Source organism: Oncorhynchus nerka, linkage group LG14, assembly GCF_034236695.1.
Source record: "Oncorhynchus nerka isolate Pitt River linkage group LG14, Oner_Uvic_2.0, whole genome shotgun sequence".
Classification (NCBI taxonomy): domain Eukaryota; kingdom Metazoa; phylum Chordata; class Actinopteri; order Salmoniformes; family Salmonidae; genus Oncorhynchus; species Oncorhynchus nerka.
Window position 1 is genome coordinate 104,555,394 of NC_088409.1, and position 141,962 is coordinate 104,697,355.

At 43.6% G+C, this 141,962-nt stretch overlaps 1 long non-coding RNA gene across 1 annotated transcript; it reads left to right on the forward strand.

Annotated features, from left to right (window-relative positions):
- Positions 1-35,300: 35,300 nt before the first annotated feature.
- On the forward strand, positions 35,301-121,593 carry LOC135559712 (uncharacterized). Its single transcript, XR_010458562.1, has 3 exons — positions 35,301-35,713; positions 119,337-119,543; positions 121,275-121,593. It is a non-coding gene; the product is annotated as an uncharacterized LOC135559712 (long non-coding RNA).
- The last annotated feature ends 20,369 nt before the right edge of the window (positions 121,594-141,962 follow it).

Genomic DNA, 141,962 nt, shown 5'->3' on the forward strand with positions numbered 1-141,962 from the left:
CTACAGTGGGCCAGACCAGGATCTCCTAGTATTCCTGGGGGCTACAGTGGGCCAGAGCAGGATCTCCTAGTATTCCTGGGGGCTACAGTGGGCTAGGGGATCACCAAGTATTCCTGGGGGGCTACATTGGGCCAGAGCAGGATCTCCTAGTATTCCTGGGGGGCTACAGTGGGCCAGAGCAGGATCGCCTAGTATTCCTGGAGGGCTACAGTGGGCTAGATCAGGATCTCCTAGTATTCCTGGGGGCTACAGTGGGCCAGAGCAGGATCTCCTAGTATTCCTGGAGGGTTACAGTGGGCTACAGGATCTCCTAGTATTCCTGGGGGGCTACAGTTGGCCAAAGCAGGATCTCCTAGTATTCCTGGGGGGCTACAGTGGGCCAGAGCAGGATCTCCTAGTATTCCTGGAGGGCTACAGTGGGCTAGAGCAGGATCTCCTAGTATTCCTGGAGGGCTACAGTTGGCTACAGGATCTCCTAGTATTCCTGGAGAGCTACAGTGGGCTACAGGATCTCCTAGTATTCCTGGAGGGCTACAGTGGGCTACAGGATCTCCTAGTATTCCTGTAGGGCTACAGTGGGCTAGAGCAGGATCTCCTACTATTCCTGGAGGGCTACAGTGGGCTAGAGCAGGATCTCCTACTATTCCTGGAGGGCTACAGTGGGCCAGAGCAGAATCGCTTAGTATTCCTGGAGGGCTACAGTGGGCTAGAGCAGGATCTCCTACTCTTCCAGGAGGGCTACAGTGGGCCAGAGCAGGATCTCCTAGTATTCCTGGGGGGCTACAGTGGGCCAGAGCAGGATCTCCTACTATTCCTGGAGGGCTACACTGGGCTACAGGATCTCCTAGTATTCCTGGGGGGCTACAGTGGGCCAGAGCAGGATCTCCTAGTATTCCTGGGGGGCTACAGTGGGCTAGATTAGGATCTCCTAGTATTCCTGGGGGGCTACAGTTGGCCAGAGCAGGATCTCCTAGTATTCCTGGGGGGCTACAGTGGGCCAGACCAGGATCTCCTAGTATTCCTGGGGGGCTACAGTGGGCCAGAGCAGGATCTCCTAGTATTCCTGGGGGGCTACAGTGGGCTAGAGCAGGATCACCAAGTATTCCTGGGGGCTACATTGGGCCAGAGCAGGATCTCCTAGTATTCCTGGGGGGCTACAGTGGGCCAGAGCAGGATCGCCTAGTATTCCTGGAGGGCTACAGTGGGCTAGATCAGGATCTCCTAGTATTCCTGGGGGCTACAGTGGGCCAGAGCAGGATCTCCTAGTATTCCTGGAGGGTTACAGTGGGCTACAGGATCTCCTAGTATTCCTGGGGGGCTACAGTTGGCCAAAGCAGGATCTCCTAGTATTCCTGGGGGGCTACAGTGGGCCAGAGCAGGATCTCCTAGTATTCCTGGAGGGCTACACTGGGCTAGCAGGATCTCCTAGTATTCCTGGGGGCTACAGTGGGCCAGAGCAGGATCTCCTAGTATTCCTGGGGGGCTACAGTGGGCTAGATTAGGATCTCCTAGTATTCCTGGGGGGCTACAGTTGGCCAGAGCAGGATCTCCTAGTATTCCTGGGGGGCTACAGTGGGCCAGACCAGGATCTCCTAGTATTCCTGGGGGGCTACAGTGGGCCAGAGCAGGATCTCCTAGTATTCCTGGGGGGCTACAGTGGGCTAGAGCAGGATCACCAAGTATTCCTGGGGTGCTACATTGGGCCAGAGCAGGATCTCCTAGTATTCCTGGGGGGCTACAGTGGGCCAGAGCAGGATCGCCTAGTATTCCTGGAGGGCTACAGTGGGCTAGATCAGGATCTCCTAGTATTCCTGGGGGCTACAGTGGGCCAGAGCAGGATCTCCTAGTATTCCTGGAGGGTTACAGTGGGCTACAGGATCTCCTAGTATTCCTGGGGGGCTACAGTTGGCCAAAGCAGGATCTCCTAGTATTCCTGGGGGGCTACAGTGGGCCAGAGCAGGATCTCCTAGTATTCCTGGAGGGCTACAGTGGGCTAGAGCAGGATCTCCTAGTATTCCTGGAGGGCTACAGTTGGCTACAGGATCTCCTAGTATTCCTGGAGAGCTACAGTGGGCTACAGGATCTCCTAGTATTCCTGGAGGGCTACAGTGGGCTACAGGATCTCCTAGTATTCCTGTAGGGCTACAGTGGGCTAGAGCATGATCTCCTAGTATTCCTGGGGTGCTACAGTGGGCCAGAGCAGGATCTCCTAGTATTCCTGGAGGGCTACAGTGGGCTACAGGATCTCCTAGTATTCCTGGGGGGCTACAGTGGGCCAGAGCAGGATCTCCTAGTATTCCTGGGGGGCTACAGTGGGCCAGAGCAGGATCTCCTAGTATTCCTGGAGGGCTACAGCGGGCTACAGGATCTCCTAGTATTCCTGGATGGCTACAGTGGGCCAGAGCAGGATCTCCTAGTATTCCTGGAGGGCTACAGTGGGCTAGAGCAGGATCTCCTAGTATTCCTGGGGGGCTACAGTTGGCCAGAGCAGGATCTCCTACTATTCCTGGGTGCTACAGTGGGCTAGAGCAGGATCTCCTAGTATTCCTGGAGGGCTACAGTGGGCTAGAGCAGGATCTCCTACTATTCCTGGAGGGCTACAGTGGGCCAGAGCAGGATCTCCTAGTATTCCTGGAGGGCTACAGTGGGCTAGAGCAGGATCTCCTAGTATTCCTGGGGGGCTACAGTGGGCCAGAGCAGGATCTCCTAGTATTCCTGGGGGGCTACAGTGGGCCAGAGCAGGATATCCTAGTATTCCTGGAGGGCTACAGTGGGCTACAAGATCTCATAGTATTCCTGGAGTGCTACAATGGGCTAGAGCAGGATCTCCTAGTATTTCTGGGGGGCTACAGTCGGCTACAGGATCTCCTAGTATTCCTGGGGGGCTAGAGCGATTTTCTAGGTTAGCTAGCCAGCTATTGTCGTTCTCCTAATGCAACGTAACGTAACCAACACTGCTAGCTAGCCAGCTTGCCCCCGAAAAGCAGCATTGTAGAAACTTCACACTCAACGGAACGACTTGATTAGGGTAGTGTCAACAACGCAGCTAGCCTACCTCAGCAGTACTGTATCATTTTAATCATTTTAGTCAATTAGATTCTTGCTACGTAAGCTTAACTTTCTGAACATTCGAGACGTGTAGTCCAATTGTCATTCCAATCTCCTCTGCATTAGCGTAGCCTCTTCTCTAGCCTGTCAACTATGTGTCTGTCTATCCCTGTTCTCTCCTCTCTGGACAGACCATACAAACGCTCCACACCGCATGGCCGCGGCCACCCTAATCTGGTGGTCCCAGCGCGCACGACCCACGTGGAGTTCCAGGTCTCCGGTAGCCTCTGGAACTGCCGATCTGCGGCCAACAAGGCAGAGTTCATCTCAGCCTATGCCTCCCTCCAGTCCCTCGACTTCTTGGCTCTGACGGAAACATGGATCACCACAGACAACACCGCTACTCCTACTGCTCTCTCTTCGTCCGCCCACGTGCTCTCGCACACCCCGAGAGCTTCTGGTCAGCGGGGTGGTGGCACCGGGATCCTCATCTCTCCCAAGTGGTCATTCTCTCTTTCTCCCCTTACCCATCTGTCTATCGCCTCCTTTGAATTCCATGCTGTCACAGTTACCAGCCCTTTCAAGCTTAACATCCTTATCATTTATCGCCCTCCAGGTTCCCTCGGAGAGTTCATCAATGAGCTTGATGCCTTGATAAGCTCCTTTCCTGAGGACGGCTCACCTCTCACAGTTCTGGGCGACTTTAACCTCCCCACGTCTACCTTTGACTCATTCCTCTCTGCCTCCTTCTTTCCACTCCTCTCCTCTTTTGACCTCACCCTCTCACCTTCCCCCTACTCACAAGGCAGGCAATACGCTCGACCTCATCTTTACTAGATGCTGTTCCTCCACTAACCTCATTGCAACTCCCCTCCAAGTCTCCGACCACTACCTTGTATCCTTTTCCCTCTCGCTCTCATCCAACACTTCCCACACTGCCCCTACTCGGATGGTATTGCGCCGTCCCAACCTTCGCTCTCTCTCCCCCGCTACTCTCTCCTCTTCCATCCTATCATCTCTTCCCTCTGCTCAAACCTTCTCCAACCTATCTCCTGATTCTGCCTCCTCAACCCTCCTCTCCTCCCTTTCTGCATCCTTTGACTCTCTATGTCCCCTATCCTCCAGGCCGGCTCGGTCCTCCCCTCCCGCTCCGTGGCTCGACGACTCATTGCGAGCTCACAAAACAGGGCTCCGGGCAGCCGAGCGGAAATGGAGGAAAACTCGCCTCCCTGCGGACCTGGCATCCTTTCACTCCCTCCTCTCTACATTTTCCTCCTCTGTCTCTGCTGCTAAAGCCACTTTCTACCACTCTAAATTCCAAGCATCTGCCTCTAACCCTAGGAAGCTCTTTGCCACCTTCTCCTCCCTCTTGAATCCTCCTCCCCCTCCCCCGCCCTCCTCCCTCTCTGCAGATGACTTCGTCAACCATTTTGAAAAGAAGGTCGACGACATCCGATCCTCGTTTGCTAAGTCAAACGACACCGCTGGTTCTGCTCACACTGCCCTACCCTGTGCTCTGACCTCTTTCTCCCCTCTCTCTCCAGATGACATCTCGCGTCTTGTGACGGCCGGCCGCCCAACAACCTGCCCGCTTGACCCTATCCCCTCCTCTCTTCTCCAGACCATCTCCGGTGACCTTCTCCCTTACCTCACCTCGCTCATCAACTCATCCCTGACCGCTGGCTACGTCCCTCCCGTCTTCAAGAGAGCGAGAGTTGCACCCCTTCTGAAAAAACCTACACTCGATCCCTCCGATGTCAACAACTACAGACCAGTATCCCTTCTTTCTTTTTTCTCCAAAACTCTTGAACGTGCCGTCCTTGGCCAGCTCTCCCGCTATCTCTCTCAGAATGACCTTCTTGATCCAAATCAGTCAGGTTTCAAGACTAGTCATTCAACTGAGACTGCTCTTCTCTGTATCACGGAGGCGCTCCGCACTGCTAAAGCTAACTCTCTCTCCTCTGCTCTCATCCTTCTAGACCTATCGGCTGCCTTCGATACTGTGAACCATCAGATCCTCCTCTCCACCCTCTCCGAGTTGGGCATCTCCGGCGCGGCCCACGCTTGATTGCGTCCTACCTGACAGGTCGCTCCTACCAGGTGGCGTGGCGAGAATCCGTCTCCTCACCACGTGCTCTCACCACTGGTGTCCCCCAGGGCTCTGTTCTAGGCCCTCTCCTATTCTCGCTATACACCAAGTCACTTGGCTCTGTCATAACCTCACATGGTCTCTCCTATCATTGCTATGCAGACGACACACAATTAATCTTCTCCTTTCCCCTTCTGACGACCAGGTGGCGAATCGCATCTCTGCATGTCTGGCAGACATATCAGTGTGGATGACGGATCATCACCTCAAGCTGAACCTCGGCAAGACGGAGCTGCTCTTCCTCCCGGGGAAGGACTGCCCGTTCCATGATCTCGCCATCACGGTTGACAACTCCATTGTGTCCTCGTCCCAGAGCGCTAAGAACCTTGGCGTGATCCTGGACAACACCCTGTCGTTCTCAAATAACATCAAGGCGGTGGCCCGTTCCTGTAGCTTCATGCTCTACAACATCCGCAGAGTACGACCCTGCCTCAAACAGGAAGCGGCGCAGGTCCTAATCCAGGCACTTGTCATCTCCCGTCTGGATTACTGCAACTCGCTGTTGGCTGGGCTCCCTGCCTGTGCCATTAAACCCCTACAACTCATCCAGAACGCTGCAGCCCGTCTGGTGTTCAACCTTCCCAAGTTCTCTCACGTCACCCCGCTCCTCCGCTCTCTCCACTGGCTTCCAGTTGAAGCTCGCATCCGCTACAAGACCATGGTGCTTGCCTACGGAGCTGTGAGGGGAACGGCACCTCAGTACCTCCAGGCTCTGATCAGGCCCTACACCCAAACAAGGGCACTGCGTTCATCCACCTCTGGCCTGCTCGCCTCCCTACCACTGAGGAAGTACAGTTCCCGCGCAGCCCAGTCAAAACTGTTCGCTGCTCTGGCCCCCCAATGGTGGAACAAACTCCCTCACGACGCCAGGACAGCGGAGTCAATCACCACCTTCCGGAGACACCTGAAACCCCACCTCTTTAAGGAATACCTAGGATAGGATAAAGTAATCCTTCTCACCCCCCTCCCCTTAAAAGACCTAGATGCACTATTGTAAAGTGGCTGTTCCACTGGATGTCTTAAGGTGAAAGCACCAATTTGTAAGTCGCTCTGGATAAGAGCGTCTGCTAAATGACTTAAATGTTAATGTAAATGTTAAATGTTACAGTGGGCCAGAGCAGGATCGCATAGTATTCCTGGAGGGCTACAGTGGGATAGAGCAGGATCTCCTAGTATTCCTGGAGGGCTACAGTGGGCCAGAGCAGGATCTCCTAGTATTCCTGGGGGGCTACAGTGGGCCAGAGCAGGATCTCCTAGTATTCCTGGAGGGCTACAGTGGGCTACAGGATCTCCTAGTATTCCTGGATGGCTACAGTGGGCCAGAGCAGGATCTCCTAGTATTCCTGGAGGGCTACAGTGGGCTAGAGCAGGATCTCCTAGTATTCCTGGGGGGCTACAGTTGGCCAGAGCAGGATCTCCTACTATTCCTGGAGGGCTACAGTGGGCTGGAGGGCTAGAGCAGGATCTCCTACTATTCCTGGAGGGCTACAGTGGGCCAGAGCAGGATCCTAGCCTAGTATTCCTGGAGGGCTACATTGGGCTAGAGCAGGATCTCCTACTATTCCAGGAGGGCTACAGTGGGCCAGAGCAGGATCTCCTACTATTCCTGGAGGGCTACAGTGGGCCAGAGCAGGATCTCCTAGTATTCCTGGGGGCTACAGTGGGCCAGGATCCAGGATCTCCTAGTATTCCTGGGGGCTACAGTGGGCCAGAGCAGGATCTCCTAGTATTCCTGGGGGCTTCAGTGGGCTAGAGCAGGATCACCAAGTATTCCTGGGGGCTACATTGGGCCAGAGCAGGATCTCCTAGTATTCCTGGGGGGCTACAGTGGACCAGAGCAGGATCGCCTAGTATTCCTGGAGGGATACAGTGGGCTAGAGCAGGATCTCCTAGTATTCCTGGAGGGCTACAGTGGGCTACAGGATCTCCTAGTATTCCTGGGGGGCTACAGTGGGCCAGAGCAGGATCTCCTAGTATTCCTGGAGGGTTACAGTGGGCTACAGGATCTCCTAGTATTCCTGTGGGGCTACAGTTGGCCAGAGCAGGATCTCCTAGTATTCCTGGGGGGCTACAGTGGGCCAGAGCAGGATCTTCTAGTATTCCTGGAGGGCTACAGTGGGCTAGAGCAGGATCTCCTAGTATTCCTGGGGGGCTACAGTGGGCCAGAGCAGGATCTCCTAGTATTCCTGGGGGGCTACAGTGGGCCAGAGCAGGATCTCCTAGTATTCCTGGAGGGCTACAGTGGGCTACAAGATTTCATAGTATTCCTGGAGTGCTACAGTGGGCTAGAGCAGGATCTCCTAGTATTTCTGGGGGGCTACAGTCGGCTACAGGATCTCCTAGTATTCCTGGGGGCTACAGTGGGTCAGCGCAGGATCTCCTAGTATTCCTGGGGGGCTACAGTGGGCCAGAGCAGGATCGCATAGTATTCCTGGAGGGCTACAGTGGGATAGAGCAGGATCTCCTAGTATTCCTGGAGGGCTACAGTGGGCCAGAGCAGGATCTCCTAGTATTCCTGGGGGGCTACAGTGGGCCAGAGCAGGATCTCCTAGTATTCCTGGAGGGCTACAGTGGGCTACAGGATCTCCTAGTATTCCTGGATGGCTACAGTGGGCCAGAGCAGGATCTCCTAGTATTCCTGGAGGGCTACAGTGGGCTAGAGCAGGATCTCCTATTATTCCTGGGGGTTACAGTTGGCCAGAGCAGGATCTCCTACTATTCCTGGAGGGCTACAGTGGGCTAGAGCAGGATCTCCTACTATTCCTGGAGGGCTACAGTGGGCCAGAGCAGGATCTCCTAGTATTCCTGGGGCCAGGGCTACAGTGGGCCAGAGCAGGATCTCCTAGTATTCCTGGAGGCTACAGTGGGCCAGAGCAGGATCTCCTAGTATTCCTGGAGGGCTACAGTGGGCTAGAGCAGGATCTCCTAGTATTCCTGGAGGGCTACAGTGGGCCAGAGCAGGATCTCCTAGTATTCCTGGGGGGCTACAGTGGGCTAGAGCAGGATCTCCTATTATTCCTGGAGGGCTACAGTGGGCCAGAGCAGGATCTCCTAGTATTCCTGGAGGGCTACAGTGGGCTAGAGCAGGATCTCCTACTATTCCTGGAGGGCTACAGTGGGCCAGAGCAGAATCGCTAGTATTCCTGGAGGGCTACAGTGGGCTAGAGCAGGATCTCCTACTATTCCAGGAGGGCTACAGTGGGCCAGAGCAGGATCTCCTAGTATTCCTGGGGGCTACAGTGGGCCAGAGCAGGATCTCCTACTATTCCTGGAGGGCTACACTGGGCTACAGGATCTCCTAGTATTCCTGGAGGGCTACAGTGGGCCAGAGCAGGATCTCCTAGTATTCCTGGGGGCTACAGTGGGCTAGAGCAGGATCTCCTAGGATCTCTCTAGTATTCCTGGGGGGCTACAGTGGGCCAGAGCAGGATCTCCTAGTATTCCTGGGGGCTACAGTGGGCCAGACCAGGATCTCCTAGTATTCCTGGGGGCTACAGTGGGCCAGAGCAGGATCTCCTAGTATTCCTGGGGGCTACAGTGGGCTAGAGCAGGATCACCAAGTATTCCTGGGGGCTACATTGGGCCAGAGCAGGATCTCCTAGTATTCCTGGGGGGCTACAGTGGGCCAGAGCAGGATCGCCTAGTATTCCTGGAGGGCTACAGTGGGCTAGATCAGGATCTCCTTGTATTCCTGGAGGGCTACAGTGGGCTACAGGATCTCCTAGTATTCCTGGGGGGCTACAGTGGGCCAGAGCAGGATCTCCTAGTATTCCTGGAGGGTTACAGTGGGCTACAGGATCTCCTAGTATTCCTGGGGGGCTACAGTTGGCCAGAGCAGGATCTCCTAGTATTCCTGGGGGGCTACAGTGGGCCAGAGCAGGATCTCCTAGTATTCCTGGAGGGCTACAGTGGGCTAGAGCAGGATCTCCTAGTATTCCTGGAGGGCTACAGTGGGCCAGAGCAGGATCTCCTAGTATTCCTGGGGGGCTACAGTGGGCCAGAGCAGGATCTTCTAGTATTCCTGGAGGGCTACAGTGGGCTAGAGCAGGATCTCCTAGTATTCCTGGGGGGCTACAGTGGGCCAGAGCAGGATCTCCTAGTATTCCTGGGGGGCTACAGTGGGCCAGAGCAGGATCTCCTAGTATTCCTGGAGGGCTACAGTGGGCTACAAGATTTCATAGTATTCCTGGAGTGCTACAGTGGGCTAGAGCAGGATCTCCTAGTATTTCTGGGGGGCTACAGTCGGCTACAGGATCTCCTAGTATTCCTGGGGGCTACAGTGGGTCAGCGCAGGATCTCCTAGTATTCCTGGGGGGCTACAGTGGGCCAGAGCAGGATCGCATAGTATTCCTGGAGGGCTACAGTGGGATAGAGCAGGATCTCCTAGTATTCCTGGAGGGCTACAGTGGGCCAGAGCAGGATCTCCTAGTATTCCTGGGGGGCTACAGTGGGCCAGAGCAGGATCTCCTAGTATTCCTGGAGGGCTACAGTGGGCTACAGGATCTCCTAGTATTCCTGGATGGCTACAGTGGGCCAGAGCAGGATCTCCTACTATTCCTGGAGGGCTACAGTGGGCCAGAGCAGGATCGCCTAGTATTCCTGGAGGGCTACAGTGGGCTAGAGCAGGATCTCCTACTATTCCAGGAGGGCTACAGTGGGCCAGAGCAGGATCGCCTAGTATTCCTGGAGGGCTACAGTGGGCTAGAGCAGGATCTCCTACTATTCCAGGAGGGCTACAGTGGGCCAGAGCAGGATCCCCTAGTATTCCTGGGGGGCTACAGTGGGCCAGAGCAGGATCTCCTAGTATTCCTGGAGGGCTACAGTGGGCTAGAGCAGGATCTCCTAGTATTCCTGGAGGGCTACAGTGGGCCAGAGCAGGATCTCCTAGTATTCCTGGGGGGCTACAGTGGGCTAGAGCAGGATCTCCTATTATTCCTGGGGGGCTACAGTTGGCCAGAGCAGGATCTCCTACTATTCCTGGAGGGCTACAGTGGGCTAGAGCAGGATCTCCTACTATTCCTGGAGGGCTACAGTGGGCCAGAGCAGAATCGCTTAGTATTCCTGGAGGGCTACAGTGGGCTAGAGCAGGATCTCCTACTCTTCCAGGAGGGCTACAGTGGGCCAGAGCAGGATCTCCTAGTATTCCTGGGGGGCTACAGTGGGCCAGAGCAGGATCTCCTACTATTCCTGGAGGGCTACACTGGGCTACAGGATCTCCTAGTATTCCTGGGGGGCTACAGTGGGCCAGAGCAGGATCTCCTAGTATTCCTGGGGGGCTACAGTGGGCTAGATTAGGATCTCCTAGTATTCCTGGGGGGCTACAGTGGGCCAGAGCAGGATCTCCTAGTATTCCTGGGGGGCTACAGTGGGCCAGACCAGGATCTCCTAGTATTCCTGGGGGGCTACAGTGGGCCAGAGCAGGATCTCCTAGTATTCCTGGGGGGCTACAGTGGGCTAGAGCAGGATCACCAAGTATTCCTGGGGGGCTACATTGGGCCAGAGCAGGATCTCCTAGTATTCCTGGGGGGCTACAGTGGGCCAGAGCAGGATCGCCTAGTATTCCTGGAGGGCTACAGTGGGCTAGATCAGGATCTCCTTGTATTCCTGGAGGGCTACAGTGGGCTACAGGATCTCCTAGTATTCCTGGGGGGCTACAGTGGGCCAGAGCAGGATCTCCTAGTATTCCTGGAGGGTTACAGTGGGCTACAGGATCTCCTAGTATTCCTGGGGGGCTACAGTTGGCCAGAGCAGGATCTCCTAGTATTCCTGGGGCGCTACAGTGGGCCAGAGCAGGATCTCCTAGTATTCCTGGAGGGCTACAGTGGGCTAGAGCAGGATCTCCTAGTATTCCTGGAGGGCTACAGTGGGCCAGAGCAGGATCTCCTAGTATTCCTGGGAGGCTACAGTTGGCCAGAGCAGGATCTCCTAGTATTCCTGGGGGGCTACAGTGGGCCAGAGCAGGATCTCCTAGTATTCCTGGAGGGCTACAGTGGGCTAGAGCAGGATCTCCTAGTATTCCTGGAGGGCTACAGGATCTCCTAGTATTCCTGGAGAGCTACAGTGGGCTACAGGATCTCCTAGTATTCCTGGAGGGCTACAGTGGGCTACAGGATCTCCTAGTATTCCTGTAGGGCTACAGTGGGCTAGAGCATGATCTCCTAGTATTCCTGGGGGGCTACAGTGGGCTAGAGCAGGATCTCCTATTATTCCTGGGGCGCTACAGTGGGCCAGAGCAGGATCTCCTAGTATTCCTGGAGGGCTACAGTGGGCTAGAGCAGGATCTCCTAGTATTCCTGGAGGACTACAGTGGGCCAGAGCAGGATCTCCTAGTATTCCTGGGAGGCTACAGTGGGCCAGAGCAGGATCTCCTAGTATTCCTGGAGGGATACAGTGGGCTACAGGATCTCCTAGTATTCCTGGGGGGCTACAGTGGGCCAGAGCAGGATCTCCTAGTATTCCTGGGGGACTACAGTGGGCCAGAGCAGGATCTCCTAGTATTCCTGGGGGGCTACAGTGGGCCAGAGCAGGATCTCCTAGTATTCCTGGGGCGCTACAGTGGGCCAGAGCAGGATCTCCTAGTATTCCTGGGGGGCTACAGTGGGCCAGAGCAGGATATTCTAGTATTCCTGGGGGGCTACAGTGGGCCAGAGCAGGATATTCTAGTATTCCTATAGTATATTCCAGTATTCCTATAGTATCTTATTGTTTCATCGAGTCGTGGCTGAACAACGACATCGATAAAATACAGCTGCGGGTTTCATGATGCATGGACAAGATAGAAGAGCTTCCTCCGGTAAGACAAAGGCTGGCGGTCTGTGTATATTTGTAAACAACAACTGGTGCATGAAATCTAATATAAAGGAAGTCTCAAGGTGTTGCCCACCTGAGGTAGAGTGGCTTTTACTGTCTCTAGAGAGTTAAAAACAGCAGGTCTGCGACAAGGTAACACGTCCGGTGAACAGGTCAGGGTTCCATAGCCGCAGGCAGGACAGTTGAAACTGGAGCAGCAGCACGACCAGGTGGACTAGGGACAGCAAGGAGTCATCAGGCCAGGTAGTCCTGAGGCATGGTCCTAGGGCTCAGGTCCTCCAAAAGAAAGAACGAAGAGAAAGAAAGATAGAAAAAATGAGAATTAGAGAGAGTATACTTAAATTCACACAGGACACTGGATAAGACAGGAGAAATACTCCAGATATAACAGACTGACAATAGCCCCCCGACACATAAACTACTGCAGCATAAATACTGGAGGCTGAGACGGGAGGGGTCAGGAGACATTGTGGCCCCGTCCGACGACGGCATGGGACGGCATGGAAGAGCACCAGCAAGCCAGTAACTCAGCCCCTCTAATAGGGTTAGAGGCAAAGAATCCCAGTGGAGAGAGGGAACAGGTCAGGCAGAGACAGCGTGATATCATGACATATTCTGAAAGGATGTAGTTACATCAATGATCTCTGACACTGGCCAATGAATGGAGCTTACATCCCTGGCTTTTTCCCAAATGGCACCCTATTCCCTATGTAGTGCACTACTTTTGACTAAGGCCCATAAGGATTTGGGTAAAAGTACTGCATAAGGAATAGGGTTCTGGCCAAACTAGTGCACTAAATAGGAAATAGGGTGCCATTTGCAATGCAAACCTGTCTCTTTGTATTGGGTGAATTACAGTATGAAGAGTACGCTGAGTACTATCTATCAATATAACTAGCTACTTCATTATGGAACATCAGGTACTATATATTAATATAGCTAGGTACCTCATTATGAAACAACAAGGACATATCTATTAATATAGCTAGCTATCTGATTATGAAACATCAGGTACTGTCTATTAATATAGCCAGCTACCTCATTAGGAACCTCTGATTTTCGTGACCAGGTTGCCTGCTGCTAGCTAGGCATAATGCTATGCTAGGCTATCGATAAACTTACACAAATGCTTGTCTTGCTTTGGCTGTAAAGCATAATTTAAAACTCTGAGATGACAGGGTGATTAACAAAGGGCTAAGCTGTGTTTCAATATATTTCACTTGTGATTTCATGAATATGAATATTTTCTAGTAATTTTTGTCCGCATAGCGCAAAGGTCAAATATAGAGAAACACAGCTTAGCCTTTTGTTAATCACCCTGTCGTCTCAGATTTTGAAATGATGCTTTACAGCGATAACAACACAAGCGTTTGTGTAAGTTTATCGATAGCCTAGCATAGCATTATGTCCAGCTAGCAGCAGGAAGCTTGGTCACGAAAATCTGAAAAGCAATCAAATTAACCGTTTACCTTTGATGATCTTCGGTGTTTTCACTGACGAGACTCCCAGTTAGACAGCAAATGTTCCTTTTGTTCCATAAAGATGATTTTTATACCGAAAATACCTCCGTTTGTTTGTCCTCATCCAGTCGTTCTGTGTCACTCTCCCGATCAATTTCTGAAATAATCTCAACCAAATTTGTATATTTGGACTTTGATTAAGCTTTTCCATTTAGTAGCTGTAACGATTCTCCTCCTCATCTGAGGAGGAGTAGGAAATATCGGACTAATGCGCAGCGTGGTAAGTGTCCATGTTGTTTATTATAACCAGACCAATGCGCAGCTTGGTAAGTGTCCATGTTGTTTATTATAACCAGACCAATGCACAGCGTGGTAAGTGTTCATGTTGTTTATTATAACCGGACCAATGCGCAGCGTGGTAAGTGTCCATGTTGTTTATTATAACCAGACCAATGCGCAGCGTGGTAAGTGTTCATGTTGTTTATTATAACCGGACCAATGCACAGCGTGGTAAGTGTCCATGTTGTTTATTATAACCAGACCAATGCGCAGCGTGGTAAGTGTCCATGTTGTTTATTATAACCGGACTAATGCGCAGCGTGGTAAGTGTCCATGTTGTTTATTATAACCGGACCAATGCGCAGCGTGGTAAGTGTCCATGTTGTTTATTATAACCGGACCAATGCGCAGCGTGGTAAGTGTCCATGTTGTTTATTATAACCGGACCAATGCGCAGCGTGGTAAGTGTCCATGTTGTTTATTATAACCGGACCAATGCTCAGCGTGGTAAGTGTCCATGTTGTTTATTATAACCAGAACACTGAAACAAAAACAAAAGTAGAACAAAACGCAACAGTTCTGTCAGGTACTGAACACAACACAGAAAACAATCACCCAACTCAAAATGGGAAAACAGGCTACCTAAGTATGGTTCTCAATCAGAGACAACGATTGCCAGCTGCCTCTGATTGAGAACCATACCAGGCCAAACACATAGAGATAGAAAACATAGAACACAAAACATAGAATGCCCACCCCAACTCACGCCCTGACCAAACTTAAAATAGAGACATAAAAAGGAACTAAGGTCAGGACGTGACAGTAGACAAGTTTAACTTTTTCAGTTTCGAGAAAAGTTTTTATAAGAGAACGAACCGCTGCGTAACGTAAACTACCATTTGTCCTGCTTTCTTTCCCCTTGAGAATGAACACTTTTGCACACAGGTCTAGCTTGATGGCTGTTTGTCATACAAAGGGAGTTCATATACTACTATAAAGCCCAGCTCATTGTCTATCTAGCTAGCTATGTTTTAAAACAAAGATACTGTCAATCAAGTGAACACCGCTCGTCTCATTGCTGTATAATGATGGCTGACCTTCATGGGCTAATTGAAGTGCTGTGTAGCAAATACGTAATGTAGAATGATGAGAGGTTTGGTTGCACAGAAACTGAATTTGACTGGGTTAAACAACGTGTTGCGGATTAGATTTAATAAATTGTTTTGTTGCAAGTTGAAAGTGTCGGAATTCATGCAAAACATGGTATACAATATGGATCGTGTTAGGCTAGGAAAATAGATTTTACAAACAAAACTAAGTTACATTTTATCTCTGGGACCCTCAGGATGACAAATCAGATTTCCGAAAGATTACTGAATGTAAGTACATTATTTACCTTCAGAGGTGAATGTATCAAACCAGTTGCCTTGATAAAGTGTTTTGTTGTTGTGCTCTATCCTCAAACTAAAGCATGGCATTTTTTCGCTGTAATAGCTACTGTTAATTGGACAATGCAGTTAGATTTACAATCATTTAAGCTTTACTGACCATATGAGGAATGCCTTTGTCCCAAAAAATGTTCTGTTGTTTACAACACCATTCTAGTCAAATATCGGTTCAGTTTTGGGACACTGAACCAGTAGAGGCACATTATGCCTTCTCATTGCAGTCGCTGTACAACATACAGGATAACTATTCCATTATGGTGAGGATACCTGAGTTACAAGCCTAGCTTCGGACGCAATCATTTGGCAAGGGCAATTTAAGTGCAGGAAAGGATACAGAATCTGTGCCACCAATAAATACAGGCAGTAGTCGTAATCCCCATGCATAGTCCCTGCAGCCAGACAATTTTGTCACGGCTTCCGGAAAGAAATGCAGTCTGCATGCTCAACCGGTGTCAGTCATTCAGCCGATAGAAACTTTCAACCGGTTTTCCTCACTAAGCAACCAGTCGTTGTTCAAGCCCAAGTCTTCTCAGGTGTCCCATTACGGCGTATGAGCTGCAGAAGCCTCCCATCTTTATCACTGACAAATTGAAAATCCTAGTCATAAGTGACTATTACCTGCAATATTAGACTTTAAAACAATTATCATCCAGCAATCATACACTGTTTACCAGGGGGCAGGGCTACCAACGTAAAGGCTAATCTGAAGATGGTCCTGGCTGAGGCTTAAACTGGCGAGTGTAGATGGTATAGGGATATTGTTATCCATGTCGGCACCAACAATGCTAGGAAGAAACAGTCAGAGGTCACCAAGTGCAACATAGTAACAGCATGGAAATTAGCTAGAAAGATGTGTTGCCATTGAGTAATTGTCTGTGGCCCACTCCTAGTTAGGGGGAGTGATGAGCTCCACAGTAGACGCAATTGCTGGTTGAAAACTGTTTTCTGCCCAAAAGATAGCATTTGTAGATAACTGGCCTTCTTTCTGGAACTCACCCACAAACAGGACCAGGCCTGCTGAGGAGTGACGGACTCCATCCTAGCTGGAGGGGTGCTCTCATCTGATCTATTAACATAGACAGGGCTCTAACTCCTCTGGCTCCAAAATGAGATAGGGTGCAGGCCAGGCAGCAGGCTGTTAGCGATCCTGACAGCTTAGTGGAGTCTGACACTAGCACAGTCAGTGTAGTCAGCTCAGCTATCCCCGCTGAGACCGTGTCTGTGCCTCGACCTAGGTTGGGCAAAACTAAATATGGCGGTGTTCGTTTTAGCAATCTCACTGGAAGAAAGACCTCCTCCACTCCTGTCATTATTGAAAGAGAATATGATAACATCTGAAAATAGGACTATTACAGTGCCTTGCAAAAGTATTCACCCCCTTGGCATTTTTCCTATTTTGGTGCAATACAACCTGTAACTTAAATTTGTATTATTTATTATTATTTATATTTTGATTTCATGTAATGGACATACACAAAATAGTCCAAATTGGTGAAGTGAAATGATAAAACTTATTGTCACGCCCTGACCTTAGAGATCCTTTTAATTCTCTATTTGGTTAGGTCAGGGTGTGACTAGGGTGGGCAATCTAGTTTTCCTATTTCTTTGTTTGGCCTGGTATGGTTCCCAATCAGAGGCAGCTGTCTATCGTTGTCTCTGATTGGGGCTCATACTTAGGCAGCCTTTTTCCCACCTTAGTTTGTGGGTTCTTGATTTTGTATAGTTGCTGTGTAGCCTGCAGAACTTTACGTTAGTTTTGTATTTTGTTGTTTTTCGGTGTTCATTGTAATAAAAGTAAGATGTTCGCCTACCATGCTGCAGCTTGGTCTCCTCTTCAAACAACAAGCGTAACAATTATAAAAAATACAAATATGGAAAAGTGGTGCGTGCCATTCCATTCCAAGATGGCGTAGCAGTTGGACGTGTGTTTTGTCTTGTCCCGTCCTGTCTGGTGTAAATATAGTGTAAATATAGTTTTCCTCGTTTTTTTTTTCTGTATATATTTCGTACATATTTTAATCTCACTTTCCAACTACAGGCTGAATATACTCTCCTGCAACCCGCATCACCCAATGTGGTACGGATCTGCTTTTTCTATACTTTAGAACCGGAACCCTCATCAGAAGCTAGCCAGCTAACTAGCTACTAGCTAGTAGCTAGCCACTGCTAGCGGTCTTCAAAGCTAACTAGGACACCAGCGCGACATCAACCCAGAGCATATCAGACTGCTTTTTCTCTACCACATCTCCGGATTCCTACCGCAAGCTCTGAACCTTTACACCGGATCATCGCAACTAGCTAGCTGCAATCCGAGTGGCTACTCCTGGCTAACGTCTCTGTCCCAGAGCAAGCACCAGTTAGCCTTGAGCTAGCCTCGAGCTAAGCCCATCTCCCGACTAGCCGAAGAGGTCCAACAATACCTATTTTGCCAATTGGCCTGGACCCTCTACTGCCGACACGGAGCCCCGCCGATCCATCACGACTGGTCCGCCGACATAATCGTCCGAGGTGGTTTCAACAGGCTTTTCCGTTGCGACATCGCCAAAGATCCATCTGCTGGCCAAGGCCCGCGAGCTTTCTGAATCGCTGTGTCTCCAGCTCACCTAGCGTACTAGAGCACCTGTAGCATACTCCTGGGCTACAATTACCCGGGCCCACGACTGGTCTGTCGATGTCACCGCATGAAGAGGAATAAACAGACTCACCCCATCGCGACGTCCCCCAAAGGTTAACTCTCTAGCCCTCGCTATCTCCCTGCTTGCTAATTCGGCCTGCTAACGGCTAGCTTGTCAAGCTCCGGTCCGCTAACTGCTACCTTGTCTAGCCCGGGCCTACGAACTGTTAGCTTGTTAGCACAGGCCTGCTAACCGTCTGAACCACCACGTCCCAATCACTCTCTGAACCCATTTACTTTCTATCTCTTTTTGATTTTTAATTTGTTTATACCTTCCGGAAACCTGCCTCACCCAATGTGATACGGAATCGCTATTACTTTTAATTTTAATTTTATTTTTATGAGACACTCAAGAACCTCCAGACGCTAACCAGCTAACTAGCTACAAGCTATTTAGTCATTGTTAGTTTTTCTAAAACCTGGATAACACTCGCCAGCCCAGCTTCCCTGCCCATCCACCGCTGCCCCCTGGACACTGATCTCTTGGCTACATAGCTGACGCACGCTGGACTGTCCATTAATCACGGTACTCCATTCTGCTTGTTTGTTTTACCTGTCGGCCCCGATGCCTAGTCAACGCCATTTTACCTGATGTTTGTTGTGCTAGCTGATTAGCCTCGCCTACTGTTTTTAGCTAGCTTTCCAAATTCAACACCTGTGATTACTGTATGCCTCGCTGTATGTCTCTCTCAAATGTCAATATGCCTTGTATACTGTTGTTCAGGTTAGTTATCATTGTTTTAGTTCACAATGGAGCCCCTAGATCCACTCTGCATACCCCTGTTACCTCCTTTGTCCCACCTCCCACACATGCGGTGACCTCACCCATTACAACCAGCATGTCCAGAGATACAACCTCTCTCATCATCACCCAGTGCCTGGGCTTACCTCCGCTGTACCCGCACCCCACCATACCCCTGTCTGCGCATTATGCCCTGAATATATTCTACCATGCCCAGAAACCTGCTCCTCTTATCCTCTGCCCCCAACGCTCTAGGCGACCAATTTTGATAGCCTTTAGCCGCACCCTCATACTACTCCTTCTCTGTTCCGCGGGTGATGTGGAGGTAAACCCAGGCCCTGCATGTCCCCAGGTACCCTCATTTGTTGACTTCTGTGATCGAAAAAGCCTTGGTTTTATGCATGTCAACATCAGAAGCCTCCTCCCTAAGTTTGTTTTACTCACTGCTTTAGCACACTCTGCTAACCCTGATGTCCTTGCCGTGTCTGAATCCTGGCTCAGGAAGGCCACCAAAAATTCAGAGATTTCCATACCCAACTATAACATCTTCCGTCAAGATAGAACTGCCAAAGGGGGAGGAGTTGCAGTCTACTGCAGAGATAGCCTGCAAAGTAATGTCATACTTTCCAGGTCCATACCCAAACAGTTCGAACTACTAATTTTGAAAATTACTCTCTCCAGAAATAAGTCTCTCACTGTTGCCGCCTGCTACCGACCACCCTCAGCTCCCAGCTGTGCCTTGGACACCATTTGTGAATTGATCGCCCCCCATCTAGCTTCAGAGTTTGTTCTGTTAGGTGACCTAAACTGGGATATGCTTAACACCCCGGCAGTCCTACAATGTAAGCTAGATGCCCTCAATCTCACTCAAATCATCAAGGAACCCACCAGGTACAACCCTAACTCTGTAAACAAGGGCACCCTCATAGACGTCATCCTGACCAACTGGCCCTCCAAATACACCTCCGCTGTCTTCAACCAGGATCTCAGCGATCACTGCCTCATTGCCTGTGTCCGCCACGGAGCCGCAGTCAAACGACCACCCCTCATCACTGTCAAACGCTCCCTAAAACACTTCTGTGAGCAGGCCTTTCTAATCGACCTGGCCCGGGTATCCTGGAAGGACATTGACCTCATCCCGTCAGTTGAGGATGCCTGGTCATTCTTTAAAAGTAACTTCCTCACCATTTTAGATAAGCATGCTCCGTTCAAAAAATGCAGAACCAAGAACAGATACAGCCCTTGGTTCACTCCAGACCTGACTGCCCTCGACCAGCACAAACACATCCTGTGGCGGACTACAATAGCATCGAATAGCCCCCGTGATATGCAACTGTTCAGGGAAGTCAGGAACCAATACACGCAGTCAGTCAGGAAAGCTAAGGCCAGCTTCTTCAGTTAGAAGTTTGCATCCTGTAGCTCCAACTCCAAAAAGTTCTGGGACAGCTCCGCCCCCCCCGCAGCTCCTCGCCCAAGCCTCTCCAGGTTCTCCTTTACCCAAATCCAGATAGCAGATGTTCTGAAAGAGCTGCAAAACCTGGACCCGTACAAATCAGCTGGGCTTGACAATCTGGACCCTCTATTTCTGAAACTATCTGCCGCCATTGTCGCAACCCCTATTACCAGCCTGTTCAACCTCTCTTTCATATCGTCTGAGATCCCCAAGGATTGGAAAGCTGCCGTAGTCATCCCCCTCTTCAAAGGGGGAGACACCCTGGACCCCAACTGCTATAGACCTATATCCATCCTGCCCTGCCTATCTAAGGTCTCGAAAGCCAAGTCAACAAACAGGTCACTGACCATCTCGAATCCCACCGTACCTTCTCCGCTGTGCAATCTGGTTTCCGAGCCGGTCACGGGTGCACCTCAGCCACACTCAAGGTACTAAACGATATCATAACCGCCATCGATAAAAGACAGTACTGTGCAGCCGTCTTCATCGACCTCGCCAAGGCTTTCGACTCTGTCAATCACCATATTCTTATCGGCAGACTCAATAGCCTCGGTTTTTCGGATGACTGCCTTGCCTGGTTCACCAATTACTTTGCAGACAGAGTTCAGTGTGTCAAATCGGAGGGCATGCTGTCCGGTCCTCTGGCAGTCTCTATGGGGGTACCACAGGGTTCAATTCTCGGGCCGACTCTTTTCTCTGTATATATCAATGATGTTGCTCTTGCTGCGGGCGATTCCCTGATCCACCTCTACGCAGACGACACCATTCTATATACTTTCGGCCCGTCATTGGACACTGTGCTATCTAACCTCCAAACGAGCTTCAATGCCATACAGCACTCCTTCCGTGGCCTCCAACTGCTCTTAAAAGCGAGTAAAACCAAATGCATGCTTTTCAACCGATCGCTGCCTGCACCCGCATGCCCGACTAGCATCACCACCCTGGATGGTTCCGACCTTGAATATGTGGACATCTATAAGTACCTAGGTGTCTGGCTAGACTGCAAACTCTCCTTCCAGACTCACATCAAACATCTCCAATCGAAAATCAAATCAATAGTCGGCTTTCTATTCCGCAACAAAGCCTCCTTCACTCACGCCGCCAAGCTTACCCTAGTAAAACTGACTATCCTACCGATCCTCGACTTCGGCGATGTCATCTACAAAATGGCTCCCAACACTCTACTCAGCAAACTGGATGCAGTCTATCACAGTGCCATCCGTTTTGTCACCAAAGCACCTTATACCACCCACCACTGCGACTTGTATGCTCTAGTCGGCTGGCCCTCGCTACATATTCGTCGCCAGACCCACTGGCTCAGGTCATCTACAAGTCCATGCTAGGTAAAGCTCCGCCTTATCTCAGTTCACTGGTCACGATGGCAACACCCATCCGTAGCACGCGCTCCAGCAGGTGTATCTCACTGATCATCCCTAAAGCCAACACCTCATTTGGCCGCCTTTCGTTCCAGTACTCTGATGCCTGTGACTGGAACGAACTGCAAAAATCGCTGAAGTTGGAGACTTTTATCTCCCTCACCAACTTCAAACATCAGCTATCCGAGCAGCTAACCGATCGCTGCAGCTGTACATAGTCTATTGGTAAATAGCCCACCCATTTTCACCTACCTCATTCCCATACTGTTTTTATACTGTTTTTTATTTATTTACTTTTCTGCTCTTTTGCACACCAATATTTCTACCTGTACATGACCATCTGATCATTTATCACTCCAGTGTTAATCTGCAAAATTGTATTATTCGCCTACCTCCTCATGCCTTTTGCACACATTGTATATAGACTGCCCATTTTTTTCTACTGTGTTATTGACTTGTTAATTGTTTACTCCATGTGTAACTCTGTGTTGTCTGTTCACACTGCTATGCTTTATCTTGGCCAGGTCGCAGTTGCAAATGAGAACTTGTTCTCAACTAGCCTACCTGGTTAAATAAAGGTGAAATAAAAATAAAATATATTCACCCCGTTTGCTATGAAGCCCCAAAATAAGACCTGGAGCAACCAATTACCTCCAGAAGTCACATAATTAGTTAACTAAAGTCCACCTGTGTGCAATCTATGTGTCACATGATCTGTCACATGATCTCAGTTTATATACACCTGTTCTGAAAGGCCCCAGAGTCTGCAACACCACTAAGCAAGGGCCACCACAAAGCAAGCAGCACTATGAAGACCAAGGAGCTCTCCAAAGGTCAGGGACAAAATTGTGGAGAAGTACATGTCAGGGTTGGGTTATAAAAAATCAGAAACTTTGAACATCCCACGGAGCACCATTAAATCCATTATAAAAATGTTTAAAGAATATGGCACCACAACAATACTCACTGAGCAGGCAAGGAGGGCATTGATGAGAGAGGCAACAAAGAGACCAAAGATAGGAGCTGCAAAGCTCCATAGCGGAGATTGGAGTATCTCTGCATAGGACCACTTTAAGCCCTACACTCCACAGAGTTGGGCTTTATGGAAGAGTGGCCAGAAAATAATAAGCCTACATTTTTGGTGTTTGCCAAAAGGCATGTGGGAGACTCCCCAAACATATGGAAGAAGGAACACTGGTCAGATGAGAATAAAATTGAGATTTTTGGCCATCAAATGAAACGCTATGTCTGGCGCAAACCCAACACTCTCATCACCCCAAGAACACCATTCCCACAGTGAAGTATGGTGGTGGCAGCATCATGCAGTGGGGTTGTTTTCCATGGGAAACTGGTCAGAATTGAAGGAATTATGGATGGTGCTAAATAGAGGGAAATTCTTGAGGGAAACCCGTTTCAGTCTTCCAGAAATTTGAGACTGGGACGGAGGTTCACCTTCCAGCAGGACAGTTAGATCCCTCACTTCAAAGGCAGCCATAGTCAATTAACTAATCCGTGATCGTAACCTTGATGTGATTGGCCAGACTGAAACATGGCTCAAGCCTGATGAATTTACTGTGTTAAATGAGGCCTCTCCTCCTAGCTACACTAGTTACCATATCCCCCACACATCCTGCAAATGCTGAGGTGTTGCTAATATTTATGACAGAACATTTTCATTTGCAAAAACAGCATTCCTCAGTGAGTTCATTGAATTCCTATTGGACCTTGTAGTCATGGCAGATAATATTCAAATGTACCCAAAACTCAGTTGTCCTAAGTCTGCACAGAACTGCCAGGACCTAGGATCAAATCCAACAACAAGTGTAGACTTTACTGTGAAATGCTTACTTACAAGTCCTTAACAAATAATGCAGTTCAAGAAGAGTTAGGAAAACATTTACCAAGTAGTCTAAAATAAGAAGTAATAATAAAAAGTAACACAATAAGAATAACAATAACATGGCTATATACAGGGGGCACCGGGAACCGAGTCAGTGTGCGGGGTCAGTTTAGGTCATTTGTACATGTAGGTGGGGGTGAAGTGACTGTCACACCCTGATCTGTTTCACCTGTCCTCGTTATTGTCTCCACCCCCTCCAAGTGGCACATGTTTTCCCCAATGTATTTATTCCTGTGTTTCGTGTCTCTCTGTGCCAGTTCGTCTTGTATGTCCAAGCCTTCCAGGGGTTTTTCCTGTTTTCCTGCTTTTCCTTTTCTCCTTTTGCTAGTCCTTCCGGTTTTGACCCTTGCTTGTTCTGGATTCTGTACCCACCTGCCTGACCATTCTGCCTGCCCTGACCTCGAGCCTGCCTGCCACTCTGTACCTCCTGGACTCTGATCTGGTTATGACCTTTTGCCTGTCCATGATCATTTTCTTTCCTATTCCCTCTGGATTTATTAAACATCTTAAACTCCAACCATCTGCCTCCTGTGTCTGCATTTGTGTCTCGCCTAGTGTCATGATAGTGACGATGCATAGACAAACAGAGATTCGCAGCAGTGTACAACATGTGGGGGGTGGTCAATGTAAATTGTCTGGTGGCGATTTTATTAATTGTTCAGCAGTCTCATGGCTTGGGGATTAGAAGCTTTTGAGGAGCCTTTTGGTTCTAGACTTGGCGCTCCGGTACCGCTTGCCGTGTGGTAGCAAAGAAAACAGTGGGTGACTTGGGAATGGAGATACTTGTGTTTTTTTATCCTGTATCTCTCGACATGTTCACGAAAATAGTAATGGCCTCTAAACCTTACAGCTGCCTACTGGAACCTATTCAATCAAATGTATTTATACATTTATCAGCTGATGTCACAAAGTGCTGTACAGAAACCCAGCATAAAACCCCAAACAGCAAGCAATGCAGATGTAGAAGTACAAAAACCATATAGAATCATCTCTAATATGTAAATATTTTATGTTCTTTAATACAGCATCTGGTTAAAAGGTGCCTTTCTAGTTTACCAAGGAAAGAAAACTATTCTGTTTCTGTACACAGCCTGTCCAAAGTATCAATTTTAAAGTAAACTAAACAACTGCTACAAGTGCTACTTCCTTTGCTTGGCCCTCCTATGTTGAACATAAATGGCTCCCTATCTGTGTAAACTCACTAAGAGTGGCAGTAATAAACCTTCTCCTGAAAAAGCCAGATGGGATATGTAAAAAAAACTATTGGCCAATATAGACTCTCCAATTTTTTTGAAAAAGCTATTCCTCATCAACTCACTACCTCCCTGAAGACAAATAATGTACACAAAACACTCCCGTCTGGTTTTAGACCCCATCATAGTACTGAGACTGCATTTATGAAGGTGGTAAATTATGTTTTAATGGCGTCAGACTTAGGCTCTGTGTTTGTTCTCGTGCTCCAAGACCTTAGTGCTTCTTTTGACACCGTCAATCACCACATTATTTTGGAGAGATTGGAAACTCTAATTGGTCTACACGGACAAGTTCTTGCCTGAATTAGATCTTCATCTTTGTGGATGGTTTGTCCTCTGCAAAAATAATTGTACGTTTTTGTGTTCCTCAAGGTTCTGTTTTAGGACCACTATTGTTTTCACGATATATTCTAACTCTTGGTGATGTCATTCAGAAACACAATGTCAACATTCACTGCTATGCGGACAATACACAGCTGTACATTTTGATGAAACATGATGAAGAACAAAAACAGCCTACCCGGGATATGACATGGTGAGGTTGGACCCAGGTGCAGAGAAAAGACCAGATGAGGAATCAGTGGTTAAGGATAAAAACATAATACTTTACTGAGAAACGGTAACGGAAGGATCACAGTAACACTGGGCAACCAAGAAACACAAGTCTCATAATGAGTAAATCGGACACACCTGAGTGTCGTTAATGTCTCTAGGATGGTCTCTGCCACCCTCTGTTGACAAGAGGAATCATGACACTGAAAGCCTGTGTTGTTGTTTTGTTAAACTCAGATGAAACAGAGATGCTAGTTCTAGGTCTGAAGAACAAAGAGATCTGCTGTTTGATCTGACAATTAATCTTGATGATTGGATATCAAATAAAAAAGGACCTTGTGAAGGTGCTGGAGAAAACAGGTACAAAAGTATCTACCGTAATTTCCGGACTATAAGCCGCTACTTTATTCCCACACTTTGAACCTTGAGGTTTATACAATGACGCGGCTAATTTATGGATTTTTCCCGCTTTCACAAGATTCATGCCGCCAAAAAACTGAGTACCGTCACATAATGTGACGTAAATCGAGCGCGCTCAAACTTCCCATCATTCTGATTTACGGTAGTAATTTTGTCACCCTCATCATGGCAAAGACACGGAGAAATGCATATGATGCAGCTTTCAAGTTGAAGGCAATCGATCTGGCTGTTGGAAAAGGAAATAGAGCTGCTGCATGGGAGCTTGGCCTTAATGAGTCGATGATAAGACGTTGGAAACAGCAGCGTGAGGAACTGACAACAAAAGCTTTCAGAGGGAAGAAAAGCAGATGGCCCAAAGTATTTGCAGCCACTCGACATCAGTGTAAATAGTGCATTTAAGGTGGCGCTCCTTGTTCAGTGGGAGGCTTGGATGACAAGAGGAAGGAAATCCTTCACTAAAACGGGCCGCAGGCGAATAGCATCTTATGGTCAAGTCTGCCAGTGGGTCCTGACAGCGTGGAGCATTGTCAAAAAATCCACTATCATCAATGGGTTTCGAAAGGCTGGACTGCTGCGTGTTGAAGGGGCAGCATGAGCTCAGCAGGGTATTTGCCTCCGGATGAAAGTGACGAGAGCGACAATGAAAACGATCTAACATCGGATGAAGCAATTCTGAGGCTATTCAACTCCAACACCGAAGGAGATGACTTCAGTGGTTTCAGTGCACAGGAGGAGGAAGATAGTGACCAATGACTTTCTTGGTAGGCTACTGTTTTATTTTTTGTTACAAGCTGTGTTTCGTTAAAGCCTATTTATTTTTGTTACAAGCCGTGTTTCGTTTAAAGGCTGTGTAAAGTTAATTTGTTTCAATGTACCGGTAGGCACCTGCGGCTTATAGACATGTGTGGCTTATTTATGTACAAAGTACATATTTTTTAATAATTCAGTGGGTGCGGTTTATATTCAGGTGCGCTTAATAGTCCAGCAATTACGGTATATCCACAGTAAAACGAGTCCTATGTTGACATAAGCTGAAAGGCCGCCCAGCAAGGAAGAAGCCACTGCTCCAAAACCGCCATAAAAATGCCAGACTACGGTTTGCAAATGCACATGGGGACAAATATCGTACTTTTTGGAGAAATGTCCCCTGGTCTGGTGGAACAAAAATAGAACTGTCTGGCCATGATGACCATCGATATGTTTGGAGGAAAAGGGGGAGGCTTGCAAGCCGAAGAACACCATCCCTACCATGAAGCACAGGGTTGGCAGCATAGTGTTGCGGGGGTGCTTTGCTGCAGGAGGGACTGGTGCACTTCACAAAATAGATGGCATTATGAGGATGGAAAATTATGTTGATTTATTGAAGCAACATCTCAAGACATCAGTCAGGAAGTTAAAGCTTGGTGCATATGGGTTTTTGATAGAGGAAAATATGGTTGAAATGACTAATTATGTATACATTCCAATCAGAAACTGACTAGTCCAAATGTTATAATGTACGGTACATGTGAGTTATCCCTCTTGCTCCCTTTCCCAATTGTATATAATGTAGTCAGGAGTTAGTAACAATATAGGTCTGTTCCTTAGTTCATTCAGTTGTACAAATCTCCAGGTGGTGGGAACGGGCCATCTCCAAATGGTCGGGAATGTTGATTTATGCTGACTGGCCTTGACTTCGTGCTGATAACGCGGAGGCTTGAAAGTTAGAGGGGCCCTCTGTTTGTGTTTATAACCTGTGGAAATGTGTGTAAGCATTCAGTACTCTCTGGAATTAAACGCTCTTTACCTGGCTTTTAAGACTGGTCTCGATCTACTTCATGCATAATTAATGAACTTACAATTCATTAATGAATTAGAAATGAGTGCTAATTGATTTTGGCAATTAAAGCATAAAGGGATTTAGAATTCCTCTATCAGTTTTCCAAATGGACAATGACCCCAAGCATACTTCCAAAGTTGTGGAAAAATGGCTTAAGGACAACAAAGTCAAGGTGTTGGAGTGGCCATCACAAAGCCGACGTCAATCCTATAGAACGTGTGTGGGCAGAAGTGGAAAAGGATGTGCGAGCAAGGAGGCCCACATACCTGACTCAGTTACACGAGCTTTGTCAGGAGGAATGGGCCAAAATTCACCCAACTTATTGTGGGAAGCTTGTGAAAGGCTACCTGAAACATTTGACCCAATTTATACAATTTAAAGGCAATGTTACCAAATACTAATTGAGGGTATGTAAACGTCTGACCCACTGGGAATGTGATAAAAGAAATAGAACCTGAAATAAATAATTCTCTCTACTATTATTCTGACATTTCACATTCTTAAAATAAAGTGGTGATCCTACCTGATCTAAGACAGGAAATTTTTACGAGGATTAAATGTCAGAAATTGTGAAAAACTTAGTTTAAATCTATTTGGCTAAGATGTATGTAAACTTCCGACTTCAACTGTACATGTATGCTAAGGTCACAAACCGCAGGCATTTAACTCTATGGTATAATACACCTTTAACCTTTTTTTCCATCCCCAACTACAACATTTTCCGACAAGACAGAACTGCCAAAAGGGGCGGAGTTGCAATCTACTGCAGAGATAGCCTGCAGAGTTCTGTCATACTATCCAGGTCTGTGCCCAATCTACTGCAGAGTTAGCCTGCAGAGTTCTGTCATACTATCCAGGTCTGTACCCAATCTACTGCAGAGATAGCCTGCAGAGTTCTGTCATACTATCCAGGTCTGTGCCCAATCTACTGCAGAGTTAGCCTGCAGAGTTCTGTCATACTATCCAGGTCTGTGCCCAATCTACTGCAGAGTTAGCCTGCAGAGTTCTGTCATACTATCCAGGTCTGTGCCCAATCTACTGCAGAGATAGCCTGCAGAGTTCTGTCATACTATCCAGGTCTGTGCCCAATCTACTGCAGAGATAGCCTGCAGAGTTCTGTCATACTATCCAGGTCTGTGCCCAAACAATTCGAGCTTCTACTTTTAAAATTCGAGCTTCACCTTTCCAGAAACAAGTCTCTCACCGTTACCGCTTGTTATAGACCCACCTCAGCCCCCAGCTGTGCCCTGGACACCATATGTGAATTGATTGCCCCCCATATATCTTCAGAGTTAGTACTGTTAGGTGACCTAAACTGGGATATGCTTAACAATCCGCCCTACAATCTAAGCTAGATGCCCTCAATCTCACACAAATTATCAAGGAACCTACCAGGTACAACCCTAAATCCGTAACCATGGGCACCCTCTTAGGTACAATCCTGACCAACTTGCCCTCTAAATGCACCTCTGCCGTCTACAACCAGGACCTCAGCAATCAATGCCTTATTGCCCTCGTCCGTAATGGGTCCGCGGTCAAACAATCAAGCGCTCTGTAAAACACTTCAGCGAGAAGGCCTTCTAATTGACCAGGCCCGGGTATACTGGAAGGATATTGACCTCAACCGTCAGTAGAGGATGCATGGTTGCTCTTTAAAAGTGCTTTCCTTACCATCTTAAATAAGCATGCCCCATTCAAAAAAATGTAGAACTAAGAACAGATATAGCCCTTGGTTCACCCCAGACTTGACTGCCCTTGACCAGCATAACAACATCCTGTGGCTTTCTGCATTAGCATTGAATAGCCCCTGCGATATGCAACTTTTCAGGGAAGTCAGGAACCAATATACACAGTCAGTTAGGAAAGCTAAAGCTAGCATTTTCAAACAGAAATTTGCATCCTGTAGCACTAATTCCAAAAAGTTCTGGGACACTGTAAAGTCCATGGAGAATAAGAGCACCTCCTCCCAGCTGCCCACTGCACTGAGGGTAGGAAATAAGGTCAGCACCGATAAATCTACAATAATCGATCATTTCAAGAAGCATTTTGCTATGGCTGGCTATTTTTATTTCACCTTTTATTTAACCAGGTAGGCTAGTTGAGAACAAGTTCTCATTTACAACTGCGACCTGGCCAAGATAAAGCATAGCATTGTGAACAGACAACAACACAAGTCAATAACATATATACAGAGAAAAGAGTCGGCCCGAGAATTGAACCCTGTGGCACCCCCATAGAGACTGCCAGAGGACCAGACAGCATGCCCTCCGATTTGACACACTGAACTCTGTCTGCAAAGTAGTTGGAGAACCAGGCAAGGCAGTCATTAGAAAAACTGAGGCTACTGAGTCTGCCGATAAGAATATGGTGATTGACAGAGTCGAAAGCCTTGGCAAGGTCGATGAAGATGGCTGCACAGTACTGTCTTTTATCGATGGCGGTTATGATATCGTTTAGTACCTTGAGCGTGGCTGAGGTGCACCCGTGACCAGCTCGGAAACCAGATTGCACAGCGGAGAAGGTACGGTGGGATTCGAGATGGTCAGTGACCTGGTTGTTGACTTGGCTTTCGAAGACCTTAGATAGGCAGGGCAGGATGGATATAGGTCTGTAACAGTTTGGGTCCAGGGTGTCTCCCCCTTTGAAGAGGGGGATGACTGCGGCAGCTTTCCAATCCTTGGGGATCTCAGACGATATGAAAGAGAGGTGGAACAGGCTGGTAATAGGGGTTGCGACAATGGCGGCGGATAGTTTCAGAAATAGAGGGTCCAGATTGTCATGCCCAGCTGATTTGTACGGGTCCAGGTTTTGCAGCTCTTTCAGAACATCTGCTATCTGGATTTGGGTAAAGGAGAACCTGGAAAGGCTTGGGCGAGTAGCTGGGGGGGGGTTGGTCGAGGTTGGAGTAGCCAGGAGGAAGGCATGGCCAGCCGTTGAGAAATGCGTGTGACCGTGGGCAGCTGGGAGGAGGTCCTCTTGTTCTCCATGGACTTTACAGTGTCCCAGAACTTTTTGGAGTTGGAGCTACAGGATTCAAATTTCTGCCTGAAAAAGCTGGCCTTGGCTTTCCTGACTGACTGCGTGTATTGGTTCCTGACTTCCCTGAATAGTTGCATATCGCGGGGACTATTCGATGCTATTGCAGTCCGCCACAGGATGTTTTTGTGCTGGTCGAGGGCAGTGAGGTCTGGAGTGAACCAAGGGCTATATCTGTTCTTAGTTCTGCATTTTTTGAACGGAGCATGCTTATCTAAAATGGTGAGGAAGTTACTTTTAAAGAATGACCAGGCATCCTCAACTGACGGGATGAGGTCAATATCCTTCCAGGATACCCAGGCCAGGTCAATTAGAAAGGCCTGCTCGCAGAAGTGTTTTAGGGAGCGTTTGACAGTGATGAGGGGTGGTCGTTTGACTGCGGCTCCGTAGCGGATACAGGCAATGAGGCAGTGATCGCTGAGATCCTGGTTGAAGACAGCGGAGGTGTATTTGGTGTATTTGCTTGGTGTATTTGCTTTCCACCTGGCTACCCCTACCCCGGCCAACAGCTCTGCACCCCCCACAGTAACTGTGGCATCTGTGACCTCCAACTGCTTTTAAATGCTAGTAAAACTAAATGCCTGCTTTTCAACTGATTGCCTACCTCAACTGCCCGCCCGACTAGCATCACTACTCATCACTACTCTGGACGGTTCTGGACTGAATATGTGGGAAACTACAAATACCTAGGTGTCTGGTTAGACTGTATAATCTCTTTCCAGACTCACATTAAGCATCTCCAATCCAAAATGAAATATAGATTTGGCTTCCTATTTTGCAACAAAGCCTCCTTCACTCATGCTGCCAAACATACCCTTGTAAAACTGACTATCCTACCGATCCTCGACTTGGGCGATGTCATTTACAAAATAGCCTCCAACACTCTAATCAGCAAACTGGATGTAGTCTAGCACAGTGCCATCCATTGTTTCACCAAAGCCCCAAAAACTGCCCACCACAGCGACCTGTATGCTCTCATTGGCTGGCCCTCACTACATAATCGTCCCCAAACCCACTGGCTCCAGGTCATCTATAAGTCTTTGCTAGGTAAAGCCCCGCCTTATCTCAGCTCACTGGTCACCATAGCAACATCCACCTGTAGCTCATGGATGTACAGACCCATTCAGCCTACTTTCAGTGTTAATGCTAAATTGTAATTATTTCACCTCTATGGCCTATTTATTGCCTTACCTCCCTAATATTCTACATTTGCACACAATGTACATTGATTTTTTATATTGTGTTATGGACTGTATGTTTGTTTATGTGATTGTTGTTGTTTTTGTTGCACTGCTTTGCTTTATCTTCTTCTCAACTGGCCTACCTGGTTAAATAAAGGTGTTCTCAACTGGCCTACCTGGTTAAATAAAGGTGTTCTCAACTGGCCTACCTGGTTAAATAAAGGTGTTCTCAACTGGCCTACCTGGTTAAATAAAGGTGTTCTCAACTGGCCTACCTGGTTAAATAAAGGTGTTCTCAACTGGCCTACCTGGTTAAATAAAGGTGTTCTCAACTGGCCTACCTGGTTAAATAAAGGTGTTCTCAACTGGCCTACCTGGTTAAATAAAGGTGTTCTCAACTGGTTAAATAAAGGTGTTCTCAACTGGCCTACCTGGTTAAATAAAGGTGTTCTCAACTAGCCTACCTGGTTAAATAAAGGTGTTCTCAACTAGCCTACCTGGTTAAATAAAGGTGTTCTCAACTAGCCTACCTGGTTAAATAAAGGTGTTCTCAACTAGCCTACCTGGTTAAATAAAGGTGTTCTCAACTAGCCTACCTGGTTAAATAAAGGTGTTCTCAACTAGCCTACCTGGTTAAATAAAGGTGTTCTCAACTGGCCTACCTGGTTAAATAAAGGTGTTCTCAACTGGCCTACCTGGTTAAATAAAGGTGTTCTCAACTGGCCTACCTGGTTAAATAAAGGTGTTCTCAACTGGCCTACCTGGTTAAATAAAGGTGTTCTCAACTGGCCTACCTGGTTAAATAAAGGTGTTCTCAACTGGCCTACCTGGTTAAATAAAGGTGTTCTCAACTGGCCTACCTGGTTAAATAAAGGTGTTCTCAACTGGCCTACCTGGTTAAATAAAGGTGTTCTCAACTGGCCTACCTGGTTAAATAAAGGTGTTCTCAACTAGCCTACCTGGTTAAATAAAGGTGTTCTCAACTGGCCTACCTGGTTAAATAAAGGTGTTCTCAACTGGCCTACCTGGTTAAATAAAGGTGTTCTCAACTGGCCTACCTGGTTAAATAAAGGTGTTCTCAACTGGCCTACCTGGTTAAATAAAGGTGTTCTCAACTAGCCTACCTGGTTAAATAAAGGTGTTCTCAACTGGCCTACCTGGTTAAATAAAGGTGTTCTCAACTGGCCTACCTGGTTAAATAAAGGTGTTCTCAACTGGCCTACCTGGTTAAATAAAGGTGTTCTCAACTGGCCTACCTGGTTAAATAAAGGTGTTCTCAACTGGCCTACCTGGTTAAATAAAGGTGTTCTCAACTGGCCTACCTGGTTAAATAAAGGTGTTCTCAACTGGCCTACCTGGTTAAATAAAGGTGTTCTCAACTGGCCTACCTGGTTAAATAAAGGTGTTCTCAACTGGCCTACCTGGTTAAATAAAGGTGTTCTCAACTGGCCTACCTGGTTAAATAAAGGTGTTCTCAACTGGCCTACCTGGTTAAATAAAGGTGTTCTCAACTGGCCTACCTGGTTAAATAAAGGTGTTCTCCAACTAGCCTACCTGGTTAAATAAAGGTGTTCTCAACTGGCCTACCTGGTTAAATAAAGGTGTTCTCAACTAGCCTACCTGGTTAAATAAAGGTGTTCTCAACTGGCCTACCTGGTTAAATAAAGGTGTTCTCAACTGGCCTACCTGGTTAAATAAAGGTGTTCTCAACTGGCCTACCTGGTTAAATAAAGGTGTTCTCAACTAGCCTACCTGGTTAAATAAAGGTGTTCTCAACTGGCCTACCTGGTTAAATAAAGGTGTTCTCAACTGGCCTACCTGGTTAAATAAAGGTGTTCTCAACTGGCCTACCTGGTTAAATAAAGGTGTTCTCAACTAGCCTACCTGGTTAAATAAAGGTGTTCTCAACTGGCCTACCTGGTTAAATAAAGGTGTTCTCAACTGGCCTACCTGGTTAAATAAAGGTGTTCTCAACTGGCCTACCTGGTTAAATAAAGGTGTTCTCAACTGGCCTACCTGGTTAAATAAAGGTGTTCTCAACTGGCCTACCTGGTTAAATAAAGGTGTTCTCAACTGGCCTACCTGGTTAAATAAAGGTGTTCTCCACTAGCCTATTTAAATAAAGGTGTTCTCAACTGGCCTACCTGGTTAAATAAAGGTAACTAGCCTTGGTTAAATAAAGGTGTTCTATGATGTTAAATAAAGGTGTTCTCACTAGCCTACCTGGTTAAATAATGTTCTCAACTGGCCTATGGTTAAATATAACTAGCCTACCTGGTTAAATAAAGGTGTTCTCAACTGGCCTACCTGGTTAAATAAAGGTGTTCTCAACTGGCCTACCTGGTTAAATAAAGGTGTTCAACTGGCCTACCTGGTTAAATAAAGGTGAACCCTACCTGGTTAAATAAAGGTGTTCTCTTCCTACCTGGTTAAATTCTCAACTGGCCTACCTGGTTAAATAAAGGTGTTCTCAACTAGCCTACCTGGTTAAATAAAGGTGTTCTCAACTAGCCTACCTGGTTAAATAAAGGTGAAAAAATCCATTTAAAAAACTCTATGCTATAACACACATTTAACTCCACGGTATAGTACACTTTTAACTCTATGATGTAATATACCTATTATATAATATATAATATATTAAATATAATCATAGGCTACTGCACACTGAACCTATCACCTTCCTTGAAATCACTGGCTACTGCACACTGAACCTATCACCTTCCTTGTATTCACTGACTACTGCATACTGAACCTGTCACCTCCCTTGTATTCACTGACTACTGCATACTGAACCTGTCACCTCCCTTGTATTCACTGACTACTGCATACTGAACCTGTCACCTCCCTTGTATTCACTGACTACTGCATACTGAACCTGTCACCTTCCTTGAAATCACTGGCTACTGCATACTGAACATGTCACCTTCCTTGAAATCACTGGCTACTGCATACTGAACCTGTCACCTTCCTTGAAATCACTGGCTACTGCATTCTGAACCTGTCACCTTCCTTGAAATCACTGGCTACTCCATACTGAACCTGTCACCTTCCTTGAAATCACTGGCTACTGCATACTGAACCTGTCACCTCCCTTGTATTCACTGGCTACCGCATACTGAACCTGTCACCTTCCTTGTATTCACTGGGGCGGCAGGGTAGCCTAGTGGTTCGAGCGTTGGACTAGTGACCGGAAGGTTGCAAGTTCAAATCCCTGAGCTGACAAATCTGTCGTTCTGCCCCTGAACAGGCAGTTAACCCACTGTTCCTAAGCCATCATTGAAAATAAGAATTTGATCTTAACTGACTTGCCTAGTTAAATAAAAAAAAAATAAACTGGCTACCGCATACTGAACCTATCACCTCCCTTGAAATCACTGGCTACTGCATACCTATCACCATGAGGCAGTTGCCTATCATTTGAGTGGTATCAATTTTAGAAGGGAGCAATCCACATATCCTTTACCTTGCATGGTACACGCTGCTGGATTTTTTAATATAATTTAATATATTAGTTTATCTCATTCTCAACACCTTGTATTAAACTACAATAGTCTACAAACAATTCGTGCACTCTACTCTAGAGAATAGATGTTGGAAACATCACATTCAGGGCAGTCTATCCAGCAGGAACTTGACTGACACAAGCTATTTTATGGATCAGGTGTAAATGATTAGGAGCGCTAGTAGTGGGTTGGGAGCTCTTCTCTTCTAGCTCTACAACGGAAAAAATAAGCTGCTGAGTCAAACAGGCCACCTGACGCGCCGACTCAACCGATGAATTGTCATCAACGCTGTGTTTATCCCTTTCAGAGCGAATTCGGTGACGGACTGAAAGGTTCCCGAAGTGGAGACAAGGGTGATCTCCTCCGGAAAGCAACGGACAGTTTAGAAATCGGCACGAGACTACAACGAAGGGCGAGAAGGATGTTCTATTCATGCCGTCGTCTCATTCTGTAGATAGACAGAGAAAAGGACCCCTTTGGTATCAAGCTCCTCTCTCTACCATTCGGTGGTTCGGGGGGCGACAGAGACTGTTAAATTCTCTGACACTGGGAGTGAAAACAACGTGACATTGCGAAGGAAAAACCTGCCTGTTCCTTGCTTTTAGTGGTGAGTAGTGATACTTTATTGTAATGTTTTTATGGTGTTTTTTAAGGGATGGATGAGAGTGGAGTTAGAGCTGTGAGTTTATGGGAGCCGTGAGCTTCAAGGCAAGACATGCGCTCCTATGGGAGAGACAAGTTCATCGTTACAATCATACTCAAGTCTTCAGGTAGCCTGTTACATAACAATACTGTCATAATAATGAGAATAGAATACGTCTAGTTTATTTTCTAAATAAGAAATACGTATATTACTATAAGATTCACAACAACAAGATATTACTTCTTGCTGTATTTCGTTTTAGCTACAGTAGAATATGTGGTACAATGACTACACTACAGTTAACGTTAATTGTTGAAAGTTGATAGGTACAGACCCATTCAGCCTACTTTCAGATGAGTTTGAGCCTTTTGTCTTCACTATGTTTGTCTGCTCTTTCAGGAAAACACTTACTTAGCCCAAACAATAATGAACACCATTGTTTCAGATTCTCCTCAATGTGTAGTTGCTGCAATAGCAATATATATTTTTACAGCCTAAACCCATATATGTGAGCAGTAGTGAGACTGGCCACAACAGAGTCACTTGGCTTTTGTTATTCATTGCTTGCTTCCAGCGTTCACTAAGAGAGTATGACCATTCACTGACAGCTGGTTTCAGTCCCTTCAGAGGACTTCTTGCTGTTAAGTGCTACAGTCAGAGCCAGTTTAGAGTGGCCATTTCCCTACAGGGCAGGTAGATTATAATGCACACTTTTCCCTCTGTAGTGTAGGTTGCATTGAAGACTTGATCAATGTACAATTGAGTCCAGTGAAGCATGGTGCCGTTTCTATTTGTGACAGAGCCTGTACTACTGCTCTATCCCAAGCCTGCTGCTCTCTGCTCCTTCCTATATATTTGGCACAACACCCCTTCATCTAAGTTAGGCTGAGAGGGCTCCCTGGTACTCATATTCATTGGTAACATACCTGATCTCATACACTTCACACTAAAACTGTTGGGTGTTTAACGTTGCTCAAGCAGAGAGTTTTTTGAAAACCTTTTGAGGGATCCATGTTGTGCATGTGGTCTAAAAACAGAATGTTTTTTATGTGCCTTTGAAAGTACCTTTGTTGTCAAAAGTTCATTTTAGCCTAAAAGCATTTGCAATATGTCATTGTGCATTAGATAAGTTTCACTGACTACCATCATCCAAGTGCATCGACTCACAAAACCCTCCCTCAATGTTACTTGTAGTTAGTATATTCATGTTTAATGCACTTTATTGAAACATCAAGGTTGTGGGTTCGATTCCCACAGGGGACATGTATGAAAATGTTGTATGCACTCACCACTGTACGTTGGTCTTGGTAAGAGCATCTGCTAAGTGACTAAAATGTATATACTAGTGTATAAAGTGTATATACTAATACAACTCACACATAGCCCAGTGTTTACAACCCACACACAGCCCAGTGTCTATACTAATACAACCCACACATAGCCCAGTGTTTATACTAATCCAACCCACACATAGCCCAGTGTTTACTACTAATACAACCCACACATAGCCCAGTGTTTATACTAATACAACCCACACAAAGCCCAGTGTATATACTAATACAACCCACACATAGCCCAGTGTTTATACTAATACAACCCACACATAGCCCAGTGTTTATACTAATACAACCCACACATAGCCCAGTGTCTATACTAATATAACCCACACATAGTGTTTATACTACTAATATAAACCCAACCCACATAGCCCAGTGTTTATACTAATACAACCCACACATAGCCCAGTGTTTATACTAATACAACCCACACATAGCCCAGTGTTTATACTAATACAACCCACACATAGCCCAGTGTTTATACTAATATAACCCACACATAGCCCAGTGTTTATACTAATATAACCCACACATAGCCCAGTGTTTATACTAATACAACCCACACATAGCCCAGTGTTTATACTAATATAACCCACACATAGCCCAGTGTTTATACTAATACAACCCACACATAGCCCAGTGTCTATAATAATACAACCCACACATAGCCCAGTGTTTATACTAATACAACCCACACATAGCCCAGTGTATATACTAATACAACCCACACATAGCCCAGTGTTTATACTAATATAACCCACACATAGCCCAGTGTTTATACTAATATAACCCACACATAGCCCAGTGTTTATACTAATACAACCCACACATAGCCCAGTGTTTATACTAATACAACCCACACATAGCCCAGTGTTTATACTAATACAACCCACACATAGCCCAGTGTTTATACTAATACAACCCACACATAGCCCAGTGTTTACAACCCACACATAGCCCAGTGTTTATACTAATACAACCCACACATAGCCCAGTGTTTACAACCCACACATAGCCCAGTGTTTATACTAATATAACCCACACATAGCCCAGTGTTTATACTAATACAACCCACACATAGCCCAGTGTTTATACTAATACAACCCACACATAGCCCAGTGTTTATACTAATATAACCCAATCCAGTGTTTACCCAACACATAGCCCAGTGTTTATACTAATATAACCCACACATAGCCCAGTGTTTATACTAATACAACCCACACACAGCCCAGTGTTTATACTAATATAACCCACACATAGCCCAGTGTTTATACTAATACAACCCACACATAGCCCAGTGTTTACAACCCACACACAGCCCAGTGTTTATACTAATACAACCCACACATAGCCCAGTGTATATACTAATACAACCCACACATAGCCCAGTGTTTATACTAATACAACCCACACATAGCCCAGTGTATATACTAATACAACCCACACATAGCCTAGTGTTTATACTAATCCAAGCCATGGTTAAAACAACGGTTCTTGAAAAGGTAGAATCAATTTCCAGGCTTCTTCTCACAACTCTTTTAAGTCTGGAGTTCTGATTCATTTGATTGTGTTAAGAATGAACAAAAAATCAGGAGAGAATACCAGGCTTGAATGCAACCGCTTTAACTTGTTGCCTTGAACGCAACTCCCTGGGAGCTCATGAAGCACCAGTTGCTACTAATTGCCAATCAGCCTCCAAGCTGGTTTTCAACACTTTAACTAGTTGCCTTGACCGCAGTTCCTCAACAAGCGTCAGCTGCAACTCATTGGTAATCAGCTTCCACACCTGTCCTCACTCTCCTTAATCAGCACTGCCACCCTACTTAAACCTGACCAACCAAACTTTAAGTCTGTTTGTTCTGCATGTCACAGGACGCTTTGTGTTACTAGCCTTATCAAGGTTTGCTGAACAAGTTTAGCCACTTAGCAAGTTAATTGTAATGTTTTGTTGCATCTGCTTCTGTTCAGGTCTTCTTCACTAACCTCTACTCTATTCATCTCACAACCTGGGTGTTGAAATAATTTGTCTCTTGGTGTTGCATGCTTTAGTTTCATTGTTTTCAATTGCTGTCTTCAGGCTCTCTGTATCCCTCGTTCCCCTCATATCACGGACCACCATGCTGCCTGCTTTCATGACATTTCCTCCCCGCCAACCTGGCTAGTTTTGCTGCCTATTCCCAGCGAGCTCTTCTTGGTGTATCTCCCGACTGTCCACGGGCCTACTTCACCGACTGTCCACGGGCCTACTTCACCGACTGTCCACGGGCCTACTTCACCGACTGTCCACGGGCCTACTTCACCGACTGTCCACGGGCCTACTTCACCGACTGTCCACGGGCCTACTTCACCGACGGTCCACGGGCCTACTTCACCGACGGTCCACGGGAAATCTTGTGGCGATGAGGTTGTGCAGCCAAACACTCGGCTATTCAAACATCGCCTGTACAGTCATTTATTTTCAATACACTCCATATTCATTTCCATTCATGTTAAGAGTAATTGATATAAAGCAGCTTGGTGCTTGTCATTATGCCATTAAATGTGTGCCAGTCCATATGACTGCAGGCCTCACTTTTTATTTATTTTTTATTTCACCTTTATTTAACCAGGTAGGCAAGTTGAGTACAAGTTCTCATTTACAATTGTGACCAGGCCAAGACGCGGTATCAGCTTGTTGCAAGTTGGCCAGATCCTGCCATCCTGCAGACCAGCCTTCTCACTCTAGAGATGTCTTTGCATGGTGTCGTCCAGCCATGATTGTTCTCTCTTGGTGTTTTGCTCTCTTCCCCCCCCTAATCTTCAAATAAACTACTTCAACCTCTCTCCAGTCGGTTGACTGTGGCTGCCCCTCCTCCCGGGACCTTATCCACCTCCACCCATGTATCATACTGCATGATGACAGTACACATCCAAGGGCAACCATGACAACATCCCCTGCTTCCTCCACTGTGGCATATTCATTCCAGCACCACCAACTCAGACTCAAATTGGGCCTCAAAGATTAAGACCCAGGTCCCAAAACAGCTCCAGACCGGGCTTCTCTCCCAGCCTCCGATTACGACTTGGCATCCAACACAACCTAAGTCCCTGCAGCTACAGCTCTCCCCTGATTAATAAAAAAAAATATATTTAACCAGGTAGGCTAGTTGAGAACAAGTTCTCATTTGTAACTGTGACCTGGCCAAGATGAAGCAATGCAGTTCGACACATACAACAACACAGAGTTACACATGGAATAAACAAACATAGTCAATAATGCAGTAGAAAGATCTATATACAGCATGTGTAAATGAGGTAGGATAAGAGAGGTATAAGGCAATAAAAAGGCCATGGTGGTGAAGTAATTACAATATAGCAATTAAACACTGGAATGGTAGAATGTGCAGAAGATGAATGTGCAAGTAGAGATACTGGGGTGCAAAGGAGCAAGATAAATAAATACAGTATGGGGATGAGGTAGTTGGATGGGCTATGTACAGGTGCAGTGATCTGTGAACTGCTCTGACAGCTCGTGCTTAAAGCTAGTGAGGGAGATATGAGTCTCCAGCTTCAGTGATTTTTGTATTTCGTTCCAGTCATTGGCAGCAGAGAACTGTAAGGAGAGGCAGCCAAAGGAAGAATTGGATTTGGGGGTGACCAGTGAGATATACCTGCTGGAGCGCGTGCTACGGGTGGTTGCTGCTGTGGTGACCAGCGAGCTGAGATAAGGCGGGGCTTCGCCTAGCAGAGACTTGAAGATGACCTGGAGCCAGTGGGTTTGGCGACGAGTATGAAGTGAGGGTCAGCCAACGAGAGGGTACAGGGCGCAATGGTGGGTAGTATATGGGGCTTTGGTGACAAAACGGATGGCACTGTGATAAACTGCATCCAATTTGCTGAGTAGAGTGTTGGAGGCTATTTTGTAAATTACATCGTCGAGGATCGGTAGGATGGTCAGTTTTACTAGGGTATGTTTGGCAGCATGAGTGAAGGATGCTTTGTTGCGAAATAGGAAGCCGATTCTTTATTTAATTTTGGATTGAAGATATTTAATTTGAGTCTGGAAGGAGAGTTAACAGTCTAACCAGACACCTAGAATACGTGGACAACTACAAATACCTAAGTCAGAACCGTCCAGAGTAGTGATGCTGGACGAGCGGTTGAAGAGCATGCACTTAATTTTACATGCATTTAAGAACTGTTGGAGGCCACGGAAGGAGAGTTGTATGGCATTGAAGCTCATCTAGAGGTTAGTTAACACAGTGTCCAAAGAAGGGCCAGAAGTATAAAGAACGGTGTCGTCCGCAGAGTACGACCCTGCCTCACACAGGAAGCGGCGCAGGTCCTAATCCAGGCACTTGTCATCTCCCGTCTGGATTACTGCAACTCGCTGTTGGCTGGGCTCCCTGCCTGTGCCATTAAACCCCTACATTAAACCCCTAAACTCATCCAGAACGCCGCAGCCCGTCTGGTGTTCAACCTTCCCAAGTTCTCTCACGTCACCCCGCTCCTCCGCTCTCTCCACTGGCTTCCAGTTGAAGCTCGCATCCGCTACAAGACCATGGTGCTTGCCTACGGAGCTGTGAGGGGAACGGCACCTCAGTACCTCCAGGCTCTGATCAGGCCCTACACCCAAACAAGGGCACTGCGTTCATCCACCTCTGGCCTGCTCGCCTCCCTACCACTGAGGAAGTACAGTTCCCGCGCAGCCCAGTCAAAACTGTTCGCTGCTCTGGCCCCCCAATGGTGGAACAAACTCCCTCACGACGCCAGGACAGCGGAGTCAATCACCACCTTCCGGAGACACCTGAAACCCCACCTCTTTAAGGAATACCTAGGATAGGATAAAGTCATCCTTCTCACCCCCCTTAAAAGATTTAGATGCACTATTGTAAAGTGGCTGTTCCACTGGATGTCTTAAGGTGAACGCACCAATTTGTAAGTCGCTCTGGATAAGAGCGTCTGCTAAATGACTTAAATGTAAATGTAAATGTCTGCGTAGAGGTGGATTAGAGAATCACCAGCAGCAAGAGCAACATCATTGATGTATACAGAGAAGAGAGTCGGCCCGAGAACTGAACCCTGTGAAACCCCCATAGAGACTGCCAGATGTCCAGCAGGCCGGCTTTCTCTCTCTTGCACATGTCCCGTTCTGCTCTCTCACTGCCCCAGTCTCTGGTACATGTCCCGTTCTCCTCTCTCACTGCCCCAATCTCTGGGACATGTCCCCTTCTGCTCTCTCACTGCCCCAGTCTCTGGGACATGTCCCCTTCTGCTCTCTCACTGCCCCAGTCTCTCACTCTCACTCTCTCTCTCACACACACACACACACACAGCAATGACCTATCTCTCTTAGCGTACTGCTTCCTCTAGTCCCATCTCATGCTCTCTGCTGGTGGTGAAACTGGTTTTCTGCCTGCTCCATCCTTACAGCCTTTGGCTCTTTTCCCATCATGTGACACTGCTCTGCAAAGTAACTGCTCTGCAAAGTAACAATTTCACAACAACTACCTTATACACACAAGTGTAAAGGGATGAATAAGAATATGTACATATAAATATACGGATGAGCGATGGTCAAACGGCATTGGCAAGATGCAGTAGATGGTATAGAGTACAGTATATACATATGAGAAGTGTCACGGCCTGGCCATAGAGGCTTTCTAGTTTCTTTATTTCTGTTTTCTATTTTTTTGTGTTTTGCCGGGTGTGGTTCTCAATCAGAGGCAGCTGTCTATCATTGTCTCTGATTGAGAATCATACTTAGGTAGCCTTTTCCCACCTAGGTTTGTGGGTAGTTGTTTTCTGTTTTGTGTCTGCACCAGACAGAACTGTTTCGTTTTTGTTCCACGTTGTTATTTTGTGTCAGTGTTCAGTTTGAATAAATGATCATGAACACGTGCTGCGCTTTGGTCCTTTTCTTCAGACGAGTGTTACAAGAAGAGTAATGTAGGGTATGTAAATATTATATAAAGTGTTTAAAGTGACTAGTGATACATTTATTACATCCAATTTTAATTATTAAAGTCTCTAGAGATTTGAGTTTGTTAGAAGCTATATAGATAGAAGATGATTTTCAGTCTCTCGGTCCCAGCTTTGATGCACCTGTACTGACCTCGCCTTCTGGATGATAGTGGGGTGAATAGTCAGTGGCTCGGGTGGTTGTTGTCCTTGATGATCTTTTTAGCCTTGCTGTGACATCGGGTGGTGTAGGTGTCCTGGAGAGCAGGTAGTTTGCCCCCGGTGATGCGTTGTGCAGACCTCACTACCCTCTGGAGATCCTTACGGTTGTGGGCAGAGCAGTTGCCGTACCAGGTGGTGATAGAGGATGCTCTCAAGTAGAGGTCGACCGATTAATCGGAATGGCCGATCGGAAATCTGTATTTTTGGGCGCCCATTTGCTTCTTTTTTTTATACCTTTATTTAACTAGGCAAGTCAATTAAGAACACATTCTTATTTTCAATGATGGCCTAGGAATGGTGGGTTAACTGCCTTGTTCAGGGGCAGAACGACAGATTTTCACCTTGTCCGCTCGGGGGATCCAATCTTGCAACTTTACAGTTAACTAGTCCAACGCAATAATGACCTGCCTCTCTCTCATTGCACTGCACAAGGAGAATGCCTGTTACGCAAATGCAGTAAGCCAAGGTAAGTTGCTAGCTAGCATTAAACTTCTTATAAAAACAATCAATCATAACTACACATGGTTGATGATATTACTAGATGTTGTCTAGCGTGTCCTGCGTTGCATATAATCTGACTGAGCATACAAGTATCTGACTGAGCGGTGGTAGGCAGAAGCAGGCACGTAAACATTCATTCAAACAGCACTTTAGTGCGTTTTGCCAGCAGCTCTTCGTTGTGCGTCAAGCATTGCGCTGTTTATGACTTCAAGTTTATCAACTCCCGAGATGAGGCTGGTGTAACTGAAGTGAAATGGTTGGCTAGTTAGCGTGCGCTAATAGCGTTTCAAACGTCACTCGCTCTGAGCCTTCTAGTAGTTGTTCCCCTTGCTCTGCATGAGTAACGCTGCTTCGATTGTGGCTGTTGTCGTTGTGTTTCTGGTTCGAGCCCAGGGAGGAGCGAGGAGAGGGACGGAACTATCCTGTTACACTGGCAATACTAAAGTGCCTATAAGAGCATCCAATAGTCAAAGGTTAATGAAATACAAATGGTATAGAGGGAAATATTCCTATAAAAACTACAACCTAAATCTTCTTACCTGGGAATATTGAAGGAAAACCACCAGCTTTCATATGGTCTCATGTTCTGAGCAAGGAACTGAAACGTTAGCTTTCTAACATAGCACATATTGCACTTTTACTTCTCCAACACTTTCTTTTTGCATTATTTAAACCAAATTGAACATGTTTCATTATCTACTTGAGGCTAAATTGATTGTATTGATGTATTATATTAAGTTAAAATAAGTGTTCATTCAGTGTTGTTGTAATTGTCATTATTACAAATAAAATAAAAATTGGCCGATTTAACCTATCGGCTTTTTTGATCCTCCAATAATCGGTATCGGCGTTGAAAAATCATAATCGGTCGACCTCTACTCTCATTTGTGCATCTGTAAAAGTTTGTTTTCGGTGACAAGCCACATTTCTTCAGCCTCCTGATGTTGAAGAGCCGCTTTTGCGCCTTCTTCACCACTGTCTGTGGGTGGACCATTTCAGTTTGTCCGTGATGTGTACGCTGAGGAACTTAACTTTCTACCTTCTCCAATACTGTCCCGTCGATGTGGATAGGGGGAGTGCTCCCTCTGCTGTTTCCTGAAGTCCACAATCATCTCCTTTGCTTTGTTGACGTTGAGTGTGAGGTTATTTTCCTGACACCACACTCCGAGGGCCCTCACATCCTCCCTGTCTCGTCGTTGTTGGTAATCAAGCCTACCACTGTCATCTGAAAACTTGATGATTGAGTTGGAGGCGTACATGGCCACACAGTCATTGGTGAACAGGGACTACAGTGTTGATGATCAGCGGGGGGAAGATGTTGGTTCCCACCCTCACCACCTGGGGGCAACCCGTGAAAGACCAGGACCCATTTGGGCGGGGTCGAGACCCAGGGTCTGGAGCTTAATGACGAGTTTGGAGGGTACTATGCTGTTAAATGCTGAGCTGTAATCGACGGACAGCATTGTTATGTAGGTATTCCTCTTGTCCAGATGGGTTAGGGCAGTGTAATTGTGATTGCATCGTCTGTGGACCTATTGGGGCGGTAAGCAAATTGAATTGGGTCTAGGGTGTCAGGTAGGGTGGAGGTGATATGATCCTTGACTAGTCTCTCAAAGCATTTCATGATGACAGAAGTGAGTGCTACGGGGCAATAGTCGTTTAGCTCAGTTACCTTCGCTTTCTTGGGAACAGGAACAATGGTGGCCCTCTTGAAGCATGTGGGAACAGCAGACTGGGATAGGGATTGATTCAATATGTCCGTAAACGCACAGGCCAGCTGGTCTGCTCATGCGCTGAGGACGCGGCTAGGGATGCCGTCTGGGCCGGCAGCCTTGCAACACGTTGAAATGTTTTACTCATGTTGGCTGCGGTGATGGAGAGCCCACAGGTTTTGCTACGGGCCGTGTCAGTGGCACTGTATTGTCCTCAAAGTGAGCAAAGAGGTTGTTCAGTTTGTCTGGGAGCAAGGCGTCGGTGTCCGCGACGGGGCTGGTTTTATCAATGTAATCCGTGATTGACTGTAAGACCCGCCACATACCTCTCGTGTCTGAGTCATTGACTTGCGACTCTGCTTTGTCTCTATACTGACACTTAGCTTGTTCTATTGCCCTGTGGAGGGAAAAGCTACACTGGTTGTTTGTCTTCGGTCATGTTTCCGGTTGTCTTGCCCTGATTAAATGCAGTGGTTCGCGCTTTCAGTTTTGCATGAATGTTGCCAGCAATCCACGGTTTAGGGTTGGGGAAGATTTTAAAAGTCACTGTGGGTACAACATCACCGATGCACTTGCTAATAAACTCGCTCACTGAATCAGCGTATACATCAATGTTGTTGTCCGATGCTATCCGGAACATATCCCAGTTCACGTGATCAAAGCAATCTTGAAGCGTTAAATATTGAAGCGTGGAATCAGATTGGTCGGACCAGCATTGAACAGACCTGAGCACGGGTGTTTCCGGTTTTTAGTGTCTGTCTATATGCTGGGAGCAACAAAATGGAGTCGTGGTCAGATTTGCCGAAAGGAGGGTGCTGGAGTTTTTGTATGCGTCGCGGAAGTTAGAGGAGCAATGATCCAGAATTTTGCAAGCCCGCGTTGCTCATTCGCTATGCTGATTAAAATTTAGGGAGTCTTGTTTTCAGATTAGCCGTGTTAAAATCCCCAGCTACAATAAATGCAGTCTCAGGATATGTTTCCAGTTTACATAGAGTCCAATGAAGTCATTTCAGGGCCGTATGTGTCTGCTTGGGGTGGATGTACACGGTTGTGATTAGAATCGAAGAGAATTATCTTGGTAGATAATTGGTAGATTGTCTTGGCATTTGATTGTAAGGAATTCTAGCTCAGGTGAACAAAAGGACTTGAGTTCCTGTATGTTATGAACAATAGTTCCTCCCTGCTGTATGTAATGATACTTATGATTTCCTGGGGTAACAGTGTAAAAAATAATACATAAAAAACATACTGCATAGTTTCCTAAGAACGCGAAGCAATGCCACCATCTCTGTCGTCACCATCACAGGTACCGCTGCCACCACTGCAGTCTCCCCCTTCTCTCTTCCAGTAATGATCTCAATCTTTTCCACTGACTCTTAAGTGCCCACAATGGTCCAACCCCTGGTACTGTCCCAATTCCGTGAACCTACTTCCTCTGTTCCAGTCTTCACCTCTGGCCTCCTGGCTACCTAGCAGCATTCCCCTTCTCAGGTCCCTCTGGCCCCATGCAGTGGCTCACCCCTTCTCTTTTCTCAGGCCCCACTAGTCCAAGGCCGCTGCTCCCATGGTGACACATCCTCCCCCTCTCCACCTCTGGTCCCACTGGCCTTATGACCGCCACCAATGCAGTGCCTCACCTTCTCTGCAAGCAAAGATTTCTAAGCCAGCTATACGTGCCTCTCTTTTCCAGCTGTGGCTCAGCCCCTGTTCCTCACAGAGCCTACTTCAGTGAGCCTACTGAGCTCTAACCACTAGGCTACCGGGCGGCAAGTAGCTTAGCTGTTAGAGCATTGGGCCAGTTACCAAAAGGTTGCTGGATCGAATCACCGAGCTGACAAGGTAAAAAAATCTGTCATTCTGCCCCTGAACAAGGCAGTTAACCCACTGTTCACTAATAGGCCATCATTGTAAATAAGAATTTGTTCTTAACTGACTGCCTAGTTAAATAAATCTTAATTTTCCCTGCTGGCCTCAGCCCTGCCTTCCTACCATTCCCTCTTGACGGCTGCCTCTGGCTCTTCCTCCACCAAACAGACTCCACTTCAATTTGCATCCTGTCTCTTCCTTGCTTCGCCAGCAGATCCTACAAGGTCCCGCTAGCCTCTCTCTGCCAGTGACAACATCTCCCTACCTCCGGTCACTCCGGCTCTGTCTTTGGCCTTCTTGCCGCTAGGCATTGGAAGACTACCACTCCATCGATATGGATCTGGCCATGGCGAAACAATCTGTCTTTCACTGCCTCCAGGCTCTTGCAGTGGAATATCTGCATGTACTGGGGCACTCTTGACAGCTGTAATGTAGCCTCTTTGCCTGCAGGGTGTCATCGCATGCCAGTTGTCCATCCCATCCTGTCTGCCCCAACACCAGTGGCCCCTGATTCACCCCCCCCCCCAACCTAGTTTGTTTGCCTCCAACACCCATTTGACACTCCGGCAGTGGCTCACCCCCTCTCTCTCTGCCAGTGACTACCTCTCCACCTATGGTCCCGCTGGTTCTGTGACTGCCACTTCCACAGTATCTTACCTTCCATCCCTACCAGCAATGAACTCTCACAATGAACTCTCACATCCCAGCCAGCTCAGTCAGTTACGTGCCTCCTGCTGTATCAGTTCAACCCCTGGTCTTACCAGCTGAGACCCTCTCCTAGATCAGTGAAACAACTGCCTCTGTTCAAGTCTTCATCAGCTTGTCACAGCCCAGCCTTTCCAGAGTCTTCCTTCGACGCCAGCCCATCGACCTTTTACATCCTGTCTGGCTGCATCCAGATGAGACCAGATTACATCTCCATTGCAGTCTCCCCATGCTAAGATTTATTTTGTTATTTTTTGGGGGGTGTTTTGCATTTTATTTCAAGTGAGACATCAGCATCCTTGACGAAGATCCCTTCACCATCAAACACAGTAAACCGATCAGTTTGGCAGAACCACCGCACACTGTTCTGGTTACCATCTACCCTCAGCCCTTACAAACCACTCACATACCCTGCTAGGTAAAGTCCCCCCTTATCTCAGCTCGCTGGTTACCATAGCATCACCCACCTGTAGCACACGCTCCAGCAGGTACATCTCTCTAGTCACCCCCAAAACCAATTCTTTCTTTGGCCGCCTCTCCTTCCAGTTCTCTGCTGCCAATGACTGGAACGAACTACAAACATCTCTGAAACTGGAAACACTTATCTCCCTCATTAGCTTTTTATTTATTTTTATTTTTATTTCACCTTTATTTAACCAGGTAGGCTAGTTGAGAACACCTTTATTTAACCAGGTAGGCTGGTTGAGAACACCTTTATTTAACCAGGTAGGCTAGTTGAGAACACCTTTATTTAACCAGGTAGGCTAGTTGAGAACACCTTTATTTAACCAGGTAGGCTAGTTGAGAACACCTTTATTTAACCAGGTAGGCTAGTTGAGAACACCTTTTTATTTAACCAGGTAGGCTAGTTGAGAACACCTTTATTTAACCAGGTAGGCTGGTTGAGAACACCTTTATTTAACCAGGTAGGCTAGTTGAGAACACCTTTATTTAACCAGGTAGGCTAGTTGAGAACACCTTTATTTAACCAGGTAGGCTTGAGTTGAGAACACCTTTATTTAACCAGGTAGGCTGGTTGAGAACACCTTTATTTAACCAGGTAGGCTAGTTGAGAACACCTTTATTTAACCAGGTAGGCTAGTTGAGAACACCTTTATTTAACCAGGTAGGCTAGTTGAGAACACCTTTATTTAACCAGGTAGCCTGGTTGAGAACACCTTTATTTAACCAGGTAGGCTAGTTGAGAACACCTTTATTTAACCAGGTAGGCTAGTTGAGAACACCTTTATTTAACCAGGTAGGCTAGTTGAGAACACCTTTATTTAACCAGGTAGGCTAGTTGAGAACACCTTTATTTAACCAGGTAGGCTAGTTGAGAACACCTTTATTTAACCAGGTAGGCTAGTTGAGAACACCTTTATTTAACCAGGTAGGCTAGTTGAGAACACCTTTATTTAACCAGGTAGGCTAGTTGAGAACAGGTTCTCATTTACAATTGTGACCCTGCCAAGATAAAGCATAGCAGAGTGAACAGACAACACAGAGTTACACATGGAATAAACAATTAACAAGTCAATAACACAGTAGAAAAAAAATGGGTAGTCTATATACAATGTGTGCAAAAGGCATGAGGAGGTAGGCGAATAATTACAATATTGCAGATTAACACTGGAGTGATAAATGATCAGATGATCATGTACAGGTAGAGATATTTGTGTGCAAAAGAGCAGAAAAGTAAATAAATAAAAACTGTGGGGATGAGGTAGGTGAAAATGGGTGTGCTATTTACCAATAGATTATGTACAGCTGCAGCGATCGGTTAGCTGCTCAGATAGCTGATGTTTGAAGTTGGTGAGGGAGATAAAAGTCTCCAACTTCAGCGATTTTTGCAATTCGTTCCAGTCACAGGCAGCAGAGTACTGGAACGAAAGGCGGCCGAATGAGCTTTAAGCACCAACTGTCAGAGCAGCTCACAGATTACTGCACCTGTACATAGCCCACCTATAATTTAGCCAAAACAACTACCTCTTTCCCTACTGTATTTAATTAATTTATTTATTTTGCTCCTTTGCACCCTATTATTTTTATTTCTACTTTGCACATTCTTCCACTGCAAATCTACCATTCCAGTGTTTTACTTGCTATATTGAACTTACTTTGCCACCATGGCCTTTTTTTTGCCTTTACCTCCCTTATCTCACCTCATTTTCTCACATCGTATATAGACTTGTTTATACTGTATTATTGACTGTATGTTTGTTTTACTCCATGTGTAACTCTGTGTCGTTGTATGTGTCAAACTGCTTTGCTTTATCTTGGCCAGGTCACAATTGTAAATGAGAACTTGTTCTCAACTTGCCTACCTGGTTAAATAAAGGTGAAATAAATAAATAAATAAATACTTCCTACACCCCAGACAATCTCAACATTCCTCTCCATCTGATCCACTATTCATCACCGGCTCTGGTTCCGTCTCCTCACAAATGTCTCCATCTGAGACAAACTATCACTGTCCTGCTGTTCTCCGGATACTCCTTCAGCATCAGAGCTGCAACCATGCCAACTCGACACTGCATTTCAGACACCGTATAACGCAGTCTTCCAGTCCCATCATTTCACGGACCGTTCTACTTCTCACAACAAATCCTACCCAACCAACCAAAAGAGGATGGTTTCCCCAGTTAAACCTGGTTCCTGAAGGGTTTATTTACCTGAAGGGATTTTTTGGGGGGGGTGTACGTTTGGGTCACTCCATCGGCATCTCTACTATACGCCTGTACTACCTCAAATATATCACCAACCATTCAGCACCTGCAGTCCAGAACAGCTCTCTTCTTCCCCAGGGTCTCGACTAACCTGAAGTTCTTTTTGGGATTGCCATCACCACAGCAACGTAACTACCATGGCATGACAATGATGTGAAGGACATGACTGTTCATGCTCAATATTGACCGCTTTGACTCTGATTCCATCCCAAACGGATCTATTGTCAGGTCAAATCCCAAAATATACATACTTCACTTGACCATTAGGCACAAGACACATGGTGGGTGTGGAAATAAATGACCTGCGCATAATGAGAATTATGTACATCCAAATGGGTCCAAGTTAAAACCTAGGCAACAGTAAAAAAAAAAAAAAAACGATTGCATTGGAATACCCACATGACCGTTAGGGGCAGGACACTCAGTGGTCATATGTAATATCTATTTCTAAAACAACCAGTGTACCTCTAATTTGATACCATGAGATGGGCACATAGTTAGAATAACACATGTACAAAATAACTAAGTGGAGACATGGAAGGCAGTACAAATCAACATGACATATTCATGTAAGAAATGGTCTGACATCCAACTCTTGATTCAGACCTGTAGGGGACATGGTCGACAAACAGTGAATCCAGTACAATTCTCTCCTCAGTAATAGATTATCAATATCTCCACCCCTCCTAGGAGTCTGAACATGTTCCATACCAATGTATCTCAGAGAGCTTGATGTTGTGACGAGCCTCCATGAAATGTGCAGCCACAGTGTTTCTCTGGTCAGGGGTCCTGATATTACTCCTGCTAGCCTTGTTTTCAGAGATCGTTTCAGTTTTCCTACATAGCATAGACCACAAATACACTTGATCAGGTATACCACATTGTTTGTGGAATATATAATGATGCCCTTCATCTTTAATGGCCTGACCTGTAGTGGGTGATTGAACATTTGTGCATATGTTTGTAAAATTGCGCTGCGTACTTCGGCCACATCTGTGGCACATTGTCTAGGCAGTTGCTACTTGGTAAGTCAAAGTCAGACCGCTCCACCATTTGACTGATGTTGGGGGCCCGTTAGACACAGGGGTTCTTTAAACGTCTTTTCCAGTTGTGGTTCAGTGCTTTTAATGATATGGTGAAACTGTTTGCCAAGTGGGGAGTATTGAAGGAAGCATGGAATTTGTTGGTCAGGGGGTTTGGGAGTGAGGGTGTCATATTTTTTGTAACGATCCCTTGCATCATTCCTATGGGTAACCCCGCTGTCCAAAAAAGCTCATCCAGACATTTGGCTTGTTTGTCATTGTCACTTTGAACTACCAAACCTGAATATGCAATTGTATTGGCTGATGAAGATAATTTTTTCAGGGGTGTAGGGTAGAATTTGTCTCCACGTAACAGGGATCCCCCCCCCCCTGCTTTATCAAAATGTCAAGAGCTTGCTTCATGCGCATCGAAGGTGAATTTCAGATGTTCACTACTTTTGATAGATTGGAATTGATGCATTTCCTGTTCCATGGAATAGGATTACTTCATCAATGAAGCATTTCCAGAGCATGAATGGATTGAAAATCACCTTCTCAAACAACATACAGATTGGCATAATTCGGTGCTATTTTACTACCCATAGCAGTTCCCTTCCTTTGAATGAACATGACATTTTCAAACATGAAAAAGTTATTTAGTCAGAACAATCTCAGCCAGTTCAACAGTGCTAGGGAGTTACCAGTGGGTCATTGACTAAGTGTACCATGGCTTCTAGGCCTCCCTGGTGGGGGATGTTTTGTATACAGGGATTCAACATCAAAGTCAGCCATAAGTATCTCTGGTTAGTTTTTTCTGATTGCTTAGGCACCATCTTTTAAACTATAGGCTATTTTTGCAAAACTCGACACACTAACCACAACCTTACACCAACCAACAAAACATTATATATCTCTTGCAAAAGCAAAACATTAAATTGTCTTTTGCGTCAATACAGTACACACAAACCATTTCAATAAGCACAATAGGGACTGGTTGCATAAATGAAACACTTGTGGCTTTTGCTTTTTCTGTGTATAGGGCATAGCAGTTTGCAATAGTTTTGTTCATGTAGTAAACACACATACACACAGGTATCCAAATGTGTCAAGTATGGATGTGTTTTCCTGACCATAACACACTATGAATACAAATAAGGGGAATTTTTGGTTATTGAAAGAAAACAAACATTTGTGCTAGGGGAAATAACATAACGGAACAAATTAGGCTACATTTCGCTGCCTTTGTGTGTCTGGCCATAAGACTTCATCCACATCAGGGAGGAGGTGAGGGCCCTCGGAGTGTGGTGTCAGGAAAATAACCTCACACTCAACGTCAACAAAACTAAGGAGATGATTGTGGACTTCAGGAAACAGCAGAGGGAACACCCCCCTATCCACATCGATGGAACAGTAGTGGAGAGGGTAGTAAGTTTTAAGTTCCTCGGCATACACATCACAGACAAACTGAATTGGTCCACTCACAGACAGCATCGTGAAGAAGGCGCAGCAGCGCCTCTTCAACCTCAGGAGGCTGAAGAAATTTGGCTTGTCACCAAAAGCACTCACAAACTTCTACAGATGCACAATCGAGAGCATCCTGGCGGGTTGTATCAACGCCTGGTACGGCAACTGCTCCGCCCACAACCGTAAGGCTCTCCAGAGGGTAGTGAGGTCTGCACAACGCATCACCGGGGGCAAACTACCTGCCCTCCAGGACACCTACACCACCTGATGTTACAGGAAGGCCATAAAGATCATCAAGGACAACAACCACCCGAGCCACTGCCTGTTCACCCCGCTATCATCCAGAAGGCGAGGTCAGTACAGGTGCATCAAAGCTGGGACCGAGAGACTGAAAAACAGCTTCTATCTCAAGGCCATCAGACTGTTAAACAGCCACCACTAACATTGAGGAGCTGCTGCCAACACACTGACTCAACTCCAGCCACTTTAATAATGGGAATTGATGGGAAATTATGTAAAATATATCACTAGTCACTTTAAACAATGCTACCTAATATAATGTTTACATACCCTACATTATTAATCTCATATGTATACATATATACTGTACTCTATATCATCTACTGCATCTGTATGTAATACATGTATCACTAGCCACTTTAACTCTGCCACTTTGTTTACATACTCATCTCATATGTATATACTGTACTCTATACCATCTACTGCATCTTGCCTATGCCGCTCTGTACCATCACTCATTCATATATCTTTATGTACATATTCTTTATCCCCTTACACTTGTGTGTATAAGACAGTAGTTTTGGAATTGTTAGTTAGATTACTTGTTGGTTATTACTGTATTGTCGGAACTAGAAGCACAAGCATTTCGCTACACTCGTATTAACATCTGCTAACCATGTGTATGTGACAAATACAATTTGATTTGATTTGACATCACATGTAATGTTGTCTTGAGCTAGGCAGCATGGAAAGTATCGCCTGGGGTGCCGTATCCAGGCCTGGCATGACCCCTGATCGATGTCTCCATAATCCTCCTCCATTGCCTGTAGAAGAGGTATGCGTTGGTGGGGCTGGTGGGGCTGGTATACACCTCATACACCTTCCAACGCCATGCAGAGAAGAATTCTTCAATAGGATTCAAGAACAGTATGGGGGAGATTGAGTGCGATGAAAAGTGGGTGACCTGTGAACCAATTGCGGACCACAGCAGCCCGGTGGAAACTAACATTATCCCAGATGATAACGTACCTGGGCTGCTCTGGCCCCTGGTCATTAGGGATTAGTCTGTTGTGGAGTCCAGAAATGTGAAAATTTGGGCAGTGTTGTATGGGCCTAGGATTGCATGATGGTGAAGGATGCCATTTTGACTAATAGATGCACACATTGTTATGTTGCCAACACGTTTTATAAAAAAAATATACATTTCGCCTTTATTTAACCAGGTAGGCTAGTTGAGAACAAGTTCTCATTTACAACTGAGACCTGGCCAAGATAAAGCAAAGCAGTGCGACACAAACAACAAGAGTTACAGATGGAATAAACAAGCGTACAGTTAACATTAACACAATAGGAAAAAAATTGTCTATATACAGTGTGTGCAAATGGCGTGAGGTAAGGCAATAAATAGGCCATAGAAGCGAAGTAATTACAATTTACCAAATTAAAACATCTTGGAACTCTAGGGGCAGTATTTTCACTTTGAAAAAAAAACGTTCCGGTTTTAAACGGGATATTTTGTCAGGAAAAGATGCTAGAATATGCATATAATTGACAGCTGTCGATAGAAAACACTCTAACATTTCCAAAACTGTAAAGATATTGTCTGTGAGTATAACAGAAATGATGTTGCAAGCGAAAGCCTGAGAAAAATCCAATCCGGAAGTGCCCCAGGTTTTGAAAGCGCTGCGTTCCAATGACTCCCTATTTGGCTGTGAATGTACCATCAACGAGCTTACGCTTTCTACGTATTCCCCAAGGTGTCTACAGCATTGTGACGTAGTTTTATGCATTTCTGTTGAAGAATAGCCGTATGCGGGCACATTGCGTAAGTGGTCACATGGTGGCTCCGAGAGAGATTCTTGCGTAAAGTACAGAGGTAGCCATTACTCCAATCGGTCCTAGAGAAAAAGGAATTGTCCCGACGGATATATTATCGAATAGATATTAGAAAAACACCTTGAGGATGGATTATAAACAACGTTTGCCATGTTTCTGTCGATATTATGGAGCTAATTTGGAATATTTTTCGGCGTTGTGGAGACCGCAATTTCCTGGCGATTTCTCAGTCAAACGTGAAGAACAAACGGAGCTGTTTCGCCTACAAAAATAATATTTTGGGAAAAAATGAACTTTGGCTGTCTACCTGGCAGTCTCGTGAGTGAAAACATCCGAAGTTCATCAAAGGTAAACGATTTAATTTGATTGCTTTTCTGATTTCCGTGACAAGGTTGCCTGCTGCTAGCAAGGCATAATGCTATGCTAGGCTATTATAAACTTACACAAATGCTTGTCTAGCGTTGGCTGTAAAGCATATTTTGAAAATCTGAGATGACAGGGGGATTAACAAAAGGCTAAGCTGTGTCTCAATATATTTTATTTGTGATTTTCATGAATAGGAATATTTTCTAGGGATATTTATGTCCGCTGCGTTATGCTAATTCGTTTCAGGTGATTACGCTCCCGCATGCGGGTTTGGGAGTCGCTAGAGGTTTTAACACTGGAATGAGAGATGAAGTGATGGTGATGTGCAAGTAAAAATACTGGTGTGCAAAAGAGCAGAACAAAACAATATGAGGAAGGTAGATGGGCTATGTACAGCTGCAGCGATCGGTTAGCTGCTTAGATAGCTGATGTTTAAAGTTAGAGGGAAATATGTCTCCAGCTTCAGCGATAAAATATATTTTTACATTTTTATTTTTTGTTGCAATTCGTTCCAATCATTGGCAGCAGAGAAGTGGAAGGAAAGGCTGCCAAAGGAGGTACTGGCTTTGGGGAAGACCAGTGAAATATACCTGCTGGAGCGCATGCTACGGATGGGTGTTGTTATCGTGACCAGTGAGCTGAGATAAGGCGGAGCTTTACCTAGCAAAGACTTATAGATGACCTGGAGCCAGTGGGTCAGGGGACAAATATGTAGCGAGGGCCAGCCGACTAGAGCATAAAGGTTGCAGTGGTGGGTGGTATAAGGGGCTTTGGTGACAAAACAGATGGCACTGTGATAGACTACATCCAGTTTGCTGAGTAGAGTATTGGAAGCAATTTTGTAAATGATATCGTCGAGGATCAGTTGGATGGTCAGTTTTACATGTGTATGTTTGGCGCCGTGAGTGAAGGATGCTTTGTTGTGAAATTTAAATTTAAATTTAATTGGAGATGTTTAATATTAGTCTGGAAGGAGAGTTTACAGTCTAGCCAGACACCTAAGAATATGTGGACAACTACAAATACCAAGTCAGAAGGAAGGAGAGTTGTATGGCATTGAACCTCATCTGGAGGTTAGTTAACACAGTGTCCAAGGAGGGCCAGAAGTATACAGAATGGTGTCGTCTGCGTAGAGGTGGATCAGGGAATCACCCGCAGCAAGAGCGACATCGTTGATATATACAGAAAAAAGAGTCGGCCCAAGAATTAAACCCTGTGGTACCCCCATAGAGTCTGTCAGAGTTCCAGACAACATGCCCTCCGATTTGAACCACTGAACTCTGTCAGAGAAGTAGTTGGTGAACCGGGCGAGGCAGTCATTTGACAAACCAAGGCTGTTGAATCTGCTGATAACAATACGGTGACTGACAGAGTCGAAAGCCTTGGCCATGTCGTTGAAGACGGCTACACTCTACTGTCTTTTATCGATGGCGGTTATGATATCGTTGAGTGCCTTGAGCGTGTGGCTGAGGTGCACCCGTGACCAGCTCGGAAACCGGATCCTCTGTTCGGTCCACCACCCAGGACAATGGATCAGATCCCAGCAGGCGACTCAAAACAACTGCGCCGCAGATGGAGTGGTCTTCTAGTCAGGCTCCGTAGATGGGCACATCGCCCACTGCTCCCGAGTATACTACTAGCCAATGTCCAGTCTCTTGACAACAAGGTAGACGAAATCCGAACAAGGGTTGCCTTCCAGAGAGACATCAGATTGTAACATTCTCTGTTTCACGGAAACATGGCTCACTCGGGATACGTTATCAGAGTGGGTATAGCCACCTGGTTTCTTCACGCATCGCTTTGACAGAAACAAACATATCTCTGGTAAGAAGGGCGTGAGTGTATGCCTTATGATTAACGAGTCATGGTGTGATCAACATAGAGGAATTCCGGTTGTTTTGTTCTCCCGGCCTAGAATTCCTTAGAATCAAATGCCGACCGCATTATCTCCTTAGAGAATTGTCTTCGATATATAATCACAGTCGTGTACCCCCCCCAAGCAGACACCTTGACGGCCCTGAAAGAACCTCATTGGACTCTATGTCAACTGGAAACCACATATCCTGAGGCATGGGGATTTTGACAAGTCTAATCTAAATTTTATCAGCACATAGCGAATGAGTGACCCGGCTGGAGAAATTCTGGATCATTGTTACTCTAACTTCCGCGGCGCATACAAAGCCCTCCCTCGTCCTCCAAATCTGACCACGACTCCATTTTGTTGCTCCCAGTCTATAGACAGAAACTAAGACAGGAATTTCCTGTGCTCAGGTCTGTTCAACGCTCTACCGACCAATCGAATTCCACGCTTCAATATTCCATGCTTCAAGATTGCTTCGATCACGTGGACTGGGATATGGTCCAGATCGCATCGGACAACAACATTGATGTATACGCTGATTCGGTGAGCGAGTTTATTAGCAAGTGCATCGGTGATGTTGTACCCACAGTGACTATTAACCTTCCCCAACCAGAAACCGTGGATTGATTGCAACATTCATGCAAAACTGAAAGCGCGAACCACTGCTTTTAATCAGGGCAAGGCGACCGGAAACATGACCAAGACAAACAACCAGTGTGGCTATTCCCTCCGCAAGGCAATCAAACAAGCTAAGTGTCAGTATAGAGACAAAGTTGAGTCGCAATTCAACAGCTCAGACACGAGAGGAATGTGGCAGGGTCTACAGTCAATCACGGACTACAAAAAGAAAACCAGCCCAGTCACAGACCAGGATGTCTTGCTCCCAGACAGACTAAACAACTTCTTCGCTCGCTTTGAGGACAATACAGTGCCACTGACACGGCCCGCTACCAAAACCTGCGGAGAATCTCATTCACCGATGCCAACATGAGTAAAACATTTAAACGTGTTAACCCTCGCAAGGCTGCCGGCCCAGACGGCATCCCTAGCCGCTTCCTCAGAGCATGCGCACACCAGCTGGCTGGTGTGTTTACGGACATATTCAATCAATCCCTATCCCAGTCTGCCGTTCCCACATGCTTCAAGAGGGCCACCATTGTTCCTGTTCCCAAGAAAGCTAAGGTAACTGAGCTAAACAACTATCGCCCCGTAGCACTCACTTCTGTCATCATGAAGTGCTTTGAGAGACTAGTCAAGGATCATATCACCTCCACCCTACCTGACACCCTAGACCCACTCCAATTTGCTTCCCGCCCCAATAGGTCCACAGACGATGCAATCAAACTGCACACTGCCCTAACCCATCTGGACAAGAGGAATACCTATGTAAGAATGCTGTTCATCGACTACAGCTCAGCATTTAACAGCATAGTACCCTCCAAACTCTTCATTAAGCTTGAGGCCCTTCATCTGAACCCTGCCCTGTGCAACTTTGTCATGGACTTTCTGTCGGGCCACCTTCAGGTGGTGAAGGTAGGAGACATCACTTACACTCTGCTGATCGTCAACACTGGGCCCCACAAGGGTGCGTTCTCAGCCTCCTCCTGTACTCCCTGTTCACCCATGACTGTGTGGCCATGCACACCTCCAACTCAATCATCAAGTTTGCAGATGACAGTCAATGAGCCACTGTAGGTCTCCCTGATGGCGTTCCAATCGTTTAGGAATTGTTTGTAAAGCATGGCAACTGCAACTACCTTGGTTATTTGTGAAGACCATTTCATTTGGGCTAACTAGTAGTTCTTGAAATGTCAGTCCCATGTGAATTGACTACAGTTAGTGACCAAAACGTTTTTAAGATCACAATCTCTAGTCTACCTTGTTTCACAAACTAGTGGATTTGTTGCAATCACTGTTTCACACTCCCAAACAAACTTTAAGGCTATTCTCATTGTCAAACATTTCAGGATGTCAATCAAGATTACGATTGACATATGTGTATATACAGTATGTGGATAGAATGTGACCCATTTCAGGAATCTAGGCGTTCACAGGAGAGCTGTTTTAATAACTTGTTATTTTTTGGGACAAATTTTAGCAATGTTTTTTTTTGCAGAAATGCCTTCTGGAACATGTGAACTTTCATGTTCCTGAATAACAAACTTGTTTTATGTAAATAGACAAAGAAGAGCTCTTCACTCGATACCAAAAGGCCATTTTCTCAAAAGTGAGTTTACAACTTTCGAAGCAGAATTACTTTCCCATTGTTCCTCAAATGCAGTGTATCGTATACCGTTTTGTAGCTCTTGAGTCTCTACTTTTATCCAATGTAAAAAAAAAAACACAACTTCAAATGTTGCTACTTAAAACCTGTTAGGGATAGGAAGAATACTGCCCCCTTTGGAGGAAGTGCGTGCCCATAGTAAACTGAAAAAAAATCTGTCCAAAATTGCTAATATATGCATATAATAATTAGTATTGGATAGAAAACACTCTAAAGATTCTAAAACCGTTTGAAATATGTCTGTAAGTATAGCAGAACTCACAGGGCAGAACTCACAGGGCAGAACTCACAGGGCAGAACTCACAGGGCAGCCAATCTCCCAAACGATTTCTCTCATCAGGAAAGTTGGGCCAACTTTGACGTCATCGCCCCCACCCTTCCCAACCAGCTATGGATCTGGGATCAGTTTCTATGTCTTCGGCGAGATGTCTTCTTTCAATAGGGCGTTTCATTATGAAAATCCCGCGATCTTTCACCCTTTGGCGGGCAAAAACCTTGGTGTCACGCGAAAATACATGCACTCTCATGCGCGCGTTGCGCCTGGAGTGCCCTTTGTTCCAGGAATCACGACACGATGTCAGTTTGTCTGTTCGAGTTGAGAATTGTTTTGCACGTTTATAACATCCTAAAGCTTGATTCTGCACTTCATTTGACCAGTTTAGTCGACATATAATATGTAATTTTGAAGTTTTGATGTGCAACCCCTCGAATTTTGGCTGCATTTCAGCCGGAATTTGTCGCGTTTGCTAACACAAAGACACACGAATTGAAACCAAACGATGTTTTGGGTAAGTACGACTTCTTCCACTACATTATGATCGAAGACCATCAAAGGTAAGGGAATATTTATGTGGTAATTTTGTGTTTCTGTTGACTCCAACATAGCGGAGAAATATTGCTAATGTCTGAGGGCCGTCTCAGATGATTGAAAAATGAACGATTTCTGTAACGTTAAAAAGAAATGTGACAAAGCGATTGCATTAAGGAGTGTATCTTTCTAACTATATGTAGAACATGTATATTTAGTCAAAGTTTATGATGTGTATTGCTGTTATCTGGTGTTATCTGGCGGAGTTATCATAATTTCTCCGGACATTTTTGTAGCATTTTTTGAACATGGCGTCAATGTAAACAGAGATTTATGGATATAAATGGCATATTATTGAAAAAAACATAAATGTACTGTGTAACATGTCCTATTACTGTCATCTGATGAAGATTTTCAAAAGGTTAGTGAATTATTTTTCTTTTAATCCTGCGTTTGTGATTGCATCTTTTGTTCGACAAAATGGCTATATATTAGCTGTGTCTTTGGTGGTGGTTTGACATAAATATGTGCTATGTTTTCGCCGTAAAACATTTTAGAAATCTGACTTGCTGGGTAGATGAACAAGGTGTTTATCTTTTCATTTGAGCTATTGGACTTGTTAATGTGTGGAGGTTAAATATTTCTAAGAATATTTTTGCATTCTGTGCACCACTTTTTGAGTTGAGAGTGTGTGGGGGTGCCCTTGGGAAACCTGTAGCGTGAACAAGATAAGACCGAATCCAGGTGGTGAGTCACATATATCAACTTTTAAGTTTACATTATATCCTTGCCTTTCATTTTGGCTGGCAACGTGACATTGTTGCGCTGCTGCTCCAAATTTACTGTCTACATCAATATGACAGGTGCCAGTTAGCATGTAAATTGTTAAAACGAGAGCATCTTTACTTGTAAAATATTTTAACTCTTGAATAATACAACCAATACAACCCGTTTGACTATTAAAGTTACCGTGGAACAAACTAGGCTTCATTTGATCAATAACATGGAAGTCATTATGAGGTAAACACAAAATTGCTACTGAAAACATTGAGAATTCCTGAGTTGATCAACTTCTTGCTGCACACTTTGCCGTGATTCAGAGGGAAAAACACCCTTAAAGCTACACTGACATATCAGCATGTAACAGGCAGTTACTGCAATTTCAGGTGAAAAAAATCACAAAAATATGTCTATACTTCTCAGCTGTTTCAAAAATATTGTTCTGCTGTTAGTAGTTTTACTGTATGAATGTTGGGCTCAATGCGACAACTCTGTTTCCACTGCTCTGCTCAGAGGGGCAGCTGTCGAGTGAGTGTCACCTGCGACCTCCAGAGGTTGTGTTCGAGACGAGAAATATGCAAGTTTACATTCCAGTAATGTCTCTCGAATCTCTTGATTTTCATCAATGAGAATAGACCGTTAAGCAGAATTCTGCTTGTTGTGCTGTGACTATGGTTGGCAAATTCCAGAAACTTTCAATAAATTCCTTGGTTTTCCTGGTTGGAGGATTACGGATTTCCTGGATTTTGGGAAAACCGCAGGAATTTATTGAAAGTTCCCGGAATATTGCAACCCTAGCTGTGACCATTCAGTATATTCTTTAATTATTAGATGTGTTCTTCTTGTTGTTCTGTCTGATTAAACACGTTATTTTGTAGACATGGTGTGTGCTTGACAATACAGTAAAACACCCTCCCTTGGCCACCCAGCCAATGTGCCAGGTCCACCCTCCCAGGGCCTCTCTTACTGTTGTGGGTTAGGAGAGCAGAAGCGAGAGGGAGTGCCATGAGGCTGTGCGGGATGATTTACCCCCCTCTGGGATTAACTGACAAGTTCATTAATTTAATTACTTGTCACTGTCTGCAGTCTGCAAAATGGATTTAATTCACCATCCCCCTCTTGTCAGTGTAGTGTATGATTTTGGATTTGATGCACAGTAAACCAAACACTGACTGTTAACTAAGTCGCGGAAAATGTTGTCATGTCACAGTAAGTACAACATGTCTTCATCTTTGCACTCCGTTTGTGGAGATGCTGGTCTTTTCGATTCTAGTGTTGCTCCCTGCTTGTGTAACAGTGCCAACATTATTTTCGACTTGTATGATGAGTGGAAAGTATTTTTTAATATATTTCATTATGATGCTTTATACTAGTATGCTATAGTTCCTGAATGCAACATGAAAACTAAAATGTCATTATGAAAAGTAGAGTTTTACCATGAATTGCTAAACTAGTACTAATTTATGAACCATCACACCTCCTGACTCCATGGTCCTGTATGGCTCAGTTGGTAGAGAATGGCACTTGCAACGCCAGGGTTGTGGGCTTGATTCCCACAGGGGACAAAATGATACCTTATCACTATTGTTAGTCGCTCTGGTTAAGAGCTAAATGACTTTCAAAAAAGTGTGAATTTATCTTTGCCTCTGGCAATGGAAACGTTTTGTTGTTGCAAATCTTGCAAGTAGATAGCATGTTTTCCATACAGTAGGTCTCTAGATGTATGACTTGATCTCCTCTCCCTCTGCCACTCCGTTTATTGTGCTTTACTTTCTGTATATCATCCATAGTGATCTGCAGCCTGTTTGATGGTTCGTCAGAGGGCATAGCAGGATTTCTTATAAGCGTACGTACGGGTTAGAGTCTCGCTCCTTGAAAGCGGCAGCTCTACCCTTTAGCTCATTGCAGATGTTGTCTGTAATCCATGGCTTCAGGTTGGGGTACGTACAGTCACTGTACCTCAACAATGCACTTATTGATGAAGCCAGTGACTGATGTTGTGTATGCCTTAATGCCATCGGAAGAATCCCGGAACATATTCCAGTCTGTGCTAGCAAAACAGTCCTGTCGCTTAGCATCTGCTTCATCTGACCGCTTCTTTATTGACCAAGTCACTGGTGTGCCAAGCTTCTAGCGTCAAACCCAAAAAGACTTGAGGCTGTAATCGCTGCCAAATGTGCTTCAACAGAGTACTGCGTAAATGGTCTGAATACATGTTAATGTGATATTTTAGTTTAAAATTTTATACATTTGCAAACATTTCTAAACCTGTTTTGGCTTTGTCATTATGGGGTATTGTGTGTATATTGATGAGGAAAAAAACAATTTGATCCATTTTAGAACCTTTTCAACCCTTTCTGTTGCCATTTCTGAATTATCACTACTACTAATAAATAATCATATTTCTAGCTAAGAATATAATAAACAATTAAATAATGGACAAAAGATTACCAGCATAGTTTTAAAATTGTATTGTTATATGCATACAGTTCGGAAATATGCACTGGTGGCCCGGGAGGCATCTGTTTGAATGATGACCCAGGTTAATCTTGGTACCAACTGATTTCTTTATGGAACAGTACGGAGTGGGTTGTTGCCTGGCTGGTTCCTGAGAAGAGGAGATTAACTAATGCTTATCTGCCAAAATGAACACAAAATGCTATGCAGCCATATTGTTAAGTACGCCTCTTGGAGGAGGGAACCCAATAGCCAGCTACATCATCTCCCCGTGGAGTGAAAAATGTGATGTGATCGTAGGTGCGGGAAGGATGACCGAGGCAGAGAGAAATACTGTTTACATGGAATTTATTATTCCTTAACACGGTAATGTGGTGAAAAGGGGCAGGACGGAACCAAAGAAAATAAAGTAAAAGTTAGTCCCCTCTCCTACATTACCTGCCTTCCCACTACTGACCTAACTTTAAGCACCACCTGGTGCGCTAACCAACATACAGGGGGTGGTCCGCCCAGGTCTTACCTAGTGTGCAGAGACATTCAATACTATGGGTTATGTATGCCCGCAGGCCTCTTGCCTAAACACTCCCAAGGTGCGTTCCTATCCCCCCCTGAGAACAAATGAAACAGAATAATTTACCAATAATTTACGTGAACAATTTCAATGAACCAAAAACAGTAAGTCCTATTGGCATACACATATCTCTGAAGGAGCGGCTACAAAATAATATCAGTAAAACTTTCACTGACCAACAACAACACAGAACATAAAAATAAGCTTTTTCTCCCTGACTAAGGAACACAGGCTTTTATCAAGCTGGAGAAGAAGTTGGTAATGAAGAGACAGCTGTATCCCCTGACGAGAGGGAGGGGTCAGAGCTCCAATCAGTGATGGGGCCGACCAATCAGCTGCTTAGAATCCAGGAAGCCATTTCCTGAATTACACACATACAAACCCACAATAACACATAAACTGGGGAACATAACAGATATACTGTAATTATTATGATGTACAGTAGCTAGAAAGAACAACTTACATGCAGTTGTCAGCAGTAGCACACAGGGCCTCTGATAGCTGGGTTACTGTAGGACTGAGCAAAACACAGTCTTAAAAGTCATGTAATGATTAACTAGGCTATTGAATCACCAATACTTATTACAGTATACATAATTTATGATAAATCATTGAGATACATGGCTACCTCTCAGTCAGCCCACTGCCCATCACATGCATTCAACAGAGGTCAGGAACAGTCTTCTAATAGCTTCATGAAACGTAGTCCCCTCATGTGACTCCACAATGAAATACTGAAATAAAAGGAACAATTAGCCAATTGTCAATGTCAGGCTGTGTCTGTAGTTCTATTTGGCATATTCCAAATGGGCTCCCGAGTGGTGCAGCGCCCTACGGCACTGCATCTCAGTACTTGAGACATCAATAAAGCTGTGACTGGGAGTCCCATAGGGCGGCGCACAATTGGCCCAGCGTCGTCCGGGTTTGGCCTGAGTAGGCAGACATTGTAAATAAGAATTTGTTCTTAACTGACTTGCCAAGGTAAATAATAATAACTTGTATTTGTAAGAGCTAGCTAGCTTGTAAAGTGGCTAATTTAAAGCAGGCAGGAAAAAGCTAGGCTAGCTAGCTTAATATCGATTTCCAAATTATAATACAACTTTATTTATCCAGCTTATAAGTCATATGACTTTGGCTTCTTATTTTAATTAAATAATCAACTTGCATACCTTTAATAAATTGATACAAAATGTGCTTATTGGATGGACCAAGATGTTCAATATAGAACCCCTTAGAGTATAGGGTTTAATTCCCTTATTAACACACTATTTCCTTTAGCTTCTAGATAGCAATTAGTTTGGAACAGCACAGGTTTGTATGAACCTTGTGTCGTGTCTTTGGCTATGCCGGATTAAGTGATATGACATGCTATTCTATAAAATCCTTTCTCTGTAATTAATATTACCTGATTGAGCTAATCATGTAAATGTAATGAACTAGAGAGTCGGGGCACCACAAAGTAATATTTATAGCGCTGTTATCTTCCGTATAAACTCTTAAAGACCTAGTAATATTTTACATCAATAGCAGTCAATATTAATCGTCACCTTAATTCAGTCTCATCTGAAGGTTGTAAATTCTTGGTAAATTCTTGGTAAATTCTTGGTTATCTTCACAAACCCTGGCTAACAAGTTGAATCAGCAATACAAAATTGGGTTTAATTATTTATTTACTAAATACCTAACTAATCACACAGAATTACACATACACATAATTAATCATAACTTGATTACAAATTACGTCATAAAGGAAAATGTCCCTAGCAGGCGGAACAGATATGACAGCTTGTTCCACAAAAGAAAAGGGTCTGGGTTTGAGTGAGAGCGGGAAGACAGAGGAACAAAGGGCGAAGCTGTGGTATCGTATATTACCGCCCATTTTGGAAAAGGAAAATGCAATAAATATCCACGCTGAGCTGTGCTTCAGTAGGTTGGTGGTAGATGGAAGGCCGTGTTGCCAAACCGAGTCCTTTGTCCTTTGGAGAATGTCTCTGGTGGTCAATTGAATACTTTGTAGTAACGTCGTTGTGGTAGACGGGATACTCTGTATGCTCCTTCCTAACCTCCGTTTGCAGCTGCTGTTGGTAACTCAACAGCTAGGAGGTATCACTTCTGTAGTGAATAAGAGTTCAAAGTTCATACCATTTGCAACCAAAGCTCACGCTGATGTTGGCTTTGTTCTGTAGTTATTATCTGAACCATTCTGACATCGGACCGTCGTCCTCACATCCTCGGAACCGGAGGTTATATTGTCGTCAAGGCTTTATATAGGAAGGGAGAAAAGGGCGTGTTTGAAAAGTTTTATAGCCCATGTCCCTTCACAGGGGCGGGCCACTGATTGAGCAGATCCATACCTTATGAAAACCCAAATCTCACATTTTAGAAGCTAAAATCACATTTCATCCCATCACGAATAATTTAATATTCAAACATTTATATTGAACAACAATTCCATGTGAATCCGATAACTACAATGTGCAGACTTTCCACTGTAGAGTTTATCTTATCATTCATGAGAATGTCTCAGATGACAACCGAACTGACATCATATTCATTAAGTACCACCGCATATGTTCCATTGGTCGGATTACCAGAATATAGTTCATTTCATCCCACCTTCTGATGTTCCCAGAATCTCTATGTTAACCAAAGGGGTTTGCAAATGTAACATCAGTGGGGTAGAGAGAGGAAAAAGGGGGTAAGAGGTATTTATGACTCATAAACCTATCCCCAGGCCAACGTCATGACACTTGCTGTTTGCCACTCCTACCTCAATGTTGCAAAATATGAATTTGATCTTCCCCCTGCCATAGAGTTAACTATGTTGGACGTCAGCTAGCAATTTTTCTAATCAGGCAAAATCATGCCCCTGTCTGGTACAGGTACCACCACACCACACTCCCACCTCTCTCCCGAGCTTTCGTTCGCGTCCAGCACACACGCACTGTTGGGGCGAGTGACTGAACTTACAAATGGCTAGCTCCAAGTCATTATATATATATTTTTTCTTGTGCATTTTGGTATTTGCCTTATGACTCTTGCATGTTTTGTTGACTAGGAACCTTCTTGTGTACCCAAACGTGTTACAGACTATGTTTGTTCCCACACTTTGGACTCTGACTCTCTATTGGTTACACTGACTTTTGGCCACCCATACTATTTTAACCACCTCTCCCCAGCTTTGGTTTCATGTTACCTGATGAAATTGCTGTACAATATCATCTTGTGGCCATCTAATGCACATTCACATGTCATAAATCAACACTGCAGAGCTCTGCTTGTCCACTGTCATGCCTTGATTGTATGACTGCTGATGATATCTGGAAATGTGCATGTACACCCTTGACCATCTACGGTTGCTAGCCGATATTCTGACTTGTGGTCTGATATCTGCTTCACTGATTTCTGCTCTTGTAAAAGCCTGGGTTTTCTGCATGTTAACACTAGAAGCTTATTACCTAAAACGGATCAATTGAAAATATGGGTTCACAGCTCCAATCCAGATGTATTGGTCATTACTGAGATGTAGTTAAGGACGAGTGATTTGAATACTGATGTTAACCTTTCTGGTTATAACCTTTTTCGGCAAGACAGAACTTCCAAAGTTGGGGTAGTGGCAATCTTTAACAAAGATCACTTTCAGTGTTCGGTTGTCCCAACTGAGTCTGTCCCCAAATAATTTGATTTGCTGGTTTTAAGCATTAAAACTTTCAAATAAGTCTTTGTTGACTGCTGCTGGGTGCTATCGTCCTCAATCAGCACCGGCCTGTACCCTACCTGCCCTAAGCTCTCTCCTGGCCCCTTACACTAAGTCTGAATTTGTCCTGCTAGGTGACTTAAACTGGGACATGTTTAAACCACCTGATCAAGTCCCAAAGAAATTGGACTCCCTATGTCTTTCTCAGATTATTACCAATCCAACAAGGTATTTGATCACCACTTCATAATGTTAGGATTCCTATTTGACTCAGCCATGCCTCCTTGCCCGTACAACATTTTCTCATCTCCCACCCCTTCTAATGCAACTATCCCGATGCTTCTCCCTCTTTTCCCCTGCCCCGATACAAAGTTTCTCCGCAGGCAAGGTTGTTGCTGCCCCTATCATCGCCAAGCCGATCTCTGAACTGTTTAACCTGTCTCTCCACTCTGGGGAGGTTCCCATTGCTTGGAAGGCAGCCACGGTTCGTCCTTTATTTAAAGGGGGAGATCAAGCTGATCCTAAATGTTATAGGCCTGTTTCTATTTTGCCCTGTTTGTCAAAAGTGTGGGAAAAACATGTCAATAATCAACTGACTGGCTTTCTTGATGTCTGTAGTATTCTCTCTGGTATGCAATCTGGTTTCCACTCAGGTTATGGATGTGTCACTGCAACCTTAAAGGTCCTCAATTATGTCACCATTGCCCTTGATTCTAAACAATGTTGTGCTGCTATTTTATTGACTTGGCCAAAGCTTTTGATACGGTAGACCATTCCATTCTTGTGGGCTGGCTAAGGAGTATTGGTGTCTCTGAGGGGTCTTTGGCCTGGTTTGTTAACTACCTCTCTCAATGAGTGTAGCGTATAAAGTAAGAAAATATGCTGTCTCAGTCACTGCCTATCACCAAGGGTGCACCCCAAGGCTCGATCCTAGGCCCCATGCTCTTCTCAATTTACATAAATTTACATCAACAACAGCTCAGGCAGTAGGATGCTCTCGCAAAAGCTTTTGATATGGTAGGCCATTATATTCTTGTGGGCCGGCTAAGGAGTATTGATGCATTGGGATGGTTTGCTAACTACCTCTCTCAAAGTGTGCAGTGTATGAAGTCAGAACATCTGCTGTCTCAGCCGCTGCCTGTCGCCAAGGGAGTATCCCAAGGCTCGATCCTAGGCCCCACACTCTTCTCAATTTACATCAATAACAGCTCAGGCAGGAGGAAGCTCTCTCATCCACATATCAAAGCTGCAGGCTAAAGTTAAATCTAGACTTTGTTTCCTCTATCGAATTCGCTCCTCTTTCACCCCAGCTGCTAAACTAACCCTAATTCAGATGACCGTCCTACCCATGCTAGATTACGGAGACGTAATATATAGATCGACAGGTAAGGGTGCTCTCAAGCGGCTAGATGCTCTTTACCATTTGGCCATCAGATTTGCCCCCAATGCTCCTTATAGGACACATCACTGCACTCTATACTCCTCTGTAAACTGGTCATCTCTGTATACCTGTCACAAGACCCACTGGTTGATGCTTATTTACAAAATCCTCTTTGGCCTCATTCCCCCCTATCTGAGATCTCTACTGCAGCCCTCATCCTCCACATACAACACCTGTTCTGCCAGTCACATTCTGTTAAAGGTCCCCAAGCACAGACATCACTGGGTCGCTCCTCTTTTCAGTTCGCTGCAGCTAGAGCCTGGAATGAGCTGCAAAAAACACTCAAACTGGACCGTTTTGTCTCCATCTCTTCTTTCAAAGACTCAATCATGGACACTCTTACTGATTAGTTCTGGCTGCTTTGCGTGAAGTATTGACACTACCTTCTTGACCTTTGCTGTTGTCTATGCCCATTAATGTTAGTGCCATGTTGTGTTGCTGCCATGTTGTGTTGCTGCCATGTTGTGATGCTGCCATGTTGTTTTGCTACCATGTTGTGTTGCTACCATGCTGTGTTGTTGTGTTGCTGCCATGCTATGTTGTCGTCTTAGGTCTTTCTTTATGTAGTGTTGTGGTGTCTCCTGTGTAGTGATGTGTGTTTTTGTCCTACTTTTTAAATATATTTTTTTATCCCAGCCCCCGTCCTCGCAGGAGGCCTTTTCCCTTTTGGTAGGCCATCATTGTAAATAAGAATTTGTTCTTAACTGATAAGTTAAAGGTAAAAAATAATAAAATGCAGCAGCATTATTAATATGGATATAACTGTAATTCTAAAACCGTGAGTTTGGATCCTGGAAACTCATTTGTTAACGCAAAATGCCATAATAACATTTAAAATATCTATGCTTTTCTACTGTCATTAACATAATCTCTACTGTTCTGCATCCCAGCCAGGCATTCATAAATGTAATCTCTACCGTAAAAAGCACCTAGACATGATTTATCCATGCTTCTTGCCCTGGTACAACGGGGGTTAATATAAGCCTCGCTGTGTATCTATCTGGCTTGTGCAACATTTTGACCTAATTTAACTTCTTGCGTCGAGCTATCCCGGATCCGGTATCGTGACTACAGCCTCAAGCTCATTACCATAACGCAACGTTAACTATTCATGAAAATCGCAAATTAAATTAAATTAATCTATTTGCTCTCAAGCTTAGCCTTTTGTTAACAACACTGTCATCTCAGATTTTCAAAATATGCTTCTCAACCATTGCAAAACAAGCATTTGTGTAACAGTATTGATAGCTAACGTAGCATTTAGCGTAGCATTTAGCGTTAGCATTCAGCAAGCAACATTTTCACAAAAACCAGAAAAAGCATTCAAGTAAAATGATTTACCTTTGAAGAACTTTGGATGTTTTCAATGAGGAGACTCTCAGATAGCAAATGTTCAGTTTTTCCTGAAAGATTATTTGTTTAGGACAAATCACTCCGTTTTCTGCGTCACGTTTAGCTACGAAAAAAAACCTGTATCCAGGATTGTGTAAATCTATCCGCAAGCTCATTAGCATAACACAACGTTAACTATTCATGAAAATCGCAAATGAAATGAAATTAATCCATTTGCTCTCAAGCTTAGCCTTTTGTTAACAACACTGTCATCTCAGATTTTCAAAATATGCTTTTGAACCATAGCTAAACAAGCATTTGTGTAAGAGTATTGATAGCCTAGCATTGCATTAAGCCTAGCATTCAGCATGCAACATTTTCCACAAAAACCAGAAAAGAATTCAAATAAAATAATTTACCTTTGAAGAACTTCAGATGTTTTCAATGAGGAGACTCTGTTAGATAGCATATGTTCCGTTTTTACAAAAAACATTATTTGTGTCGACTAATCGCTCCGTTTTGTTCATCACATTTGGGGAGGGAAAAAAAAAAAAATATTAAGTCATTAAAACGCAAACTTTTTTCCAATTTAACTCCATAATATCGATAGAAACATGGCAAACCGATGTTTAGAATCAATCCTCAAGGTGTTTTTCACATATCTATCGACAATAAAATCCATCGTGGCAGTTTACTTTCTCTTCTGAAGAAATGGAACGCGCATAGACCTACAGATTATGCACACAGGACACCGGGCGGGACACCAGGTAAATGTAGTCTCTTATGGTCAATCTTCCAATGATATGCCTACAAACACGTCACAATGCTGCAGACACCTCGGGGAATAGACAGAAACCGCAGGCTCATTCCTGGTGCATTCACAGCCATATAAGGAGACATTGGAACACAGCGCCTTCAGAATCTGGGGCATTTCCTGTATGAAACTTCATCTTGGTTTCGCCTGTTGCATTAGTTCTGGGGCACTCACAGATAATATCTTTGCAGTTTTGGAAACGTCAGAGTTTTGTCTTTCCAAGGCTGTCAATTCCATGCATAGTCAAGCATCTTTTCGTGACAAAATATTGCGCTTAAAACGGGCACGTCTTTTTATCCAATAATGACATAGCGCCCCCATAGGTTGAACAGGTTAATTTAGTTTACGTAGACAGGATATTACACTTAGAAACACATCACTGTTTTCATTTTAATTTATATTATTTAGCCAGGATAGTCCACTTAGTGACACTCATCACTGTTTTCATTTAATGTATATTATGTAGCCAGGATAGTCCACTTAGAAACACATCACTGTTTTCATTTAATGTATTTTATGTAGCCAGGATAGTCCACTTAGTTACACTTATCAATGTTTTCATTTAATTTATCTTATTTAGCCAGGATAGTCCACTTAGAAACACATCACTGTTTTCATTTAATGTATTTTATGTAGCCAGGATAGTCCACTTAGTTACACTTATCAATGTTTTCATTTAATTTATCTTATTTAGCCAGGATAGTCCACTTGGTGACACTTGCCAGTTTTCAGGGAATCTGTCCCTTGGCTTGATATTCAGTGTGAACCACATTTGGCTATCTTTAGGACTTCTATACTGAACAAAAATGTGAACCCAACATGCAACAATTTCAAAAAGTTCAATGAGTTACAGTAATAGGAAGTATTAGGAAATCAGTCAATTTATATAATGTCAGTAGGCCCTAATCTATGATTTTCATGACTGGGCTGGTGCGCAGGCTTTGGGAGCGCATAGGCCCACCCACTTGGGAGCCAGGCCCAGCCAATCAGAATATGGTTTTCCCCACATAATTACTATATTACAGATAGAAAAAGTCCTCAGTTTCATCAGCTGTCTGGGTGGCTGGTCTCAGACGATCCCACATGTGAAGAAGCGGATGTGGAGGTGCTTGGTTGGCGTGGTTACACGTTGTCTGCGGTTGTGAGGCGGATTGGACGTACTGCCAAATGATCTAAAACAAAGTTGGAGGCAGCTTATGGTAGAGAAATTCACTTTAAATTCTCGGAGAGCAGCGCTACTGGACATTCTTGTTGTCAGCATGCCAAATGCATGTTCTCTCAAAACTTGAGACATCTTTGGCATTGGGTTGTGTGACGAAACTGCACATTTTAGAATGACCTTTTATTGTCCCCAGCACAAGGTACACCTGTGTAATGATAATTCTGTTTAATCAGCTTTTTGATATGCCACAGATGTCAGGTAGATGGATTATCTTGGCAATGTAGAAATGCTCATTGTTCACAAAATTTGACAGAAAATTATGGAACTTTTTATTTCAGCTCATAAAACAAGGGACCAACACTTTACATGTTGCTTTATATTTTTGATCTGTATGTATTCCAAAGACAGGTCTTTGAATGATTCATGTCGCAGTAACGTGTCTATCTACAGTACTGAAGCCATCGAACCAATGTGTTTATCTACAGTACTGAAGCCATCTAACCAATGTGTTTATCTACAGTACTGAAGCCATCTAACCAATGTGTTTATCTACAGTACTGAAGCCATCTAACCAATGTGTTTATCTACAGTACTGAAGCCATCTAACCAATGTGTTTATCTACAGTACTGAAGCCAATGTGTTTATCTACAGTAACCAATGTGTTTATCTACAGTACTGAAGCCATCTAACCAATGTGTTTATCTACAGTACTGAAGCCATCGAACCAATGTGTTTATCTACAGTACTGAAGCCATCTAACCAATGTGTTTATCTACAGTACTGAAGCCATCTAACCAATGTGTTTATCTACAGTACTGAAGCCATCGAACCGATGTGTTTATCTACAGTACTGAAGCCATGTGTTTATCTACAGTACTGAAGCCATCGAACCGATGTGTTTATCTACAGTACTGAAGCCATCGAACCAATGTGTTTATCTACAGTACTGAAGCCATCGAACCAATGTGTTTATCTACAGTACTGAAGCCATCGAACCAATGTGTTTATCTACAGTACTGAAGTTAACCATCTAACCAACGTATCTATCTACAGTTCTGAAGTTAACCATCGAACCCACGTGTCAACGTTTCCAGTTCTCTGCTGCCAATGACTGCAAAAATCACTGAAGCTGGAGACTCATATCTCCCTCACTAACTTCAAGCACCAGCTGTCAGAGCAGCTCACAGATCATTGCACCTGTACATAGCCCATCTGTAAATAGCCCATCACCAAACTGTATTTATGTATTTATTTTGCTCCTTTGCACCCCAGTATCTCCACTTGCACATTCATCTTCTGCACATATATCACTCCAGTGTTTAATTGTTATATCGTAATTACCTTGCCACTATGGCCTATTTTATTGCCTTACCTCCCTTATCTTAGTTCATTTGCACACACTGTATATATACTTTTGTCTATTGTGTTATTGACTGTATGTTTGTTTATTCCATGTGTAACTCTGTGTTGTTGTATGTGTCAAACTGCTTGGCTTTATCTTGGCCAGGTCGCAGTTGTAAATGAGAACATCTTCTCAACATAGCATACCTGGTTAAATAAAGGTGTTCTCAACTAGCCTACCTGGTTAAATAAATACTTTTTAAAAATATTTTTTATATCTACAGTATTGCTATCTACAGTACTGAAGTTAACCATCTAACCAATGTGTTTATCTACAGTACTGAAGTTAACCATCTAACCAATGTGTTTATCTACAGTACTGAAGTTAACCATCTAACCAATGTGTTTATCTACAGTACTGAAGCCATCTAACCAATGTGTTTATCTACAGTACTGAAGTTAACCATCTAACCAATGTGTTTATCTGCAGTTTATCTAACCAATGTGTTTATCTGCAGTACTGAAGTTAACCATCTAACCAATGTGTTTATCTACAGTACTGAAGTTAACCATCTAACCAATGTGTTTATCTACAGTACTGAAGTTAACCATCTAACCAATGTGTTTATCTACAGTACTGAAGTTAACCATCTAACCAATGTGTTTATCTGTACTGAGTTAACCATCTGATCTACAGTTAACCATCTAACCAATGTGTTTATCTACAGTACTGAAGTTAACCATCTAACCAATGTGTTTATCTACAGTACTGAAGTTAACCATCTAACCAATGTGTTTATCTACAGTACTGAAGTTAACCATCTAACCAATGTGTTTATCTACAGTACTGAAGTTAACCATCTAACCAATGTGTTTATCTACAGTACTGAAGTTAACCATCTAACCAATGTGTTTATCTACAGTACTGAAGTTAACCATCTAACCAATGTGTTTATCTACAGTACTGAAACCAATGTGTTTATCTACAGTACTGATCTAACCAATGTGTTTATCTACAGTACTGAAGTTAACCATCTAACCAATGTGTTTATCTACAGTACTGAAGTTAACCATCTAACCAATGTGTTTATCTACAGTACTGAAGCCATCTAACCATCTAACCTAACCAATGTGTTTATCTACAGTACTGAAGTTAACCATCTAACCAGTACTGAAGTTTATCTAACAGTATCTACAGTACTGAAGCCATGAATCAACAGTTAACCATCTAACCAATGTGTTTATCTACAGTACTGAAGTTGAAGTTAACCATCTAACCAATGTATCTTTATCTACAGTACTGAAGTTAACCATCTAACCAATGTGTTTATCTACAGTACTGAAGTTAACCATCTAACCAATGTGTTTATCTACAGTACTGAAGTTAACCATCTAACCAATGTGTTTATCTACAGTACTGAAGTTAACCATCTAACCAATGTGTTTATCTACAGTACTGAAGTTAACCATCTAACCAATGTGTTTATCTACAGTACTGAAGTTCTAACCAATGTGTTTATCTACAGTACTGAAGTTAACCATCTAACCAATGTATCTACAGTACTGAAGTTAACCATCTAACCAATGTGTTTATCTACAGTACTGAAGTTAACCATCTAACCAGTATCTGAGTAGTTTAACCATCTAACCAATGTGTTTATCTACAGTACTGAAGTTAACCATCTAACCAATGTGTTTATCTACAGTACTGAAGTTAACCATCTAACCAATGTGTTTATCTACAGTACTGAAGTTAACCATCTAACCAATGTGTTTATCTACAGTACTGAAGTTAACCATCTAACCAATGTGTTTATCTACAGTACTGAAGTTAACCATCTAACCAATGTGTTTATCTACAGTACTGAAGTTAACCATCTAACCAATGTGTTTATCTACAGTACTGAAGTTAACCATCTAACCAATGTGTTTATCTACAGTACTGAAGTTAACCATCTAACCAATGTGTTTATCTACAGTACTGAAGTTAACCATCTAACCAATGTGTTTATCTACAGTACTGAAGTTAACCATCTAACCAATGTGTTTATCTACAGTACTGAAGTTAACCATCTAACCAATGTGTTTATCTACAGTACTGAAGCAATCTAACCAATGTGTTTATCTACAGTACTGAAGTTAACCATCTAACCAATGTGTTTATCTACAGTACTGAAGTTAACCATCTAACCAATGTGTTTATCTACAGTACTGAAGTTAACCATCTAACCAATTATCTACAGTACTGAAGTTAACCATCTAACCAATGTGTTTATCTACAGTACTGAAGTTAACCATCTAACCAATGTGTTTACAGTGTTTATCTACAGTACTGAAGTTAACCATCTAACCAATGTGTTTATCTACAGTACTGAAGTTAACCATCTAACCAATGTGTTTATCTACAGTACTGAAGTTAACCATCTAACCAATGTGTTTATCTACAGTACTGAAGTTAACCATCTAACCAATGTGTTTATCTACAGTACTGAAGTTAACCATCTAACCAATGTGTTTATCTACAGTACTGTCTAACCAATGTGTTTATCTACAGTACTAACCATCTAACCAATGTGTTTATCTACAGTACTGAAGTTAACCATCTAACCAATGTGTTTATCTACAGTACTGAAGTTAACCATCTAACCAATGTGTTTATCTACAGTACTGAAGTTAACCATCTAACCAATGTGTTTATCTACAGTACTGAAGCCATCTAACCAATGTGTTTATCTACAGTACTGAAGTTAACCATCTAACCAATGTGTTTATCTACAGTACTGAAGTTAACCATCTAACCAATGTGTTTATCTACAGTACTGAAGTGAACCAATGTGTTTATCTACCATCTAACCAATGTGTTTATCTACAGTACTGAAGTTAACCATCTAACCAATGTGTTTATCTACAGTACTGAAGTTAACCATCTAACCAATGTGTTTATCTACAGTACTGAAGCAATCTAACCAATGTGTTTATCTACAGTACTGAAGTTAACCATCTAACCAATGTGTTTATCTGCAGTACTGAAGTTAACCATCTAACCAATGTGTTTATCTGCAGTACTGAAGTTAACCATCTAACCAATGTGTTTATCTGCAGTACTGAAGTTAACCATCTAACCAATGTGTTTATCTACAGTACTGAAGCCATCTAACCAATGTGTTTATCTACAGTACTGAAGTTAACCATCTAACCAATGTGTTTATCTACAGTACTGAAGTTAACCATCTAACCAATGTGTTTATCTACAGTACTGAAGCCATCTAACCAATGTGTTTATCTACAGTACTGAAGTTTACTTCTGACCTGATTTCAGGGTCTTGTTTTACATCATTCTGTTCCGCTGTTTTCACACCGTTAATATATGATCCTTTAAGACTAGCAGAAGCACATCAGCAGGCTAAAACCATGACAAAGGGGTGGTTTGGTAAAAAAAAGGTCTTAGAATAAGAAAAGGAATAGTTGTCTCTACAAGCTGCCAGGGATAATTCCCAAGGGAGCCCCAAACCTATGTAGTGCATTACTTTTGTCCACTGCCCATTGGACTCTAGTGCACTACTTTTGACCAGGACCCATAGGACTGTAGGGCACTACTTTTGACCACAGCCCGTAGGGAATAGGTTGTTTAGCCTTAATTATTTAAATTAAGCTTAATTAACCTTAATTATTTAAATTAAGCTTAATGAACCTTAATTATTTAAATTAAGGTTAAATAAAAAATCATTAAAAAGGCACACACGCATTCAGAATGTATTCAGACCCATTACCTTTTTCACACACGCATTCAGAATGTATTCAGACCCATTACCTTTTTCACACACGCATTCAGAATGTATTCAGACCCATTACCTTTTTCACACACGCATTCAGAATGTATTCAGACCCATTACCTTTTTCACACACGCATTCAGAATGTATTCAGACCCATTACCTTTTTCACACACGCATTCAGAATGTATTCAGACCCATTACCTTTTTCCACATTTTGTTATGTTACTTTCTAATATTAAAATTTATGAAATATTTTTTTCCTTCATCAATCCACACACAAAAGCAAAAACAGGTTTTTACAATTTTGGACAAATTTATTAAAATTAAAAAACACAAATCCCTTATTTACATAAGTATTCAGACCCTTTGCTATGAGACTCAAAATTGAGCTCAGGTCCATCCTGTTTCCATTGATCATCCTTGAGATTATTCTACATCTTGATTTGAGTCAACCTGTCGTAAATTAAATTGATTGGACATGATTTGGAAAGGCTGTCTATATAAGGTCCCAGAGTTGATAGTGCATGTCAGAGCGAAAACTAAGCCATGATGTCGAAAAAAGTGTCCTTAGAGCTCCGAGAGAGGATTTTGTCGAGGCATGGGTATGGAAAAGGGGTACCAAAAAATGTCTGCAGCATTAAAAGGTCCCCAAGAACACAGTGGCCTCATTCTTAAATGGAAGAACTTTGGAACCACCAAGACTCTTTCTAGAGCTGGCAGCCCGGCCAAACTTAGTAATCTGGGGAGAAGGGCCTTGGTCCCTGATCGTCACTCTGACAGGTGACCAAGAACCCGATCGTCACTCTGACAGAGCTCCAGTGTTCCTCTGTGGAGATGGCAGAATCTTCCAGAAGGACAACCACCTCTGCAGCACTCTACCAATCAGGCCAGATGGAAGCCACTCCTCAGTAAAAGTCACATGACAAAAAAGAAAAGTTGATGAAAACCTGCTCCAGAGCTCTCAGGACCTCAGACTGGGGTGAAGGTTCACGTTCCAACAGGACAACGACCCTAAGCACACAGCCAAGACAACGCAGGAGTGGCTTCGGGACAAGTCTCTGAATGTCCTTGAGTGGCCCAACCAGAGCCCAGACTTGAACCCAATCTAACATATCTGAAGAGACCTGAAAATAGCCCTGCAGCGATGCTCCCCATCCAACCTGATAGAGCTTGAGAGGAACTGCAGAGAAGAATGGGATAAATTCCCCAAATACAGGTGTGCCAAGCTTGTAGCGTCCTACCCAAGAAGACTTTAGGCTGTAATCACTTCAACAAAGTACTGAGTAAAGGGTCTGAATACTTATGTAAATGTGATATTTCCATTGATTTTTTTTATAAATGAGCAAAAATGTCTCTGAACCTGCTTTTGCTTTGTCATTATCGGTATTGTTGGTACATTGATGAGGCAAAAAGCAATTTAATACATTTTAGAATAAGGCTGTAACTTAACAAAATGTGGAAAAAGATCAAGGGGTCTGAATACTTTCCGAATGCACTGTACACACACTTTTACACTCATCATTGGCTGCTGCTACTCTGTTCTTAATGTTACTCTTACTCTTACTCTTAATGTTATCTATCCTGATATCCTAGTCACTTTACCCTGCCTTCATGTACATATCTATGTCAAATACCTCTGGTACTCTCTCTATATAGCTTCATTCTTGTCCTTCTTTTTCTTTTTTCTTATTTTTTAAACTCTGCATCGTTGAGAAGGGCTCCTAAGCAAGCATTTCACAATTTAAGTCTACACCCGTTGTATTCAGCACCTTGTTTACATGTGGCCTTGGCAATACAAGCATCAAGCTAATTACTAGAGACACGAACACTAAGCTGGAAGCCATTAACATTCCCCTGTAGGTAGCACACATGCATGCCACACACACACACACACACACACACACACACACACACACACACACACACTCTGAAGCCTACAGTAGTGTTTCACGCCAAACTTTAGTTAGATCTCTGTGTTGTCATGATCTGCCCCAGGTGATGCTGTAACGCAGCATCACTCTATAATTAATAGGAGGTGACTGTAGGCCTGAATGGCACACTACATGCCTCAATTGGCCTGTCATTGACCTCCAGTGATTCTTTTTTGAGGTTTATGTTTTGATGTTGTAAAGGTTCAGGATTCAGCATTGGATGTTTGGATGTTAGCTATGATGTTATATACTGTAGGTCTGTAAATCAGGTTTAGATGTTTTTTTGTTATGAAGAGGACATCAGAGGTAGGTGTTGTGTTGTTATGAAGAGGACATCAGAGGTGCCCGATGGTTGATATTGGAGAGTGTTGTTCACCATGTCTGCTGTTTTTCTGCTAATGGCATAATTAGGGTTGGTATCGCTGCTGAGGTCAGAGATCAATCCATTTATGGGTGGAGGTTCACTAATTAGCGGCGAGTGGGGACTAACCCCGTCTGATAGCTTGCACATTATTAGAAAATGTTTTCTCCTAATTTTCCAAAGTTTGGTTTCGGGATACGTTGGAAGCTGCAAAGACTATTTTAATCTATTTATAGACGTTACTGAGCCATCAGTACTGTACCAGTACTGTGGGAGTTGGACGTGAATGAATTTGCAAAAGCAAATTTGATTAATTAATCAATGATAATGATTAATCATACCTGGATAGGCTATCTGGGAATTAAACTTGACTTAACCTAGGAAGTTGGTTCATCTAGGTTACCATTGCAAAGTTTAAAATGTCTCATTTAATTGGAAGAACCTAAAAAAGTATGTTCAACTATTTAATTTATTAAATTGAATGAGACCATGATATCCAATCAATTGGGATTGTCTGGATTATCCTAAAAAGGTACTATTCACCACTAGACTACCTCTCCCTAAGGTAGTTTAAACCACTAGACTGGTTCTATTCACCACTAGACTCACTCAAGGTCGAAGGTTCTATTCACCACTAGACTCACCTCTCCCTAAGGTCGAAGGTTCTATTCACCACTAGACTCACCAAGACTCACCTCTCCCTAAGGTTCTATTCACCACTAGACTCAAAGGTTCTATTCACCACTAGACTATTCACTCTAGACTCACCTCTCCCTAAGGTCGAAGGTTCTATTCACCACTAGACTCACCTCTCCCTAAGGTCGAAGGTTCTATTCACCACTAGACTCACCTCTCCCTAAGGTCGAAGGTTCTATTCACCACTAGACTCACCTCTCCCTAAGGTCGAAGGTTCTATTCACCACTAGACTCACCTCTCCCTAAGGTCGAAGGTTCTATTCACCACTAGACTCACCTCTCCCTAAGGTCGAAGGTTCTATTCACCACTAGACTCACCTCTCCTAAAGGTCGATTCACCACATGGGAAGGTTCCCACCACTAGACTCACCTCTCCCTAAGGAGGGTTCGGACTTCCGTCAGTATTCACCACGGGGTTACTAAATGTGCTTTTCCAAAGCAAATTTTATTGATTGATAAATTGTAATAATAAATCAAACCTGTATAGGGAATTGGGAATCAAACTTTACATTAACCTGAAAACCTTGTTGGTCTAGGTTAATGTGAAAAGTGTAAATTGTCTCACTGTGGAAAACCAATCAATTTGGATATTATTTAAAAGATCCACTTGAAAAGTAAATCTGGCAATTTCACTTGTTAGTTAAATTGAATGAGACAAGTACCCACTTGTTGAACATGATCCATGTTTGGGTGTTACCTAATTATTTTTTCAAGAAATGTACTGCATATTCTTCACCACCAGGGGGTGACTGATCGCAGAAGGCGGAAATCAGCGGAACACAACGGGTGGGACTTTCGTCGTGCAAAGGCGGAGGAATTTCAAAGTGACACAGGAAAACAAAAATGCTGTTTTACCTTTTGTTATCTGTAGCATCTAGTGCTAAGATAATCATATCTGTACAGAAATCTCACTTCCAAGCAGAAAATAGGGCCCCCTTCACCATGGAAAGATGGTTTACTAGTGACGTCTCACATTAACCCATTCAGCATACTATTTGCTAGTATTATATTACGGGTCATAAAAACAGATACGCCTGTGGCCTACCCATACTGGCTTAGCGCCGTAGGCGGAGAGATAACTTCAGCTCGGTCACCGAACAGATCTATCCTCTAATATCTAACCTTACTGGCTCTATACCCTTGCTCTAGAAATTAATATTCACCGACAGAAATCGTACCATGTGGCCTAACGGACTAAATCTGGAATTTACAACTCATTGGTCTGACGGTATCGACAGTCTACCGGAGGAGCTTCCAAATAGCTTGTTCAAATGGAAACACACACAACCAAAATCTTTCTCTATTCGCATACAACAGTCTGTTTGCACAATTGATATATACATAATTCTACAGCAAAGTCTCGTTCTATCTTAAATTCCTCTCCGGGGGAACCATAATATGTTGTGTCTTTGGCATCATTAAAGGTGAAGACTGCTATTTTGTCAAATCAATTCTCTGTAATTATTATTATCACGTGATTAAACTAATCATGTAAATTTTATTAACTAGGACGTCGGGACACAACGGAAAATCTTCAGATTACAAAGTTGTAATTTTCAGAATATAACTCTTCAGATATTTTAAAATCTGATCAATTAGTATTCTATTAGTGAATTATTCTTTACATCACATCAGTCTCATCTGAACAAATTGTTGGTTACCTGCACAAACCCAGCGTTCACTATAAATCATCCATACACCAAATGGCTTAATCATTTACAGCACACATCTTTCCAAGATGGCATAGCAGTTCAGACCAAATCAAATCAAATCAAATCAAATTTATTTATATAGCCCTTCGTACATCAGCTGATATCTCAAAGTGCTGTACAGAAACCCAGCCTAAAACCCCAAACAGCAGACGTCTTTTGTCCTCGTTTTGTCGTGTCCCGTGTATATATATATATATATATATATTTACAAACCTTTTTATATATATTTTTTAATTTTCCATAAACTCATCTTCAAAACACTCTCCTGCAACCCGCCTCACCAATTTATATTTATAAAAAAGTATTATTTACCTCAAATCTGTAATCCTCCAAGAAGCTAGCCAGAAACTAGCCAGAAGCTAGCCAGAAGCTAGCCAGAAGCTAGCCAGAAGCTAATCAGAAGCTAATCAGAAGCTAGTTAGCTTCTTTACTGGCTAATCGTTAGTATTCAGCTAACCACGGTTTGTGGTCATCAGCTATCCTTTAGCTCGAAAATCTATCGCCAGTTTTGTACGGCACAGCGCGACTCGGAACGGAACATACCGGACCAATTTTTCTCTCCATGTCCCTGGATTTCAACCGCTAACTCTGGACATTCATACCTGGATCTCACAGCTAGCTAGCTGCTATCCGTGTGACTATCGGCTTTCGTCGATTCCGGAGCAAACATCAATTATTCCGGAGCTAGCCAGCTGAAGAGTTCCATCAATCACTCCTGAGCTACAATCACCTATCCGGACCCGTTTTACTGCCTACGCGGAGCCCCACCGGGTCTTCACAACTGGACTGCCGACGTTATCTACCCGAAGGAGTTATCCGGCTGGCTCCTCCGTCGCGGCGTTACCTGAACGCCCATCTGCGGCCCGCTAGCCATTAGCTGTCTTATCGGCTGCTATCTGAATAGACAATCGGACAATTTATTTATTTATTTTTATTTTTATTATTGTTATTTTTTTCTTCTTAACCTCTATAACTATATCAAATTTTTATTTTTTTGTGTGATTTGGATTAATCCCCTCTACCACACGGAACCCCACTAATCTACTGACGGAACGCAAGAGGTGGCTAACAACAGACCTCCATCCTATGCTAGCTTGCTACCGATGGCCTGGCTAGCTGTCTAAATCGCCGTGACCCCCAACCAACCTCTCTACTCACTGGACCCTTTTGATCACTCGACTAAGCATACCGCTCCTTAATGTCAATATGCCTTGTCCATTGCTGTTCTGGTTAGTGTTTATTGGCTTATTTCACTGTAGAGCCTCTAGTCCTGCTCTCACTATACCTTATCCAACCTATTAGTTCCACCACCCACACATGCAATGACATCTCCTGGTTTCAATGATGTTTCTAGAGACAATATCTCTCTCTTCATCACTCAATACCTAGGTTTACCTCCACTGTATTCACATCCTACCATACCTTTGTCTGTACATTATACCTTGATGCTATTTTATCGCCCCCAGAAACCTCCTTTTACTCTCTGTTCCAGACGTTCTAGACAACCAATTCTTATGGTATTTAGCCGTACCCTTATTCTAGTCCTCCTCTGTTCCTCTGGCGATGTAGAGGTGAATCCAGGCCCTGCAGTGCATAGCTCCACTCCTATTCCCCAGGCGCTCTCTTTTGACGACTTCTGTAACCGTAATAGCCTTGGTTTCATGCATGTTAACATTAGAAGCCTCCTTCCTAAGTTTGTTCTATTCACTGCTTTAGCACACTCTGCCAACCCGGATGTTCTAGCTGTGTCTGAATCCTGGCTTATGAAGACCACCAAAAATTCTGAAATTTTAATCCCAAACTACAACATTTTCATACAAAATAGAACTGCCAAAGGGTGCGGTGTTGCAATCAAATCAAAAATCAAATCAAATGTATTTATATAGCCCTTCGTACATCAGCTGATATCTCAAAGTGCTGTACAGAAACCCAGCCTAAAACCCCAAACAGCAAGCAATGCAGGTGTAGAAGCACGGTGGCTAGGAAAAACTCCCTAGAAATCTACTGCAAAGATAGCCTGCAGAGTTCTGTCCTACTATCCAGGTCTGTACCCAAACAATTTGAACTTCTACTTTTAAAAATCCACCTCTCTAAAAACAAGTCTCTCACCGTTGCCGCCTGCTATAGACCACCCTCTGCCCCCAGCTGTGCTCTGGACACCATATGTGAACTGATTGCCCCCCATCTATCTTCAGAGCTCGTGCTGCTAGGCGACCTAAACTGGAACATGCTTAACACCCCAGCCATCCTACAATCTAAACTTGATGCCGTCAATCTCACACAAATTATCAATGAACCTACCAGGTACCTCCCCAAAGCCTTAAACACGGGCACCCTCATAGATATCATCCTAACCAACTTGCCCTCTAGATACACCTCTGCTGTCTTCAACCAAGATCTCAGCGATCACTGCCTCATTGCCTGCATCCGTAATGGGTCAGTGGTCAAACGACCTTCACTCATCACTGTCAAACGCTCCCTGAAACACTTCAGCGAGCAGGCCTTTCTAATCGACCTGGCCGGGGTATCCTGGAAGGATATTGATCTCATCCGGTCAGTAGAGGATGCCTGGATATTCTTTTTAGATGCCTTCCTAACCATCTTAAATAAACATGCCCCATTCAAGAAATTTAGAACCAGGAACAGATATAGCCCTTGGTTCTCCCCAGACCTGACTGCCCTTAACCAACACAAAAACATCCTATGGCATTCTGCATTAGCATCGAACAGCCCCTGTGATATGCAGCTGTTCAGGGAAGCTAGAAACCATTATACACAGGCAGTTAGAAAAGCCATGGCTAGCTTTTTCAAGCAGAAATTTGCTTCCTGCAACACTAATTCAAAAAAGTTCTGGGACACTGTAAAGTCCATGGAGAATAAGAACACCTCCTCCCAGCTGCCCACTGCACTGAAGATAGGAAACACTGTCACCACTGATAAATCCACCATAATTGAGAATTTCAATAAGCATTTTTCTACGGCTGGCCATGCTTTCCACCTGGCTATTCCTACCCCGGTCAACAGCACTGCACCCCCCACAGCAACTCGCCCAAGCCTTCCCCATTTCTGCTTCTCCCAAATCCGTTCAGCTGATGTTCTGAAAGAGCTGCAAATTGTGGACCCCTACAAATCAGCCGGGCTAGACAATCTGGACCCTTTCTTTCTAAAAATTATCTGCCAAAATTGTTGCCACCCCTATTACTAGCCTGTTCAACCTCTCTTTCGTGTCGTCTGAGATTCCCAAAGATTGGAAAGCAGCTGCGGTCATCCCCCTCTTCAAAGGGGGGGACACTCTTGACCCAAACTGCTACAGACCAATATCTATCCTACCATGCCTTTCTAAGGTCTTCGAAAGCCAAGTCAACAAACAGATTACCGACCTTTTCGAATTTCACCATACCTTCTCTGGTATGCAATCTGGTTTCAGAGCTGGTCATGGGTGCACCTCAGCCACGCTCAAGGTCCTAAACTATATCTTAACCGCCATCGATAATAAACATTACTGTGCAGCTGTATTCATTGATCTGGCCAAGTCTTTCGACTGTCAATCACCACATCCTCATTGGCAGACTCGACAGCCTTGGTTTCTCAAATGATTGCCTCGCCTGGTTCACCAACTACTTCTCTGATAGAGTTCAGTGTGTCAAATCGGAGGGTCTGCTGTCCGGACCCCTGGCAGTCTCTATGGGGGTGCCACAGGGTTCAATTCTTGGACCGACTCTCTTCTCTGTATACATCATTGAGGTCGCTCTTGAGTCTCTGATCCACCTCTACGCAGACGACACCATTCTGTATACTTCTGGCCCTTCTTTGGACACTGTGTTAACAACCCTCCAGGCAAGCTTCAATGCCATACAACTCTCCTTCCATGGCCTCCAGGCTGTTAGGTGGTCATAAAGCTGGGGGCTGTTAGATGGTCATAAAGCTGGGGGCTGGTAGGTGGTCATTAGATGAGTTATTAGATAAGTCATTAGATGATTCCCTGTGTATATGAGTCATAAGATGAGTCATTAGATTATTCTCTGTATAGATATGGGCCCTGGTCAAAAGTAATGCACTAAATAGGAACATTTTCGTCTCTGTTGACATTAGTCAACTCTGGTTTGAGAGGGCTTCACATGCAAATACAGTCTACCCACTGGGTAAAGCTGTTTGAAATAACGTGGTTTCCGTGTCATTTCAATCAAAAATGCAATGTGATGATGTTGAATCAACGTGGAAAACTGATTGTATCAATGTGATCATTAGTGTAAGGACGTTTCTTAAAAATAAAAAACATGTTTTACTACTTTAAATCCAATTACATGGTGAAATGTTTTGTTGATTTCACATTGAAATCACATTAGTTGAACCAAATGTAAATCAGAACCAGACATTGAACTGACATCTGTGCCAAGTGGATATTTCATATTTTAGCAGAAAAACCCTGACCATCTGGTACTCCAGACAGACTAGAGACAACCCTGGCCATCTGGTACTCCAGGTAGACTAGTGAAAACCCTGGCCATCTGGTACTCCAGGTAGACTAGTGAAAACCCTGGCCATCTGGTACTCCAGACAGACTAGTGAAAACCCTGGTCATCTGGTACTCCAGACAGACTAGTGAAAACCCTGGCCATCTGGTACTCCAGACAGACTAGAGAAAACCCTGGCCATCTGGTACTCCAGACAGACTAGTGAAAACCCTGGCCATCTGGTACTCCAGACAGACTAGAGAAAACCCTGGCCATCTGGTACTCCGTCCAGACTAGTGAAAACCCTGGCCACCTGGTACTCCAGGTAGACTAGAGAAAACCCTGGCCATCTGGTACTCCAGGTAGACTAGTGAAAACCCTGGCCACCTGGTACTCCAGGTAGACTAGAGAAAACCCTGGCCATCTGGTACTCCAGTTAGACTAGAGAGAACCCTGGCCATCTGGTACTCCAGGTAGACTAGTGAAAACCCTGGCCATCTGGTACTCCAGACAGACTAGAGAAAACCCTGGCCATCTGGTACTCCAGACAGACTAGTGAAAACCCTGGCCATTTGGTACTCCAGACAGACTAGTGAAAACCCTGGCCATCTGGTACTCTGTCCAGACTAGTGAAAACCCTGGCCATCTGGTACTCCAGACAGACTAGTGAAAACCCTGGCCATCTGGTACTCCAGACAGACTAGTGAAAACCCTGGCCATCTGGTACTCCAGACAGACTAGAGAAAACCCTGGCCATCTGGTACTCCAGACAGACTAGTGAAAACCCTGGCCATCTGGTACTCCAGACAGACTAGAGAAAACCCTGGCCATCTGGTACTCCGTCCAGACTAGTGAAAACCCTGGCCACCTGGTACTCCAGGTAGACTAGAGAAAACCCTGGCCATCTGGTACTCCAGACAGACTAGTGAAAACCCTGGCCACCTGGTACTCCAGGTAGACTAGAGAAAACCCTGGCCATCTGGTACTCCAGTTAGACTAGAGAGAACCCTGGCCATCTGGTACTCCAGGTAGACTAGTGAAAACCCTGGCCATCTGGTACTCCAGACAGACTAGAGAAAACCCTGGCCATCTGGTACTCCAGACAGACTAGTGAAAACCCTGGCCATTTGGTACTCCAGACAGACTAGTGAAAACCCTGGCCATCTGGTACTCTGTCCAGACTAGTGAAAACCCTGGCCATCTGGTACTCCAGACAGACTAGTGAAAACCCTGGCCATCTGGTACTCCAGACAGACTAGTGAAAACCCTGGCCATCTGGTACTCCAGGTAGTCTAGATAAAACCCTGGCCATCTGGTACTACAGGTAGACTAGTGAAAACCCTGGCCTTCTGGTACTACAGGTAGACTAGTGAAAACCCTGGCCATCTGGTACTCCAGGTAGACTAGAGAAAACCCTGGCCATCTGGTAATCCAGGTAGACTAGAGAAAATCCTGGCCATCTGGTACTCCAGACAGACTAGTGAAAACCCTGGCCATCTGGTACTCCAGGCAGTCTAGATAAAACCCTGGCCATCTGGTACTCCAGGTAGACTAGTGAAAACCCTGGCCATCTGGTAATCCAGGTAGACTAGAGAGAACCCTGGCCATCTGGTACTCCAGGTAGACTAGTGAAAACCCTGGCCACCTGGTACTCCAGACAGACTAGTGAAAACCCTGGCCATCTGGTACTCCAGACAGACTAGTGAAAACCCTGGCCATCTGGTACTCCGTCCAGACTAGAGAAAACCCTGGCCATCAGGTACTCCAGACAGACTAGTGAAAACCCTGGCCATCTGGTACTCCAGGTAGACTAGAGAAAACGTTTGACCACAAGGGCTGCTTGTAGTTATATTTTTCAGAAAATCTACCAAGTTATTTATCTTTCTGGGAAATACCCCCAAAATACATGGTCGCTATGCCATGCTTTAACCCAAATAAGAGAGGTGTTACTCCACCTTGGCAGCTTGGCTGCGCCACTATGTAAAGATTCAGAATAAATGAAAATTAATTTAATTTAGTCGTGGAAAAAGTACCCAATTGTCATACTTGAGTAAAAGTAAAGATACCATAATGGAAAATTATTCAAGTAAAAGTGAGTCACCCAGTAAAATACTACTTAAATAAAAGTCTAAAAGTATTTACTTTTAAATAAAGTTAAGTATCAGAAGTAAGTAAATGTAATTGCTAAAATATACTTAAGTGTCAAAATTAAAAGTATACATAATTTGGAAATTCCATATATTAATCAAACAGGGGCACGCTACAGCACTCAGACATCATTTACAAATGAAGCATGTGTTTAGGGAGTCCCCCAGATCAGAGGCAGTAGGGATGATCAGGGATGTTCTCTGTTTAGTGATCAGAGGCAGTAAGGATGACCAGGGATGTTCTCGGTTTATTGAGCCTTCCAAATCAGAGGCAGTAGGGAGGACCAGAGATGTCCTCTGTTTAGTGAGTCCCCCAGATCAGAGGCAGTAGGGATGACCAGGGATGTTCTCTGTTTAGTGAGCCTTCCAGATCATAGGCAGTAGGGATGACCAGGGATGTTCTCTGTTTAGTGAGCCTTCCAGATCAAATGAAATCAAATGTATTCATAAAGCCCTTCGTACATCAGCTGATATCTCAATGTGCTGTATAGAAACCCAGCCTAAATCCCCAAACAGCAAGCAATGCAGGTGTAGAAGCACGGTGGCTAGGAAACACTCCCTAGAAAGGCCAAAACCTAGGAAGAAACCTAGAGAGGAACCAGGCTACGTGGGGTGGCCAGTCCTCTTCTGGCTGTGCCGGGTGGAGATTATAACAGAACATGGCCAAGATGTTCAAATGTTCATAAATGACCAGCATGGTCAAATAATAATAAAGCAGAACAGTTGAAACTGGAGCAGCAGCACGGCCAGGTGGACTGGGGACAGCAAAGAGTCATCATGTCAGATAGTCCTGAGGCATGGTCCTAGGGCTCAGGTCCTCCGAGAGAGAGAAAGAAAGAGAGACAGAGATAATTAGAGAGAGCACACTTAAATTCACACAGGACACTCAATAGGACAGGAGAAGTACTCCAGATATAACAAACTGACCCTAGCCCCCCGACACATATGTGAAGTTATTTGGATTTTTACGAATTATCTTTGAAAAAAAGGGTTTCTTTTTTTGCTGAGTTAATCTTTGATCATGACTCTGGTGAGGAGAGTCCTTATTGAACTTTGACACAAAGTAGTCTGTGACAAATAGCACAATATGTTTCGTCTGAGTATTTGTTATAGTCAAAATAATCCATCTGTTATGCTTTTTTTCAACTCAAAACAACTTGTATGAGCTCAGGTCAATGAGGCCTACAGAACATAAATAGCAAATAGAAGTTCAAATCTTGTAATGTTCACAAGAATTTAACTTCTTGACGCTACCCATCCCTTTAGCGGGATAATTGTCATCAACAACCGCTGAATAGCATAGCGGCACATTTACATAATATTCCAAAAAGTATATATATTCATGAAATCACAAGTGCAATATTGCAAAACACAGTTTAGCCTTTTGTTAATCCACCTGTCGTCTCAGATTTTGAAATTATGCTTTACATCGAAAGCAATCCAAGCATTTGTGTAAGTTTATCGATCTCATGACAAAACATTAGGTACACTTAGCATCAGGTAGCTTGGTCACGAAAATCAGAAAATCTATCAAATTAATCGTTTACCTTTGATGATCTTCGGATGTTTTCACTCACGAGACTCCCGTTTACACAACAAATGTTCCTTTTGTTCCATAAAGATTATTTTTATATCCAAAATACCTCCGTTTGTTTGGCGCGTTATGTTCAGAAATCCACAGGAAAGAGCGGTCACGACAACGCAGACGAAAATTGCAAATAATATCCATAATGTCCACAGAAACATGTCAAACGTTTTTTATAATCAATCCTCAGGTTGTTTTTAAAATATATAATCGATAATATATCAACCGCAAATGTCTTTATCAGTAGGAGTGGGAAAAACAATAGCTGTCCAAACTCTGTTGCGCGAGCAGCAAAACTCATGTGACCACCTGACGCGATGTTATCTTTCTGACTCATTTTTCAAAATAAAATCCTGAAACTATGTCTGAAGACTGTTGACACATTGAGGAAGCGATAGGAAAAGGAATCAGGTTGATATCCCTTTAAATGGAGCAAAGGGAGGCTATGGAAGCCACTTCCTGGTTTGATTTTTCTCAGGGTTTCGCCTGCAATATCAGTTATATTATACTCACAGACAATATTTTGACAGTTTTGGAAACTTTAGAATGTTTTCTATTCTAATCTGTCAATGATATGCATATTCTAGCATCTGGTCCTGAGAAATAGGCCGTTTACTTTTTTCCAAAAATAAATATAGTGCCCCCTAGCTTCAAGAGGCTAAGTTGGTGAAAATATCTAACACAAAATTAGGTGATAATGTATGTATTATTATGGATTTATAATCAGCTGTAATGGGGTGGTAATTTTGGACCGGGAACACATAATTAATTAACATGAAACGAATACAACAGGAGAGTTAAATAGCCTATCAAGGTATCTTAACAGGAACGAACTGTTTTAAAAATATCAACATCTACTCTCATACCATCTACTCTCAATATCTACTCTCATACCGAGACAGCGCAGAGAAGCGGGGAAAATTATTATCGATATTTTGACCTGCGTAGGCGAGAGACATGCTTTGATAGTGAATCCTATGGATTACCGAATAAAGTTAGGAATTTTCATGCATGACGAGTCAGGATTTTGTGTTTCGGTGGGATTGGGACTGATAAGATAATAGCCTAGGCTCTAGGACAGGGGAGATACAATTGTCCATCATGCCTCTGAATTGTTAACAGATTTCATGTCTGTGACAGAGATGCCTATGTAGCGAATTGTGCATAGGCCTATCACATTTGTGACTGTCTGAAGAATCATAATGACAGCTCAAAGAGGCACACATTATTTAATAGGCTATATTGTACATTTAGAAAAAAGGGTTCCAAAAGGGGTCTTCAGGTCTTCTTTTTGGTTCCAAGTAGAACTGTTTTTGGTTCGAAGTAGAACCATTTTGGGTTCCATGTTGAATCCTCTGTGGAAAGGGTTCAACATGGAACCCAACAGGGTTCTACCTGGCACAATAAGGGTTTTACCTGGAACCAAAATGTGTTCTTCAATGAGTTCTCCTATGGGGACAGCCAAAGAACCCTTTTAGGTTCTAGATAGTGTTTGGTTCTGAGAATATGAAATATACTTATTCATGTCACTGAGGGAGGGAGGGTAATGTATAACGTTTACATTATGTTATTGTTAGCCATCAGGGATCCTATGTGAGGGATCCTCTGGGATTAGAAGAGACACAGTCTGGTACCAAGCACCATGACAGCCGTGAGTTGGGGAGGAGTGAGCACTTTGGGGTAGAGGTCAGGTCAGATGAAGTGAGGAAGAACAGATATCACTAAGGTTCTGTCTAGCAACAGAGATGCATTAGATGTTCAGATGTGTAGGAGGAGACTCAGCATAGGAGAAAGGATTAAATATCAGTGAATATGTTTTTGTCTAATACAGTTGTATTGACCCTCTGGGAAGAATAAACTTGGTTTAAGCTTTCATAGTATCCGTTGAGTTTTTACTCTAGGAATTAGAACCGAACAGTAGCATATTTTTTTCTAAGAGTTTGGGGTTTCCTGTAGGGTTTATTAATTAGGGTCGCGTGTGCAGTCTGACAATTATGAGTGTGCTTTGAATTCATGGTGACTTTGTGTGAAGTAGATACGCTGGGTTAAAGGCTTCCATATTACAACCTGTTTGGGTAATCTGCTGCATGTTGTGTGTTTGGTGGAATTACATTAGTACCACTGGGGAAATCTTTAGAAATGTCCTGGGTCTTCATTTTATTTTGTTGGGAAATGGGAAGAATGTTAATCCATACTAGTTACTCTAGTGGGGACACTAGACACATTAGTTTTCTCCTCATCTGAAGCCAGCTAGCTGCTCTGGCTCTGGGGTGGCTTGAGAAGGCAGGGTAGGGCAGGCAGGACAGGGCAGGGCAGTGAGCGAGGACTTGGCAGAAGGACGAGGCTGGGCACTGTTGCCGTCCATCTCAGTGCCGTGGCTGAGTACACATGATCACTTCCCAAATGGCACCAGAACTATGGTCTAAAGTAGTGCACTAGATAGGGAATCGGGTGCCATTTGGGGTGCAGCTGTGATTAATCCATGGCTCACATTGTGTGTAACAGGAGCCTCCTCATCAATATAAACACTTTCCCTGCCATCCAGGATGCTTCTATTTGAGAAAGAGCAGGGTTGAAATGTAATGAGTATTACACATTGAATTGATCCACCAAGCTGTTTTTCATGTGGAGATATCATCCTCAGATACAGAGGTTTCAGATATATGTTTCTGTAGCTAGTGACCAACTGTTACCGTTCGGAAATCCTCATATTGCAGAGGACAATTTGTTAACATATCATTCTAACTACTGTAATTACATTTGTCTTGGATTGGTCCGTTATCTCAATTTCCATACTACATCTGTAATTTTGCCATTTGAATAAAGCATCGAGATCAGTCGTTCTACTTCAGTGATTAGGGTCAGGTCTGTGTCACGTAAGAGAATAAGCACTTGGGTAGATTCATCTGTTATCTCAAATTGGTGATACAAGCTGTCAGAAACAGGTACATGGTCCGTGTGTTCTTCATTTTTACGTCAGCTTGAACTAAAATCAATACCCCTCAGCACAGTGGGTGCTGCCATAGCTACGCAGCTGAATTCTCATATCACCCAATCGATAATAAGGGAGGCAGGATAAAGCAGGCTATAGCAGGTTAGGTACGGCTTAAAGAAAGGCTTTTGGATTCTTGACCGTATCATAGACAATTGACAAAGTTGGGCACTGGGAGAGGAGGTACATCTATGATTTTGCCAGTAGATGATGGGATGGAATAGGTTCTGATTGTGTTCAACCATTACATGTCAGATAGTATTCTTGATATCTAGACAGTACCTGGGTTCAACTAGTATTTGTTTTAATTCATATGCTTTAACTGTACAGGATTGAGCTTGCCTGCTGAAATGGAGCCAACATGATAAACAAAGTGCAAACCCTTTAGGCACTCCAGACAGGCTTTATTAGAAAAATAAAACCATGTGCGGCAGGGTAGCCTACTAGTTAGAGCGTTGGACTAGTAACTGGAAGGTTGCAAGTTCAAACCCCCGACCTGACAAGTTACAAATCTGTCGTTCTGCCCCTGTATTTAACCCACTGTTCCTAGGCCGTCATTGAAAATAAGAATTTGTTCTCAACTGACTTGCCTAGTTAAATAAAGGTAAAATTAAAAAAAATAAAAATAAATGTCTGCATATTAGGATGTATCTTAGGATGTAAAGATGTCCTTGTCATATCGTGCTGTAAAACATTAATACAATTTTCTATTTATTCTATCACCAGATCATGTAAAAAGCTCAATATGGCCCCAAGCAATCACATCAGCCTGGTTCTCCTCATTTAGATTTCTCCCCTCCAGAGAAAGTTTAGGCTGGGGCCTGGATACAACTTCATGGATGCCTCTTAATCATTTATTTGAACAGCTCAATTGCTTGTCTTGATTTTATTTACAGGATTTAGGGCATATGGGACAGGAGTTTTAAACTGTATTCAGTCTCCCTAACAGGCCGATGAGACAGGAGTTTAAAACTGTATTCAGTCTCCCTAACAGGCCGATGAGATGGGAGTTTTAAACTGTATTCAGTCTCGCTAACAAGCTGATGAGAAGGGAGTTTTAAACTGTATTCAGTCTCGCTAACAAGCTGATGAGACAGGAGTTTTAAACTGTATTCAGTCTCCCTAACAGGCCGATGAGACAGGAGTTTTAAACTGTATTCAGTCTCCCTAACAGGCTGAAAGAAAATAAAATAAATTGATCAGAGAGAGAAAAGAACAGTGTGGAATGCATTATTTTTTATTTTATTTTTTTATTTCACCTTTATTTAACCAGGTAGGCTAGTTGAGAACAAGTTCTCATTTACAACTGCGACCTGGCCAAGATAAAGCATAGCAGTGTGAACAGACAACACAGAGTTACACATGGAGTAAACTATAAACAAGTCAATAACACAGTAGAAAAAAAGAAATAAAAAAAAGAGAGTCTATATACATTGTGTGCAAAAGGCATGAGGAGGTAGGCGAATAATTACAATTTTGCAGATTAACACTGGAGTGATAAATGATCAGATGGTCATGTACAGGTAGAGATATTGGTGTGCAAAAGAGCAGAAGAGTAAATAAATAAAAACAGTATGGGGATGAGGTAGGTACAATTGGGTGGGCTATTTACCGATAGACTATGTACAGCTGCAGCGATCGGTTAGCTGCTCAGATAGCAGATGTTTGAAGTTGGTGAGGGAGAAAAAAGTCTCAAACTTCAGCGATTTTTGCAATTAGTTCCAGTCACAGGCAGTAGACAGTAGTATCCGCAGTAGACAATACTTTCAGTAGTAGAGAGTAGTACCAGCAGTAGACAGTAGTATCAGTAGTAGACAGTAGTATCAGTAGTAGACAGTAGTATCAGTAGTAGACAGTAGTATCAGTAGTAGACAGAAGTATCAGCAGTAGACAGTAGTATTAGTAGTAGATAGTAGTATCAGTAGTAGACAGTGGTAGCAGTAATAGACTGTAGTATCAGTAATAGACTGTAGTATCAGTAATAGACAGTAGTAGACAGTTGTATCAGTAGTTGATAGTAGTATCAGTAGTTGATAGTAGTATCAGTAGTTGATAGTTGTAGACAGTAGTTGATAGTTGTAGACAGTAGTATCAGTAGTAGAACATACTAGACAGTAGTATCAGTAGTACACAGTGGTATCAGTAGTAGATAGTAATATCAGTGATATCAATAGTAGACAGTAGTATCAGTAGTATCAGCAGTAGACAATAGTAGACAGTACTATCAGTAGTAAGCAGTTGCATCAGGAGTAGACTGTAGTTGACAGTAGTATCAGCAGTAGCTAGTAGTAGACAATAGTATCAGTAGTAGAAAATAGTATTAGTAGTATCAGTCGTAGACAATATTATCTGTAGTATCAGTAGTAGACAGTAGTATCAGTCGTAGACAGTAGTATCAGTAGTAGACAGTAGTATCAATAGTAGATAGTTGTAGATTGTAGTATCAGTCGTAGATAGTAGTAGATTGTAGTAGACTGTAGTATCAGTAGTATCAGCAGTGTCAGCAGTAGAAAGTAATATCAGTAGTATGACTTCAGTAGTAAACAGTAGTATGAGTAGCAGATAGTAGTATCAGCCGAAGCTAGTCGTAGACAGTAGTATTAGTAGTATATGCAGTAGACAGTAGACTCAGTAGTAGACCTTAGTATCAGTAATAGACAATAGTATCAGTAGTATCAGTAGTATCGGTAGTATCAGTAGTAGACAGTAGTATCAGCTGTATCAGCAGTAGCTAGTAGTAAACAGTAGTATCAATAGTAGCAGTAGTAGCAGCAGTAGACAGTTGTAGACAGTTGTATCAATATTTGATAGCAGTAGACAGTAGTATCAGTAGTTGATATTTGTAGACAGTAGTATCAGCAGTTGATAGTAGTAGATAGTAGTAGACGGTAGTATCAGTAGTAGACGGTAGTATCAGTAGTAGACGGTAGTATCAGTAGTAGACGGTAGTATCAGTAGTAGACGGTAGTATCAGTAGTAGACGGTAGTATCAGTAGTAGACGGTAGTATCAGTAGTAGACTGTACTATCAGTAGTAGACTGTACTATCAGTAATAGACAGTAGTAGACAGTTGTAGACAGTAGTATCAGCAGTTGATAGTAGTAGATAGTAGTAGACGGTAGTATCAGTAGTAGACGGTAGTATCAGTAGTAGACAGTTGTATCAGTAGTTGATAGTAGTATCAGTAGTTGATAGTTGTAGACAGTAGTTGATAGTTGTAGACAGTAGTATCAGTAGTAGAACATACTAGACAGTAGTATCAGTAGTACACAGTGGTATCAGTAGTAGATAGTAATAGCAGTGATATCAATAGTAGACAGTAGTATCAGTAGTATCAGCAGTAGACAATAGTAGACAGTAGTATCAGTAGTAAGCAGTTGCATCAGGAGTAGACTGTAGTTGACAGTAGTATCAGCAGTAGCTAGTAGTAGACAATAGTATCAGTAGTAGAAAATAGTATTAGTAGTATCAGTCGTAGACAATATTATCTGTAGTATCAGTAGTAGACAGTAGTATCAGTAGTAGACAGTAGTATCAGTAGTAGATAGTTGTAGATTGTAGTATCAGTCGTAGACAGTAGTATCAGTAGTAGATAGTTGTAGATTGTAGTATCAGTCGTAGACAGTAGTATCAGTAGTATCAGTAGTAGATTGTAGTAGACTGTAGTATCAGTAGTATCAGCAGTGTCAGCAGTAGAAAGTAATATCAGTAGTATGACTTCAGTAGTAAACAGTAGTATGAGTAGCAGATAGTAGTATCAGCCGAAGCTAGTCGTAGACAGTAGTATTAGTAGTATATGCAGTAGACAGTAGGCTCAGTAGTAGACCTTAGTATCAGTAATAGACAATAGTATCAGTAGTATCAGTAGTATCGGTAGTATCAGTAGTAGACAGTAGTATCAGCAGTATCAGCAGTAGCTAGTAGTAAACAGTAGTATCAATAGTAGCAGTAGTAGCAGCAGTAGACAGTTGTAGACAGTTGTATCAATATTTGATAGCAGTAGACAGTAGTATCAGTAGTTGATATTTTTAGACAGTAGTATCAGCAGTTGATAGTAGTAGACGGTAGTATCAGTAGTAGACGGTAGTATCAGTAGTAGACGGTAGTATCAGTAGTAAACGGTAGTATCAGTAGTCGACTGTAGTATCAGTAGTCGACTGTACTATCAGTAATAGACAGTAGTAGACAGTTGTAGACAGTAGTAGACTGTAGTATCAGTAGTAGACGGTAGTATCAGTAGTAGACTGTAGTATCAGTAGTAGACTAGTATCAGTAGTAGACTGTAGTATCAGTAATAGACAGTAGTATCAGTAGTAGACTAGTATCAGTAGTAGACGGTAGTATCAGTAGTAAACGGTAGTATCAGTAGTAGACTAGTATCAGTAGTAGACTGTAGTATCAGTAATAGACAGTAGTAGACTAGTATCAGTACTAGACTGTGGTATCATTAATAGACAGTTGTAGACAGTTGTATCAGTAGTTGATAGTTGTAGACAGTAGTATCAGGTGTAGACAGTGGTATCAGTAGTAGACAGTAATAGCAGTGACATCAATAGTAGACAGTAGTAGACAGTAGTATCAGTAGTATCAGCAGTAGACAATAGTATTAGTAGTATCAGTAGTAGGCAGTTGCATCAGGAGTAGACTGTAGTTGACAGTAGTATCAGCAGTAGCTAGTAGTAGACAATAGTATCAGCAGTAGACAGTAGTATCAGTAGTAGAAAATAGTATCTGTAGTATCAGTCGTAGACAATATTATCTGTAGTGTCAGTAGTAGACAGTGGTATCAGTAGTAGACAGTAATAGCAGTGATATCAATAGTAGACAGTAGTATCAGTAGTATCAGCAGTAGACAGTAGTATCAGTAGTAGGCAGTTGCATCAGGAGTAGACTGTAGTTGACAGTAGTATCAGCAGTATCTAGTAGTAGACAATAGTATCAGCAATAGACAGTAGTATCAGTCGTAGACAATATTATCTGTAGTATCAGTACAGTATCAGTAGTAGACAGTAGTATCAGTAGTAGACAGTAGTATCAAAAGTAGATAGTTGTAGATTGTAGTATCAGTAGTACCAGTAGTATTAGTGGTAGACAGCAGTATCAATAGTAGACAGTAGTATTGGCAGTAGACAGTAGTATAAACAATAGACATTAGTATCAGTAGTAGACAGTAGGTTCAGTAGTAGACAGAAGTATCAGTAGTAGGCCGTGCTATCAGCAGTAGACAATAGTAGACAGTTGTCTATTACTGATAATACACTCTACAGTAGTATCAGCAGTAGCTAGTAGTTGACAATAATATCAGTAGTAGCAGCAGTAGACAGTAGTATCAGAAGTAGATAGTAGTATTAGTAGTAGACAGTAGTATTTGCAGTATCAGTAGTATCAGTAGTAGGCGGTTGTATCAGGAGTAGACTGTAGTTGACAGTAGTATCAGCAGTAGCTAGTAGTAGACACTATTATCTGTTGTATCAGTAGTAGACTGTAGTGTCAGTAGTAGACAGTAGTATCAACAGTAGGCAGTAGTATCAGTCATAGATAGTAGTAGACTGTAGTAACAGTAGCATTGGTAGTATCAGTAGTATTGGTAGTATCAGTAGTAGACTGTAGTATCAGTAGTATCAGCAGTGTCAGCAGTAGAAAGTAATATCAGTAGTATGACTTCAATAGTAGACTGTAGTATGAGTAGCAGATAGTAGTATCAACAGAAGCTAGTCGTAGACAGTAGTATTAGTAGTATATGCAGTAGACAGTAGGCTCAGTAGTAGACCTTAGTATCAGTAATAGACAATAGTATCAGTAGTATCAGTAGTAGACAGTAGTATCAGCAGTAGCTAGAAGTATTAGTAGTAGACAGTAGAATCAGTGGTAGCACTAGTAGCAGCAGTAGACAGTTGTCGACAGTTGTATCAGTATTTGATAGCAGTAGACAGTAGTATCAGTAGTAGACAGTAGTTTCAGCAGTAGACAGTAGTATTAGTAGTAGATAGTAGTAGACAGTAGTATCAGTAGTAGCAGTAGTAGCAGCAGTAGACAGTTGTATCAGTATTTGATAGCAGTAGACAGTAGAATCAGCAGTTGATAGTAGTAGACGGTAGTATCAGTAGTAGACAGTAGTAGACAGTTGTAGACAGTTGTATCAGTAGTTGATAGACAGTAGTAGCAGTAGTAGCAGTAGTAGACAGTTGTAGACAGTAGTATCAGTTGTTGATAGTTGTAGACAGTAGTATCAGTAGTAGACGGTAGTATCAGTAGTAGACGGTAGTATCAGTAGTAGACGGTAGTATCAGTAGTAAACTGTAGTATCAGTAATAGACAGTAGTAGACAGTTGTATCAGTAGTTGATAGTTGTAGACAGTATTATCAGTAGTAGACAGTACTAGACAGTAATATCAGTAGTAGACAGTGGTATCAGTAGTAGACAGTATTAGCAGTGATATCAATAGTAGACAGTAGTATCAGCAGTAGACAATAGTAGACAGTAGTATCAGTAGTAGGCAGTTGTATCAGGAGTAGACTGTAGTTGACAGTAGTATCAGCAGTAGCTAGTAGTAGACAGTAGTATCAGCAATAGACAATAGTAGACAGTAGTATCAGTAGTAGGCAGTTGTATCAGGAGTAGACTGTAGTTGACAGTAGTATCAGCAGTAGCTAGTAGTAGACAATAGTATCAGCAATAGACAGTAGTATCAGCAGTAGACAGTGGTATCAGTAGTAGACAGTAATAGCAGTGATATCAATAGTAGACAGTAGTATCAGTAGTAGGCAGTTGTATCAGGAGTAGACTGTAGTTGACAGTAGTATCAGCAGTAGCTAGTAGTAGACAGTAGTATCAGCAATAGACAGTAGTATCAGCAGTAGACAGTGGTATCAGTAGTAGACAGTAATAGCAGTGATATCAATAGTAGACAGTAGTAGACAGTAGTATCAGCAGTAGACAATAGTAGACAGTAGTATCAGGAGTAGACTGTAGTTGACAGTAGTATCAGCAGTAGCTAGTAGTAGACAATAGTATCAGCAGTAGACAATAGTATCAGCAGTAGACAGTAGTGTCAGTAGTAGAAAATAGTATTAGTAGTATCAGTCGTAGACAATATTATCTGTAGTATCAGTAGTAGACAGTAGTATCAGTAGTAGATTGTAGTAGACAGTAGTATCAGTAGTACCAGTAGTATTAGTGGTAGACAGTAGCGTCAATAATAGACAGTAGTATCGGTAGTAGACAGTAGTATAAACAGTAGACATTAGTATCAGTAGTAGACAGTGGTATCAGCAGTAGGCAGTAGTATCAGTAGTATCAGCAGTAGACAGAAATATCAGTAGTATGACTTCAGTAGTAGATAGTAGTACCAGTAGTATTAGTGGTAGACAGCAGAATCGATAGTAGACAGTAGTATCGGTAGTAGACATTAGTATCAGTAGGTGACAGTACTTTCAGCAGTAGACAGTAGTATCAGTAGTAGGCAGTGGTATCAGTAGTATCAGCAGTAGACAATAGTAGACAGTTGTCTATTGTATTATCAGTAATCTACATTAGTATCAGCAGTAGCTAGTAGTTGACAATAGTATCAGTAGTAGCAGCAGTAGACAGTAGTATCAGAAGTATTAGTAGTAGACAGTAGTATTTGCAGTAGAAAGTAGTATCAGTAGTAGGCAGTTGTATCAGGAGTAGATTGTAGTTGACAGTAGTATCAGCAGTAGCTAGTAGTAGACAGTAGTAGATAGTAGTATCAGTAGTAGACGGTAGTTTCAATAGTGTATCAATTGTAGACATTAGTATCAATAGTTGACAGTAGTAAACATTTGTATCAGTCGTAGACAGTAGTATCAGCAGTAGACAGAAATATCAGTAGTATGACTTCAGTAGTAGATAGTAGTATCAGTTGTTAACAGTATCAGCAGTAGCTAGTAGTCGACAGTAGTAGATAGTAGTATCAGTAGTAGATGGTTGTATCAGTAGTAGACAGTAGTGTCAGTGATATCAATTATAGACAGTAGTATCAGTAGTAGACAGCAGTAGATAATATTATCAGAAGTAGACGGTAGTATTTTAATTTTAATTTTACCTTTATTTAACCAGGCAAGTCAGTTAAGAACACATTCTTATTTTCAATGACGGCCTGGGAACAGTGGGTTAACTGCCTGTTCAGGGGCAGAACGACAGATTTGTACCTTGTCAGCTCGGGGGTTTGAACTCGCAACCTTCCGGTTACTAGTCCAACGCTCTAACCACTAGGCTACGCTGCCGCCCCGAGACAGTAGTAGACAGTAGTATCAATAGTAGACATTAGTTTCAATAGTGTCAGTAGTAGACAGTAGTATCAGTAGTATCATTAGTAGACAGCAGTATCAGTAGTATCAGTAGTATCAATAGTATCGGTAGTAGACAATAGGATCAGTAGTAGACAGTAGTCTCAATAGTATCAGTAGTAAACAGTAGTATCAGTAGTGTCAGTGGTATTATTAGTAGACAGTAGTGTCAGTGGTATCAATTGTAGACAGTAGTATCAGTAGTGTCAGTGGTATCAACAGTATCAGTAGTAGACATTAGTATCAGTAGTAGACAGTAGTATCAGTGGTAGACAGTAGTATCAGTGGTAGACAGTAGTATCAGTAGTAAACAGTAGTATCAATAGTAGACATTAGTATCAGTAGTAGACAGTAGTATCAATATTATACGTAGTAGACAGCAGTATCAATAGTTTCAGTAGTTGATAGTAGTATCAGTAGTAGACGGTAGTATCAGTAGTAGACGGTAGTATCAGTAGTATCAGTAGTAGGCAGTAGTATCAGGACTAGAGTCAGACTGTGTTTCTTGTTTCTGGTTCAGTCTGAGTGAAGGACTAGAATCAGATGTTTCTTCTGTGAAAGATGCAGTCATTAGATTGGCATAGACAGGGATGGACATGTTCTCTAATTGTTCTTCTTCCTATGATAGATAATTGTAGCTATTTCCGTTGTTGATGGCAGAGATAGAAATACTCGTTAGCCAGCCAGGGTATCATGCTGTGTTTTCTCTCATTTCATCTTTTCTCTGGTTTTAAACGGTTAAAAGCCACACTGCTCAGTACTGATGTTACAAGCAGATGTCTCTGCCAGTAGTAGATACACTATCAAGCTGCTCTCTAATGCTTTACTGGTTCAGATTAAATTATATGGCACATTCAACACAGATGCTGTCCTGAAATTCTGATAAAGGTTTTAGCCACACATCCTATCCCACCTTACCATTCCTGTTCTATTTCACCATTGATAAAGACTATAGCCACACATCCTATCCCACCTTACCATTCCTGTTCTATTTCACCATTGATAAAGGCAATAGCCACACATCCTATCCCACCTTACCATTCCTGTTCTATTTCACCATTGATAAAGGCTATAGCCACACATCCTATCCCACCTTACCATTCCTGTTCTATTTCACCATTGATAAAGGCAATAGCCACTCATCCTATCCCACCTTACCATTCCTGTTCTATTTCACCATTGATAAAGGCTATAGCCACACATCCTATCCCACCTTACCATTCCTGTTCTATTTCACCATTGATAAAGGCTATAGCCACACATCCTATCCCACCTTACCATTCCTGTTCTATTTCACCATTTATAAAGGCAATAGCCACTCATCCTATCCCACCTTACCATTCCTGTTCTATTTCACCATTGATAAAGGCTATAGCCACACATCCTATCCCACCTTACCATTCCTGTTCTATTTCACCATTGATAAAGGCTATAGCCACACATCCTATCCCACCTTACCATTCCTGTTCTATTTCACCATTGATAAAGGCTATAGCCACACATCCTATCCCACCTTACCATTCCTGTTCTATTTCACCATTGATAAAGGCTATAGCCACACATCCTATCCCACCTTACCATTCCTGTTCTATTTCACCATTGATAAAGGCTATAGCCACACATCCTATCCCACCTTACCATTCCTGTTCTATTTCACCATTGATAAAGGCTATAGACACACATCCTATCCCACCTTACCATTCCTGTTCTATTTCACCATTGCTGTATAAGGAATATAAATGCCTTATACTCTACACATGTCATACCAACTTGCTTCAAGTTTTATCTGGCAGGTATGATTTCACTTTCTTCGGACTTGGCTTCTAATTATTAATTGACGTTTATACTGCATTTGAAAAATCTCTTTCCTTTTCTAACTGTTTTAGCAGAGCTCCAACTACCTGTGTGAGAACATGAGGCTGGCTGTGGCTGGGTGAGAAATAGGTAGATTAATCATTTTTAATGTTACCTTTCAAACATTCAAACAGGCTCTTGGTGGTTTGTGTTCCCTTAGCAGCCGCTTCTGGCTCAGGTCAATGTAATTCCGGGCCTGGCTTCCTTTCGTGGAGCTGATATCCAAATGTATTGACACCCTCCCTGCTTGATCCTGGGGAATAGCTTGACAAGAACACATCACCGGGGAGCGGGAGAAGACTGAGCAGCCCTCTGAAAATTCATAATTAAAAATTAATTTGGCCTGCAGTGATATGGTGTTTTTTTCTCGTTGGCCCGCTATTGTTTGCCGTGGCAGCGAGTCACAGTGTGTCACTAGCAATCAGAGAGACTTGGTCTGAGTTGATACGTGTCAGAGAGGACCACTGAATGGACTTGGTCTGAGTCGATACGTGTCAGAGAGGACCACTGAATGGACTTGGTCTCAGTGTTGATACGTGTCAGAGAGGACCACTGAATGGACTTGGTCTGAGTTGATACGTGTCAGAGAGGACCACTGAATGGACTTGGTCTGAGTTGATACGTGTCAGAGAGGACCACTGAATGGACTTGGTCTCAGTTTTGATACGTGTCAGAGAGGACCACTGAATGGACTTGGTCTCAGTGTTGAAGTGTGTCAGAGAGGACCACTGAATGGACTTGGTCTCAGTGTTGATGTGTGGACCACTGAATGGACTTGGTCTCAGTGTTGATGTGTGGACCACTGAATGGACTTGGTCTGAGTTGATACGTGTCAGAGAGGACCACTGAATGGACTTGGTCTCAGTGTTGATGTGTGTCAGAGAGGACCACTGAATGAACTTGGTCTAGGTTGATACGTGTCAGAGAGGACCACTGAATGGACTTGGTCTCAGTGTTGATGTGTGGACCACTCAATGGACTTGGTCCCAGTGTTGATGTGTGGACCACTGAATGGACTTGGTCTCAGTGTTGATGTGTGGACCACTGAATGGACTTGGTCTCAGTGTTGATGTGTAGACCACTGAATGGACTTGGTACCAGTGTTGATGTGTGGACCACTGAATGGACTTGGTCTCAGTGTTGATGTGTGGACCACTGAATGGACTTGGTCTCAGTGTTGATGTGTGTCAGAGAGGACCATTGAATGAACTTGGCCTGAGTTGATACGTGTCAGAGAGGACCACTGAATGGACTTGGTCTCAGTGTTGATGTGTGGACCACTGAAGCTATCAGCAGTCTGACAGGACAGGGCAAAGGTGTGAAAATACTGCCTCACTTTTTGAAATGTGCTTCTCTGTGAGAATACCTTCTCTATGATTAACCTTTTCTTTGAGAAGACCTTGTCTGTGATTAACCTTTTCTTTGAGAATACCTTCTCTGTGATTAACCTTTTCTTTGAGAATACCTTCTCTATGATTAACCTTTTCTTTGAGAAGACCTTCTCTGTGATTAACCTTTTCTTTGAGAAGAGGAGAAGTAGGGTGAGGGGGAGGGGAATGAACTGAATAAAACTTACACATTTTCAGTTGCATTTTAGTAATTGAAAAGACACTTATCCAGAGACACAGTCAGTGCATTCAACAAAGGTAAAACAATGATATCATATGGTTTACATTGTTTTCATGCTCATCAAACCATTCAGTGACCACTTGTGCCTTGTGGATGGGGGGGCATTGTCATCCTATGGGGCATAGCCATGGTAGCAAAAATAATGGTCATTATACATGACCCTAAACAGTGATGAGCTCTCTACCATACCATCTAGACTGACAGAGAGGAGCTCTCTCCTGACATACTGTAGTCGTGATTGTAAACATCTTCTTCAATCTTTATCCCTTATTGACCTCTCACTAAATTACTGTAATTTCATCCAAGCATTCCTCACTGTATTGATCCCAAACATAATGATTTTGAACTCAGGGTGGATGGTGATGGTTATGATTAGAAGCTGAGTATCTCTGTGATAGGTTACTCCCGCTGTACTTGTATGTGATCAAACATTTGTAAACCTCAGGAGAAAGTCACAGGAAAATCCTCCCTGTCTGATCCTCAGTGACATGTTTAGCTTCAATATTTATGAATGCTCAGTCACCACTCAATATGTATGAATGCTCAGTCACCACTCAATATGTATGAATTCTCAGTCACCACTCAATGTGTATGAATGCTCAGTCACCACTCAATATGTATGAATGCTCAGTCACCACTCAATGTGTATGAATGCTCAGTCACCACTCAATGTGTATGAATGCTCAGTCACCACTCAATGTGTATGAATGCTCAGTCACCACTCAATGTGTATGAATGCTCAGTCACCACTCAATGTGTATGAATGCTCAGTCACCACTCAATGTGTATGAATGCTCAGTCACCACTCAATGTGTATGAATGCTCAGTCACCACTCAATGTGTATGAATGCTCAGCCACCACTCAATATGTATGAATGCTCAGTCACCACTCAATGTGTATGAATGCTCAGTCACCACTCAATGTGTATGAATGCTCAGTCACCACTCAATGTGTATGAACGCTCAGTCACCACTCAATGTGTATGAATGCTCAGTCACCACTCAATGTGTATGAATGCTCAGTCACCACTCAATGTGTATGAATGCTCAGCCACCACTCAATATGTATGAATGCTCAGTCACCACTCAATGTGTATGAATGCTCAGTCACCACTCAATGTGTATGAATGCTCAGTCACCACTCAATGTGTATGAATGCTCAGTCACCACTCAATGTGTATGAATGCTCAGTCACCACTCAATGTGTATGAATGCTCAGTCACCACTCAATGTGTATGAATGCTCAGTCACCACTCAATATGTGTGAATGCTCAGTCACCACTCAATGTGTGTGAATGCTCAGTCACCACTCAATGTGTATGAATGCTCAGTCACCACTCAATGTGTATGAATGCTCAGTCACCACTCAATGTGTATGAATGCTCAGTCACCACTCAATGTGTAAGAATAATCAGTCACCACTCAATGTGTATGAATGCTCAGTCACCACTCAATATGTATGAATTCTCAGTCACCACTCAATGTGTATGAATGCTCAGTCACCACTCAATGTGTATGAACGCTTAGTCACCACTCAATGTGTGTGAACGCTCAGTCACCACTCAATGTGTGTGAATGCTCAGTCACCACTCAATGTGTGTGAATGCTCAGTCACCACTCAATGTGTGTGAATGCTCAGTCACCACTCAATATGTGTGAATGCTCAGTCACCACTCAATGAGTATGAATGCTCAGTCACCACTCAATGTGTATGAATAATCAGTCACCACTCAATGTGTATGAATGCTCAGTCACCACTCAATATGTATGAATTCTCAGTCACCACTAAATGTGTATAAATGCTCAGTCACCACTCAATATGTATGAATGCTCAGTCACCACTCAATGTGTATGAACGCTCAGTCACCACTCAATGTGTATGAATGCTCAGTCACCACTCAATATGTATGAATGCTCAGTCACCACTCAATATGTATGAACGCTCAGTCACCACTCAATGTGTATGAACGCTCAGTCACCACTCAATGTGTATGAACGCTCAGTCACCACTCAATGTGTATGAATGCTCAGTCACCACTCAATGTGTATGAATGCTCAGTCACCACTCAATGTGTATGAATGCTGTCACCACTCAATGTGTATGAATAATCAGTCACCACTCAATGTGTATGAATAATCAGTCACCACTCAATGTGTATGAATGCTCAGTCACCACTCAATATGTATGAATTCTCAGTCACCACTCAATGTGTATGAATGCTCAGTCACCACTCAATGTGTATGAATAATCAGTCACCACTCAATGTGTATGAATGCTCAGTCACCACTCAATGTGTATGAATTCTCCGTCACCACTCAATGTGTATGAATGCTCAGTCACCACTCAATATGTATGAATGCTCAGTCACCACTCAATATGTATGAACGCTCAGTCACCACTCAATGTGTATGAACGCTCAGTCACCACTCAATGTGTATGAACGCACCACTCAATGTGTATGAACGCTCAGTCACCACTCAATGTGTATGAACGCTCAGTCACCACTCAATGTGTATGAACGCTCAGTCACCACTCAATATGTATGAACGCTCAGTCACCACTCAATGTGTATGAACGCTCAGTCACCACTCAATGTGTATGAACGCTCAGTCACCACTCAATGTGTATGAACGCTCAGTCACCACTCAATGTGTATGAATGCTCAGTCACCACTCAATGTGTATGAATGCTCAGTCACCACTCAATGTGTATGAATAATCAGTCACCACTCAATGTCAGTCACCACTCAATATGTATGAACGCCAGTCACCACTCAATGTGTATGAACGCTCAGTCACCACTCAATGTGTATGAACGCTCAGTCACCACTCAATGTGTATGAACGCTCAGTCACCACTCAATGTGTATGAACGCTCAGTCACCACTCAATGTGTATGAACGCTCAGTCACCACTCAATATGTATGAATGCTCAGTCACCACTCAATATGTATGAACGCTCAGTCACCACTCAATGTGTATGAACGCTCAGTCACCACTCAATGTGTATGAACGCTCAGTCACCACTCAATGTGTATGAACGCTCAGTCACCACTCAATGTGTATGAACGCTCAGTCACCACTCAATGTGTATGAACGCTCAGTCACCACTCAATGTGTATGAACGCTCAGTCACCACTCAATGTGTATGAACGCTCAGTCACCACTCAATGTGTGTGAATGCTCAGTCACCACTCAATATGTGTGAATGCTCAGTCACCACTCAATGTGTATGAATGCTCAGTCACCACTCAATGTGTATGAATAATCAGTCACCACTCAATGTGTATGAATGCTCAGTCACCACTCAATGTGTATGAATTCTCAGTCACCACTCAATGTGTATGAATGCTCAGTCACCACTCAATGTGTATGAATGCTCAGTCACCACTCAACATGTGTGAATGCTCAGTCACCACTCAACATGTGTGAATGCTCAGTCACCACTCAATGTGTATGAATGCTCAGTCACCACTCAATGTGTATGAATGCTCAGTCACCATTCTACTGTGTTGGACTTGTTTGATCATCATTCCATAATGGTAGACAATGTAATCTTTTTACAAAACATCATCAAAGCATTTGTCCAATGCATTCCTTGTTTTTCTTGCAGACAATACATGTGACTCAAAAGAAGAGACACAGCTAGAGGGACAGACAGGCAGACAGGCAGACAGGCAGACAGACAGACAGACAGACAGACAGATAGGAAAAGTGAGCCTGTCTGTCTATCTCAACTCTGCTGCTGTAAATTCCACTGCAGCACATTGACAGTCATGTATTCCACTGAAGCACTGTAATAAATCAAATCAGATGTTATTTGTCACGTGCGCCGAATTGTAACGGCGTTCTTCGTTTGTAGAAAGAGAGGACCGAAATGCAGCGTGGTGGTTACTCATGTCTTTTAATGAAGAAAATGACGATACATGAAATAACTTATAAATACAAAACAACAAACGGAACGAAACCTAATTACAGCCTATCTGGTGAAACTACACAGAGACAGGAACAATCACCCACGAAATACAAAGTGAAACCCAGGCTACCTAAATACGGTTCCCAATCCGAGACAACGAGATACACCTGACTCTGATTGAGAACCGCCTCAGGCAGCCAAGCCTATACAACACCCCTACGCAGCCGCGATCCCAAATACTACAAACCCCAATACAATAACCCATGTCACACCCTGGCCTGAACAAATAATTAAAGAAAACACAAAATACTAAGACCAAGGCGTGACACGAATACAACAAGTAGATCTAAAAAAAGTAAGAGAGCAGCAGTACAATAACAATAGTGGGGCTTTATACAGGGATTCCGGTACAGAGTCAATGTGGAGGCTATATACAGGGTATTACGGTACAGACTCAATGTGGAGGCTATATACAGGGGGTACCGGTACAGACTCAATGTGGAGGCTTTATACATGGGGGTACCGGTACAGAGTCAATGTGGAGGCTATATAAAATCAAATCAAATGTATTTATATAGCCCTTCGTACATCAGCTGATATCTCAAAGTGCTGTACAGAAACCAAGCCTAAAACCCCAAACAGCAAACAATGCAGGTGTAAAAGCACGGTGGCTAGGAAAAACTCCCTAGAAAGGCCAAAACCTAGGAAGAAACCTAGAGAGGAACCAGGCTATGTGGGGTGGCCAGTCCTCTTCTGGCTGTGCCGGGTGGAGATTATAACAGAACGTGGCCAAGATGTTCAAATGTTCATAAATGACCAGCATGGTTGAATAATAGTAAGGCAGAACAGTTGAAACTGGAGCAGCAGCATGGCCAGGTGGACTGGGGACAGCAAGGAGTCATCATGTCAGGTAGTCCTGGGACATGGTCCTAGGGCCCAGGCCAGTTGAAACTGGAGCAGCAGCATGGCCAGGTGGACTGGGGACAGCAAGGAGTCATCATGTCAGGTAGTCCTGGGGCATGGTCCTAGGGCTCAGGTCCTCCGAGAGAGAGAAAGAAAGAGAGAAGGAGAGAATTAGAGAACGCACACTTAGATTCACACAGGACACCGAATAGGACAGGAGAAGTACTCCAGATATAACAAACTGACCCTAGCCCCCGACACATAAACTACTGCAGCATAAATACTGGAGGCTGAGACAGGAGGGGTCAGGAGACACTGTGGCCCCATCCGAGGACACCCCGGACAGGGCCAAACAGGAAGGATATAACCCCACCCACTTTGCCAAAGCACAGCCCCCACACCACTAGAGGGATATCTTCAACCACCAACTTACCATCCTGAGACAAGGCCGAGTATAGCCCACAAAGATCTCCGCCACGGCACAACCCAAGGGGGGCGCCAACCCAGACAGGCTGACCACAACAGTGAATCAACCCACCCAGGTGACGCACCCCCCAGGGACGGCATGAGAGAGCCCCAGTAAGCCAGTGACTCAGCCCCCGTAACAGGGTTAGAGGCAGAGAATCCCAGTGGAAAGAGGAGAACCGGCCAGGCAGAGACAGCAAGGGCGGTTCGTTGCTCCAGAGCCTTTCCGTTCACCTTCCCACTCCTGGGCCAGACTACACTCAATCATATGACCCACTGAAGAGATGAGTCTTCAGTAAAGACTTAAAGGTTGAGACCGAGTTTGCGTCTCTGACATGGGTAGGCAGACCGTTCCATAAAAATGGAGCTCTATAGGAGAAAGCCCTGCCTCCAGCTGTTTGCTTAGAAATTCTAAGGACAATTAGGAGGCCTGCGTCTTGTGACCGTAGCGTACATGTAGGTATGTACGGCAGGACCAAATCAGAGAGATAGGTAGGAGCAAGCCCATGTAATGCTTTGTAGGTTAGCAGTAAAACCTTGAAATCAGCCCTTGCTTTGACAGGAAGCCAGTGTAGAGAGGCTAGCACTGGAGTAATATGATCAAATTTTTTGGTTCTAGTCAGGATTCTAGCAGCCGTATTTAGCACTAACTGAAGTTTATTTAGTGCTTTATCCGGGTAGCCGGAAAATAGAGCATTGCAGTAGTCTAACCTAGAAGTGACAAAAGCATGGATTAATTTTTCTGCATCATTTTTGGACAGAAAGTTTCTGATTTTTGCAATGTTACGTAGATGGAAAAAAGCTGTCCTCGAAATGGTCTTGATATGTTCTTCAAAAGAGAGATCAGGGTCCAGAGTAACGCCGAGGTCCTTCACAGTTTTATTTGAGACGACTGTACAACCATTAAGATTAATTGTCAGATTCAACAGAAGATCTCTTTGTTTCTTGGGACCTAGAAGAAGCATCTCTGTTTTGTCCGAGTTTAATAGTAGAAAGTTTGCAGCCATCCACTTCCTTATGTCTGAAACACATGCTTCTAGCGAGGGCAATTTTGGGGCTTCACCATGTTTCATTGAAATGTACAGCTGTGTGTCATCCGCATAGCAGTGAAAGTTTACATTATGTTTTCGAATAACATCCCCAAGAGGTAAAATATATAGTGAAAACAATAGTGGTCCTAAAACAGAACCTTGAGGAACACCGAAATTTACAGTTGATTTGTCAGAGGACAAACCATTCACAGAGACAAACTGATATCTTTCCGACAGATAAGATCTAAACCAGGCCAGAACATGTCCGTGTAGACCAATTTGGGTTTCCAATCTCTCCAAAAGAATGTGGTGATCGATGGTATCAAAAGCAGCACTAAGGTCTAGGAGCACGAGGACAGATGCAGAGCCTCGGTCCGATGCCATTAAAATGTCATTTACCACCTTCACAAGTGCCATCTCAGTGCTATGATGGGGTCTAAAACCAGACTGAAGCATTTCGTATACATTGTTTGTCTTCAGGAAGGCAGTGAGTTGCTGCGCAACAGCCTTCTCTAACATTTTTGAGAGGAATGGAAGATTCGATATAGGCCGATAGTTTTTTATATTTTCTGGGTCAAGGTTTGGCTTTTTCAAGAGAGGCTTTATTACTGCCACTTTTAGTGAGTTTGGTACACATCCAGTGGATAGAGAGCCGTTTATTATGTTCAACATAGGAGGGCCAAGCACAGGAAGCAGCTCTTTCAGTAGTTTAGTTGGAATAGGGTCCAGTATGCAGCTTGAAGGTTTAGAGGCCATGATTATTTTCATCATTGTGTCAAGAGATATAGTACTAAAAGACTTGAGCGTCTCTCTTGATCCTAGGTCCTGGCAGAGATGTGCAGACTCAGGACAACTGAGGTTTGGAGGAATACGCAGGTTTAAAGAGGAGTCCGTAATTTGCTTTCTAATAATCATAATCTTTTCCTCAAAGAAGTTCATGAATTTATCACTGCTAAAGTGAAAGTCATCCTCTCTTGGGGAATGCTGCTTTTTAGTTAGCTTTGCGACAGTATCAAAAAGGAATTACGGATTGTTCTTATTTTCCTCAATTAAGTTAGAAAAATAGGATGATTGAGCAGCAGTAAGGGCTCTTCGGTACTGCACGGTACCGTCCTTCCAAGCTAGTCGGAAGACTTCCAGTTTGGTGTGGCGCCATTTCCGTTCCAATTTTCTGGAAGCTTGCTTCAGAGCTCGGGTATTTTCTGTGTACCAGGGAGCTAGTTTCTTATGAGACATTTTTTTAGTTTTTAGGGGTGCAACTGCATCTAGGGTATTGCGCAAGGTTAAATTGAGATCCTCAGTTAGGTGGTTAACGGATTTTTGTCCTCTGGCGTCCTTGGGTAGGCAGAGGGAGTCTGGAAGGGCATCAAGGAATCTTTGTGTTGTCTGTGAATTTATAGCACGACTTTTGATGTTCCTTGGTTGGGGTCTGAGCAGATTATTTGTTGCAATTGCAAACGTAATAAAATGGTGGTCCGATAGTCCAGGATTATGAGGAAAAACATTAAGATCCACAACATTTATTCCATGGGACAAAACTAGGTCCAGCGTATGACTGTGACAGTGAGTGGGTCCAGAGACATGTTGGACAAAACCCACTGAGTCGATGATGGCTCCGAAAGCCTTTTGGAGTGTGTCTGTGGACTTTTCCATGTGAATATTAAAGTCACCAAAGATTAGAATATTATCTGCAATGACTACAAGGTCCGATAGGAATTCAGGGAACTCAGTGAGAAACGCTGTATATGGCCCAGGAGGCCTGTAAACAGTAGCTATAAAAAGTGATTGAGTAGGCTGCATAGATTTCATGACTAGAAGCTCAAAAGACGAAAACGTCATTTTTTTTTGTAAATTGAAATTTGCTATCGTAAATGTTAGCAACACCTCCGCCTTTGCGGGATGCACGGGGATATGGTCACTAGTGTAGCCAGGAGGTGAGGCCTCATTTAACACAGTAAATTCATCAGGCTTAAGCCATGTTTCAGTCAGGCCAATCACATCAAGATTATGATCAGTGATTAGTTCATTGACTATAATTGCCTTTGAAGTAAGGGATCTAACATTAAGTAGCCCTATTTTGAGATGTGAGGTATCATGATCTCTTTCAGTAATGACAGGAATGGAGGTGGTCTTTATCCTAGTGAGATTGCTAAGGCGAACACCGCCATGTTTAGTTTTGCCCAACCTAGGTCGAGGCACAGACACGGTCTCAATGGTGATAGCTGAGCTGACTACACTGACTATGCTAGTGGCAGACTCCACTATGCTGGCAGGCTGGCTAATAGCCTGCTGCCTGGCCTGCACCCTATTTCATTGTGGAGCTAGAGGAGTTAGAGCCCTGTCTATGTTGGTAGATAAGATGAGAGCACCCCTCCAGCTAGGATGGAGTCCGTCACTCCTCAGCAGGTCAGGCTTGGTCCTGTTTGTGGGTGAGTCCCAGAAAGAGGGCCAATTATCTACAAATTCTATCTTTTGGGAGGGGCAGAAAACAGTTTTCAACCAGCGATTGAGTTGTGAGACTCTGCTGTAGAGCTCATCACTCCCCCTAACTGGGAGGGGGCCAGAGACAATTACTCGATGCCGACACATCTTTCTAGCTGATATGCACGCAGAAGCTATGTTGCGCTTGGTGATCTCTGACTGTTTCATCCTAACATCGTTGGTGCCGACGTGGATAACAATATCTCTATACTCTCTACACTCGCCAGTTTTAGCTTTAGCCAGCACCATCTTCAGATTAGCCTTAACGTCGGTAGCCCTGCCCCGGGTAAACAGTGTATGATCGCTGGATGATTCGCTTTAAGTCTAATACTGCGGGTAATGGAGTCGCCAATGACTAGAGTTTTCAATTTGTCAGAGCTAATGGTGGGAAGCTTCGGCGTCTCAGACCCCGTAACGGGAGGAGTAGAGACCAGAGAAGACTCGGCCTCTGACACCGACCCGCTGCTTAATGGGGAAAACCGGTTGAAAGTTTCTGTCGGCTGAATGAGCGACACCGGTTGAGCGTTCCTACAGCATTTCCTTCCAGAAACCGTGAGAAAATTGTCCAGCTGCGGGGACTGTGCCAGGGGATTTATACTACTATCTGTACTTACTGGTGGCACAGACGCTGTTTCATCCTTTCCTACACTGAAATTACCCTTGCCTAACGATTGCGTCAAGCTGGGCTTGCAGTACAGCTATCCTCGCCGTAAGGCGAGCACAGCGGCTGCAATTAGAAGGCATCATGTTAATGTTACTACTTAGATTCGGCTGTTGGAGGTCCTGACGAATCGTGTCCAGATAAAGCGTCCGGAGTGAAAAAGTTGAGGAAAAAATAAATAAATATATGAACGGTAACTAAAAAGTGAAAACCGTAAAGTTGTCAGGTAGCAAAATAGGTTGGCAACAAAACGCACAGCAACTCGAAAACAAGCCTGCAAGTTGTGACCGGAAATGACGTAGCGTGAACTTCATGCATAGAACAATGCCCTGTTTGTTAAACAACAATCAGGGATTCCGGTACAGAGTCAATGTGGAGGCTATATACGGGGGGTACCGGTACAGAGTCAATGTGGAGGCTATATACAGCAGCACCATCAAGAGCATCCTGACCGGTTGAATCACCACCTGGTATGGCAACTGCTCGGCAGAGGGTAGTGCGAACGGTCCAGTACATCACTAGGGCCAAGCTTCCTGCCATCCATGACCTATATAATAGATGGTGTCAGAGGAAATACAATTCCCAGAGCTCCAGTCACCCAAGTTATAGACTGTTTTCTCTGCGACCGCACAGCAAGTGGTACCGGAGCACCAAGTCTAGGACCAAAAGGCTCCTCAACAGCTTCTACCCCCAAGCCATTAGACTTTCAACCAGTGTTTTTTTCCCATACTCCTGCCTTTGCTATTCTCCTTTTTCTAGTCCTCCTGGTTTTGACCCTTGCCTGTTCTGGACTCTGTACCCGCCTGCCAGACCATTCTGCCTGCCTTGACCACGAACCTGAGTGCCATTCTGTACCTCCTGGACTCTGAACTGGATTTGACCTTTTGCCTGTCCACTACCATTCTCCTGCCTACTCTTTTGGATTATTAAACATCTTAAACTCCAACCATCTGCCTCCTGTGTCTGCATCTGCATCTCACCTTGTGTCATGATTGTACGAACTGGCCATGACAGACCCAGCAAACTTGGACCAGCTTTGCCACGCTGTCTCCCTGCAGGGAGCCACCATTGGGAGGCATGAGGAGCTGTTACAGGACATTCTGGAAGGGCTTCGTTCTCTGACGGAACGCCATGACCAAGGGTGTAATGCTGCTATGGAGCTAAGGAGTTAACTCATTGGCTGTCTGCCATCCCTGAGAGACCCCAACCTCCCAGTGTATTTTTTTCATTTTAGTGGTGAGTTGGTACAGCCTACCCCGATTTGCCCAAGAACCCTGCTTACCTCCTCCGGAGTGATATTCGGAGAAGCCTGGTACCTGCCGGGGTTTTCTTTCTCAGTGCTCACTTATTTTTGAGCGATAGCCGTCTTCGTTCCCTTCGGACCGATCGAAGATAGCGTATATTATTGTTTGGGAGTAGCAATCCGCCCTTTGTTTTCTTCTGGAGGAATTCATGGCGGAGGTGAGGACGGTATTCGAGTCTCCAGTATCCAGGAGAGAGGCGGCCAGTAAACCTCTTGATTTACGACAACTCCCGTAGTGTGGCAGACTACGCTGTTGATTCTCGCACGTTGGCCACCAAGAGTGCCTGGAATCCGTAGTGTCTCTTCGATACATATCTTCATGGATTATCCGAGGTGGTAAAAGATGAGCTAGTTGCAAGGGAATTGCCGGTGGATCTCGACTCCCTCATCGCCCTATACATAAAAATGTATGGATGCTTAAGTGCATGCAGGAGGGAGAGGAGGTCTGGCCCCGGGCACTCATTGACCCACTATGGCATGATCACCTTCGAAGGAATCAGGAAGTTCCCGAAAGTTCACGAAGGTATGTTCGCCCGAACTCCCTCGTGAATTATCAACGACGGGTGAGTTCTCCTGAGCCTATGCAATTGGGAAGAGCTAGGTTACCGGTTGGGGAACACTCACGTAGGCTGAATTTCAACTGTCGTCTGTACTGTGGAGGGGCAGGACATTACATAGCTGCCTGTCCTGTTAGGAAACTATTGTCTCTGGTGGGTACAAGTACTCTGGTGAGTCAGACTGGGAGTTCCCTAATTCCCTTCACCCGCACACCTTTCTTTGTGCTTGTGCTGTGGGGAGACCAATCGAAGTCTCTCCGAGTGTTTATAGATTCTGGGGCGGATTCGTTTTATGGATGCTACTATTGCTTCTGAGCTAGGTATTCCCATTCATCCTCTCTGGGTTCCCATGGATACCAGGACACTGAACGGCCGCTCACTAGGTGGAGTCACCCATTGTACTGTGCCCAGTCAAATATATCTTCCTCAGGACGTCAGCAAGGCTTTGGATGTTTCTGTCATTCCCACTGAGTACCATGACCTACTTGAAGTTTTCAGTAAGGCACGTGCAACTTCCCTACCCCCACACCGTCCTTATGATTGTGCCATAGATCTTCTCCCAGGCACCACACCACCTCGGGATCGGCTATACTCTCTGTCCGTGCCGGAGACTAAGGTCATGGAGGAGCACATAGAGGAGTCTCTGGCTACTGGGGCCGTCAGTCCATCTGCATCTCCTGCCGGTTCAGGTTTTTTTGTGGAGAAGAAGGACAAGACCCTGCGTCCATGCATTGACTACCGGGGACTGAATGATATTACTGTAAAACATTGTTACCCATTACCACTCCTCTCCTCGGCTTTTGAACCTCTCCAGGGGGCCACCATTTTTCCCAAGTTGGACCTTCAGAATGCCTACCACCTGGTTCGGACACGCGAAGGGGATGAGTGTACAACACAACTTGCGGACATTATCAGTGTCATGTCATGCCGTTTGGACTCACCAACGCCTCCGCTGTCTTTCAGGCTTTGATAAACGATGTTATCCGGGACATGCTCAACCGTTTTGTTTTCGTCTACCTTGACGACATCCTGTTTTTTTCCCGGTCTGCCCAAGAACATGCTCTTCACGTCAGGCAGGTCCTTCAGCGCCTCCAACTGTTTTTGAAAGCCGAAAAGTGTGAGTTCCACCGCTCTACAATCATTTGTCTCTGATATGTCATTGCTGAGGGTAATGTCCAGATGGATCCTGGAAAGATGAAAGATGAAAGCAGTGCTGGATTGGCCTCAACCTACGTCCAGCGTGCAGTTGCAACGGTTTCTTAGTTTTGCAAACTTCTACCACCATTTCATTTGGGGTTACAGCACGCTGGCGGCCCCCCTCTCGGCACTCATTTCTTCCAAAGTACTGTTCAAATGATCTCCTGCTGTCAACAAAGCCTTTGTGGACCTGAAGCATCGATTCACAACAGCACCCATCCTCACAGTGTGCGCCCAGAACAAGACTCTATGGCATGCTCCTTCTCGCCTGCTTCAGCCACTATCGGTCCCTCATCTTCCCTGGTCCCATATCTCTCTGGACTTTGCCACTGAGCTTCCCCTGTCTGATGGTAACACCGTCATTCTGACAGTGGTGGATCGGTTTTCTAAGGCCGCTCATTACAACCCTCTCCCTAAACTACCCTCTGCCAAGGAAACAGCCCAGCTCATGGTGCAGCACGTCTTCCGGATCCATGCTCTCCCAGTGGATATGGTTTCTGACCGGGGTCCTCAATTCTCATCTCAGTTTTGCAAGGCATTCTGCACCCTTATTGGAGCATTGGCTAGTCTATCCTCCGGATTCCATCCCCAATCAAACGGCCAGTCAGAGCGAACTAATCAGCACCTGGAGACCACCTTAAGATGTCTGGTCTCAACCAACCAAACCCACAACCTGGAGCCGTCAACGGGTCTGGGTGGAGTATGCCCGGAACACCCTTCCAGTTCTGCCACGGGACTCACCCCATGGAGCACTTGAAAGGGGAATCAGCCTCCACTCTTCCTGGTACAAGAGCAGGAGGTCGGCGTACCCTCGGCCAAGATGTTTGTCCGCCACTGTCGACGTACCTGGAGAAGAGCCAGATCGGCAATTCTCAAGACCAACTCCAGGAATCGTCTACAAAAGGACCGTCGCCAGCTCCCGCTACCGCATTGGCCAGAGGGTATGGCTTTCCACTCGAGATCTGCCCCTGCGTGTAGAATCCCGCAAGCTGTCTCCCCATTTCATTGGTCCTTTTCCTATCTCCAGAGTCCTGAGTTCCACTGCTGTCTTGTGTTACCCTGTACCCTCCATATTCACCCTACCTTCCATGTGTCTAGGATTAAGCCCGTGTCTCACAGTCCTTTGTCTTCTGTTTCCAGGCCCATCCCTCCCCCTCCGGGTCATCGATGGCCAGACAGCGTATACGGTGAGACGCCTCCTGAGGGTTCGACCACGAGGCAGCGGTTTCCAATACCTGTTTGATTGGGAGGGTTTTGGCCCGGAGGAGAGGTGCTGGGTCCATTCTAAAGACATCCTGGACCCAGCCCTCATCGCTGATTTTCACCGCCGACATCCCGGTCAGCCAGGTACAGTTGAAGTCAGAAGTTTACATACCCTTAGGTTGGAGTCATTAAAACTCATTTTTCAACCACAAATTTCTTGTTAACAAACTATAATTTTGGCAAGTCGATTTGGACATCTACTTTGTGCATGTCACAAGTCATTTTTCCAACAATTGTTTACAGACAGATTATTTCACTCATAATTCACTGTATCACAATTCCAGTGGGTCAGAAGTTTACGTACACTAAGTTGACTGTGCCTTTAAACAGCTTGGAAAATTCCAGAAAATGGTGTCATGGCTTTAGAAGCTTCTGATAGGCTAATTTACATAATTAGAGTCAATTGGAGGTGTACCTGTGGATGTATTTCAAGGATTACCTTCAAACTCAGTGCCTCTTTGCTTGACATCATGGGAAAATCAAAAGAAATCAGCCAAGACCTCAGACCTCAGATAGAAAATTGGAGATTTCCACAAGTTTGGTTTTTCCTTGGGAGCAATTTCCAAACTGTACCACGTTAATTTGTACAAACAATAGTATGCATGTATAAACACCATGGACCACGCAGCCATCATACCGCTCAGGAAGGAGATGCGTTCTGTCTCTTGGAGATTAACGTACTTTGGTGCACAAAGTGCAAATCAATCCCAGAACAACAGCAAAGGACCTTGTGAAGATGCTGGAGGAAACAGGTACAATAGTATCTATATTCAAGTAAAAAAAAGTCCTATATCGACATAACCTGAAAGGTCAGCAAGGAAGAAGCCACTGCTCCTAAACCTCCATAAAAAAGCCAGACTACGGTTTGCAATTGCACATTGGGTCAAAGATCGTACTTTTTGGAGAAATGTCCTCTGGTCTGATGAAGCAAAAATAGAACTGTTTGGCCATAATGACCATCGTTTTGTTTGGAGGAAAAGGGGGAGACTTGCAAGCAGAAGAACACCATCCCAACCGTGAAGCACAGGGAGAGGAGCATCATGTTGTGGGGGTTGCTTTACAACAGGAGGATCTGGTCCACTTCACAAAGTAGATGGCATCATGAAGCAGGAAAGTGATGTGGATATATTGAAGCAACATCTCAAGACATCAGTCAGGAAGTTAAAGCTTGGTGGCAAATGGCTCTTCCAAATGGACAATGACCCCAAGCATACTTCCAAAGTTTATGCAAAATGGCTTAAGGACAACAAAGTCAAAGTATTGGAGTGGCCATCACAAAGCCCTGACCTCAATCCTATAGAAAATGTGTGGGCAGAATTGAAACCGCATGTGCGAGCAAGGAGGCCTACAAACCTGACTCTGTTACACCAGCTCTGTCAGGAGGAATGGGCCAAAATTCACCCAACTTATTGTGGGAAGCTTGTGGAAGGCTACCCGAAATGTTTGACCCAAGTTAAACCATTTAAAGGCAATGCTACCAAATACTAATTGAGTGTATGTAAACTTCTGACCCACTGGGAATGTGATGAAAGAAATAAAAGCTGAAAGAAATAATTATCTCAGTTTTTCGCAGTAACTGTGAAAAACTGAGTTTAAATGTATTTGGCTAAGGTGTATGTAAACTTCTGACGTCAACTGTTTGCGCCCAGGTAGGACGATTAGGGGGCGGGGGGGGGGGGGGGGGTACTGGGTGTACTGGTGTACTGTCACACTGTGATATTTTTCACCTGTCCTTGTGATTGTCTCCACCCCCTCCAGGTGTCGCTTGTTATCCCTGGTGTATTTATCCCTGTGTTTCCTGTCTCTCTGTGCCAGTTCGTCTTGTATGTTTCCAAGTCAACCAGTGGTACCGGAGCACCAAGTCTAGGACCAAAAGGCTCCTCAACAGCTTCTACCCCCAAGCCATTAGACTTTCAACCAGTGTTTTTTTCCCGTACTCCTGTATTTGCTCTTTTCCCTTTTCTAATCCTCCTGGTTTTGAACCTTGCTTGTTCTGGATTCTGTACCCACCTGCCTGACCATTCTGCCTGCCCTGACCTCGAGCCTGTCTGCCACTATATACCTCCTGGACTCTGATCTGGTTTTGACCTTTTGCCTGTCCACGACCATTCTCCTGCCTACTCCTTTGGGATTATTAAACGTCTTAAACTCCAACCATCTGCTTCCTGTGTCTGCATCTGGGACTCGCCTTGTGTCATGCTAGTTTGTTACCTATGCATAGTCACTACGCCTCCACCTACATGTACAGATTACCTCAACTAGCCTGTAGCCCTCCACACTGACTCGGTACCGGTGCTTCCTGTAAATAGCCTCGTTATTGTTATTCTTATTGTGCTACTTTTTATTATTTCTTTTTATTTTAGCCTACTTGATAAATATGTTTTTCTTTTTGAAACTGCACTGTTGATTAAGGGCTTGTAAGTAAGCATTTCACGGTAAAGTCTACACTTGTTGTATTTGGCACATGTGGCAAATAAAGTTTGATTTGATTTGAACAAGGCAGTTAACCCACTGTTCCTAGGCCGTCATTGTAAATAAGAATCTGTTCTTCACTGACTTGTCTAGTTAAATAAATATTACATTTAATAACAATTATGGCTGTGTACAGCTCATTTAGTGTGGTTTTAGTGCCAGCATCAGTCTGTGGTGGTATGTAGACAGCTATAAAAAAAATACAGATAAAAACTCTCTAGGTAGATGGTGTGGTCTACAGCTTATCATGAGATACTCTACCTCAGGCGAGCAAATCCTTGAGACTTCCTTAGATATTGTGCTGTTGTTTACAAATATACACACATATTTACAGACTCCCACACACACGTCTTTCCGGAGGCAGCTGTTCTATCTTGCCGATGTAGCATAAAACCCGCCAGCTGTATTTTATCCATTTCTTCGTTCAGCCACGACTCGGTGAAACATAAAATATTATAGTTTTTATTGTCCTTTGGTAGGATATTCATGGTTGTAGCTAATCTATTTTCTTGTCCAATGATTGTATGTTGGCTAATAGGACTGATATTAGAGGATTACCCACTCATGGTCAGATCCTTACAAGGCACCCTGACATACGTCTCTGAAATCTCTGTCTCCTTCTCCTGCCGAATGACAGGGATGTTGGCCATGTTGGGTGTCTGAAGTAAATCCTTTGCGTCCGACTCGTTAAAGAAAACATTGTTGTCCAGTACGAGGTGAATAATCACTGTTCTGATGTCCAGAATCTCTTTTCGGTCATAAGAGACGGTGGCAGAAACATTATGTACGAAATAAGTTACAAATAATGTGAAAAAAAACACACAATAGCACAACTGGTTAAGAGCCTGTAAAACCACAGCTCTCTCCTCTTGCACCATTCAATTTACCACTGCAGCACATTGACAGTCATGTATTCCACTGCAGCACATTGACAGTCATGTATTCCACTGCAGCACATTGACAGTCATGTATTCCACTGCAGCACATTGACAGTCATGTATTCCACTGCAGCACATTGACAGTCATGTATTCCACTGCAGCACATTGACAGTCATGTATTCCACTGCAGCACATTGACAGTCATGTATTCCACTGCAGCACATTGACAGTCATGTATTCCACTGTAGCACATTGACAGTCATGTATTCCACTGCAGCACATTGACAGTCATGTATTCCACTGCAGGACATTTTTTGTATTTGTGTTTATTATGGATCCCCATTAGCTGCTGCCAAAGCAGCAGCTACTCTTCCTGGGGTCCAGCAAAATTAAGGCAGTTTATACCATTTTAAAACATTACAATACATTCACAGATTTTACAACACACTCAGTGCCCTTAGGCCCCTACTCCACCACTACCACGTATCTACATTACTAAATCTGTGTGTGTGTGTGCATGTGTCTGTGGCAATGTTTGTGTTGCTTCCCAGTCCTCGCAGTTCCATAATGTGTTTTTTGAATCTGTTTTTTTAGTCTAATTTTACTGCTGCATCAGTTACCTGATGTAGAATAGAGTTCCATGTAGTCATGGCTCTATGTAGTACTGTGCGCCTCCCATAGTCTGTTCTGGACTTGGGGACTGTGAAGAGATCTCTGGTGGCATATCTTGTGGGGTAGTCAGGGTGTCCAAGCTGTGTACCAGTAGTTTAGACAGACAGCTCAGTGCATTCAACATGTCATCAATACCTCTCATAAATACGAGCAGTGATGAAGTCAATATCTCCTCCACTTTCAGCCAGGAGATATTGACATGCATATTATTAATATTAGCTCTCTGTGTACATCCAAGGGCCAGCCGTGCTTCCCTGTTCTGAGCCAATTGCAATTTTCCTACGTCGTTTTTTGTAGCACCTGCCCACACGACTGAACAGTAGTCAAGGTGTGCCAAAACTAGGGCCTGTAGGACCTGCCTTGTTGATAGTGTTGTTAAGAAGGCAGAGCATCACTTTATTATAGATAGACTTCTCCCCATCTTTGCATCAATATTTTTTGACCATGACAGTTTACAATCTATTGTTACACCAAGCAGTTTAGTCATCTCAACTTGCTCAATTTCCACATGATTTATTACAAGATTTATTTGAGGTTTAGGGTTTAGTGAGCGTTTTGTTCCAAATGCAATGCTCTTAGTTTTAGAAATATTTAGGGCTAACTTATTCCTTGCCACCCACTCTGAAACTAACTGGAGCTCTTTGTTGAGTGTTGCAGTCATTTCAGTCACTGTAGTAGCTGACGTGTATAGGGTTGAGTCATCAGCATACATAGAAACACTGGCTTTACTCAAATTCAGTGGCATGTCATTAGTAAAAATTGAAAAAAGCAAGGGGCCTAAACAGCTACCCTGGAGAATTCCTGATTCTAACTGGATTAAATTTGATAGGCTCCATTAAAGAACACCCTCTGAGTTCTGTTAGACAGGTAACTCTTTATCCACATTATAGCAGGGTGTGGAAAGCCATAACACATACGTTTTTCCAGCAGTAGACCATGATCATTAATGTCAAGAGCGCAACTGAAGTCTAACAAGACAGCCCCCACAATCATTTTATTGTCAATTTCTCTCAGCCAATCATCAGTCATTTGTGTAAGTGCAGTGCTTGTTGAAATTATGTTGTCAATTTGTTTATACTGTAAAATAGCAATGTATTGGGACAAACACATTTTTTTCCAGAAGTTTACTAAGGGTTGGTAACAGGCTGATTGGTCGGCTATTTGAGCCAGTAAAGGGGGATTTATTATTCTTGGGTAGCAGAATGACTAGCTTCCCTCCAGGACTGAGGCCACACACTCTCTAGTAGGCTTCAATTGAAGATGTGTGATATAGGAGTGGCAATATCGTCTGCTATTATCCTCAGTAATTTTTTATCTAGATTGTCAGACCCTGGTGGCTTGTCATTGTAGATAGACAACAATGTATATATATTTTAACAGTCATGTATTCCACTGCAGCACATTGACAGTCATGTATTCCACTCCAGGACATTGACAGTCATGTATTCCACTGCAGCACATTGACAGTCATGTATTCCACTGCAGCACATTGACAGTCATGTATTCTACTGCAGCACATTGACAGTCATGTATTCCACTGCAGCACATTGACAGTCATGTATTCCACTGCAGCACATTGACAGTCATGTATTCCACTGCAGCACATTGACAGTCATGTATTCCACTGCAGCACATTGACAGTCATGTGCAGCCTTAAACCTTTACTCTCTCTCCCTCCTTCCCTCAATATCTCTTTCCTCCTCAGACTTTGAAGTGTTTCTTTTCATTCAGCCTACCTTAAGGAGACATAAGCATCTCAGACATTTCATGCCTTCTTCCTCTCCTTCGTCCCCCCGCCAACCCCCATCCCATCTCTGGCTGGCTGACTAGCTGACTGGCACATATAATATTCAGCCCAGTGAAAGGTGCCTGGTTTAATTCAGGTGTGCTCAATCTCCCAGTGATGGGGCTAATTGTGCGCTGCCCTCGCCTGGGTAATTGTCTTTTGATTGAGGTCATGACAATCAAAGCCGGCAAGGGGTGAACAGTGACAGCGGAGCTGCCAATGAGAGACTTGAGATGGTAGAGAGACGGTGAGGTAGGGAGGGAGACGGAGGGCAAGGGAGACAGAGAGGGAGTCTGAGGAGGAGGGAAGGAGAGAGAGAGAGAGAGAGAGAGAGAGAGAGAGAGAGAGAGAGAGAGAGAGAGAGAGAGAGAGAGAGAGAGAGAGAGAGAGAGAGAGAGAGAGAGAGAGAGAGAGAAAAAAAAAAAGTAAGAAATAAATAAATAGAGATGAGGGACAGCAATATAGTGGAACGTAAAGAGACTTGGAGATTTAGCCCAGGAGAAGTGCTGTCCAGAAAAGGCTTTGTTTACTCTGACTGGAGCCCTATGGGGTCTGCTATTACACCTGCCTGTTTCCTAAATGGCACGCGTTTTCCTATGGGTCCTGGTCTAAAGTGGTGGACTACAGAGGGAATAGGAACCGTTTGGGCCCTGGTCTAAAGTAGTGGACTACAGAGGGAATAGGAACCCTTTGGGCCCTGGTCTAAAGTAGTGCATTAAATAGGGAATAGTGTGCCATTTGGAACATATCAACATTTGATCTAGTCTGCTATTAGAGACTCCAGCTATGGAGCTGGCTGGGTTTAAATGATGGGATTGGGATTGACATGGACAATTACACCACTTTACCCTTTAATCAGTACCATTGACTTTGGCTTTGGAAGCTAGTGCATGACAATGAGTGGTGGAAGACATTTCATCAACCTGACCCGAGAGATCAAGAATCAATGACATACAGTACTTTCATAGTCTTTCTAACAGCATGATAGTATTGTCAGAAGATAATAGATCACTTCTGTATTTAGGTACGTCAATCATCTGACAGAGCTTTAACCTTTTACTGTGCTAAATCAGGGTCACACAGAGTGATTCTTGGTAGTCTTAAACAAATCTACTTTAAACAAATGTGTACACTTCACACACATAGTTAAGGGCTTAAAAAAAAGGAGACACCTGTACCATGTCAGATATAGAGTTGAAATGTATTACATTTTGTATTTGCATCCCAATATTACGTTTTATGTACATCACAGAAGACTGCAATTTAACACAAATGTTTCACAAAGAAACAACAGATTGTTGTTGTAAAAAATAAATAAAAACATATTAATTATGAAATTATGAAAAATATGAATAACATTCCAGTTTTGGTCAGTGACTGGAAGAAAGGGCTACTGTCTCGGGTTTAGGATTGTAAAGCAATTTACCAGTAGACTAGCAGAATGTTGGTATATTTCAAGGATTTGATTTAATCTATCACAAGACAACTACTGGCCCTTTTAAGTACTTCAGACTATCACAGGTGTCTGTAAAAAAAAAAAAAAATTTAACCTTTATCTAACTAGACAAGTCAGTTAAGAACAAATTCTTATTTACAATGACGGCCTAACCTGGCCAAACCCGGACGACGCTGGGCCAATTGTGCGCCGCCTTATGGGACTCCCAATCACGGCCTGTTGTGTTACAGCCTGGATTGTCTATGGCCCTCTTTGTGGCCTTATCACATATAAAATATATGAAATAATTAATAAGATTATTTAAAAACACAAAATAGAATGACAAAGCTGCAAAACTTTATTCTAAAGATTCTGGTAACTTTGGCAAATTACCGGTAGCTTTGCAACCCTACTCGGGGTGTCACGACTTCCAACGAAGGTGGTTCCTCTCCTTGTTCGGGGGTGCTCGGCCGGTCTACTAGCCATCACCGATCTATTTGTATTTTTTCAGTTTGTTTTGTCTTTGGTTCATTCACATCTGGTTTTCCTTTGCTGTAATTTCTGTGAGTATATTTACCCCTGTTTCCCGCTTAGGTTTGTGCGGGATAATTTTCATGTTGCTCGTTGAGGCTTTCCTCAGTTTATTCACGTGAGTTTAGTATAGTAAGGAGCGTTGTTTTTGCTCCGTCCATGACTAACTGTGAGTTCCAAATGTCTTGAGCGTTTTTGGTTATTGTACCAGTACCGTTTTGGGACTTGCCAATTAAAGACGCTTCATTGACATCTCTGCTCTCCTGCGCTTGACTCCTTACCTAACTCAAGTACGAAATCGCAACACGGAGTGTTAAATGAAATGCATATTTTAAACATTTAAGTGATCTTCACAGATGTTTATTTTTGTCACTTTCATGCCTTGCTGATGTAGTAAAAACACTTGCACATTGAAAATGTTTGAAAACCATGAATAACTTCATATGTTTGTCATTGTAGCATCTCTCTCTGCTGTAGCTACGTTGTGGCCTGCTGCTCTGGCTACATTGAGATAGCAACAGGTTGCAGCATTCTCCTCCTAGCCCCTCCTCTTATAGATCTCAATGTAATATCTGTCTCAGGTTGTGTCCTAAATGGCAACTATTTCCCTACGTAGTGCATTACTTTGATCAGGGCTCATAGTCCCCTATATAGGGAATAAGGTGCCATAAGGGACGCACAAAATATTCTGTCTGCCTATTTTTTCTCTGTAGGGTCAAACAGTATGTTCCAACAACAAGGTGTAAAAAGCTCCAGTGTTGTTTTGCCTGAAGTTAAAGTCTAGTACATGAAGCACAACTCATCTAGGGTTAATTCCTCCATGAAGCACAACTCATCTAGGGTTACTTCCGCTAGTACATGAAGCACAACTCATCTAGGGTTAATTCCTCCATGAAGCACAACTCATCGAGGGTTAATTCCTCTGTGAAGCACCACGCATCTAGGGTTAATTTGTCCACGAAGTACAGCTCATCTAGGGTTAATTCCTCTATGAAACAGAACCATCTAGGGTTAATTCCTCTATGAAGCACAGCTCATCTAGGGTTACTTCCTCTATGAAGCACAACTCATCTAGGGTTAATTGCTCTAGTACATGAAGCACAACTCATCTAGGGTTAATTGCTCTAGTACATGATGCACAACTCATCTAGGGTTAATTCCTCTATGAAGCACAACTCATCTAGGGTTAATTCCTCTAGTACATGAAGAACAACTATTCTAGGGTTAAATCCTCTATGAAGCACAACTCATCTAGGGTTAATTCCTCTATGAAGCACAAATCGTCTAGGGTTAATTCCTCTATGAAGCACAGCTCATCTAGGGTTAATTCCTCTATGAAGCACAGCTCATCTAGTGTTAATTCCTCTATGAAGCACAGCTCATCTAGGGTTACTTCCTCTAGTACATGAAGCACAAGTCATCTAGGGTTAATTCCTCCATGAAGCTTAACTCATCTAGGGTTAATTCCTCTATGAAGTACAACTCATCTAGGGTTAATTCCTCTAGTACATGAAGCACAACTCATCTAGGGTTAATTCCTCTAGTACAGAAGCACAACTCATCTAGGGTTAATTCCTCTATGAAGCACAGCTCATCTAGTGTTAATTCCTCTATGAAGCACAGCTCATCTAGGGTTACTTCCTCTAGTACATGAAGCACAAGTCATCTAGGGTTAATTCCTCCATGAAGCTTAACTCATCTAGGGTTAATTCCTCTATGAAGTACAACTCATCTAGGGTTAATTCCTCTAGTACATGAAGCACAACTCATCTAGGGTTAATTCCTCTAGTACAGAAGCACAACTCATCTAGGGTTAATTCCTCTATGAAGCACAACTCATCTATGGTTAATTCCTATATGAAGCACAACGCATCTAGGGTTAATTCCTCTGTGAAACACAACTGATCTAGGGTTAATTCCTCTGTGAAACAGAACTCATCTAGGGTTAATTCCTCTATGAAGCACAAATCGTCTAGGGTTAATTCCTCTATGAAGCACAGCTCATCTAGGGTTAATTCCTCTATGAAGCACAGCTCATCTAGTGTTAATTCCTCTATGAAGCACAGCTCATCTAGGGTTACTTCCTCTAGTACATGAAGCACAAGTCATCTAGGGTTAATTCCTCCATGAAGCTTAACTCATCTATGGTTAATTCCTCTATGAAGCACAACGCATCTAGGGTTAATTCCTCTGAAACACAACTAATCTAGGGTTAATTCCTCTATGAAGCACAACTCATCTAGGGTTAATTCCTCTATGAAGCACAGCTCATCTAGGGTTAATTCCTCTATGAAGCACAAATCATCTAGGGTTAATTCCTCTATGAAGCAAAACTAATCTAGGGTTAATTCCTCTATGAAACACAACTGATCTAGGGTTAATTCCTCTATGAAGCACAACTCGTCAAGGGTTAATTCCTCTATGATGCACAGCTCATCTAGGGTTACTTCCTCTAGTACATGAAGCACAACTCATCTAGGGTTAATTCCTCCATGAAGCACAACTCATCTAGGGTTAATTCCTCCATGAAGCGCAACTCATCTAGGGTTAATTCCTCTATGAAGCACAGCTCATCTAGGGTTAATTCCTCTATGAAGCACACCACATCTAGTGTTACTTCTTCTAGTACATGAAGCACAACTCATCTAGGGTTAATGACTCTATGAAGCACAGCTCATCTAGGGTTAATGCCTCTATGAAGCACAACTCATCAAGGGTTAAACCCTCTATGAAGCACAACTCGTCTAGGGTTACTTCCTCTATGATGCACAGCTCATCTAGGGTTACTTCCTCTAGTACATGAAGCACAACTCATCTAGGGTTAATTCCTCCATGAAGCACAACTCATCTAGGGTTAATGCCTCTATGAAGCACAACTCATCTAGGGTTACTTCCTCTATGAAGCACAGCTCATCTAGGGTTACTTCCTCTAGTACATGAAGCACAACTCATCTAGGGTTAAATCCTCTATGAAGCACAACTCATCTAGGGTTAAATCCTCTATGAAGCACAACTCGTCTAGGGTTAATTCCTCTATGAAGCACAAATCATCTAGGGTTACTTCCTCTATGATGCACAGCTCATCTAGGGTTAATTCCTCTAGTACATGAAGCACAACTCATCTAGGGTTAATTCCTCAATGAAGCACAGCTCATCTAGGGTTACTTCCTCTAGTACATGAAGCACAACTCATCTAGGGTTAATTCCTCTATGAAGCACAACACATCTAGGGTTACTTCCTCTAGTACATGAAGCCCACTCATCTAGGGTAAATTCCTCTATGAAGCACAGCTCATCTAGGGTTAAATCCTCTATGAAGCACAACTCGTCTAGGGTTACTTCCTCTATGATGCACAGCTCATCTAGGGTTACTTCCTCTAGTACATGAAGCACAACTCATCTAGGGTTAATTCCTCTGAAACAGAACTCATATAGGGTTAATTCCTCTATGAAGCACAACTCATCTAGGGTTAATTCCTCTATGAAGCACAACTCATCTAGGGTTAATTCCTCTATGAAGCACAACTCATCTAGGGTTAATTCCTCTGAAACACAACTCATCTAGGGTTAATTCCTCTATGAAGCACAACTCATCTAGGTTTAATTTCTTTCTGAGGCACAACTCATTTTAAAGAAGTTTAACAGCCTACAAACTGCTTCAAAGACCAAGGAGATTCCTTCTACATCAATAAACACCCCCTCTCTCTCTCCTCCTTTATCTAAACTGCATATAGTTATCTTTATTGTCTGTTTGGCACACATCCAGCAAGACCTTTGGGCACTGTGCAGTGCCACCGTGCTCCTACACCTGCATTGCTTGCTGTTTGGGGTTTTAGGCTGGGTTTCTGTACAGCACTTTGAGATATCAGCTGATGTACGAAGGGCTATATAAATACATTTGATTTGATTTGATTTTGACTTGAAGCAACACAAACATAGGCACAGACACATGATAAAATATGCACTATACACACATACACATGGATTTTGTGTTGTAGCTATGTGGTAGTGAAGTATCAGACTGAGGGCACCTAGTGTGTTGTGAAATCTGTTATGAATGTATTGTAGTGTTTTTTAAATAGTGTAACTGCCTTCATTTTGCTGGACCCCAGGAAGATTAGCTGCTGCCTCGGCAGGAAGTAATGCGGATCCATAATGAATACAAATACAATACATGGTCTCAGTGTGCTGGTGTGTCACATGGTCTCAGTGTGCTGGTGTGTCACATGGTCTCAGTGTGCTGGTGTGTCACATGGTCTCAGTGTGCTGGTGTGTCACATGGTCTCAGTGTGCTGGTGTGTCACATGGTTTCAGTGTGCTGGTGTGTCACATGGTCTCAGTGTGCTGGTGTGTCACATGGTCTCAGTGTGCTGGTGTGTCACATGGTCTCTGTGTGCTGGTGTGTCACATGGTCTCTGTGTGCTGGTGTGTCACATGGTCTCAGTGTGCTGGTGTGTCACATGGTCTCAGTGTGCTGGTGTGTCACATGGTCTCTGTGTGCTGGTGTGTCACATGGTCTCAGTGTGCTGGTGTGTCACATGGTCTCAGTGTGCTGGTGTGTCACATGGTCTCAGTGTGCTGGTGTGTCACATGGTCTCAGTGTGCTGGTGTGTCACATGGTCTCTGTGTGCTGGTGTGTCACATGGTCTCTGTGTGCTGGTGTGTCACATGGTCTCAGTGTGCTGGTGTGTCACATGGTCTCTGTGTGCTGGTGTGTCACATGGTCTCAGTGTGCTGGTGTGTCACATGGTCTCAGTGTGCTGGTGTGATTTCCTCCATATCCATGTTAAACACAAAGTCAAGACATCACAACATGACTTTCATCTCAGCTCTAACAGTTGGGAAACACATAGGGGAGAAGCTATACCTGCTTTAGTTGAATAAATACATTCTAATGTGGAATTACCAAAAAAATCAACAAATTGTCTCGAACAGAGTTTGTTTTCTGAGATATTTTAAATACCTGTGTGAGTTTACATGGCCTAACAGAAATGTGAGGAACATACCTCAAAGGGTTAGGGTTAAGATGGGGCGGCAGGTAGCCTAGTGGTTAGAGCATTGGGCTAGTAACCTGAAAGGGTTAGGGTTAAGATGGGGCGGCAGGTAGCCTAGTGGTTAGAGCATTGGACTAGTAACCTGAAAGGGTTAGGGTTAAGATGGGGCGGCAGGTAGCCTAGTGGTTAGAGCATTGGACTAGTAACCTGAAAGGGTTAGGGTTAAGATGGGGCGGCAGGTAGCCTAGTGGTTAGAGCATTGGGCTAGTAACCTGAAAGGGTTAGGGTTAAGATGGGGCGGCAGGTAGCCTAGTGGTTAGAGCATTGGGCTAGTAACCTGAAAGGTTGCTAGATTGAATCCCTGAGCTGACAAGGTAAACATATGTTGTTCTGCCCCTGAACAAGGCAGTTAACTAGGCCATTTCAAGACATTTAAATGTTTCCCCTTAAACCACTCGAATGTTGCTTTAGCAGTATGCTTAGGGTCATTGTCCTGCTAGAAGGTGAACCTCCATCCCAGTCCCCAATCTCTGGAAGACTGAAACAGGTTTCCCTCAAGAATTTCCCTGTATTTAGCGCCATCCATAATTCCTTCAATTCTGACCAGTTTCCCAGTCCCTGTCAATGAAAAGTAAAAAGTAAAAATATTCTCGGGGTGATGAGAGGTGTTGGGTTTGCGCCAGGCATAGTGTTTTCCTTGATGGCCATAAAGCTCAATTTTACTCTCATCTGACCAGAATACCTTCTTCCATATGTTTGGGTTTCTCCCACGTGCCTTTTGGAGAACACCAAACGTGTTTGCTTATTTTATTCTTTAAGCAATGGCTTTTTTCTGGCCACTCTTCCGTAAAGCCCATTTCTGTGGAGTATATGTGTAAGGTGTTTGTTTCTATGGACAGAAACTACAGTCTCCGCTGTGGAGCTTTGCAGCTCCTTCAGGGTTATCTTTGATCTCTTTGTTGCCTCTCTGATTAATGCGCTCCTTGCCTTGTCCGTGAGTTTTGGTGAGTGGCTCTCTCTTGGCAGGTTTGTTGTGGTGCCATATTCTTTCCATTTTGTAATAATGGATTTAATTGTGCTCTGTGGGATGTTCAAAGTTTCAGATATTTTTTTATAACCTAACCCTGATCTGTACTTCTCCACAACCTCGTCCTAGACCTGTTTGGAGAGCTCCTTGGTCTTAATAGTGCCGCTAGCTTGGTGGTGCCCCTTGCTTAGTGATGTTGCAGTCTCTGGGGCCTTTCAGAATAGGTGTATATATACTGAGATCATGTGACAGATCATGTGACACTTAGATTGCACACAGGAGGACTTTATCTAACCAATTATGTGACTAATAAAGGTAATTGGTTGCACCGTATCTTATTTATGGGCTTCATAGCAAAGGGGGTGAATATATATGTATGTACCACTTTTCCATTTATTATTTATTTTTTGAAACAAGTTATTATTTTCATTTCACTTCACCAATTTGGACCATTTTTGTATGTCCATTAAAATTTAAATAAAATGCAAATTAATTACTTACAAATCATACATTGTGATTTTCTGGATTTTTGTTTTATATTCCATCTCTCACAGTTGAAGTGTACCTATGATAACAATTACAGACCTCTACATGCTTTGTAAGTAGGAAAACCTCTAAAATCGGCAGTGCATCAAATACTTGTTCTCCCCACTGTATAACTTTTACATAACTATACAAACCCTTTACTCAGTTCTTTGATGAAGCACTTTTGGCAGCGATTACAAGTCTTCTTGGGTATGACGCAACAAACTCCCTTTCTTCTCTGCAGATCCTCTCAACCTCTGTCAGGTTGGATGGGGAGCGTCGCTGCACAGCAATTTTCTGGTCTATCCAGAGATGTTCGATCAGGTTCTGGCTATGGCTGGGCCACTCAAGATCATATGACCATCGGGTTCTTTGTCACCTCCCTGACCAAGGTCCTTCTCCCCCGATTGCTCAGTTTGGCGGGGCGGCCAGCTCTAGGAAGAGTCTTGGTGGTTCAAAACCTTTTCCATTTAAGAATGATGGAGGCCACTGTGTTCTTGAGGACCTTCAATGCTGCAGACACGTTTTGTACCCTTCCCCAGATCTGTGCCTCGATACAATCCTGTCTCGTAGCTCTACGGACAGTTCCTTATCGCTTATTGCTAGTTTTTTGCTCTGACATGTACTGTCAAATGTGGGACCTTATATAGAAAGGTGTGTGCATTTCCAAATCATGTCCAATCAATTGAATTTATCACAGGTGGATGCCAATCAAGTTGTATAAACATCTCAAGGATGATCAATGGAAATCGGACTCACCTGAGCTCAATTTCGAGTCTCATAGCAACGGGTCTCAATACTTATTGAATAATGTATTTCAGATTTTTATTTTTTATACATTTGCACACATTAATAAAAACCTGTTTTCACTTTGTCATTATGGGGTATTGTGATGTCATTATGGGGTATTGTGATGTCATTATGGGGTATTGTGATGTCATTATGGGGTATTGTGATGTCATTATGGGGTATTGTGTGTAGATTGATGAGGGAAAAAATAAATCTTATTCATTTTAGATTAAGGCTGTAATGTAACAAGATGTGGATAAAGTGAAGGGGTCTGAATACTTTCTGAATATGTGAGAATTACGCAGGTCTGATGACAAAAAATAAAGGAAATGACTGCCTACTTCACCCATATTTTATTATATTTTTGGAGTAAAAAATGGTTTGTAGTTCCAGCTCCACATGGCAAAAAAAGGTTATTAACTAATGAAAACACTACCTAGATTTACATTTAGTTCAACTACCACCAAGCTACTGTGAAATGTAGTTACATTTATAGTTAAACTACATGTAGGTCACTACTCACTTCAAAGTCATTCTTGTAATGAATTATAGCCAAGTTTTCTAAAGAGTAAAGAATTTAATAAAGAAGCAGTTGTTCCATGCAATAAGAATAAACATGTTAGGTCATGAGCTTGAATAAACATGAATAACAAGTAGGAGACGTTTGATGGTGCTACTCATAAGGCATAGGAGGAGAGGGGTGCTGCCGCATGCTGCTACAGCGAATCAGGGAAAACAACTGTGGAGTCCCGACAGCCATTCCCCGACAAGTCTGCAAGTCAAACCCCGAATGCACACCGTCAAAACCGTGAATGCACACTGTCAAACCGCGAATCCACACCGTCAAACCGCGAATGCACACCGTCAAACTGCGAATGCACACTGTCAAACCCCGAATGCACACTGTTAGCTCAACTCTTTTACCAAAGATCAGAAACTAAAAAGAAGAAATTGTCAATAGGATTGATTCAAAAACCAGCATATGATTTTGTAACCACTACATTGTTTCACAAACCGCGCTGGCAGCATCCAGTTCTACACAAACCGCGCTGGCAGCATCCACTTCTACACAAACCGCGCTGGCAGCATCCACTTCTACACAAACCGCGCTGGCAGCATCCACTTCTACACCAACGTATCTGTTGCTATTGAAGTAATTATAAGCCTACAGTCCATTTTTTGATTACAGACATTTTGTTCAAATTTACAAACATCAAAAGTTACACCTTGAATCAATCTTAAAATGAATAATGTTTCTTTTATAGTGGTACTGTATATTAATAAGCTTATTTAGGCAACATACAATAAAATAACCCATATCACTTTTGCAACTACAACTTGATGCAACCAGAACTTGTGTACTAACTTCAAATAACCATTTGTAAAAGTATAATACAGTAATCCATGCACACAGCACGCACTACTATAGTAATAACACTTTAAACGTTAATCAACAACTCCCTCAAAGGTTACCGTGCTCAGTTGTTGATTGGTCTGTATTTAGGAAATAGAAGATAACTTCTCAATCACTTGAATTAGTTAAAGACATGCTCCTGAACTTTGGTGACTATTAAATATGTTTTAAACCTCCCGCTTTTGTCTGGAGTTGTAGGACACTCCCGAATAGTAACATGTGTGCGTAAGAGTAACACGACACAAAAGATTTTCTTCTACTAGTCAGTAAAGCGTTGGGGGCCTAGTAGGTGGGTTGTGTGTGTGAGGGTGGTCTCTAACGTCTTACTTGTCTGGAGTGGGACTTTGGCTCAGGCGGTTTGAAGAAGGAATCGGGTAGCTTTCTCATCCACATGGGGACAGAGGCGGGGACGATTGTGTTTTTCGGGTTCATAACAGCGTTGAAAAGGGCCTCCAGATCAGTCTCCGAGTCTCCCAGGACATGGACTATCTGGTGACCGGCTGGAGGGTTGTGCTGGCTGGGATCCATGGTTATTCCAAAAACAATACAAAACGTATTTGCCCGAGAAAAAATGAGCCAAAATCAATGCAAAGTTTACAGAACGAAACTGGAAACCTCAAATCATCCAACTTTCAAAAGTAAATTCTTCCAAAAGTAACTTCGATGAAGTTGTTAAATTATTGTGAATGTATTTTCTCCCAACAATATGGCTAACTATTGTAACCTCCAAAAAGTGTACTCTTCTTTCTGCTGTTTCGGGAAAGACACACTAGCTAATATAACAACGTGCATATCTACCCAACTGTATCTCTAACTTTTCCAAAAAGAGAACAACTAAAAACTTATCTTGAGCGAAACTCAAAATAACTGCACAGATTAACTTTTGAGAGTTGACCGATTTTGCCATGAAACAGGGGTGACAGCGCGCATTGTAAATCATTGCCTTGTCACTGTTGTAAAGTTGAAGCTGTTTTAATGATTTATTTTTACCTTACTGTCACGGCCCAGGTCTGATAGAATCTGTGCAGAAGATCTAGGTGCTGCTGTAGGCCCTCCTTGGTTGGGAACAGAAGCATGAGATCATCAGAAAACAATAGACATTTGACTTCAGATTCTAGTAGGGTGAGGTCGGGTGTTGCAGACTGTTCTAGTGCCCGCGCCAATTCATTGATGTATATGTTGAAGAGGGTGGGGTTTTAACTGCATCCCTGTCTCACCCCACGGCCCTGTGACAATCGTAAACACACACTTGTTGTTTTTGTACATGGACTTTATAATATCATAATGGTGTTAGTTTTTCTCCCATCTTTCCATCAATTTGTATAGCAGACCCTCTTGTCAAATTGAGTCAAAAGCTTTTTAGAATTCAACAAAGCATAAGAAGACTTTGCCTTTTTTTTTGTCAATTCGGGTGTGCAGGGTGAGTATGTGGTCTGTTACATGGGCATTTGTTAAAAAGCCAATTTGACAATTGCTCAGTACATTGTTTTTACTGAAGAAATGTATGTCTACTGACAATGATAAGGCAGAGGATTTTCCCAAGGTTGCTGTTGATGGATATCCAACGGTAGTTATTGGGGTCAAATTTGTCTCCACATTTTGTGGATTTCGGTTGTCAGTCCTATGTTCAAAATATTGGGGAAGATGCCAGAGCTGAGGACGTTGTTTAAAGAGTTTAAGTATAGCCAATTGGAATTTGTGATCTGTATATTTATAATTTAATTTAGGATACCATCAACACCCCGGGCCTTTCTGGGTTGGAGGGTTTGTATTTTGTACTGCAGTTCGTTCAACGTAATTGAAAAATCCAGTGTGTTCTTTAATAGCTGATTCTAAGATTTGTAATTGATCATGTAAACTTAGCAAAAAGAAATGTCCTCTCTGTCAACTGCGTTTATTTTCAGCAAACTTAACATGTGTAAATAGGTTTATGAACATAGCAAGATTCAAGAACTGAGACATAAACTGAACAAGTTCCACAGACATGTGACTAACAGAAATTGAATAATGTGTCCCTGAACAAAGGGGTGTCAAAATCAAAAGTAACAGTCAGTATCTGGTGTGGCCACTAGCTGCATTAAGTACTGCAGTGCATCTCCTCCTCATGGATTGCACCAGATTTGCCAGTTCTTGCTGTAAGATGTTACCCCACTCTTCCACCAAGGCACCTGCAAGTTACCGGACATTTCTGGGGGGAACAGCCCTAGCCCTCACCCTCCGATCCAACAGGTCCCAGACGTGCTCAATGGGACTGAGACCCGGGCTCATCGCTGGCCATAGCAGAATGCTGGCATTCCTGTCTTGCAGGAAAACACGCCCAGAACGAGCAGTATGGCTGGTGGCATTGTCAGAGTGAGTGTGCAGAAAGGGTAACACAATGAGGGAGGAGGATGTCTTCCTGTAACACACAGCGTTGAGATTGCATGCAATGACAACAAGCTCAGTCCGATAATGCTGTGACACACTGCCCCAGACCATGATGGATCCTCCATCTCCACATCGATCCCGCTCCAGAGTACAGGTGTAATGCTCATTCCTTCGACGATAAACGCGAATCCGACCATCACCCCTGGTGAAGAGCACTTTTTGCCAGTCCTGTCTGGTCCAGCGACGGTGGGTTTGTGCCCATAGGCGACATTGTTGCTGGTGATGTCTGGTGAAGACCTGCCTTACAACAGACCTACAAGCCCTCAGTCCAGCTTCTCTCAGCCTATTGTGGACAGCCTGAGCACTGATGGAGGGATTGTGCTTTCCTGGTGTAACTCGGGCAGTTGTTGTTGCCATCCTGTACCTGTCCCGCAGGTGTGATGTTGGGATGTACCGATCCTGTACAGGTGTTGTTCACATGGTCTGCCACTGCGAGGACGATCAGCTGTCCATCCTGTCTCCCTGTAGCGCTGTCTTTGGCGTCTCACATTACGGACATTGCAATTTATTGTCCTGGCCACATCTGCAGTCCTCATGCCTCCTTGCAGCATGCCTAAGACACATTAACGCAGATGAGCAGGGACCCTGGGCATCTTTCTTTTGGTGTTTTTCAGAGACTGTAGAAAGGCCTTTAAGTTTTCATAACTGTGACCTTAATTGCCTACCGTCTGTAAGTTGTTAGTGTCTTAACGACGTTCCACAGGTGCATGTTCATTAATTGTTTATGGTTCATTGAACAAGCATGGGAAACAGTGTTTAAAACCTTTACAAGGAAGATCTGTCAAGTTATTTGGATATTTATGAATCATCTTTGAAAGACAGTTTCTTTTTTTGCTGAGATTATAAGTTTTTGCTGTTTTTTCTTTGTTAGAAACAAGATTGGAGAGATATCTCCATTTGGATAGATAACTCTTCGTGTTGTTGTTTGTTTAGTGTTTTCCAATTTTCCCAGAAGTGGATAGATTCTCTGGATTCCATTGAGCTGATTTCTGATGTGTTGTTCCTTCTTTTTCCTTCGGTTTCTCAAATTCTTTCTTAGGTTTTTGCATTCTTCATCAAACAATGTGTCATTGTTGTTACTTTTCTTAGGTTGTCTGCATGAAATGTTTAGGGAAGCAGAAAGGTCAAATATACTCTTTAAATTTTCTCCTGCCAAGTTTACACCTTCACTATTGCTGTGAAATGTTTTGTCCAGGAAGTTGCCTAAAATAGATTGAAGTGGTTATTGCCTAATTGTTTTTTGGTAGGTTTCAACACTACTTTCCTTCCATCTAAAGCATTTCTTAAAATTATGCAGTTCCTTTGACTTTGATGCCTCATGATTGAGTATTGCTCTGTTCAGGTAGACTGATTTTGCTGTGATCTGATGTCAGTGGGCTGACTGTGAACTCTCTGAGAGACTCTGTGTTGAGGTCAGTGATAAAGTATGCTACAGAACTACTGCCAAGAGATGAGTTGTAGATGTACCGAACAAAAGAGTCCCCTCGAAGCCTTCCATTGACTGTTGTTAGGTTCTTATTTTTCAGAGTAAATAACTCACGGATTAGCTTTCACTTCTTGGCGCACCCATCCCACCCATACTAAAAATATTAAATTTTCATGAAATCACAAGTGCAATATAGCAAAACACAGCTTAGCTTGTTGTTAATCCACCAGGCATGTCAGATTTCAAAAAAGCTTTACAGCGAAAGCAAACCAAGGTTTATGTAAGGACATCTCTCTCAGCAGACCAAACATTACAAACAGCTAGCAGCAAAGTAGATTGGTCACGGAAGTCAGAAAAGCAATAAAATGAATTGCTTACCTTTGATTTTCTTCGGATGTTTGCACTCACGAGACAGTTACACAATAAATGTTCCTTTTGTTCCATAAAGATTTTTTTATATCCAAAATGCCTCCATTTGGTTGGTGCGTTATGTTCAGTAATCCACAGGCTCAAGCGGTCACAACGGGGCAGACGGAAATTCCAAATAGTATCCGTAAAGTTCGTAGAAACATGTCAAACGTTTTTTATAATCAATCCTCAGGTTGTTCTTACAATAGATCATAGCTTTTTCAATAAGAGAGAGAGAGAAAATGTCTGCTCCAAGCTGACACGATGTGATCATTCTCGCTAATTTTTCCAGAATAAAAGGCTGAAACTATGTCTAAAGACTATTCACACCATGTGGAAGCCATAGGGAAAGGAATATGGTTGATATCCCTTTAAATGGAGGGAAGGAATGCAATGGAACAGGGACCTTTCAAAATAAGAGGCACTTCCTAGTTGGATTTTCCTCAGGTTTTCTGCAATATCAGTTCTGTTATACTCACAGACAATATCTTGACAGTTTTGGAAACTTTAGAGTGTTTTCTATCCTAATCTGATAATTATATGCATATTCTAGCTTCTGGGCCTGAGAAATTGGCCGTTTAATTTGGGTATGCTTTTCATCCAAACATCAAAATACTGCCCCCTACACTCAACAGGTTAACCAAGTTTAATTCTTCCCAACGTTTCTGTACAGCTGTATTCAGACAGCAAAACATTTGTCTCCATCACAGTTATATACATCCGACTTAAGACAATCCTCTCCAATCCGTACATCTTATGGTTCAGCTGAAAAAGGGTAAAGAGGGTAACAGGATACCAAACCCTTATTACTCCCTTAAGGGGATCTGTCCTCACCTCCTCAACCCCTCCTTCACCTAATACACAGATATCCATCTGTCTTCCCTATATCAACAGTTGCTCTCCTCTCGTCCGCCCAACACATTCCAAAGCTTTCTGGCTTTCTACAGAGAACCATTAACTTCTGACATAAAACCCAGTCTCTTTCACTCTTTCTATTCAAGGCTTCTTCTCTATCATTTATTTAATATCTCAATGTTCAAAGTTTAGCCGATTCCAACACTATGTACAGACCCAGCGTGAGACAGAGATTCATTGGTTGTTACCCATTTTTTGTTGGTTGTTTTGTCATAATTGTGTCTAGAGGTGCATATTTTGGAGGGAATACTATCACCTCCAGGTAGATGTTTGTCCCCCTGTGTGCTGAGAGTGTCAGGTTCTTGTCCAGTTCTGGCCTTTAGGTCTCCACAGACTAGTACATGTCCCTGGGCCTGGAAATGGTTGATCTCCCCCTCTATGATGGAGAAGCTGTCCATGTTAAAGTATGGGGATTCTATTGGGGGGATATAGGTAGCACACTTGAAGACATTTTTCTCTGTTTAAATCATTTCCTTATTAATTTATAGCCAGATGTAAATGTTCTTGTTTTGACACATTTTATAGAGTAAGTTAGGTCTGCTCTATACCAAATTTACATTCCCACTGAGGCTCTTCCCTGTTTCACACCTGGTAGTTGGGTGGATGGGACTACCAACTCTCTGTAACCTAGAGGACAACCAGTGGGTCTGTCTCCTCAATACCATGTTTCACATCTGGTAGTTTAGTGGATGGGAGTACCAGCACTTTGTAACCTAGAGGGCAACCAGTGGGTCCATCTCCCCTATACCAGGTTTCTTGTAGGATGACAATGTTTGTATTTCCAATTTCTTTGATGAAGTCTG